The sequence below is a fragment of the Lucilia cuprina genome, chromosome 2, assembly GCF_022045245.1.
Source record: "Lucilia cuprina isolate Lc7/37 chromosome 2, ASM2204524v1, whole genome shotgun sequence".
NCBI classification, from domain to species: Eukaryota; Metazoa; Arthropoda; class Insecta; order Diptera; family Calliphoridae; genus Lucilia; species Lucilia cuprina.
The window spans coordinates 54929865-55031155 of record NC_060950.1 but is presented as its reverse complement, the minus strand read 5'-3'; the positions used below and the strand labels follow the sequence as shown (position 1 = coordinate 55031155).

Here is a 101291-nt window from a genome sequence, read left to right as displayed (position 1 = left end):
CTAGAACTGAACTAGAACTGAACTAGAACTGAACTAGAACTGAACTAGAACTGAACTAGAACTGAACTAGAACTGAACTAGAACTTAACTAGAACTGAACTATAACTGGACTAGAGCTGAACGAGAACTAATTAGAACTGATATAGAACTTAAAGTTGAGCTAGATCTAGAAACGAACTTGAACTGATCAAGCTGTATATTACTCCTTAAAAATTCAGAGTAACAAAAATGTATACATGGGTATATACCCAGCAAAAAAGTGTGGGAAAAGATGTAGTATTTCATCACAACTAGTAACCCGAAGTGCTTCAAATTCGGGTGAAAATCCGACGAATTTTGCATTAGCGTGTCATTGGACGGATGTTGTTCATTTCTGGCAACTCAGAACTACATCTAAACTTAGTTTTTGAAGCAGTAAAGATATGATAATTGGATGTCAAAAATAAAACTCTTTCCCTTAATGACACGCTTATAAAAATTTCACTGGTTTATCACCGAAATTTGATGTACTTCAAATATGTTATTTGTATGACTTCTCTTTTCGCACTTTTAAATCGGTTTTCTTTTGTTAAGAAATATTTGGTTTATAAAAGTGAATAATATGTAATCACATTTTTAAATGTAATTAAGATGTATTTTGTAAAGTATGACATTAATTATTTTTTGTTGCGTATCATCGTAATCACATTTTTAAATGTAATTAAGATGTAGTTTGTAAAGTATGACATTAATTATTTTTTGTTGGGTATCATCGTCAACTTTAACATGGGACAACCACCATAAAATCACTTGACCTTTTCAATTTCCGGATTAGCTTTTTTTAAAGTGTTAAAAACAAATATTATTCATATCATGTATGTATTTTTAAATATTGTCGACATTGACACTTTAAATCACAATCACTGTATTCATTTTAAAAACATATCAGTATTATAGTCATTCTAACATTTCTTTTATTATCGGTATGAATATTCGAATGTTAAAATCATATAAATATAAAAAAGTAGGAGACAAAAAACAACAAAACGGAATCATAACGAATGTCCTTGATACGTGGTTGGACATTTTTATTATTATTATTTGTAAACATGTCCATGCAACAACATGTGTTTGTACTCAACAGGAGAACCACAATTAATACTGCATTTCATAAGAAAATTTAAGCAAAGTTAACTTGAAAATTAAAATATTTACTTAATACAAGTCCTAAAAGGGTCTTCTGTAACTAGAATACAATAAAATTAGCCAAACAACCCACACATTCGTTTAAATGATAGAAGAAAAAATAAAACAATACATATATGAAAGTACTTCGTATATGACAACGTAATGCAATTTGTGTCAAACCGATTCTCCAACTACCACGTTCACTGTCACTGCCACACATCCCGATCGAATAGTATAGTGTGTTAATTAAATTTTAACCATTCCATGGCAAACACTACTCGTTCGTTTCAATTTTTTTTTCATTTCTCTGTTTTCCACATGAAATTTTCATTGGCAAGGATAATTTCATTACCCGCTATGTCGTTTTAATATTATTAGTCGTATGAATGAAAAACTTAATGAATGAACGAATGAATGAAATTGAAACTGTATAATTTTCACTTTAGAAAAACAATTGCACGACTGGATTTATTCGTTTCCGGTTTAAAATGTGTTCTGTTACACAGAAAATGCATAAAAAAAATTGCAATGTTTTTCTCATCGACGTCATGTCCCCAAATGCATGTCTCATGTTAACAAAGTTTTTAGAAAATTATTGTTTACACTATTTATACACATATGTAGAGACCATTACCGCAATCATTATTATTTTTTTTATCATTCGAGAGTTAGACGCTTCATTACGATTAAATTGAAACATTTACCAAGTTCATATAACTATGAATTAAAAACTGCCAGGCAAAATTGTTAAATTTCTTTGTCCCATTGGAGTTGCGAGTATTTTGTAAATACATATACTTAAGTAATAATTGAATTAACTTTTATATGATTAGAGTGCAATAAAATCTTAAGTTTAATTAAATAATACTGATCCTAGGCCCACCTCAAAGTAATCGCCTTAGAATCATTTTCTGATTTAGCTATGTCCGTACGTCTGACCATGTAAACTTCGTACACAAACTACAGGTCGCAATTTTGAAGATAATTTAATGACAAGGGCTATTTAAAACGGATAAAATCGGTCCATTTTTTCACCCAGACCTCATACAGCTGAACCCGCCAAATAGGGCTTTTAAGTTCATAATTATGTTTAATATAATCGTATTTTGACAAAAAGCTATGTTCTACAGTAGCCTTTATGATCCTAACTAACAAACTAACTAACCAACTAACTGACTAACTAACTAACTATCCATCTATCTATCTATCTATCTATCTATCTATCTATCTATCTATCTATCTATCTATCTATCTATCTATCTATCTATCGATCTATCTATCTATCTATCTATCTATCTATCTATCTATCTATCTATCTATCTATCTATCTATCTATCTATCTATCTATCTATCTATCTATCTATCTATCTATCTATCTATCTATCTATCTATCTATCTATCTATATATCGATCTATCTATCTATCTAGTTCATTAAAAATCCTAATGATTCTGAAATCTTATTATCTAAGAAAGTGAATACTTATCCCCTTAGGCTACAAGTGTAATGAATTTAAATTAGAGCTAGTTGCGCTGATGCCAGATGGAGGCTAAGCGAGGTCAAGACTCTGGCATTCGAAAGCGAATAGTGCTCCAACAATGGTGTTGTTTTTAGCTAAGAATCCCTAAAAACAACTTCCAAATAGACGTGTACAAAATCCTTTTAACCTTGTATGACAGTAAGAAATCTGTGTTTTTAATGTGCACACTCTATAGATTACCTGGGGACTGTTAAGTGATGACTGTAACCACTCTCTCTTTCTCTGTCTCTGTTACAAAGCGTACATTCATGAAGAGAGACGAAGTACAGGCAAACATATAGTTCGACATTAGCAGAAGGACTGTCATTTGCGTATGCATTGACTCATTGTCGAACTACTGGGTATCAATATGGCAGCACACAAAGGGAGCCTTTCTAATAACCCAAATTAGATCATCAACAGCTGTTTCAAATTTCCACTTATTACAAACTACAAAATAACTCCTTCTTCAAAGTATTTGTTTTAATAAGTACAATATTTAATTAAAAATTTATTAAATTTATATAATAACCTTCAATGTAAACTGAATAACACAAACACACATACTCGACAGATTCTCCAAGTAATACAAAAAAAAATTAATTGAAAAATTAAATGAAAATATAAATAATTGACAATACTTATAACAATAATGTAAGAGAAAAATTGGGAACATAAAATAATAAAGGTTCATTTACCCAAAAAGCCCGAACTGAGAAAAACCCACGACTTGAAACAAAGAAAAACTCTAATAAAATATATATGTATATAAAAAAACTAACAAAAACAACAATAATAAAACAAATATTAACAATTACAGTAAGGATATTAAATAGACAGACAAACATACTACATGCATTAACACAGCGAACATATTATCCTTGTGAGCTTCTGAAAAAGGGAATTTTTATTTCATTTTCACCTTTTTTTTTGTAGATTTACTGGTTGTGTTCCATTTTCCAACACAACCAAAATACAACTGTCAACAAGCTTCATTAAAAAAAGAAGAGGAAGAAAGAGACCTAACCCCCACTTTTTAAAACGAAACGAATCAAAACACCTGTGAGTTCGAAAACAATATCCAAATGTTAGTGTTTGGTAGTTGTGGGGATAGAATGGATTTTGTTTAACAGCTATCAATGTTCTCAGAATATTAGAGACACAATTCCTTTCTTCAGTATATGGTTTATGAACAGAGAGTAATAAAACCAAAAAACAACATGTATGGACATGCATAAGCACGCAAAGCTCAGGCATAGATACCAAATAGTTACACAAACATACAGACCAAATAAACCAAAAAAAAGTAGGAAAACCTGGTTAGAGGTCAGGTTAGATTGATTTCAAATATACCCTACAAGCGAATATGATAAATTTATGATAAATTCTACGATAGTCGTCCTATTTTTTTAATTGCATCTTAAGATTACTCCGATTTCAATGATCGGAGAGTTTTCCCGTTTTTCCTACCGAACGCGACGTTGGGTGGCGGATAGGTGGTAATTATTAATGAAAATCTGTTCTTTCCTCGCGGTCCAAAAAAACTGAAAAAACAGATATGGATAATAAAAAGGTTACGGTACAGGGCGTCAATTATCCAGTACCGGCGGTAAGTGTTGAGCTGCTCGCGATTCACATGTCGTTGTCATCCTGAAATCGTGAGCAAAAGACTAATACGGGAGGGTCGGTTTCTTGGCCTCCGAGGCCGACAATGTGTCAATTATACAGCATACCATTAGCGAAAACATAGGGGTAACAGAGAATGATGAATCAGGTCTACTGAGAAGTTGACAACTAAGAAAAAACCTAAGAAGAAAATGAGTCTCCCATCACTTAATACAAAGTCAAGCCATACTTTACTAAAAAGAAAACGGACTGTCTCACAAAATCAGATCCTCCGAGCAGTTAAAAACTCTCTTAATACAAAATCGAAGTCAAGCCATGATTCACTCAAAGAAACTTTAAGTCAGAATCCTGCGAGTAAGAGTGACAACCCCAAGCCAGATATTCTGAAGACGAACACGTCGGAGGAAACAACCTCTATGGTAAGGTCATCTCAAAAAAAATCCCAAAAAGCGATGAAGGAGAAGCTAGACGGTGGAAATATAAAAGAGCCAACATCTTATTCCAAAGTTACCAGAAGAAAATACCGTGACCAACTCTGCTATGCAGTTCACTATTCCTGTAATCCGTAAACAGTATCTGGTCAACAATAAGATAGTGGACCACGCAATCATTTTAAAAGGCAAATAACTTATAGAGAGCATGAGCTCAGCATGAGAATAAGAATAAGTACTATATTTAGTATTAACTCTTTCACGTACCGGAGTCCCATGATTTTTTTAATTTTTCTTAATTTCAAGTGTAATTTTGAGTACACAGCTACAGTAAATGGTTATTTCCAAAGAAAAATAAGTTATTTTTAGAATTTGATGCCACTACATACTAAAAAGGTAATATGTATCCTGCGATATCCTTCGAAAACACTTTTTTCATTTTTCATCATTAAAATATCGTCGATCGAAAGAGCTGCAAACTGCTTAGGTTTATCTATAGTCAATACAACCAAAGTATATCCATTTCGTGGAATATGTGTAAACCTAATGAGATGACAAAGCATTCCATGAATTCTGTGACAATGAAAACTGTGATCCAGATTTTAAATACTGTGCCATCCAAGGAAATACATACCTTTTAAGCATTTTCAAACGGTCTCATTATCTGACCAAAAGATTTTATCTCCGATCTTACATAAAGACTTTTCTTAAGGACAACTAAGAAGAAAAATAGAAAAACGTCTTAAACTACAGCGATCGTATGATAATAATGATCATAGAGATTATAATCTCTATGATGATACTGTGAACCAGATTTTAGATTATCAAGATAAACTTCTCTGTACCAGCGAAGGAACTGCGAACAATCAGTTCGCTGAAGGTTCTTTCAATCACAAAAAGATTGTAAAAAATCTACAGACTTATTACCGTTTTAAGATCTATTATTCCTTTTACCACCGAAAAACTACGAATTGCATTCCCAAATGGTTCTTTTAATCATAAAAAGGCTTGTTTAAAACCAACACCATATTCCACTTAAATTCAGACACAATGTAAAGAAAGCTTCATGCAAATTCGCATTCCTAACTGGTTCACAGGAGGTTCTTTTAATAATAAAAAGGCTCGTAAGAGCTTATCTTTTTTTGATCTATTATTCTGTTTTAGTTGACCAGAAGAGTTATTTCCACAAGATCCTTTAGTTGGTTTTACCGATTTTTTTTTTTAATTTTCACATCGTATTCCTGTATGTCAGGAATAGGTAATATGCTAATTATTATTTTAAAATATTAAATCCGTATATTTGAGATATATAACAGTCCTCAAATTTGGCCAGAGCCACTTTAGTGTCAACATAATTATTTAGTACAAAAAGTAGGCGGTCTAGCATTTGGGACGTGGCACCTCCCATATAAATTAAATACAAAAATTCATTTATCTTAGAAACTTTTTCAGTTAGACTCTTAAAGTATTGCATAAATAACTTTAGCATCCGTTTAAACATTTTGGATAATAAATAGGCGGACTACAAATTAGGGAATCGGTACCTCCCATATTAATTAAATACAAAAATTCGTTCAATTTTGCACGAAGAACTTTAATATTATAAATATAGAAAAAAAGTGCGACTTTCATCTAGGGGGTTTGGAGCCCCCATATGAATTAAATAGAAAAATTAGTATATCTGAAAAATTATTAGAGCCAGAATCTTAAAATTTTACATGAAAAACTTTGACATTCATCTGGACATTAAGAGTATTACGGAAGGACTTTAAAGTGAGGATTTACAACCTCCTACATGAATTAAATAAAAAAATTTAATTATCTGGGAAACTAATAGAACAGATTCTTTAAATTATGCATAAATAACTTTAATATTCATCTGAACATTTTGGAGAAAAAAAAGGCGGACTTTCATTTGGGGAGCTTGAAGCCCCCGCAAGAATTGAATGGAAAAATTCGTATATCTAAGAAACTATTAGAGCTAGATTCTTAAAATTTTACATTAGGAACTTTGAAATTTATGTGAGCATTTAGAGTTTAACGGGAGGACTTTCAAGGGGTGGCCTTATCACCTCCCACATAAAACTGACAAATTCTTTGAGAAATAAAAATTTCTCCATCCTTTTTAAGCATTCATTTTGAGATTATGTGTGATATCCTTTGGGAAAATCCTGATACCGGTAAAAGTTACACAAATTCGAAGCACACTAGGGAAATATTATGAACCGCTAAAGGTGACGAACTATGGCTACATATTGGTTGCGAAAAGTTGTGTTTTCTTATGTATAGTTTATAATTTTAATCTCAAGACTTTTTTGTTGAAAAAAAGTGTAACAAACCTAACCATAAACTTAAATACACCCTCTACTCAAAACACATACTAAACCCGTATACTTAGAACAGGCAGGACGAAAACAACACCAAAAACAAAAAAAAAAAGAAAATTAAAAAAAAAAAACTACTAATAACAAATAAAATAAAACTGACTGCTAGAATTCATAAAATATTCATAAACTCTAGGTCTTGTAGTTAGTACGAACAAAACGACCGGCAGAGCTAAAAACTCAAACATTAGACAATGACAAAGTTTAGTTGGATTTCGAACGTTCAGGATTTCAAAACATTTAAACGGAAAGAAACTAAAAACGCAATAAAACAAATTATTAAGAAAAATACTTAAGTAAATAAATTGAAGAAGGGAATGGAAACTATAAAACAATTAAAATACTCGCCATATTGTTGAAATAAAAAAGAAAGAATTAAAATACCACAAAAAATTAAATTTACGATTTAGCACGTAGTTTTTGAAATATTTTAATTATTTTATATAAAAAGTGTAATTTGAAATTATTTAAATATCACAAAACGCCAAAAACATGTTGCATGGCAAGAGTATTAAGAAAATTAAGAAAAAATTAAAAAAATTAACCTGGCAAATTTTATTCAAAACAAAATTCAATTAAAATTCAATTTAAATATAAAATTTTCAATTTTTTTTGAAAAATCATGGGAGAATTTATAATAAAGGAATTTAAAAGATTTTTGAAAAAATTCTTAAAAAGTTTTTAAGTTAATATTAAGTGTAACAACCAAATAAATTAATTTGATTAACAAAAATTGTTTTATAACCTTAAATTTAACAATAAAAATAAAATTTTAATAAAATAAAAACAAATATAATAAATCAGCAAGTAAAAGTCATAAAGAAACCATTAAAATTATTTTCTAACAAAATTGTGCCGTGTCCAAGAAAACAAAAAAATAAAAAAGAAAATTGTTATTGCTGAATAATAAAATATACAAAATAATTTCGAATAATAAAAAAAAGAAAATCAAGTAGGAAAGAAATAAAGAAATAAACACGAAAATAAAAGGAAAACGTTGACAAAAACAAAACGGAAATAGCTGTGATTCTGCTATATTGGCTACCGAATGGATAATGGGTATTTGTTTAGACACAGGTGAGTGGTAATTTTCCTTCCTTGTTTTCTTTTTTGTTTCTTTACTTCAATTCTCCTTTTCGTCATGTTTTTTTGTAATAATTTGTTTAAACACAAATCACTTGGAGTGGATAATATTGTACACAATTTCCTAGAGATTTTTAAGAAAGTAACTCTTATTATAGTTGTAAAGTCCTTGCCCTATCCCCTCTGTCTAAAGTCCTCAGCTAACGATTTATCTTCAAAATTGTCATCTTTTTAATATGATTTTAGAACAGTTCTGAAACGTATGTTTATTAAAAGATTTTATATAGTTCAAAGTTTTTATTCTGGCAACTAGTTCCGTGGAAGTTTAAGAAAACAAAAAACCTTTCTTCTTCGAATTTCAATAATTGGAACTTATTTTCAGAAATATTTAAAAAATGTTGACACTGTAAAATCCTGATCTCTTTAGTATATTTTTGAATACTGCTCAACTCTTGTACGGTCAAAACTAAATTCAAAAATATTTCGAACTAGCTATACTACCCTAGGTTATGTTAAGTTATCACTGGTAGTCTATTTCGGCTTTACTTGGGTCCATTATGATCCCTTTTGTAAAAACACTTGTAAGGAGAACAAAAAGAGAGATAGATAAGAGTCTAAAAAACAGAGACAGTAGCAAAGATAAAGGGAGGATAAGAGAAAGATTGTTGAGAAAGAGAAGACCAGGCCAACTGCCATCGATAAATAGTGTAACAGGTTCACACATCATTCTGACAAATTTATAAACGCCAGATGAAGTGATAATGGAATATTTCATAATTCGGACAATTCCGCCAGAGAAGGACAATCGCTGAGAAGTTGAGTAATAGACTCTTTTTCATCATCATTTTTGAAAGGTTAATTCTAAAACAAAAAAACACTATTTCGGCTTTACTTGGGTAAGGTAAACAAAAAGAGAGATAGAGAAGTGTCTAAAAAACAGACACAGTAGCAAATAACAAGAGGGGATGAGAGAAAGATTGTTGAGAAATAGAAGACTAGGCCAACTGCCATCGATAAATGGAGTGAGTAACAGGTTCACACATAATTCTGACAAATTTAAGAACGCCAGAAGACGTTCTAATTGAATATTTGACAATTTGGATAAATCGCCAAAATATGCCGAAATCGGGTCTCCACCAGAGCGGGATAATCGCTGAGAAGATGAGAGAGATAGACTCTCTTTCACCATCATTCTCGAAAGGTCAACACTTAAACAAAAAAAAACACTATTTCGGCTTTAGTTGGGTCCATTATGATCCCCCTCTAAAAATACCTTTAAGTAGAACAAAACAAAAGATAGAAAATAGTCTAAAAAACAGAGACAGTAGCAAATAAAAAGAGAGGATGAGAGAAAGATTGTTGAGAAAGAGATGACCAGACCAACTGCCATCGATAAATGGTGTAAGTAACAGGTTCACATACCATTCTGACAAATTTATGAACGTCAGAAGACGTTCTAATTAAATATTTGACAATTTGGATAGATCGCCAAATAGGCCGTTTCAAGCGTACGAAATCGCGTCTTCGGCAGGGCAGGACAATCTCAGAGAAGATGAGTAATTGTCTCTTCTTCAACCTCATTTTGACAACTCCTACAGAAATCGTTGAACGGGTAATGCAGTAATGCGTCTAGCATGGTTACCAAATCTACAGTGGCCAGTGATAATCGATATAAGCCTACTTAGTTGAGGTCTCTGGACACCAAGAAGATATTTATTTGGTGGAAGAAAAGATTCTAGCGATACCGAAGATATATAATATTGGAACTTTTTCACTAGAGACGGTACCGGAATACAATAAACAATATACTGATTTTTCGGTATAAGATCTATGATCTTAGCATGACCTATGGATCAGTGTTTCCACTTAATAGTTAGACTAAATTTGGCCGCAGTTGTCATAGCTAATTGCCTTACTAAAAGGTCGATACAGAGCCAGTTGAGCATAGAGAACAGCGCCTTTGAGGGAATCGTTCTGAGAACGCAGTAGATCTCTTGACCTTTTCAAGTTGTTGTCTATATCCATAACTGGATCAAAGAGCCTGTAAACATTTCTTGAATTTCCTACTCTAAAAAATCCGCCTAACAATTTTAAAGATTCTAACTGCAATAATTCTTCAAATTTTCCAATATGTAATATATGAATGATGCCAAACAAATTATTGCAAGTTCGACTTGCAATAATACTATCTACCTATGAAAAATATAAATATACAAACTGTTCCCAATTTATACGAAATTTTGTATTTAATACGTATATATAAGGTACCAAGTCGCCCATTAAAGTCCGTCCGTTATTCTCTAAATGTCAAAGTTCTTCGTGTAAAATTTGAAGATTCTACCTCTAATAGTTTCTAAGATATACGAATTTTTCAATTTCATTCATATGGGACCTCCACGGAAAATGAGAAATGTTATAATCACATTTTTCAACTAGCAGATTCGACGTCTATATTGGGGCATCTCGACCGATATATTAAAAAGAATGAGTTCCTCTATAATAAGAGAATGTGTTCCCAACACCCATATAGTTTTTGATCGTTTGACAGGTGTTTGTACAACAGATTATAGGAATAATTCTTAATTTAATCGTAGAGTCCGTAGAACTTTTTAATGTATGAGCCACTATTTTGGGCCTTCTTGAACGATATTTTCCTCTAAAATTAGGGAACTTATTCCCCACACCAGATCTTTTGGCCAGCAGATTATAGGACAAATTCTCAATTTAGCCGTAGATTACGTATGTGGACTAAAATTCTTGCAGAAGTATTTTATGTCTTGTTTAAGCAGAAGTACTTTAAACCAAATTTATATTCCTTCCACCAATTTAGAGAACTTGTTCCCAACACCCGTATATAATTTCTGACCGACTGGTAAGTGGATCATATGTCTTACAAATTAGAAATACTATCTTTTAAAACAATATTATTCATGTTTAATTAGATCCCACTTTAAAGATGGTCATTAGCTGGATAAGCACATTTAAATAGATCGTAACTTTTCGTCTTGAGATTAGGGTCTTTGACATTAGACTACAGTCATCTTCTTATCATCTAGATTACAAAAATTAAATATTTCTGTAGCAGTTGCCATTTGATATGTTCTTGATTATTTTGTGAACCAACTTCTAATAATGTTGATAGAGTTATTAAGTTGGTTTAGATTGAACAGAAAGTTGCTATAAGCAACATATCATGATGATATATAAGTAGTAGTAGGACGAAATCTTTAAGGTTTAATAGAGTTTAACAGGGTACAAACAGTCGAGCTTTAATGGTCTCAATGTGCGTATAAACGCTTTAGTATTCTATGCCCTCTACCAGCTAAACTCTGGCTTTAATTACAACACTTTTCTAGTAATAAGATATGTATCATATGGTATTAAGGCGATGAAACTCTGACCTTAATTACGACTCTTTTCCAGTGGTATGTTCTCGGGAACCACCGGTAGCGAAGGAGTTTTTATACTTGAAATTATGAGCATATGGTATAGAACTTTTTTTTTAAAAAAGTCGGTTATGGCTTTAATACCGTCTAAAAGTCTTGGATGTCAACTAAGGCACCGGATACGTTGAAACATAATTTATGCGAACTGACCAAAAGCGATTATAGGACATGTCATTTAAGTTTTCCTTGAAGCATTGGTAAGTTATAATCGATTATCGGATGTGCTTGATCGCATACCAGAGAACTTTGAAACACTGATAGCAGATAAATATGTCAAGTTGGAACATTAGAGCAACTACTGGGTCACAAATTGAGTCTGGAGTTTTATATTGAAGACCCAAAAACAGAAATAATATCTAATAACATTACTTGCTTACAGGCAAAAGTCAAAGCAGTAATTAGATTAGATTTTATGATAGCCAGAAGCCAATTTGTAGGATTGGATTAAAGGAAAGCTTACCTTTAAGAATAATCACTCAGAGATAAGATATACATCATATGGGCACCAGGCCAATCGGGACCAAATCAAAAGCTTTAAAAGAATGACAGGTTGAGGTACATAAAATGACGAACCCAACACCATTTGACGCAACGAGGTCTGAATGATAAAACGGTGGATAGAACCACTATGGAATGACCCAAACGAGAATAGGACAATAAGCGTATTCAGAGTAGAAACACACTGATTCAGGCGAATATATAGAGCATGTAGAGAGGAAACACTGGAGCACTTTTTTGCTATTGCCAGCCTTTTGTCGAAATAAGATTCCAATATTTTGGGAGTAATATTATTCCGGATATTAAAACTCCGAGAACACTAATTGAAAAATTTTTAAGAATCACAGACTTTTTTTTGAATGCCAGATAGATGCTTACAATGTGTGTTAGACAGTTATTTTGAGAGGAAGATGTATATACATCATATCCGAAGAAATACACCTATGCTTCTAACGGGCCTGTTGTGCGCTCCTTAAACAGTGAGGACTAAGCTTAGGAAGTTAAGCTGTTTAATAATTTCTCAAACATTTTCAGTACTGGAAACTGTATATAATAGGAAGCTAATATTCTTCCAATGATTATGCATATGGATAGTGAAAACTAGCCATCAGTTAGTTGTTCCTCCTTAATTGGAAAAAACCATTTCAAAAATTTTTTTTCTAACACTTGCCAATAATTGTCATTTATATAAACAAACATAAGTATTAAAATGAAATGAAGCAAATAATAAATTAAAGTCAAGGTCGTCGGATAATGATTACACTAATACATTTCAGCGAAAATTGCACCTGACTGTATTGCCTATTGAACACTTCCGTTCAATTATCACTTCCGCATGTCCTTAAACAAATACACATCTTAATAATGTAAATAAAACAAATGTTACATTTTAAAACCTTCTCTTGTTCTCACACTCACACTCTCCCTCACTCTCTCTATACACACGCATTTACATAATAATGACAAATTATTAAGTCGCTAGAAATGGTGTGGGATAGCCCGCTTAATAGTTGACCACCCAACCATGTTTACAATTCATTCATTCTTCTGGATATTATTAATAAAGAACGAAGGAAGGAAGAAGGAAAAGGGGTTGGTTGTTGTTACTTTTTTCCGACATCCGCTTATTTGTATACATGTGTTTTTATTATTATTTGTGTTTTTGTATGGGTGCAGGAATTTAGTTGTATTTTGTAGGTCTATGTTGTTGGTCAGTCATGTGGTCATGTAGTATTTACATGTCTGTTTTTTTTTTCCTCAAAATAACAGACCATTCCAATGTGTTCCAACTGATTTGTTGTTGTTGTTTTGAGTGATTTTTTTTGTTTCATTCCTCATATATACGACCTTGATCCTATTACATTTTATTCTATTGTTATTGTTGTGTTTTCCACTTTTTCCTTTATATTTCATTTTCTACTCCTTTTCTCCATTCGCTTTATGTGTGTGTGTGAGCTTTTTCCCTTTTTTGAGAGAGAAACACTAGTTGTGATGATTATCATACTAATTGTAAGTGGATAATTGTATCAAGTACTTGCTGCCTTGTGAATTATCGCTTTAATTCATTTGTTCATTTTGGGTTTTTTCTATTTTCGTTAAGTTTTTCACCTTGATTTGATTTTGAGATTTTTTTCGATTTGTATTTTTTTTGTTTATTAATTTTTTTATCGCGGAGAAATTTATTTAGGTCAGAACTGTTGCTTGCTTTAACAATTTCATTTGATCACTATGATTATATTTTAAATAAAGGAATTTTATATTTTTATACTATTTCCCTTCTGAAAATTGTTCCAAAATCTTTACTATTAGGACATTTAGCCTATTGCTACTCTCATGTTAAATTTTATACCGTTTAGAAACTCTAGATTCATTTTCAAAAAAATATTGATTATTTCTCTCTAAGTGTTCTAAAGCGATACTTTTCCCAAATTAATAGTTCTCTTTCGATCAAAATCAAAAGTTGTCGTTCGGGGCAAGAACTTGGCTTCAAATTTTATACCGATCGCATCAGCCATTTAGAAATAACAGATTCATTTCTAAAGATATTTTGATTCTCCCTCCCACTTAGTGTTCGAAATCGAAGCTTATCATAAAAATAATCGTTCTGTTTCAATCAAAACCAAAAGATGTTGGACCGACCAAGGTCTGGCCTATTCTTCTTGGCTTCTCGCTTGTCAAATTGAATACCGATCGCATCAGCTTAATCTCCAAAGAAGTTTTTGTTCTTCCACACATAGTGTTTTAATCAAAACCAAAAGATGTTGGAACGACCAAAGTCTGGTCTATTCTTCTTGGCTTCTAGCTTGTCAAATTGAATACCGATAGCATCAGCTGTTTAGAAATATGAGCTTAATTTCCAAAGAAATTTTGGTTCGTCCACACCATAGTGTTCTAATTCGTTCGTCCTGTTTCGATGAAAGCCAAAAGGTTTTGGATGAGGCAAGCTCGGGACTTTGTAAGTATTTGTGGGGATCATTTTCAAAATATAAATATGAATTCGCATCATTCGTTTGAAAACACTAACACTGTCCCACAATGAAGCTCATCCCAACGAAATCGTTTTGTTTTGGTCGAAACAAACATAAGTCAGACAGGTCAAGAAATAGACTCTTACTTCTTTCTTGAAAAGATTTCAATAGGAACATGAAACCTTTTTTGAATATGACGTATTCATATCTGACGACATAATCTGTGCATTTTTCGCCGAAGTCAGGAATGTCGAGTGTTTAAAGTGAGCACCTGCCTTGACGGCCTTACCCCACGGTGGTTTTTTCGACCACTGGGTAGACTTGAGAACGATCTACCATCGCCCCTTTGTTCTTCAATGAAGAACGCCGGTGGCAATTTTTGTACATTGGTTCTAACCGGTCCAAGCACAATTACTTTGCTGGAGTACTCGAGCTATCTAATCTCTTGACCATTGGACGGCCTCTGTTGATTCGGCAACAGCACCTAGAGACGTAACCGGTAGACCGAAGTACGACCATCAATAAGCCGTAGACTTTATTCTTACTCACAGATACACACTGTGGTAATTCTGATATAAACAGAGTAAACCCTGAACATATCTGGAAAAGAAAGGAAAATTCAATGGTATCAAATGTATATGACCTTTCATCCATCATCATTCAACCCAGCACACATATATACGACAAATTCATAAGAGAAAAACTTACGACACATTCATTTGGTAGACGGGTGGGGTAAGGCCCGCCGAACCTCACCTTCATCCCGTACCATATACAATTAATACCAACTCATTTCCAACGCTTAGTTCCACAGTCACTCGACTGCGGGGTATCTGTTGTTCTCGGCAACAGCACCGAACTTATTCCGAAATATTGACTATTATCATGCATCAGTCTTTTAACCGCCATTTACTCTCCCCGCGAATTTGGGTTTAAACCACAGCCACTACGTGGATCCCGAAGTAACATCAACCAACTGACCAGCCAGGACATAGTCCTGTGGGCAACTGGCCACCCGTAGTGCCAGATTATGCGGTGCTCTGGTCTGACCCCTGACATGGATTCGCTGAAGTCAACTGAATTCGGCGATGATCTGGCCAAATTTCAGCATCATATAACTGATCGGACTGCATTAATCCAACCATCTAAAGAGCATGGTCTTGGTGCCATTGATATTTGGCTTTGGTCGATTGATTTTTCTAGGCTACCCATAGGATCTTTTAAGATTCAGTTTATCATAATGCAGCCACTTTTCAACGCAAGTAAAAATTGGTTTTAAAAATACTTTTACAGCTTTCAAGCAGCATTGCAGATTTGCAAAAACTTCATCGGCTTCAATTCGTATGGTTCTCCATTTGCATATTTTGAAAGACTTTAGCTTTTTACAAGCTCTTCATGAGTTTTGACAAAAATCTTCATGGTATATTTCATGGATTTCAATCATGTACCATGTCAAGATCATACCAATTCTGCACAGAACAAAACAACTCCAGCACGTTGAATCCAATTAAAGAAGTATGTTTCTCTTTGTGTTCTTTTCCCTGTCTTTCCGACTGCAACAGTGATCGTTGAAGGGAGCTCATGCTGACTTGCATGTCTGGCTATTGTCCTAGTGTCCTGTTATTGCTAATATTAGCATCGATATATCCCACATACTTCGGAGTCTTGACTTTTCTCTCTTTCTTGCACGTTCTTTCGGCAAAGATTCCAATTGCTAGACAGGCGACCCAGCCTTGATATATCCTTTTTGCACTGTCTTACTAATAGGGGAGCCAGGGTAAGGGTAGTGTAAGAGTTAAACGAAAGAAATGTCGTTTGTCTATCGACAAAGATTCCTATGTTGCCGCGAATAAGAAAATCGATGTAGAATGGGCAATCATATAGAAGATCTTTAACCGATTATTTTTTGTCTAAATATGGGTTTTCCAAAAAAAATCGAATGTCTAAGGATCCTTTTATAAAACATTCTTTCCAATTTCATTTCGCGACTTGATGGCGTTCGAAAGATACATTAGGCAAACTTATGAACTTGACCAACACCAGAGACATTGCTAAGGATATAATCTATCTGTTGCCTCTAAATTGTTCTACGAGACGTCATAGCTGAACTGGCTCATGCTTTGAAATCGTTTCATGACTAACCTGAGGTGTAAGTTTCATAGAATCAGTAATTGTAAGAGAAGACTCTCAAAATTATGATTCATCAAGAACTCTCCAATCAAAATTACGTTAAAGTATTTGAGTTTCCTTGGAAATTTCAAAAAATCCAACTGAGGCATTCAACATTCTTAGGATTCCATATCTTTTAATAAATAGTAGCATGTCATAACGTCTCAAAATAGGAACTTTGCCTAATTACTCGAACAATGTCTTACCGTAGTAGCCTCGTTGGGGAATGACAGGTGTCATCAGTAAAGCTCAATCAAACAAAGGAGAAGGCAATCACTTCGTTGAACCGATAGAGAGGCGGAAAAACAGCCCATTGATGCTATGAAGAATGCCATGTGGATAGTATTATCCCAATCATTACATTCCTGGACGTCTTATATTCGTCCAACCACACTACTGAGATGGCTTATGTTGTAATTGGTGGTTCAAAAACCCCAGATCTATATTTAATTAGCTAGACTTATTTCAGTGGCCACAAGGACCTGCTGTAATAAGTTGAGCATGTTTGGGGTTAACTCCAACTCAACCATGTAGGAAAATCGCCGATAAATTTAAGATTATGGTATTAAAACTCCACCAACACTTGTACCATCACTCATTCCTTTTGACATCTCCAAAGATACAACTATAGATCACTCTCCTCCATCAGATACAAGTATCTGATGGTACATCTGACTCCAACACATACACAATCTTTGAATTATCTCTGTGATTTGTATCGCATTTAGAAATTAGGAGCGGTAACAGAAACTTATCCTGAAAATTTATATTACATCGTGTATCAATTTTTTAACTAAGCTCACGGTTCCCGCAAATTTTGGAAGAAACCTTAACCAACTGACCAGTCGGTACAAAGTCTTGCGTGCAACTGGCCACTAGTGGCCGTAGTACCAAATTATGAGATGCTCTGGTTCGACCCCATGTAAAGTAATTACATGCAAAGGCGGAGGATACATTTGAACATCACTAGTCAGGATATAATGGTGAATTTCTGAGGCCAGATTCTGTGTTAAAAATTGGTCGGCCTGTGTAATCTGACAATCCAACAAGTGGGTGATCAAAATAACATTCATGTCTTTGGAAGGTACATTTTGCAATTTGCAATGACAATTAGTTTAGTCCTTTGGTCTGTTTTCTAAGACAACATACTTCCACTTTTAGCCATAACTTTGGTATGTTCAGTTTTTTCGAGTATTCAAAACGACTTTTAGCCTTAAATCGATTTGACACTTTCTGTGAGCATAGTTTAGGGAAAACCTTTTTAAAAAATATGAAATAAAAGGAAACATAAGAATACTCCCATCATGTTACATACATAGCATGAGGCACGTGTTCATTTGGCAGTTCATATGTAATTAATTAATATGTATTTTGTTTTTGGGACATTGTAGTCACTTGACCATGAGAATATTAAAGAAAGAAAGAACAAAAACCTTAAAAAATAGAGAAAGTTTTTGATTTTATTCTGTTTAATAAGAACTACAAGGGTTACCAAATATTTAAGACAATGAACAACCCATTACACTGCTGTCTCTCTTTTCCGAAACATTTAGGATAAATTCATTCAGTTAGTCTCACAGTCATAACTTGGTAACCGAACTGTATTTATACGGAAATATTTCATTTACCGTACATCAGTCTTTAAACCAACATTCTTCTCCTACGATTCTGGTTTAAAAAGCAGACCCTAAGGAAAATGGACTCAGGGAATAGCAGACAACGGAACAAAACCTTTGAGCTCGTCTAGAAATGTTGGTTGCAACTATCTTTCTGCGGATTCCAGTAACATCAACATGACATAGAAAGAATGCATATTATAATCGTACTTTTCCCCGCTTAAACTATTATTTATTTAGATTTTACACAATTTCCAATTCAACACAATTTTCAGAAATTGTTTCGCTACCCCTTGGCAACTCTACTCTCATCCTTAAGATATGCTATTCTTTTAATTTTTATTTACACATACTCAAAAAAACAATTGTTTCCTAAAAATGTGAAATACATATTTGTGTTGATATGAGTGCGTGTGTGTGTGTGTGTATGAAAAAATGTGAACATAACGGTAATAGAAATAAACTAAATTTTGAATATGACGGCTATAAAAACTACAGCAACAAACTAACGTGAGAATTGTGCCATAAAAAAAAGTCAAGCAAAACAAAATAGAAAATAAGAAAGAGAGAGAACACAACAAAAAACACGAAACACCATAAATTGTTATTAAATAAAAAACAACAATAAAATTTTTGTAAATAAAAAAAAAAACGAAAACACACAAAAACTAAAATAACGTAGAATTAGTCCTTGCGTGTTCATGGATGTTCATTGACCACCAAAATGCAATCGAATAAATTGTACAATTGTTGTTCTCATATGTAGAACGAACTAAATACTATCTAACTCGTACCTACTCCATTTCCCCCCCACCTTACACCTCTAACTTACCGGGGCACTTTTAAATGACAATCCTGTGAATAGTAGACAAACACTTTTTTATACGTGGCTAAATAACAACAAATAACAGATATATACGACATTCAAAGCAAAAAAAAAACATGTCAATTAAATCGTTTGACTAAATGAATGACTGACTGACTCGGAGTAAAACAACAACAGGCACATGAAAAATGACAACAACAAATGGTAAAATAGAGGAAATCAATAATAACATGAACTGAAAATGAAAAACCTTTTCATCTGTACATGAGTACACGATTTTCCATTTGTCATGTGTGTGTGTACATGTGTAGTTGTTCGCTGTCTGTATTTTTATTAGTTTTTCTAAAACGATTTTTAAATCTAAATTTAAATCGATTTGAAAATTACAGTTCTTTGTAGTGTATAAACACTTTAAAATAAATTTATTGTAAAATACATATTTGTCTGCATTATAATTATTTTCTCGAATGTTTTTTTTTTTATTTTGTAATGGAAAGGAGAGATATTTTAAAAAATGTGATAAATAATATCAAAATCCTGCATTTTGGCGCCTAAATGAAAGCTATGTAGAGTTTGGATTTTGAATAATATCAGTTGTATTGGATAGATAGATAGATAGATAGATAGATAGATAGATAGATAGATAGATAGATAGATAGATAGATAGATAGATAGATAGATAGATAGATAGATAGATAGATAGATAGATAGATAGATAGATAGATAGATAGATAGATAGATAGATAGATAGATAGATAGATAGATAGATAGATAGATAGATAGATAGATAGATAGATAGATAGATAGATAGATAGGTAGTTAGTTAGTTAGGTAGTCAGTTAGATAGTTACTTACTTACTTAGTTTTGTTTTAAATTAGCAACAATATTTCACAAAATTTGCAAAGTTTTAAATCAAAACTCTATCTTTTTATCATTGCAGCATCAAAATTAATTAATAAAATCTTATTTACTCCCGGTCCAACTGCTCAATATGCAATGTCCCGTTAGAATCTGCAATTTAAGTTTATTTAATCTTAGTAAGTCTAAATTTCTTTCCTAAAGTTTGTCACCGTAAACTTCCTAATCATATGCAAATATTAATTGTGATGGCACTTAGGTAATAAAAGTTTTTGCATATTTTCATATAATTGCACCTTTTTTTCTGAAAAGTTCTTCACCAACTATTTCAATAGCCGTCTTTCTGGTTTATGAATTAATTTATCATATAGTCTATTCTACAGACTATTGACTACTCTTTTGCACAATCTATTAAGGAGTTTCTTGTCTAGTCTATACTAGTCTTTCATATAGTATAACATATAGTAGATATTTTAGTCTAGTATACAGACTTTTGACTTCTCTATTGACCAGTATATTATCTAGTCCATTAACTAGTCTATCGTATAATCTATCTATTTCTCTAGTATATAGACTAGAATTACTGTATAGACCAGTCTCTTGAGGAGTCTGCTGTATAGCCTGATCTATTAACTAGCCTGTCGTATGGTCTATTTCCTAGTCTAGTATACACGTATTTGACTACTTTATTGGCCAGTCTATTAAGATGTTTATTGTCTAGTTTATTGACTAGTCAATAGATTAGTATATTGCCTAGATTCAGTCTGTAGACAAGACATTGGTCTGCAGACTAAATCTATGAAATGGTACCCCTATGGACTATTGGATTTCTTCCTATGGACAAGCATACATTTTCTATCAAAACAGTAGGTGTGTCCGTTTTATAACTATTCCTACGCTTGATTCAGTTTGCCTTTAATGAAGTTATTGCTTTTTATTGAACTCAAGAATACCAATATTGACTTGGTCTATTGATTATACAGATTACCTAGTATTTGTTTTTCAGGCTTGGCAAATAACTTATGAATCTCTTTATTTCTAATAATTTTAAAACATTTAACAAACTTAGTTATCAAACTCTTAAACTTAAACGTGTATTAAGTAATAACAGAAACTTTATTTAAAAGTTAATTCTTACTTGTATTCACACTAAAAGTTTTACAAGATACTTGATACAAAGTTACTAAAAACTTTATAGTAATTTCATGCCATTTTTAGTTAAAAACAAAACTAAATAAAATGATATTACGTTTACACCGGAAACACTTACTTACTTACTTTCATGCACATACATTTACATATTTAAATAAACATATACCATGTAATAGTAAATACAAAATGACTGTTGATTTTCTGCATGTTTAAGTTTATTTTTTTACATTTTTTTTTCACTAATTTATTTTGCCTTATATTTTAGTTGTATTTGTTTTATTAATGTCTGCAGGAAGCAAAATACTTGTAAATTACAATTAAAATGTTTAACAACACGTCAACACGAATTGTAATCGTTTTTCCGCAATTTAACTGATGATTAATGCCTCCACCTTTTTATTTCCGGTTTAACGGTTATTTTTTTGTTTTTTATGATTATCCTTAAATACACAAATATGTAAAAATGGGGCTGGTTTTGCAATTATAAACTTAAGAAATCTCTTTAAATTAAATTTAATAGTTTTATTATTTTATTAACATTTTACAACTCTTAATAAGAGGTCAGGAAATTGAATACAATAGGGAGGGGTAAAGGTAATATATTGGGCGAAATTTCATTATGACATTTAAAATCATAAATTTCTTAGTTATAATCTGCTGACATTTGTCCAAAAGTGTTGAAATAAGCCGATAATTAAAATTTCTTATTCGATAATTTCTGCCACTTAGAACGACAACATACGTATTAGTAATTTGCATTATTTAAAATTACTTAGCAGTTCGACGGTACAGTCCCGAACTGACCACTTAACCTACCACTTGTGGTGGCCCCCAGCCACCTGACTACACAGGTGACCAACCATTTTTACATGGGCTTGTCCTACGAGGAAGTCAATCGTCACTCTGCACCCTACAAAGAGACAGACTGTCGAGAGTTTTAACGTGAGTATCTGCCGTGTCGGCCTTATCCCACTGTGGTCTTTTTCATCCACAGGGTAGACTTGAGAACGGTCTACTACCATCGCCCCTTTGACTTCAATGAAGACTCAGGTGGCAATTTTTGCACATTGGCTATGACGGTCCATGCGCAAGTACTTTGCTGGAGTATTCGAGCTATCTAATCTCTTGCCAAAGTAGTCACGTTGAAAGACAACCACACTACTATGGCTCTGTTGATTCGGCAACAGCCGGTGGACCGAAGCACGATCCATCAATAAGCCGTAGACATTGTTCTTACTCACAGTGACACGCTGTGGTAAGTCTGATATGAACAGAGTATACTCTGAACATATCTGGACAAGGAAGGAAAATTAATCGGTATCACTTGTATATGATACCTTTCATCCATCATCATTCAACCCAGCACACATCTCATTTATTCGACACATTCATAGAGAAAAACATACGACACACTCATTTACACATAAGGGTGGGTGAGGCCCGCATACCTCTACATTCACTCCGTATCATATACAATTGACTCCAACCCATTTCCAACGCTTAGTCCCACAGTCACTCCTCTGTGGGGTATCTGTTGTTTTCGGCAACAGCACCGAACTTATCCCGAAATATTGACTATTATCATGCATCAGTCTTTTAACCGCCACTTACTCTTCCCGCGAATTTGGGTTTAAACCACAGCCACTACGTGGATCCCGAAAGAACCTCAACCAACTGACCAGCCAGGACATAGTCCTGCGGGCAACTGGCCACCCGTAGTACCAGATTATGCGGTGCTCTGGTCTGACCTCTGGCAATCTATGCAAGGACTAAGCCAAACAGTAGACTGTAATCAATTTTTCAGTCCCGGTCAGATTGGTCACCTCTATATACCCCGGGATTGCAATAACACCAAGGCGGAGGTCTCGCCAAGGCAACATGCCCCCGGGGGGACCTACAAAGAGACAGTAAAGAGACGATTGCATCCGCTATCGCTTACAAAGGGGACAATAAAGTGTGACGAAAGACCAAAAACATACGAATTGGAATCAGCCAGGTGGTAAAATATTAATGGAACTAAAATTTAAAAATTTCAAGTGTCTACTCTCTAGATTACTATGGAACAATAATGTGACGATTGACCCGAAATATATAAATTTGCTACACCCTACAAAGAGACAGTAAAGAGACGACTGTCTCCGCTCCCGCTTACAAAGAAGACACTAAAGTGACGACTGTTTTCATTCTCGATTACAAAGGGTTCATTCATGACGAATAACCCAAAACATACGAATTACGATCATCCAGGTGTTTAACTATTAGTGGAAATTACTGTCTTTTTCGTATGCATTGACTCTTTGTCGAACTGCTGGGTATATACTTTCCAAGTACTATGAATGATGATGATTTAATAAATACTAAAATTGTCATAATCATTTGTTTGTTTTTCTTTTCACATTTCTAAGAATATTTATACCATTAAATGGTAACATTGTCTTACAATAATAAAGAGTTTAGTGAAAATATCATTACATTCTAACATGTGTAGTTATTGTAATTATCTCTGAATATTATATTACATATTTACTTACGATTTTATTATAAAAAAAAAACAGATACGGGGTGGAATAATTTCGCAAATAACCCCTTGAAACGCATGTCTTTCTTTTGATTTTATGGTTTTCCCTGCATTGCAATGTGTTAGAGGTCACACACGCAATTCATACTGAGACATTGATCCAATTAATTGATAGAGTTAAATATCCAACTGGGTAATTTATAAGTGTTTTTTTCTGGTTTCATATTTGGTAACTAGTATTAAGAATAAATTCATTATTAGTTCTTATACTATTTTTTTATTCTTAACACAAATCTGTCAAAATATATATTATATGGCCGAATGGTTTTCGAGATATGGATTCAATTATTAAGCAATTTCTTCACTTACATTTGCTGTCAATCAGTTAACACGCCTACAGAGTTAACTCGTTCTAGTTATAGAAACAATATACTTGCGAAGCCTTTTTTAGACATCTAAGGTGCCTTCAATACTACTTCTACAATTGAACAATCTCTCCCTAACTAAAATGTTGAAAAGTATCTTAGCAACTGGTTTGTAACAATATTGAAATCTAGAATAGTTGCAGCAAGTCTTGGTCCAAGCTGTTGGATCGAGGCACACCACGTGACTGCGCAATCTTTCCACTACTTTGACTCTTTGTTGTTAAAACGATTTTTAGCGAAATCAACAATTTTTGCTTGCGCGGGCAACGCAACTGAAATTCGGAATGTTTCTAGAAATGATCAATAATATTATGTTTAATTATCTAATAGTCCTACTCAATAAATGGGCCACAGACTGTGTAAAATGACAAAAATGGTAGTCTTTACGAAAAATAAAAAACTTTTCTTCCAGGAAATTCCCTTATTAAAAAATACTAAATATTTAGGAATTGCACAGGCCGATAAACTTTTAACCCAGAGACTGATGTACAGTCCATATCTGGGATTCAAGATCTCAGATTCAGGTAGTGTGAAAAACGCCTTTTTTGAGACATTATAACAGCGCCAAGACAACTTGATTTATAAAATACTGTTTGTCATCTGAAAGTTTCTTCAATTAGATTTAAAATGAAAGCCTAACATCTGATATATATCTCTCTCATCTTTTTCGAGATATATATGACAAAAACTCTTTTTTATTAAAGCTACGTTCACAATGGCGGAGTACTCTACTCTGGAGTGAATTAAAAAGAGCTAGTCAAATTTAAAATATAGTTGATAAAAAGAAAAAGAAATACAATTTACTGAAGAACTTTATCATTGTGAACGTAGCTTAAACATTACTAGTTACTTGTTTAAAAATCTGCTCTAGTTGCTGAGTTATCATCCTATGAAGTTGACGGACGGATAGACATCATTATGTCGATTTGAATATTGTAGAGTAGATGTGAATCTAGCAACTTTGATAGTTATAAATAATATTTAAAATAAATAATATTCTACGCACTATAGTATTTTAGGAATATAACGTTTATTCAAACTTTGGGACACGATATCTCAGCGTGGTTTAAGCCTTTAAAAAGGTATAACATGGACTCAAAGTTTCGCCTTTTTTCCAAATTTTGTTGGCCCATGTTATTCTAGACTCTTAACTGTCATGTTAACTAAACGATCAACATAAAGTCTAAAAAATAACAATCGCCTATTACAACTGTTGTGTCTGGTTCGGAATAAAATTGGGGCTTAATAAATGTATACACAAACAATTATAGTACATCATATTCTTACATATGGATCTCTTGTATGATGGACTTCAACTATAAAGAAATTTAGGGTTAAGCAACTATAGAATGATCAGAGGTCTGTATTTATTGGAATAACTGGTGATCTAAGAACTAGTCCTTCATAAGATTTTAACATATTATTAACAATATCTATCTGCAAGCAGCATATGGATGTTGGAAATCGAGAACGAGAATCGAGAATGCCAGTATTTTAAATCAACTGGCCCCAATTTTCGAGTCAGCACATATAGAGTTTCTTTGAGAAATGATTTTATTTGTGTAATCACCCTACTGATCGAATATTTATATAGATAGCTTAAACATGAACCTGCCGTTTTGATTTTGATGTCTTCTGTGAAAAAGTTGAGATAGGTTTCTTTTAACATTTTCAAATTAAAACATGTCAAATCTGACTGTATTACCGCCCTCAAACAAATACGAGCTGTATTACCAACATATTACTGCTTTATTTATGAACTGATTTTGCTGATTTTCAATAGGAAACTTCTCGAAAGCATGTCTGACAGAATTATTGAAGATTTGGATCTCGAAGATATCTGGAGTCTTCAGAAAATTGATTTCAACAGACAGACGGACAGACAGACAGACAGACAGACGGACAAAACTTAATCGACTCCACTATCTATAATTATCCAGAATATATATACTTTATAGGGTCGGAAAATTATATTATAGAAATTAAAAACGGAATGACAAACTTATATATACCCTTCTCACGAAGGTGAAGGGTATAACTAGGGTTTTTCAGACAAAAGTATTTGCAATAATGTCAGCCTGTAGAATATTTTATGGTTATAATATTCAGAGTAATATAGGAATATAAGTCAGACAATGTAAAAGGTATTTGTCAAGACTAGATCACCTGACTGACATTACCTTAATAGGGGTTTCTGCTTAAAGCAGATGTGCAGATCTTTCAGTAGCAACTCCGTTGGGTTCTATCAAGAGTAGTAGTTTTCAAAAAAAGTATAAAGCAGAACACGCGTAGAGGGATCAAGTAAATGCAACTTCTAACCCGGACACTGGGCGCTTGGCAGACATGCAGGTCGGCTTAGTCTTTCGCTCAATATAGACATGAAAAATAAAGAAACAGTCTTCCACATTCTCTATGAATTCTTTACTACATCTGCAGAGAGAAATAGATCCTATCCAACTTCTAGGAGCAATCTTGATATAAAGCTACATCTGACAAGTGAAGCGGCCCTAGCAAAAGGGAGTCGTTTCGACACTACTCTATAACACACTCGATATATTTAGAGTCTCTTTAAGATTCTAAGATTGTCATACTTCAGTATATTTAAAAGAGATAATAAACTCCTGGGAAATCTTTCCAGTTTTCGCGTTTCAAACTTGAGGTTAAACTTATAAAAAGGAAGAATATATAAAAGTATTCACATTTATATCAGTGCTGTTTCCTTAAACTTTAAGACTCGATATGTCGAAAATAATTAGAATAGATTGGAAGGTAGCGCAGCTAAATCCTTTATTTTTTTGTTTAATTAAAAGTAAATCTATTAACTAGAAATTAATTAATACATTTTATCAATACTTTTTCAGATGCCAGTGCAGCTCAAGACACCGGCGAACAAGGCAACGAATGGAATCGTACACAGAATCAAAACAGTGCCAGCGGCGGCGGTGGACGCATAGGTGCCGGCTCGGCGAATACAAACGTTATCGATATGCAAAATGCTGGAAAAATAAAATTCGATCCACCCAAAGTCCCAGTGATATTTGTTTTAGGCGGCCCAGGTAGTGGCAAAGTAACCCACTGCGATACATTCATGCAGGAACGCCGTGGGGTAACACACATCAATATGATGGATCTCTTACAACAATATGCCATGGGGAACGGTACAAAAGAATTCATTTCATTACTCAACTAATAACTGTTATACATGTTTACCTTTTTTTTAAATTTATTCTTTAGATATGCAAGATTTTTCCCAATTATCATCGAAAACTGTAACCGAAGTTTTAATGTTAGAAATGAAAATGGCTCCAGCTGCCAAAGCATACCTTATCTCAGGATATCCACGTTCAATGCGAGATGTTGTCGAATATTCCGAGAAGGTAAAGTTTTTAATAAAAAAGAAAATTAATTTTAAAGCGAAAAAACAACAAATATACAGAAGGGTGTTTCCCTGTAGTTTATAAGTCCGTTGGATATTCGTAACAAAAATATTTGTTTTAATACCCAAAGAAAAACACAATTGACATGAAAATGAAAATTGTTGTAATGAAAAAGAAAATATGAAAAGAAGCCTTCTCCCACCGGCTTTGTAAAATACGAACTGCGTTCGTTTGGTCGCTAGAGTTCTATTCAATTATTTACACAATAAATTGTAATAAAGTTTCAGTGGCCCAGTTGTTTCCAAAATCTCTAGTTGTGTTTTACCACCATATCTAACCCCAACCCCATTATCCTAGGACTTTGGTTTTGTTGTGTCTTTATTTTGTTGTAGTCGTCGCTTTTTTTTTGTCTAAACAAAAAGTTTCTTTTAATGTTTGTTTTGTTGTTGAAGAACATTCAAACTGGTGAATTAATTAAAATGTTTAATTATTAATGAAACATTCATCATTAATAATGACCACCTGAACTGAATTGGCTCTGAGAAGGACGGACGGTTTTTTTTTGTGAGGTGAATAAACAATCAATTCTGTTCATAATCAATTCTACTAAATACTTTTCTACATATTCGGTAAGTAGTGGTCAGCTTGTTTGTTTGTGAGTGTTTGTGTGTGGGGAACCCTCCTCCCCCTTGGCACTAGTTTAAATTTCCGTCACTTAGCATGTTTCGATTGTTTGTTTGTTTGTTACTTGTGTGTGGGCGTTTCTTTGACATTTTCATAAATTGTGGGAAAACTACCAAGAAGTTTTTCTTTCAAAAAGGATATTTTACATTTAAAATATTTATTAATTTAAAGAATTTTTAAACAGCATGTCAAAGACCAATAACAAGACTTTCTCAAGGTCATAATAAAACTACCACCCTTTATTTGATTTTTAATGTTTTTGGCTTTATATTTAATTCATGAAAAATGCTCGAGTTTCTTTATTTATAAATCTTCTATATATATAAAAGAGTAGCGTTACTGACTGACTGATTCATCATCGCACAGCCCAAACGGCTGAACCTTGAATCATGAAATTTTGACAGTAGATGTGTTTTTGGTTATGTAGATCTACTAAGGAGGTATTTTTGGAAATTTGCACATTTACGGGTAAAAAGGGGAAAAACGGGTAAAACAGGTTTTCTTAAATACCTTACATAATATTAGTGATACAAGAAAAATTTTAAATGCACCTGTATATACTCTTAAAATGAGCAGATGGATGTCTGGTACTTTTTTGAAATTCGTACATTTAAGGGGTAAAAATGTGTAACAAAGGTGATTTTGGTACCTTTTTCAGCCCTTTATAACTTTTAAACTAATTAACATAATCAAATTTTTCTAAATATTTTGGATACATCTCTCAAAATTATGAGACACCTGTTTCGTACTTTTTTAAAATTCAGTCCTTTTTGGGTGTAAAAAGCGAAAAGGGGAAACATTGTACTCTTTTTATTAGTACTTTCCACTTAGGTAAACATTATTCCACTTTTGGTACTTTTTCTTCCTTAAAATGATACTCTATGTATGTTCTTGAATATAAACTGAAAACACATGATTATTAAACATACACGGTCCTCATTGAATAAGATCCTTTAAGAGACAACTTTTTAGTACATTTTATCTCATAAATTGTAGTTTTTTAATTTTCTAAAATATTCAACCTAGGAACATTAATTTTAACATACATGGTCTTGACTGAATAATATTCTGGAAGTGGGAACTATTTGGTACTTTTCTATTATTCAAATGGATTCTTTATAATGGTTAACCGGAATACACGGTCCTTATTAAATGAGAATTTATTGAAAGAGATCTTTGTACTTTTTCGTTTTTCCGATGGTACTTTTTGATATTTTTACGATATTGAACATAGTTAGAGTAGCGAAGCACCCAGGGTATGCTAGTCCACCATAAAACGAGAAAAATGTCCCACAGACCCACAAAATTATATACCTGAACCGTCTATCTCTAAAAATACGTTAGGGTCGTCCTGGAGGCACTTGAAAACATACAGTCAGTCCACTTGATTGCCAATCATCAAACATGTCGAATCCTAGTCGAATTTTAATGTTAAATAATCGTTCGATTTTTATTCTATCATCCATCTCTCCCGCTCTAGTATTCTGCTCTACAATTCTGCTGTATATAACATTGTTATTGGCTTCTCCAGTTGTAATTTTCTGCATTAAGGTCATCGTAATAATTCTCCTCCAAGTCTTAGCTAAACAAGTTCCCCTTTATACCTTGTCGGTTCGACCTTTATGCAAGTCATGCTATACATATTGAAAAGCCATTTCCGTTATTTAATTTCTATTGGCGCTTTCTCTTTATTAATTTAACTACATAGGTTTGATGTTGATATCTCACCATATGTTGATATCTCAAGCATTTTCGGAAGTGACAAAACGTTCAATGCTATTTCTGCTAATTCTTTGAATGGGTTACTCCCAGCAAAGTCTTCATAATTACAAACCTCAGTCCAATAGTTATAAGATGCTACATATTAAGAATTTATAGCATCAATTAAATCTTTGCTTTTTGAAAACAAGGATAAAGTGGAATTTTATTATTCTTCTTAGCTTTTAAAACATTTTCAACTGCAAGTAAATTTATAGTTTTTAGCATTTTAAAGTTTTCTGTCAACCTGAAAGCAATAAACAAATTCTAAATTTGTCAATACATTCGTAATTCAGCTCTGGCTAAAGGGAGATCGTCCTGCGTCATTGCGATTATCTCTTAAGGGTAATCAGACCGTCCTTTTTGCTCTGCCTTCGAGATTTTTATGTTTCACTACCGCAAAGGTTTGGCATGTGGCGTTGGATAACGGTAACGCGTTACTGTTTTTCGAGTTCTATATATTAACCATATGAATTCGGATTTATAACCCAACTTTTACTTTGATACGTGGTTGAGAACCATCGAAAACTCATTAGATTTTGATGGAGACCACAAAACTCATTAGCTAAGTCTAAGCGATCTGACTTCCTATACAAAGGTATAGGTCGTTTCGGTATTTCTTGGACAAGGCTTCTTTGTTACCCTGGCACTATGCTTGCTATATGCGGCGCCATTTTAGATCAATAACTGATGATTAATACATAACTTTTTTTCAGTTGTAATATCAAACGGTCAACAAAGTTCAAGGCTTAATTAAGCTTGTTTCTGTTTGGCTATCGATTGCATTTTTAAATTCTTTAAAAGATGTATCAAAAGAAAATCCCATATAGTAAAAATGTCAATTTCTGTTACAGGCTCTAAAACGATCTGTTTTAGGAAGTTAATAGAAACTTCCATATCGTTTGAAAGTTTTTGTAGGATCTGCTTTTTGGCTCTGAAAGCTTTTGTTTAACATTTTGGTTAAGCTTTAAAATATTTTAAATAGATTTTCGATTTTATCTTCGTACTTATTCTACTAACCGTTATACGACTCTCGAATACAAATTACACGGTTGCATTTGTTCTTACTCATATCATTAACCTTAGAGAAAACGCCGTTAAAACCCCAGACTTCACGCTAACGGCATTTTTCCCGTAATTGCAAAAACGTATGATTTGACGAGAAAAATGTCTTTACATTGCATTTTCTAGCGCTAAAAACGGTATTGAACCGCTTTTAACACACCATGGCTCTAAATATAATCAATTTAATATAAATTATTTAATGAAATTTATTATTTATGACCCTCCTTACGGAAGGTCTATGAAAAAATTGTATTTAGACTCATTAGAGTGCTCCTCTCCACGGAAATCTTTAGTAAAAGGCGAAAGATTTATTCGACAACTGAAGAGAAGCCAGAGTGAAGAAACCAGACACAAACTAAACATAATATTCCAAATAAAACACAAACAATATGAGAATTATAAATAAAAAAAGAAAATATAAAAATACACACGAACTAAAAAACAAACAACCACCAAATAGAGATAATAAATGTGTGCAGGGTTGGAATGTTTACATTAGTGTGGGATTTAAAAGTAACTAAAGAAAAATGTGTGTTTAATTACTACAAATATATTTTTATAATTACCTTAAATATTAATATAATTATACATTCATATCAATATCTTTATATCCATCAGATAATATATGAAGACAAAAGCAACATAATTCAATGTTATAATAGATAATTTTCTTACAATCTTATTAATTAACATTAAAATTAATGAATGTTTTAATTATAATTCGAAAATTTCATGTGATTGTTGTAGATTTTGTTGTACAATAAGTTACAAAACCACTTTTATAATAGTTACACTTTTATACAATGTAGGGAATAACACATGTAAATTAAATTAATGTAAAACTCCCATCTTTGTTTCAGTAGCGTTGCCATTCTTCTAAATTTTCGCCGTAGATTTAGCGTTTTTTAGCAAAAGTCGTATTTATTCTTTGAGATATTTTAATGTTGACACATCATTTTTAAACTAAATAATCTTATTTTCTGAACATTTATCTGACAATCGTGTATAGATAGACTCAGAAGACATATTGTCTGTTGATATCTGTCTAGGTTTTTGCAATAAACTTTATAGTATTTTTTATTATGCATGTTTGTAACAATATTGGGCAAAATTTACATGGTTGTTTTGCGCTTTAAGGCCCAAACACTTTGCGTCGAACTGCTGGCAGCTCGTGTTTACTGTATGTGTTTAAATGAGAGCGGTCACAATCAATCACGGTCAAACTTGTGCATGAAGTACAAAAGATGAAAAATATTCAACTTTGGCGTACGAAACAGAAAAGAAAGAAAAAATGAAAACAAAAACAAAACTGTCAAAAATTTTCATTTAACAAATTACACGCTGATGTTTGTAATGCGTGAAAAATTCAGCAACTTGTGATCCAGGTCTAACCGTATATTTTTTTAACTTCGCGTTTTTCTCCTGCTTTTATTTAATTTTTCATCATTAAAGGTGAAAGTACACAAAACGCGTTTAGGCGGCAACGCGTTTTACGCTTTTCAAACTTTTCGCGCTTTACAAGCTGCAAGTTACACACTACACGTCATTTTGATCTTTTTTAAATGTTTTTTTAAACTACTACTGTTTTAAAAATAAAAATTTAATGTTTTGCTTATTTTTTAAATTTTTTCTTTCAATATTGATCAAATTAATTTCATTTTAGTTTACTCTTATTCTACACAAAACAAAATACAACCCTGATCAGCTGCCGATGCATCAAATGTTGAAAGTTGCTGAACTTTTCGCGGCAGACGCAATACAAACCACAGTGTGTAAGTGGCGGTCCACACTAGAAAAGAGAATTAAGAAAAAGTTTCTCAACAAAAGTTTCCTAGTACGAGAAACTCCGTACCGCGAGAGAGATGAATGATACTTCTTCTCTTTCTCTCTTATGCAAAATCAAAAGTTTCCAAAAAAAAAATTTCCTAGTATGGACCGGCAGTAACTTGTTAAATGAAAATTATTTCAACATTTATAGACATAAGCCTATGATTTTGCGTGAGGGAGAAAGAATATCATTCATATCACTCGCAGTACGGAGTTTCCCGTACTCGGAAACTGCCGGTCCACACTAGGAAACTTTTTTTGGGAAACTTTTGATTTTGCGTGAGAGAGAAAGAGAAAGAATATCATTCATCTCTCTCGCGGTACGGAGTTTCTCGTACTCGGAAACTTGTTTCGTTATTCTTCTCATTCGTACAACAACAAATCAATGCAATTAATACGTAGTTTCTGAAATAAAAGTTTCTATGTGTGGAGAATTAAGAAAAAGTTTCTCTACGAAAGTTTCCTAGTGTGGACCGGCACTAGTGTGGACCAGGTCAAACTTTCTGAAACAAAAGTTTCTTTGTATGGACATTAAGGAAACTTCAAAAGAGAATTAAAAACAAAGCAACAAACAAAAGTTTCCTAGTGTGAACTAGGTCAAACGTGTACTTTAATAGCTGCGAACAACATGTGTTGTCTACAATAAAACAAAATACGACATCGTTAGGACAAAATACTAAATTCGACTTTTTGACAATTTTCGTCGCAAATCGATTTAGAAATATCTCATCGCTGATATTAATATTTCATGGAAATGCTATTTTTAATATGTACCTTTATAGATAATTTTATAAATAATTTCTCTGGCAGCACTGAATATTTGCAATAAAAAAACATATTAAACTAAATCAGTGATGAGTAAAATTAATTAATCGTACCATTTGTGGTACTATTCCGTACATTCGTTTAGTAGTTTAAAATTTTTAAAATGACGGCACAATAATAACTTAGTTGATATTACATTCAGTTTTAAATGAAATTCTAAATGCTGTGATACACACTGTGTATTAAACAGTTGTCAAAACTTACAACGTTGACCGAAAAATGTTCATAAAATGTTTTACAATCAAGTGGACTTTAATCCAAAAAAAAAAAAGAAATATTTCTTTCTTTTGACATCATATTTAACTTCTTTATAAATATTAAATTTCATATGTTCATAAATTGTAAAAAAGTTCACTTGATTGTAAAACATTTTCTGAACATTTTTCGGTCAACGTTGTAAGATCTGACAACTGTTTAATACACCGTGTGCATCACAGCTTTTAGAGTTTCATTTAAAACTGAATGTAATATTAACTAAGTTGTTAAAAGTTTAAACCTTAAAGTATTATATGTATTAACTAAAAAGTACCATTCAAAAGTCTCATCCCAAATTCGTTCGATTCGTCATCATTGTAGAAATTGCTAAACATACAAACAAACAGCATGTATTCGTTCGTATAACTCATGACTTGCTAAAACAAAATAAAAATATTTTCACTAAACACATGTTGGTTGGCTATAAGCCGGCTGCAGCAACAACAACAAATCATACACACACTCAAACATACTAATGTTATTGTCAGTATACTACTTTAGTATAACGCTAGTGAGGGGTTGTTTTTGTAATATATTATCGCACATTTTCATACGTTTCGAATTGAATGTATAAAATAGCTTTAAATTTAACGTATAATTCTCATTTAGTTTATTGTTACTTTGGCATAAGTAATTGAGGTTGACAATTGAAAAGTTATCGCTTCTCGGCCTTATGGCTAAGATCAAAGTGTAGTATCTGTTCTTATCAGCTTAACATCTGATAGATCCTCCATCGGAGGACAACAAATGTTAAACTGATTTTTGGAAATAGACGGGATGTTTAGGGGCTTGCTCCACTCCTGTCACGGGTTGGCCCGGTATTGCAGTACCGCCGGGATTTCGGCCCAAATTAATAATAAATTTCATATTATAAAATATTTTTCTTGAAGTTTGTGTCAGGATTTATATTGTTTTAGTCATTCTTTACTGAAATTGTGTGACGGAAATCGCCAACACACACCCATTAAATCGCAAAAAAAAAAACTTATGAAGTTTTATTGATACCAGCGTAAAATAATTGCTTTTATACCCTACACCACCACTATAGTGGGGAGGGTATTATACGTTTGTGCTGTTGTTTGTAACATACAAAAATATTGGCACCTTAAAGTATACCGATCGATTCCGGATCATTTTTTTAGTCGATTAAGACATGTCCGTCCGTACGTCTGGCTGGATGTCCATGTAAACCTTGTGCGCAAGGTACAGGCCGCAATTTTCAAGATAATTTAATGAAATTTGGACCAAACATGTTTTTTGGCAAAGACGAAGCCTATTGAAAATGGTTGAAATCGGTCCATTTTTTCACCTAGCCCCCATACACCGTACCTCCCGATTTGAACTTTTTATGTCTTAATTACGTCAAATATCCTATTATCTTTCTAAAAATTGGTACAAATAAGTTTTATATAAGTATAAATGACACTACAGATTTTCGTAAGGATTGGCCCTTATTTGACCCTAGCCCCCATACAAACCCCCCTTCAAAAATGTCTTAAACGTCTAAAATTGACTTGTAACCATTTGTATCGCAATGAAACTCAACAAAACTTTTTAAAAATATATCCTTTTCCCAAATTTACCGAGGATCGGCCCATATTTGACCTATCTAAAGCCTCATTTAGAAATTTTGGTTTTTTATCAATAAATTGCTTAAATATTTTGGAATAATATTCTTCAAGATAAAAGTTTCTTTATAAAAAGTAGACATTTTAAAAATATATTCATGGTGTAGGGTATTATATGGTCGGCCATGCCCGACTATACTTTCATACTTGTTTATGGATAGGCAAAGATTCCAAATAGGCCCTCTTCTCTTAACTCACTATTTAATTATTATATCGGCATAAAATTCTACATAAATATGTTTGCAATGTATAAATCATTCCCCAAAATATTTAACGTCTTGGGTCCATAATTCGACCATGGATGTAAAGTTTGTTATATAACATGTAAATTTCTTTAGGTCAAGGCTATTTAAGATTTAAGTAACTTTTAACTGATGAAAACATTCAAAATTTTGTTTGCAGATTCAAGTTGTGAATGGGGTTATCCTGATATCGTGGCGTCAGTCGGTGTTACAGAAACAAATCGATTATGGTGCCAAATTAGGACATGTTGTACTCTCCTTAGCCAAAATGGAATTAGATAATTTCTTTAAAAATGTCATGCCAGTAGCTGATTATTTTGATCAAAGTGATATGTTAATAGCGGTAAGTAACTAGTATAAACTAATATTTCATACAACTGGATATATGTATATATAACATTCAGGTGAATGGCGAGCGAGCGCCCTCTGAAGTGTACAAAGATTTCCGTACGGCTGTGCTTGACATACTGAGTACATTGGAAAATCAGGAGGCCATTCTAAATGGAGTAACAGGTATGGGCAGAGGGATTAATGATATACCCGGCAGTATAGTTAGCGTAGATACGGCACCTAGTCAAGCACAGAATATTCCAGGGATCTCTAATCATAACCCTGCTCCAATTTCAACAGTTTTATCACAGAATCAGCAGCAACAACAACAGCCCGCAACAGTGCCACAGATGTCTGAGGATCCATCTAGAAATATAACCAATGCAGTGATTTCACATGTAGCCTCAAATGCAGCCCAGGCGGTATCATTAACAGGAGCCCCAGATGTTATAACCCAACAACCAATGCTGACAAATGCTGCCAACTACATGAGTACAGATGGGCGTGGTTTACCACCGGTTATATGGGTTATAGGAGGACCAGGCAGTAACAAGGCTACATTATGTATGAAGGCAGTGGGTTTAAATCCCGGATGGGCTCATTTTAGGTAAGTTATGGTCAAAAGAAATGTAATATAATTATAAAATTATGTTTAAATTTGTATTATTTAGTGTGGGTCGCTTGTTACGCTCGATTACCGATTCAGCACCACGTGCCAATACCGAAAGTTATGCCGTCAAAGAAGCTTTAGCTGCTGGCGAAATGGCTCCGGAAAAAGCCGTTAATATTATATTGGAAACGAATCTAAAACAATTTGCCGATAAAAATGGCATTATAATAGATGGTTTTCCCCGAAATATGCAACAGGTTAAATATTTTGAAGATAAGGTGGGTAGAAAGGAAAAGAATTTGTCAAAAATTATTAAATAATAATTTGAATTTGAACACAATTTTCAGTACAAACTACGTCCCCCTATAATATTATTGGATTGTTCTAAATTACAATTAGGGAGAGGACGTATAGATGATACGGTATCCTCATTCCGCCGACGATTGGAACTGTTTCGTGAGCAAACTTTACCCATGCTTAAGGCCATGGATAATAGCAATCGTTTACAAATTGTAGGTATTCTTGTTTAAGTAGCAAATAACGGAACTAAAGTAATTACTATTACAGATCGATGGCGATACCGATAGTCCCTCGGTTCAAAGGGAATTTGAAAAATCCATACGCAATCATATACAAAATCTCACAGGCAACCAAATGAATCATGTGCAACAGCCGATGAGTAGACAACCAGCACCTGTAGATCAAACCGATGCCATACTACAGGATCTGGAGAATAATATGCCTGGTGCAGTGCCAACTATAAGCCATCATGTTAGTCTCATGAATGGTCATATCAAAAATCGTAATACAAGTGCTAATAATCATTTAGCCAATAATAATAATAATTACAATAATAAGAATACAAATCACATGAACGGTGATATTGGACAAACCGGACAGAGAATGGATTTCCGACATATGCTAGAGGAAGCCGAACGTTATCCGGTAGATTCGTATATGTAAACTAAAAGGGAACAAAGAAGAACACACAATTAAAATCATAATCAACTAATAATTAGTTATATAATCAAACACATATTAATTACACAGGGCAACAAAAATACGGTTTTTAATGGGAGCAACAAAATTTTTTGTCAAGTCTTTAAAAAATGTTGTTTGCTTTAACCATTTAATGGTTGTTTGAACTAACAAAGTTTGCCCATATGATTTAGCAAAGAATTTTGTTGCAATCACTAAACTGTTTCGCTGTGTGTATACACCGCAAAAAAAAAGAAAATATTTTTTTAAGTAAACCACAAAAAAAAATTAATTATAATTAAGAAATTTTCTTTAATTAATTGAAAAAGTACTTAACTAATGCAAGTATTTCAATGGTTTAAAGCTTTAACAGAAAATTTATATTTAAAATTAGTTTAGTTTAAAATATATAAAAAATAGACAAAATATTTTAGTTTGAGTTTTTTGAAAATTTTTAATTTTTTAACTAAATTTTAAATTTATAATAAAATAAAACTTTAATTATATATTTAAACAAAAAAAAAACTTATATAGAATAGTTTGTTTAATAGTATTAATTATTATATAAAGTTAAGAAAAGTATAATTGAAATGTGGACCAAGTCTGGCACTTGTGTTGAATTAATTTCAATAAAATTTTTTGGTTTTGTTTTCAATTTTAATTACAACATTTAATTTATGAGTTTCTAATATATATTTTGATATAAATTATTAATTACAGGTTTTAGGTCTAATATAGTTTTTAGGTTCTAGTATTTTTAAGTTGTTTGTTGAACATATAAATAAATTAATAAAGTAAAATTAAATACAAAATATTGTTGTTTACTTTAAGCGAATTGGCCAAAAGCGGTTATAGGACAAGTCATCAATGTATACTGGACACATTGGAAAGTTATACACAATCAATATACCAGACACAGAATATGTCGAAAACTTTAAAACGCTGATCAAAGATAGAATGTCTTGATCAAGCGGAACATTAGAGCAAATACCAGTAGGAGTCCGTTGTTACACGGATGGCTCTAAATTGGGGGATAAAGTGGGACTGGGGTTCTATATTGAAGATTCAGAAGCAGAAATATACCACCGTTTACCAAATCATAACACAAGCTTCCAGACAGAACTACGAGCAATAATGGAATTCGTAAATTGGATTAGAATAAATATGGCGCCCACAGCGCTTAATATATTTACCGACAGACAGAATGCAATTAGGGCGATTTTGGGTGATATAACTTAATCTAAGACCGTATTGGATTGTAAGAAAGCTTTAACTGAATACTCTCCCAGAGGTAAGGTTCATATCATAGGGGTACCACCCCACTCGGGAACTAACAAAGTTCGGTGACGAAAGAGCGAATGTAATAGCTTTAAAGGGAAGGGAGCTCGGTGCAGTTAACCTGACAAACGCAAAACCATTCGACCAGATTTCCAGGCCGATGTAAAATGATAGGCGGCGCAATCATTTTAGATCGGCGGCGCAATCATTTTAGATCGGCGGCGGCGGCTTATTATAGAAAAATTTGACGGCGGCTAAAATGTCGGCTCAATTTAAACTTTTCTTCAGAAATTGCCCTTATAAGCGTTTATTATATTGAAAAATCTCTGTATAATAGTCCTGTCTCTATATAAGTTTTTTCTGCAGAAAAATTAACATTTATAGTAGTTTTCAAAATTTTAATATTAGCACAATATTGTGTGGCAACACTTTTCAATTTGCAATAATAATTTAAAATAGTGGCAACTCCAAATTGGTGAATTTATTTTCCGAAATACATGTGTGATTCCAATCTTTATCAGCGGCTTAGCTTTTGAGCCGAAAGAAGACGGAGCGGCTAGAAGACGGAGCGGTTAGAAAAATTTAACCGGCGGCCAGCCGCCGCCGATTTGAACCGTTTCGGCTTGTATCTCTGCATTCGGCGCAACAAAAGTTGAAAAAGATTCAATGGGGTGACCTTGATTAGAGCTAGACGAAAAATCTACTCAAAATGAGCAAGTCTGAAGCATGCAAAATTGGATGTACTGATTCAGACGTACTTTGTAGAGCATGTGGAGATGACAGTGAAACTCTGAAGCACCTTCTTTGTCACTGCCAGTGGATGTTAGATCTAAGTATCTTGGAAGTGATGTTATTCCGGAAATAACATTCCTGACTAACACTGGTTGGAAGTTTCTTAGGAATTACGTTTTGGAAGCTGAGTCTCTGAACACTGAAAGATAATTCATTTAGTTTGCTTTTTTTCATGATAAGGACCGCACAACAGGCCCGATTGCAGAAAGTAGTAGATATATATAAGACTTTTCACATTTTGCTGGGCTAGCATTACAATGATATGCCCGTAAAATGTACTTAAACAACAACTTACTTTTCCATGTCAACTACATAACATTAGCATTACTTAGAAGGGCTCTAGTAATGAAAAAAAAACATGTGTGTATATCATATTTTAACTATGACTCAATTTTACAGATTTTAAATAGCATTTCTAATAAAAATTTTCAACTTATAAAATTTGCAGACTCGTGAAACCCTTAATCTACAATATACTAAGTATTTTTGCCACACGTGTCCTATATATATATTCGCAAAATAAGTTGTAATTGAAATCATCTTTAATTATTTTTGTTATTATTTAGTTATTGACAGCTTCATAAATATTAAAATTTTGTATCAACAAAGTATTGGAAATCTGTATATACAGATATTTCAAGGAGTGCTGTCATAAATGACAAGACCAATTGTAAGTTAAGATTATTTGAGCATTTACACGAAGTGGTTGAAAAATTGTAGGATTCAAATCAAAAAAAAATCAAAATTTCAGAACTCCATATCTTTATGTTTGAAACCCATCGGGTTTCACACATACATAGTCAGATCATTTTAGATTTTAATAATGAGATGAACTTATACCGACGACAATTTTGATCATACTTTCGTATATCTCGCAGAAAATTCTTTCTAATATCTGTTAATAAATATGTAATTTACTAATAGTCTTGTTTATATAGATTTATATATTCCCAACAGAAACCTAATCAAACCGATAGGTAGGCACAATTCGAGAGTAAAGTAAACGACCTAGCATAATGAGCAAAAAATCTAAATTAATAATAAGCTTATCTTGACTTGACTAACACTTCAAAGATAAAGAACAAAATTGGAAAAAAGAGTAAAACGTGATTATCAAAAGATTAACACCTTTATTATTTATATTTTTTATAACAAATATATAAAATCTAATCACTCCGTAAACACATGTAAGTATGTATATTTTTTGTTAGACTAAAATTAGCCGTAATACATAGTTCTAACTCATAGTTTGTTGTTCATGTACTATCGCTTGCTACGTAATTGTAAATCTATTTTTTCTTTTGAACAACGAACGTGGGGGTTTTAAATTGTTAAAAATAAAGATTTATTACTATTTACCAATAGTTTTATTTTGCTAATTTACTTATTGGTAATGTTAGCACAGATGGGTTGGAGCAAATCGTTATCAGCGGTTTTAAATTTAAACATTATTTTAAAATTAACGTTTTTAATCTTTACGATGTTTTTATGATTTACTATCCTGTTAAACTTCGAGCAGTTCAATTAATGTTGTGAAAAAAGAACCGTTTAAAAGTTATTGAAAATAAGTGGATAGTACATGTAACTAACTAACTAACTAACTAACTAACTTACTAACTAACTAACTAACTAACCAACCAACTGACTAATTAAATAACTAACTAACAAGTCAACTAACTAGACTGGATTATAGATTAGGCTAGACCATAGACTAGAACATAGAATAGACTAGACAATAGAATACACAATAGACTAGACTACAGATTACACTATAGACTAGATTATACGGACAACACTATAGATTACACTATAGACAATACTATAAACTAGACTTGACCTTACTGGACTAAACTATAGACTAGACTATTTATCAGACTATGGACTTGTGTATAGACTAGACTGCATAATAGACTATATAATAGACTATAAACTAGATTATAGACTAGATTATGGACCAAACAAGATTATAGACTAGACTATAAACTAAAACTATTGACAATACTATAGATTATATACTAGACTATGGACTGGACTATAGACTACACTAAAGACTAGACAATAGATTATAAACTAGATTATAGACTAGACTATGAACTGCACTATAATCTAGACTATAGACTAAACAAGAATATAGACTATAATATAGACAGGACTAGTGACAGTACTATAGACTAGACTATGCACTACAGTATATACTAAACTATGGATTAGACTAGAGAATACACTATAGACTAGACAATAGAACACACAATAGACTACAGACTACACTATAGACTCGATTATAGACTAAATTGCAGACAACACTATATATTACACTATAGACAATGCTATAAACTAGACTATTAACTTGACTGGACTAAGCTATAGACTAGACTATATATCAGACTATAGACTAGAATATAGACTCGACCATAGATCAAACTATAGACCAGATTATAGACTAGACTAGACTATTGTAGACTAGATTATTGACTTGAATAGACGAAACTAGACTATAGATTATATTATAGGCTAGACTATAGACAACACTATAGACTGACTAGACTATAGATTAAACTTGATTATAGACTAGGCTACATACTAGTCTACAAACTGGATTTAGACTAGATTATAGACTACACAATAGTCTAGTCTATAGTCTAACCAGAATAATAGACTAGACTATAGACTATACTATAGACCACACTAGGCTATAGACTAGACGACAGACTAGACTGGTCTATAGACTGGACTATAAACTAGACTATAGACTAGACTATAGACTAGACTATAGACTAGACTATAGACTAGACTATAGACTAGACTATAGACTAGACTATAGACTAGACTATAGACTAGACTATAGACTAGACTATAGACTAGACTATAGATTAGACTATAGACTAGACTATAGACTAGACTATAGACTAGACTATAGACTAGACTATAGACTTGACTATAGACTAGACTATTAACTGGATTTAGACTAGATTATAGACCAGGATTATAGACTAGACTATAGACTACACTATAGACTATACTATAGACCAGACTAGGCTATAGACTAGACTTTAGACTAGACTGTAGACTAGACTGTGGACTAGACTGTGGACTAGACTGTAGACTAGACTGTAGACTAGACTGTAGACTAGACTGTAGACTAGACTGGACTATAGACTAGACTATAGACTAGACTATAGACTAGACTATAGATTAGACTATAGACTAGACTATAGACTAGACTATAGATTAGACTATAGACTAGACTATAGACTAGACTATAGACTAGACTATAGACTAGACTAGACTATAGACTAGACTATAGACTAGACTATAGAATAGACTATAAACTAGACTATAGACTTTACTTTTGTATAGTCTATAGTTCATCACACTCTGGTATCACACCTCATGGTTTTAAGTCCGCAAATATTATCGCCCATAATTATTATGTTTTAATATTAATAGTGTATTATTCTTTATTGGCAGACTTAATCAAATCAAGTCAGCACCCAATGGTAAATATATGCAATTTCTTGTGATTATTATTAAAGATTAAAAAGTGCTGCTGCTGCTCTTGGTCATTGTTATTGTTGTAATTGTAGACCATTATCAATATTAATAAATTTTCACTTCATATAATTATTTGTTTTTGTTTTTCTTCGCTACTTTTATTTTCCTCTCTCATACTTTTCAATCAGTCTGTCTAGTAGTGGGTAATCGTAGTATTATCAGACGAAAGTAAAATGTTTAAATAGATAGAACTACTTACTGCCTTATTGTCTACAGACCCGTAGCGCAGTGAAAACACCAGAGGTTTTGAATAACGGACGAAGTAGTTGTATTATCGTTAAATTAATCGTTAGTTTTTCTATAAATCTCGAGCAAAGTGTTTGGTGTTTGTTAGTGATAAGAAATAGGAAAATAAAAAATATAAATAAATTAAAATTATTTTAATAAAATATATTAAAAATCATAAATATATTAAAGTTTGTTATGAAATTTTAAGAGATTTTTTAAAATTATATATTGTGCAAAATGGAAGATTTAGAATTGAAAATAAAATCGATGGAAAATAAAAAATTCCTTAATCGAACTAATACCAAGAGATTGGGTTTATATCATTATTATCGTACGGATTTGTATTATTCAATGTCGGAGATAAATAGTAAGTATTTGTTAAGTGTAAATAGATTAACGAATTTTTTTTTTTAAAAATTGCGAATTTTTAAAATTAATAATTTCGGAATAATTTTCGGACCTCTTTAGGAGGACTTAACAATCAGTTAGTATATAGGTATTCCTGCCTAATATCTTCTGATATTTCATCTGTTTTATTACCATTAGTTCCTCCTCAGCCAAAGTTTCGCTAAATATTTGATTACATTAATTACAGCTAATAAATTTCAGTTCATCTATAAAGTAATTCAGTTTATCTCAATGTAAAAATAAATTTATATAAAAAACTAATTGTGATATAATCTTTACAATAGGAAAACTAGTTTTTGCCTAATTTTATTGCGAAATAAAAATGGGCCGATTTATGGTGAAATTGCAAACAACTAAAGAATTCTTAAACTTTGTAAATTTAAAATTTTCTAATCAAATCATAATAAGGTCTCCTATTTGTAAATAAAAGGCGCTATATCACGAAAAATGCTAAAAATTGAAGAAGTACCCATTAACTATTTGATTAGGTTGATAAAATGATGTACCTATATCAAACCGAAAAAAATATATCTAAAATACTAGCGGGCCTGTTGTACGCTCCTTTTCATAAAAAATTTACTACTGCAAAGAACGACGAAAACTGTTCCATGTAAAAATTTGCAAAATTTTTTAAGAATCTGATTTTATTTGGTCCTTGTCTTATAACCCCGCTTCAAGAAAAGCATATTCACCCCTATCGTCAATCAATATTTCACGTGAAATCTTTTATTGCCTTTTCTTTTTTTTTCGTTCACTAACTTTTTTGTCGTGAAAAAATTCCCTTGTAAAATTTATTGATATAATTTGCTAAACATTGAATAGCTGTTGCTGAATAAATTGTTCACAACAAGTTCACGATAGGGTTCTAAAGTTAAAACGAAGAGTCGACTTTTTGTATTTAGTTAAAAGTCGACTTTTCTACTTTTTGCATTTTATGCAAAGTCGATTTTTCGACTTTTATACTTTATTCATTTAGTTAAAAGACGACTTTTAGAATTTTATAAACAGTCGACTTTTTCCGACTTTTTGACGTTTTTCGACTTTTTCCTACTTTTTTCGATTTTTTGACTTTTTGACTATTTTCGACTTTTTTTGTATAATTTTTTTACTTTCTTCTAGTTTTTCCGATTATTTTAGAGTTTTTGACTTTTTTCCATTTTTTTTTTTAAATTTTCGACTATTTTTGAATTTTTTCTACTATTTTCGAGTTTTCGACTTTTTCCAACATTTCGAGTTTTTACGCTTTTTTTCGACTTTTTGACTATTTTTTACTTTTTTTCGAGTTTTTCCGACTATTTAAGAGTTTTTGACTTTTTACATACTTTTTTAAAATGTTCGACTATTTTTGACTTTTTTCAACTATTTTAGAATTTTTGACTTCTTTTGATTTTACGACTTTTTTCGACTTTTTGACTTTTTCCGATTTTTTTCGCCTTTTATTTACAAAGTCGACTTTTTGATTTTTTTCTAGACGATAGTCGAGTTATCGATTTTTTGGACTTTTTTCGACAAAAAGTCGATTCGTTTATTCGAAAGTCGATTTATAGAACCCTTGTTCACGATAACAATTTTCCCTTCGAGGGAAATGAAATGAAAAACTCCACTTCTATTTGCGATAGGGATGATTTTTGTAAATTCACAGCAAAAAATGGAACTTCCAAAGAAGAAGTAGAATTTTCTCCATGGGAGTACTGTAAAAGACCTGAAGATGTTATGATTTAACACAGACTTGTCATAGAGGGAATGTCCTTTTTATTAGATTCCAAACTCACTATGTACATCTAAAGACATTCTCAAAAAGTAATCAGGAAGTAATTAACCAATTTAAAAGAAGTAAAACTTGTTTCGTTTTGTTATGTCTTATTCGTACAAAAATAAATCAATGCAATTAACACGAAGTTTCTGAAACAAAAGTTTTAAGAAAACTTTAAAAGAGAAATGTATGTATTCATAAATTGCTAAAAGTCGTTATGTAGACTTTTCATAATTTTGTTAAAAGACGACTTTTCGTTTTAAACTATAGAGTGCTAAGCCAATTAAATAATTTGCCTTTGAAAACATTATTCATATGCAAAATAGCGTGAAACGCGAAGTGTGGACTTCCAGATTGTCAATGACCCTCTACACCAGTAAACTTTTAATTTTGCGTGAGAAAAAGAGATATAAATAACATTCATCTCTCTCGCAGTACGTAGTTTTTCGTACTCCGAAACTTATTTTATTATTCTTCTCATTTGTACAAAAACAAATCAATGCAATTAAGGAAACTTAAAAAAAATTAACAAAAAGTTTTTTTTTAAAGTCTTTAAGACGACTTTTCATAATTTAGCAAAAAGTAGACTAAGATTAAGGTCGAAATATCGACTTTCCGAGTTTTTGAATTTTGTTAAAAGTTGACTTTTTGCATTTTATGATTAGTCGATGTTTCGTCTTTTTTATTTAATTAAAAGTCGACTTTTAGACATTTCGACTTTTACTGCCTAATGTAAAAATGAATGAATTAAGTTAACAATGGTTATTAAAACCTGTTTTTATATGGAAAAAGTGTGTAGTAAACCATTGTCAACTTAAATAATCGTTTTTGAATAAGGAGGTTAGTATTTTATAAATAGTCGACTTTTCAACATTTTCCGACTTTTCGACTCTTTTTACTTTTTTCGACTTTTCGACTATTTCAAACTTTTCGAGTTTCTATTCTTTGAATTTTTTTGAGTTTTTCGACAATTTTAGAGTTTTGGACTTTTTTTCACCTTTTTTAAATTTTCGACTATTTTTATACTATTTTCGAGATTTCGACTTTTTCCGAATTTTTTTCACTTCTGACTTTTTGACTTTTTTCGACTTATCGACTTTTCGACTTTTATTAACAAATTCGACTTTTTTCACACACGATAGTCGAGTTATTGACTCTTTTTGGAACAAAATAGTCGACTTCGACTTTTTTCGACAAAAAGTCGATTGTTCGATTAGTCGAAAGTCGATTTATAAGACCCTACTAACTATGTATTCGTAAATTGCTAAAAGTCGTTAAGTCGACTTTTCATAATTTTGCAAAAAAGTCGACTCTTTGTTTTAAACTATAGAAAGCTACATCAATTAAAAAATTAGACTTCATTTATTTAAATTGTATTCATTATTTATTTACATATTTATTTCTTCAAGTGTTAACATTTAGGAAAGTAACGGCTTGTTGCTAGCTAAGACAACAACCTAAACAGGAAATGTTTAGCAACCGCAGCCAACTTCACAACAAAACAAAATCAAAACAAATAATTTTGTTTACAAAAATAAAATGCAAGTGCAGCAGTTAATTTGAAAAAAAGTACATGGCGTACTCGCTTAGACCAAGTACTTACAGCTTAATAAGAGAAAATACTTAGTACATGTGTTTTTGTTTTTAAAAGAGATTACAACAGCAGGGTGGTATGAGTGAGCATGTGAAAAACTACAAAGAATTAAATAAGGGAAATTTCATTGAAGATTTTTGTTGTTTTTTTTGGACTATGTCTTGAATAAATGAAATTTTGTTATTGTCAAATTAACTATTCAACATGTTTAAGGGAGAGAGAGAGAGAGTAAAATTTTCTTTGAATTTTAAACAAAAAAGAGCAATTCTTTTGTTTTCGTAGAACAATTAAAATACAGAGAGGAGGAGAAAAACTAGAAATGAAAACAATTAAAAGAGGTCTACGTTTTAATAGCGCAAACAACCGTCAGTTGAAAAACATAAATGCTTGTGAAGGGAACGTGTTTTCGAAAAGTGTTTTCTTAAGTTTTATTATAATTTTCAAATTTTTATTTTATTTCTGTTTATTTTACGTTTAACTTAAAATTTAATGTGAAAATTATTAAATAAACAGATAATATTTATAAAAAAATTCAACTATTCGTGTCAAGTGTAACATTTGTAACAAATGTTTTTTTCTAATATTTAACAACAATGTGATAAATAATTATTGAAAACAAAAAAAAAAAAAAACAAAAACATTTTATTAAAACAAAAAGAAATTTGTGGGAATTTTTGGTGAATAATGTTTAAATAAAAAAATTTTCAACTAAAATTTATAATATCTAGAGATTTTTAAATAAAATCAAGCATTAAATTAATTTTATAAATAACAAAATTAATAACAACAAAATTATACTTTTAATTTTAATTTTGTATAAAAGTTGAAACCAAAAAAACACAAGACAAATAATAAAAAGAAAACATAGAAAATTAAAACAGAAAGAAAGAAAAAAAAAACACGGAATTTCTTACCACTATTCTCTTGTTGTTGCTGTTATTGTTGGTGTTATTGGCTGTGATTTGACAGTTTATTGTTGTTATTGTTGCTGTTACATACTCAGTCGCTGTTAACATCGCTGCTGGTGATTTCTTCAATCTAGTGTTGCTATTTTTAAGACAGCTGTTAATTTGTTTTGTTTGTTTTTATTATAACAAGTTGTTGTTGCTATTACTACTCGTGTTGCTGTTGTTGTCATGCTAAATACCAGCAACAAAGTAGTGTCATTTTTAATTCTATTAAAATCGCCCTCAACTTAATTGTTACATTTATGCCCCAGTTTATGACTTCTTGTTACGACCAGCAAGCACATCAATCTGTGTCACCACTACTTCGACAAATTTATTTTCTTCTTTACTTCATTATCAATCTAATTTGTAAGTATATTATTGTATTTATTTTGTCTTTATTTTCTTTATATCATTTAGTTTTAATTTATAAACAATTACTAAGTAACAGCACACAGCTATAGACAAATAGTGTTAGTATTAGTATTTGTTGTTGCTGTTTTATATTTCTCTGTCTAAAATACTCATATAGCCGGTAATCATATGGAAAATTGTGTGTCTAATACCCTACATAACTAAAAGTGGAATGGGTAGTATTAGTTTGTTAGAATGTTTGCAACAAATATAACTTTTGTCATATGAAAGACTTGCATTAAATATAAATCGAAGAGTATGGGGAGAACAATGAAATACAAGCCTCATTGCTTCCAGAGTTCAAAGTTTAAACGCCTAACGGTAGTTTAGTCAAATATAGTTCATGAGTAATATCCCGGATCCAATCTGTATCCTTGATAGTAGGCAGATGTCTAGTATTATATCCAATCTGTAGCTTTGAGATATCGCAATAGGTCCAAAATAGATTTAGAAACATTGGCGATAAGAGGAAAATTGTATTATCCCAGCAAAAACTTTCATTACCTAGTAAGTTAGAGAGTAATCATGGAATCTCGTAGAAACTAAATACTCTTGAGGTGAATAACTAGTTATTTTTGTTCGACGAGGTTCAAATAATATGTATCTACCTTAAACAAATTAATAAATGATTACTTATTTGTTACAGCAGGGCTCGAACCACGAACCCCCTGTTTGTAAAATTAACGCCCTAGACTATTGGGCTATAACAAATTGCATTGTTCTTTTCGTCTAAATGAAATAATATGGTTGATAATGAACACCCATTACTAAGTAATGTATGAAGAAACTACTGGCCTTTACCAAAAAATTTCATATTTTTTGCTGGGATATTTATAAAACGCTTTATTTCTCTAAGCTCTGATATGAGTTTTCTCGCTATACTCATATCGCTATTAGACCCATGTATCGCTTAAAATCTAATGTCATCTGTAGTATCTGTTTACACTGTCAAATATCGAAAATAAAATTAATGATTTGTTTTTCTTAAGCAGCCGCCTTTTTCAATTAATATCATGATGAAATAGAAATATGATCCACCAGCGGCTCTTGAGACATGCAAAAAACATTTAGGTTTGTTCAGCAATATTCAGACATTATCTGAAATATTTCTTTATAACAAAACTGTATTGACCTAAACTCAGTAGAAGACCGAAGTATGTTCAGAGTAAACCTCGAAAGATCGTTCATTCAAATACAACGCTACATTCAGTCCATGTAATATCAGCTCATTTCCAACATACATATAGTCCCGATTTTATGAACTTCTCTTTCGGCAACAGCTCTGGAAACTTATGCATAAACTAATGTGTCGGACTTGGACTCGAGTATCTTAGTTCCAAAAACCGAAACGATTTCGGCCTCGATTCCCCTACAGGGCTTAATATGTCCTTGTTCGAAACGGAATGTTGATATTAGATAATTCCGCTAGCTTATACAGGCAACGAGGAACTGTTGTTCATAAAAGCTATACCGGAGCTTATTATCTTTATGATTGTATGATTGCATTCCAGCGTAAATAATGAGCTATTAGTATCTCTAGTCTGATGGGACTATAAACTGATGTTGTCAAATGTATCCTTTACCTTTCTTGGAATGATTTAACTTGAGGTCAAACCAGAGAACCTATACAATCTGATGTTAGGGAAGTCGGTAGACTGCAGGTCAGAAAGTACGGACTTTATCTTGTGCCCGCTATCGGAAAGGTTTAAACTCAAAATCGCGGGAAGAGAATGTTGGTTATAAGATTCTGAAATTTTAATATCTGTCTAAGTTTGGTCCTTTTGCCGAAAAGACTAGAGATAACCCTTAGACAAATGTTTATAGTACTAAGCGTTAGGTTAATAGCAAATGAATAAATTGAGGAATGCATTAAGGAGTATGTGGTCCTCTCTCCGCCCATATACATAGAAAGAGTGAGTCCGATATTTATACCCTACACCACTATAGTGGGGAGGGTATTATACGTTTGTGCTGATGTTTGTAACATACAAAAATATTGGTCCAATACCCACCTTAAAGTATACCGATCGATTCAGAATCATTTTTTGAGTCGATTAAGACATGTCCGTCCGTCCGTCCGTCTGTCCGGCTGGCTGGCTGTCCATTTAAACCTTGTGCCGCAATTTTCAAGATAATTTGAAAATGGTTGAAATCGGTCCATTATTTCACCTAGCCCCCATACAACCGTACCTCCCGATTTGAATTATAATTACGTCAAATTTTCTGCTATCTCTCTTAAAATTGTCACAAATAAGTTTTATATAAGTATAAATGATACTGCAGATTTTCGTAAGGATCGGCCTAAATTTGACCCTAGCCCCCATACAAACCCCCCTTCAAAAAATGACTTAAACGTCTAAAATTGACTTGTAACCATTTGTATCGCAATGAAACTCAACAAAACTAACTGTTATTTAGAAATATATCCTTTTCCCAAATTTACCGAGGATCGGCCCATATTTGACCTATATAAAGCCTCATTTAGAAATTTTAGTTTTTTATCAATAAATGGCTTAAATATTTTAGAATTATGGTAATATTCAACATAAAAGTTTCTTTACAAAAAATAAAAATTTTATAAAAGTAAAAATTGTAAAAATATACTCATGGTGTAGGGTATCATATGGTCGGCCATGTCCGACTATACTTTCCTACTTGTTTTCTGAATGAATGTGTGGAATTAATGAAAAGTGTGCTGGCTTGCGAGGTTTTTGAAACTCTGTAGTTAAGCAGCGGGTCAGAAACGTCGAACATCAAGTCCGAAGAAAAACACCAATGATACAATCGGGCCTGTTGTGCGATCCTTTTCATGAAAAGATATTTCTTTATGCGGTCCTCTCTCCGCCCATATACATAGAAAGAGTGAGTTCGATATTTTTCTCAATGAATGTGTAGGATTAGTGAGAAGAGTGCTGGGTTGCGAGGTTTTTGAAACTCGGTAACTAAGTAGCGGGTCAGAAACATTCTAAGTGATTGCCTTCTGCATGTTCTTTGCAAATTATGGTGAATTACCTCTGGCTCGCCCTGTGGTTATATAGGTCGAACGTTGGATGTTCAACTAAAGCATACGACTTCTGTAAGATGATGATAAGTAAGTTTTGCTATTAATTTGCTTAAAATGTTTCATCTTAATGTGGCGCTCGTTCTCATATTAGTAGCCCACATTCAATTCGACCTTACCCCCTGCCTCGAACAAATGTAAACATTTTTGCGGTTCCTCATGTGAATGAAACCCACAAGTGTCAATATTAAATAGCTGAATCATAATAACAACAGTGCAACAACACGTAAAAATGCCAAAAAGAATTTAAAGAAATTAAATTTAAAACAAAAACTAATAGAATATTTTTTGTTTTTTTTTAATAGAAACAAAATTTGATGGTCAAGATCGATTAGAATGTGTGCTAATCAAAATCATACAAGTGCTTGAACTTTAACGAACAACCGACAGCTAGATATTTTTTTTTTAAAGGGGAAATGACGAAAGATGATGTGTATTTGTAGTTAAATGAAATTTCACGTGAATTTTTATTTCTACTTTTTGTTTGTTTTGTTATCACACGAGAGTTGTTTGTTGGAAGAAACGAAAATGATTGTTCTTAAATAAATATAGTTGTGACGACAATGACAAACTTATATACATATTAGGAATCTGATGGGTTTTATAATAAATAAAATTATAATAATAGTATTTATTTAGAAATAAATTAGTAATTTAAATGCATTTTATTAAATATTTAGATTGTTGTTTTTAAAATATTATTAAACAAATAGCAGGTGGAAATATTTAACATGTTTTTACTTAAAGTAAACATTTAATTTTAAAGGAAATAAATATTAATAGTTTAGTTTAACTGCGTGTTCATGAAATTTGTTTATATCTAATTGATTTACATTTATACTTGATTTTTTTAATATTATTTGCATATTTTAACTGTTTATAAAATATGCTTCTAGTATTTTGTATAATATTAGATGAGTTTTAAATAATTTTTCTTTACATAATAACCGCATTTAAGGTGAAAATAATGCAAGTGAAATAGAAAATAATATTTAATTGATACTATTATTAGCTTATTACATTCCGGTAAAAGGAGGTACAATTTATACCTCTGATCTGCTGGGACTATTATGGTGATTATTATTAACAAAGACAGAGCTTCGGACTTTGTTCTGTTGAAGAGGTTCCTTCGCAGGTGTACTTGGTGACTATGATATAAAGACATATTCGCTGGAAGAAAATTTTGGTTAAATTTGGTATAAGTTCGGTGCTGTTGCCGAGACAACAGTCACACCGCAGAGGAGTGACTGTGTATACGATACAGTATGGATGTTGGGAGTATCACACATCCATATACATTTACTGAGTGCGTCGTAAGTGTTTTTAAATGAGTGAGTCGAATGAATGTAGGAGATATCATTGAACTTTCCTCTCTTTTCCGGGTATGTTGAAGGTTTACTGAAAACCTTGTGTTCTCACGTTCATATCAGATTTACCACATTATGTTCTCAGTGAGGAACAACAATTCATCGGCTTGTTTGATGAATTCGATGTTATCTGCCACACAATGGTTAATGATTAAATAGCACGAGTATTTGAGTAAAGTGGTTGTACCTGAACAACCATGTATAAAAGTTGTCACCTGTGGTGGTGAGTCATCAAAAATCTCATTCTCACAAAAAAAGACTGCCGTGATATTAGGTCTTCAGGGCAGGTCTTTACGTAAAGCACTTCGACATCTTACCTCTCGATTACATCGTGTCTTTTTTTCTATTTAGTTCTTTTAGAGTCGAAACTTTGAATATATTGCTGAGCTGATAACCTGAGGAATGTTTTAAAATTATCAATTTATCAATTATTGGAACTAAGTATTATGATCTTATTTGGTAAACTAAAAAGTAAAGTCAATCCGCTGACTGACATGTTTTATTTTGGAATTGCGATGACCAAATATTAGATTAAAGAATATTTATTTTCTAATACAAAACTTATTAAAATAAAGTTATATTTGGTCCAAAAAAGCCAGGGCTTTTGGTCGTAGAATCAGAAACAGTTAAAACAGAGCTCGCTTGTGAATCATGTAGAGAAAATCTTTAGGAAGAAATTGTGGAGGTTATATGAAACTCTAATTTACCACAAACAGAATCTAACACGGAGCGCGACTGTACTCAATATCGATCTTATATGTATTGGTGGCCTTCGTAAGATTAATGGTTAGTGTTCTAGTCTGGTAGACCGGAGGTGGTGAGTTCTATTTTAATCTGAAGCACTGGTTAAGGAACGCACAGGAATGTCGAGAGTTTTGACGTGAGCACCTGCCTTGACGGCCTTATCTCACGGTGGTCTTTTTCATCCACTGGGTAGACTTGAGAACGGTCTACCATCGCCCCTTTGTTCTTTAATGAAGAATGCCGGTGGCAATTTTTGTACATTGGTTCTGACTGGTCCATGCACAAGTACTTTGCTGGAGTACACAGGCTATCTAATCTCTTGACCATTGGATGGCCTATGTTGATTAGGCAACAGCACCTAGAGACGGTAGACCGAAGTACAATCATCAATAAGCCGTAGACATTGTTCTTACTCACAGGGACATTTTAGTACATTGGTTCTGACCGGTCCATGCACAAGTACTTTATTGGATTACTCAAGCTATCTAATCTCTTGACTATTGGATGGCCTCTGTTGATTCGGCAACAGCACCTAGAGACGGAACGGTAGACCGAAGTACGATCATCAATAAGCCGTAGACATTGTTCTTACTCACAGGGACACACTGTGGTAATTCTGATAAGAACAGAGTAAACCCTGAACATATCCGGACAAGGAAGAAAAATTCAATGGTATCAAATGTATATGATACCTCCATCATCCATCATCATTCAACCCAGCACACATCTCATTTATACGACACATTCATAAGAGAAAAACATACGACACATTCATTAAGTAGACGGGTAGTATGAGACCCGCCGTACCTCACATTCATCCCTTACCATATACAATTAATACCAACTTATTTCCAAAGCTTAGTCCCACAGTCACTCAACTGTGGGCTATCTGTTGTTTTCGGCAACAGCACCGAACTTATCCCGAAAAATTGACTATTATTTGGGTTTAAAACACAGCCACTACGTGGATCATGAAGGAACCTCAACCAACTGACCAGCCAGGACATAATCCTGCGGGCAACTGGCCACTCGTAGTACCAGATTATGCGGTGCTCTGGTCAGACTTCTGGCAATCTATGCGAGGACTAAGCCAAACAGTAGACTGTAACCAATTTTTCAGTCCCGGTCAGACTGGAGGATTGGCCACCTCTTTATACCCCGGGATTGCAATAACACCAAGGCAGAGGTTTCGCCAAGGTAACACGACCCCGGGGGGAACAGAATAGAACCGATAGATGTCGAAATAACAAAATAACTAAGACGAAATAACAGTAAAAGTTGTTAAATTGTAACAAGAATAAGAAAATGTTAGTTAGTCACTAATAGTAAATTGTGGTATAACTCGCAAAATGTGATCACCTCTACTAATCACATTGGTTTCTTGAAAATTCCTTTTCTTGATTATTTTTTGACTTATGTCGATCCTCACATTAAGTGAACACTAAATTTATTGCTTTATTTTATCTGCCTTAGTAGGTAGATAAGATTAATTAAACATGATTTTCATTAAAAAATACTTGCACGTGCTTTTTTTCCACAGCATTTCATTTGTAAACATTCTTGGCAATGATCGACCATGATTGTGAAAAATTTATTTTTAATTTTAACTGAACTTTAAAAGTCTTAAGATCAAGATCTTTTTGTTAAATAGCGAGCTCAATCTATTTAGCTGTTGATTGGTTGTCAAGTGATAATGCCAAATTATTTGCAACATTTTGAAATATTTAAGGTGATTAAGGTGATTTATTTACTGACTTGCCAAAATTAGCTTTAACTTTATGACGAGAATCATATAAAATCAGTTTTAATATGCGTGACTTTTAAGTGGAAGTATCATATATATATATTTTTGTTTTGGTATCTCTAAAATATGTTTTATTATGGTCCTAATAAATATATTTTTGTACATTTTATCATTGTTACTTAATACTCGTGAATGGTTGAGTACTATATATATGTATATATATTTAGGTTATGTCTTATCAAATAAATCGCTTGTCAATTACTTTCAAAAGTAAAATTGTACAAGTAAGTATTCACTTATCAACAGTCTGCTCTGTCGACGTTCGTCTAGAGTAATTTATTGAAAAGGCAAATGTTGTAAATAAAATGGAAAAAGCAAACAAGAAAAGTTATTTTTAAAACCTCAGAAATTAGCTGTTTGTTTTTCCAATTTGCTAAATTCATAGTCAAACATTAAGAAATCCTCTTTAGAACACCAGGTGGCGGTTATGAGGTCACTTCTGGTTTGTTTTCTTCTTTTTCCGTTTACTTGTTACCGTTTTCCATTAAGCAATTCAAAATAATGGAAAGCGGAAGTAAGTGGCTGTTAAAATACATATGTATTCTCCGTTATTCATATTTACCGCGGTTTTTCTTTCATTCTTTCTTCAATACAATTAATTTTTTTCCGTATAGAATACCCAGCAAAAGCTTTCGTTATCAGATAACAGGTTAATATAATAAAATTTATTTGCATAATACATAGCGTTTGAAGTCCTTATTTAACGTGCTGATATAATTGGAGGCAAAGAACAATCGCTTACAAGTAATTAGAATAATCATTCAAGGAAATTGAGTGAGAGTCAGAGACGGCGCTATCATTTTAGATCGGCTGCTGCGGCTTATTATAGAAAATATCGGCGGCGTCTAAATTGTCTGCTCAATTTAAACTTTTCTTCAGAAATTGACCTTATAAGCGTTTATTATATTGAAAAATCTCTGTATAATAGTCTGTTATATAAAAACCTGTCTCTATATAAGTTTTTTCTGCAGAAAAATAAACATTTATAGAAGTTTTCACAATTATAATATTAGCACAATATTTTGTGGCAACACTTTTTAATTTGCAATAATAATTTAAAATAGTGGAGCTTTTGCCAAAACGATCGTATGAAAGAGTACAACTTCTACAGTGATCAATGACTACATATCTCAACGCAACAATCTAAAATTTCCACCTATATCGATTTATTACAAACTTCCTCACCGCCCAAATTAAGCATTAGCCCCCCCTTTCTCTACAACACTCTCCACTATTCGTCATGTAAAACTATTTTATTTTTCTGTATTTCATTTCTTTTCGTTTTTTACTCTGAACTACCTATATAACTTACCATTTAGGTGACTAGCTATTTTAACATGTGCTTGTCCTACGAGGAAATCAATCGTTACCCAAATATCTTACGAATGGACTGCTAAAAGTTTATGTTTATTCTTCAAGTAACCACTCTATAGCTTACAAAGGGTACCCTCAGTGACGAATGTCTTTACTCTCGTTTATAAACAGTACATACGTGACGAAATAGAGTCAATCATGTGGTTAGACGTAAATTCTTTGTCGTTTTGCTGGGATAAAAGAAAGCAGGTTGTATTAGTGCAAGTTTTGTTTGACGAGAGAATGTTTAGTTATCAAACTACTTGTTAAGACCGGAATAAAATCTTCGCTTTGTCGTTTTAAGTTATAGAAGTTATAGTAATCAACAAATGAAACCATTACTTTTGTCTTACTTTCATTCAGTTTGAAATCGCCTTTCGCCGATACTTTCTCGATTATCCTAAAGACTGCAGTTTTGTCTCGCAATGTTATACCAATGATATCGATGTTTTCTGCATACGAATCATGTGGATTCCTGAGCTGAGTTATTTAGATCAGTACCTTTGCCAGTAGTTTTTCTTAAACCTCGTTTGGTACTTAATGGTTCCGAAAGGTCTTTTTACATTTTATTAGATGATTTTGTTTCCAGGTACTTTCATTCAGTTTGAAATCTACTTTAGCTTATACTTTTTTGATTCTCCTGAAGACTGTAGTTTCCTTTCGCTATGTTCGATCAATGATATCGATCTCTTCTGTATATGCAACAATTATGTGAATTTCTAAACTGTGCTTTTTAGATCAGTACTTTTTCTAGCAGTTTTTCTTAATCCTCGTTTGGTACTTAATGGTTAAGAAAGGTCTTTTTCATTTTAGCAGATGATTTTGTTACCAGGTACTTTCATTCAGTTCAAAATCCACTTTCGCTTATACTCTCTCGATTCTTCTAAACAATTCAGTTTCCTTTGGCAATGTTCGACGAATGATATCGATATCTTCTGCATATTTGAAATTCATGTGGATTCCAGAACTGAGCTATTTTGAGCATTATCTTTTCCAGCAGTTTTTCTTAATCCTCGCTCGTTTGGTACTTAATGATTTCGAAAGGTCTTTTCCATTTTAGCAGATGATTTTGTTGCCAGGTTTAAAGCTATATGGGCCAATTATGCGTGTCTGTGCTATTTGAAGCTTTTCCATAATATACTATCTTAATGTTGCGTATTGTATAGTTTTAATACTTTCCAGTTGTGGGTTATATTAGTATGGAACAATTATGTCACTGCAGACATGACATAATCTTGTGTAGAGAGATGTAAGAGACTTATAACTCTTTAGTTAGAGACTGATACCTTTGTAGTTTGTATTGTTGTCCTTTTTATGCACAGGCCACAGTACACTGAGGTTGCATGACTCGAATATGCCTTCATTCTGCCAAATTTCTTCAATTAGTCTATACATGTAACCAAGTAACTCATCTAGATGGAAAATTTAAGTAGAAATTTGAAATTATTAGTCGTTAGTGGTCTATCTTACTTTTAAAATTGATAGATTTGGAATCTAATAAGTATCCAGAATATGTCTACTTTTATCGATATATTAACAATATATTGTCTATGGCTTTGTAAGATTGTTATATTGGAACTATAGACATCATTTTAATGGCGATTTACAATTAAACCTAACAAAAAAAGAACTTCCAAAGAAGCGAAAAAGAAGTAGAGTTTATTTTATGGAAGTACTGAAAAAGACCTGAAGAAGTGATGATTTTAACACAGGCTTGTCATAGAAGGGATTTCTTTTTATTTGATTCCAAATTCACTACATCTAAAGTCATTTTTAGGAAGTCATTTTAATGTTCTTTTTTTTTGGAGGTTATTAGGAAGTGAAATTGTTTGACTTAAGTAACACTAACATAAATAAATAAATTAATTATGTACATAAATTTATCAATCAACTCCGAAATAAAATGGGTTTAATTAAAACAAATATGAATGTATAGTCGGGCGTAGCAGACCATATGATACCCTACACCAGTCAGTATGTATGTTAAAAATGGGTATTATTTAAAAAAATAAAGCATTTGGTTTGTTTTTTTAACTTTATTTCGGAATATTTCAGAATATTTATATTTTACAAGAGGGCTCAAAGGGGAGTAGGGCAAAATATGGACCTTTCCTTTAAAATGTTGGTATGGAGAGTTAAGGCATCTTTTATGTAGAATTTAAAAGTGTTATTAGTGTTTGTAAGTGAATTTTGACCTTTAAGTCATTTTCTGAAGGGGAGTTTGTATGGGGGATAGGGTCAAATAAAGCCCGATCATTACAAAAATCGGTAGTGGCATTTAAAGTTCTATAAAGCTAAGTTTTGTCGACTTTTGTTAACATAATAGATCATTTAAATTAATTATAAGCCAAAAGGCCCTATTTGGGGAGTACGGTTGTATGGGGGCCACTAAAGTGGTGTAGGGTATAAAAATTTCAGTATAAAAAATATACCTTCAATTTTAAACAAAATTGTATTCTTTTCGCTTCTTTGGAAGTCATTAAACATCACCTCCATCGAAGGTAAACAAATTGAGTTAGTACTACTTTTGAAGTGGTGATAAATGTTATTCTTTTGGAAGTAATTCGTTTTATTTTTGCTGGATAAAAAAAGTTTTCTATACAAATATTACCATAACTTAACCTTGTTCTTTTGAAAATTTCACAAGTTAAGTTTTTTGAATAGTTCTTAAAAACACGCAAAAAAAAAACGTTGTATTTCTGCCATCTTTGTGCTTTTCTTATGAATGAATTTTGTTTTGTAATTTTTGTAAAAATTATGTACATTCATGTTAAATATCAGATAATTGGTCAAGGTTAAAAAAATACCAACCTCGATTTTTGAATTAAGTAGTTTTAAAGAATTTAGATTGAGACAAAAGCATATTATTTTTATGAAAAAAGTCTAGTATATAAATGTTCTGCAACTTTTTTAATACATACTTACATACATACGTAAATGCTATCACTAACATCTGTTGCTAAACTCTTAGCTTTGCGTTAGGTTTTATAAAATTTATATTGAAATTATTTAATTTTTTTTTATTTTATTCATATGCAAATTTCATTATTATAATTGCTTGCCAAAACAGCTTGTAAACATAATATAAATTTTTCAGCGCGTGCTGGAAATTAAAAATAAATATTTGTTAAATTCCAAATAATGAAAACATGATCGATGACCAAAGTTGTCAATCAAATAAATAAGTTGTTTATTTTCCAAAATACATATTTTAATAAACGAAATGTTTATGATGTGTATTTAGTTTCACTCTAAAATTTTTCGAAAATATAAATTAATATTTGTTTTGTATTTTTTTATAAAACACATTTTTATTTCGTAATGGACGTCAATGTTATATAAAGAAAAATATCAGTTCTAAAACGAAAAAAGTATAAAAGTATTTTTATTCAATCAGGACATTTTGTGTTTAATAATATATTTTGTTTTCAGATCTTATCAGGATCCTCTATACATGTATCTTATATGTTTCTACGTCCAATAATTCAGGTCTAATAATTTAGGTCCATTAATCCTTGCTCTTTGGATTTGAATCCTGCGGGTAGCTTTTTTAAAATGATAACTTCCCAATTTTGTTCTGGCTTTAGGCGAGTACTTTAAATTCTCTACATTATCAGACCTAGAAATAGCAGACTTAAAAACACTGCTCTGTCTTTAGGCGAGTGATTTAACTCCTCAACATCAGCTCCCCCGGGGGCATGTTGCCTTGGTGAAGCCTCTACCTTGGTGTTTCCTTGGTGTCGGGGTATAGAGGATTTATCCAATACCTCAGTCTGTCCGGGACTATAAATTGGTACGGTCCACTGTCTGGCTAAGTCTTTGCATAGATTGAAAGAGGTCAAACCAGAGCACTGCATAGTCTGGTATTACGGGTGGCCAGTTGCCAGCAGGACTATGTCTGGTTAGTTGGTTGAGGTTTCTTCGGGATTCACGTAGTGGCTGTGGTTTAAACCCAAATTCGCGGGAAGAGTAAGTTGCGGTTAAAAGACTGATGTAAGGTAAAGTCAATATTTCGGGATAAGTTCAGTGCTGTTGCGGAACAACAGATACCCCACAGAAGAGTGACTGTGGGACTAAGCGATGGAAATTATTTGGTATTAATTGTATATGGCAACTTCCAACTTCCAATTTTAAAATATGACATATTTAGCGGTACAAAAGGCCCTGCATTTGTTCTTGACAATACAGGTCATTGAGTTTTGGTCGATACCAATTAGAAATATAGTTTCCTCGGATTATTTTTTCTGTAAAAGACGTCCAATTTTTCCACTGCCAGCTCAGCTTTTTGAATTTTAAGAATTTCCATTATACATTGATTAGCCAATTTACTGACGCATAATTTAATAGAGAAAATAGACTTAAGGAGCACCGGAAGCTCCCTTTTATTTGACAGTCCCACCTTAGCGTCGTTCCAGAGAGGAGTGATTCTTTTTACCAAATTTCTCAGTTTTCTGAACTCGCAGCATTGTTTTTTGCACTCTTTTATCTTATCGACCAAATCTTCAACTGCAAATTTTATTAGAATAGTGCTTAGCAGAGATGGTCCCGGTGTCTTCTTCTGGAAACGTTGGCTTAAGATGGTGGTTCTTTTCCTTTTCTATCGTCTTTCTTCTTCCTTGTTTTTTGGTGGTTCTTTTAAGATATCCTTACATTCAAGGTTGATTTCGCCGACGTGTTCATCTTTGGAATATCTGGATTGGCGTTGTCACCCTTATTAGCAGGCATCTGGCCTGAGGTTCCTTTGAGTGTAGTATGGATTGGCCATGACTGTATAGTAGAAGACAGTGAGCATTTTTTCTTCTTTGGCTTATTCTCAGTTGTCAACTCCTTGGGAGACTTGATCCCCTTTGTCCAAGATCTTGAGAGAGAGAAAATTTTTCCTTTGCCAAACTATGATTTCTTGAAGCATCTCTTCCACCTTCTAGCTTCCACTTTTTCGTTTTTTTTTTGTTGCTTTTAAGATACCCTTGAAGGTTTTGATACCCTTAGCTTCAAGGTTGCCAATTATACCTTCAGAATATCTGGCATGGTGTTTTCACCCTTAAGGACTGGATACTGACTTGAGATTTCTTTGAGTGTAGTATGGATTGGCTTCGACTTTATATTAGAAGATGGGGAGCCTTTTCTTCTTAGGTTTATTCTCAGTTGTCAACTCCGCGAAAGACCTGATGTTCAATGTCTCCGATATTGTGAGAGAATCCTATTTTTACTTTGCAGTGTCGTGTGATTTACTAATTATGATTTGTTTAAAACATCTTTTTTAACTTCCTACTCTGTGCTCCACAAAAGCCTTTACTTAGTAATTAAGCAGTGCTATCACTCACCTTTTTCAACATTTGTATTGTTATTATCGTTTGAGGATTCAGAGTCGGAGCTCTCAACTATATTTAAAGACTGTGATAGCTTAGAGCTCTCTGCGAGAGCATTCTTCTCTTTCATCTTTAAGTTTTTACAATGTAATGTTGTATACTTGTAGCATCGTCCGCTCGGGTAATGGGTTTTTAATTTAATCACATCACAATGTCATTATACCCTACACCACTATAGTGGGGAGGTTATTATACGTTTGTGCTGATGTTTGTAACATACAAAAATATTGGTCCAATACCCACCTTAAAGTATACCGATCGATTCAGAATCATTTTCTGAGTCGATTAAGACATGTCCGTCCGTCTGTTCGGCTGGCTGGCTGTCCATGTACACCTTGTGCGCAAAGTACAGGCCGCAATTTTCAAGATAATTTGATGAAATTTGGATCATGTTTTTTTGGCACAGGGACGAAGCCTATTGAAAATGGTTGAAATCGGTCCATTATTTCATCTAGCCCCCATACAACCGTACCTCTCGATTTGAACTTTTTATGCCATAATTACGTCAAATATTCTACTATCTTTCTAAAAATTGGCACAAATAAGTTTAAATGATACTGGAGAATTTCGTAAGGATCGGCCCTTATATGACCCTAGCCCCCATACAAACCCCCCTTCAAAAAAATGTCTAAAATTGACTTGTAACCATTTGTATCGCAATGAAACTCAACAAAACTAACTGTTATTTAGAAATATATCCTTTTCCCAAATTTACCGAGGATCGGCCCATATTTGACCTATATAAAGCCTCATTTAGAAATTTTAGTTTTTTATCAATAAATTGCTTAAATACTTTGGAATTATGGTAATATTCAACATAAAAGTTTCTTTATAAAAGAATAAAAATTTTAAAAATTAACTCATGATGTAGGGTATTATATGGTCGTCCATGCCCGACTATACTTTCCTACTTGTTTTCAAATCAATTCCGTTTACAAAATTTTCTGTTAACTTAATTTGCTGTTAATCAGCACCATCAATGCATATTTAACATTTTGCCTTATATTAGTTTCCTCCTAAAAGTATGCTACAATGTTTTGTTAAATGTATTTATTATCTAGCAAAGTGCTGTTAAAAGTAAATGTTATATTAAGTTTACATTTAGGTATTTCAATGTTATTATAAATTATATTGTTGTTGTAAATGCTTTCTGTTGTTGCAGTTCTTCTTGTTAAACATCTGTAAAACAAGTGTTGAGGGATGATTGTTTTATACATACATATGTCAAATTATCTTTAATGTAGAACACAAGTATGAATGTATCGTCAGGCATGGTCGATCATATGATACCCTACACCAGTTATTTTAAAAAAGTATTTAATTTGTTTTTTAACTTTATTCCGGAATATTTTTACTTATTGTTGGCAAAAAAAGAGATTTTCTACAAGAGTGCTCATAGGAGAGTAGGGGTAAAAATGTATGTGCCTATCGTTATAAATGTTGGTAGACTCTACCAGGTAGAGTCATAGTTATTTATGTGTTTATAAGTGAATTTTGACCTTCAAGTCATTTTCTGAAGGGAGTTTGTATGGGGGATAATGTCAAACGAGGTCCGATCATTACAAAAATTTGTAGTGTCATTCTATAAAACTGAGATTTGGTGATTTTTTGTGACATAGTAGAACATTTATGATTGTATTCATGAGCCCAAAGGCAGTCTTCGAGGAGTACGGTTGTATAGGGGCTAGGCAAAATAATGAACCGATTTAAACCATTTTCAATAGTGTTCGTCCTTGGACCAAAAGGAGAGTGTGCGCCAAATTTCATCAAATTATCTTGAAATTGCGACACACAGTCAGACAGGCAGACGGACATAGCTAATCGATTCAGCGATTCTGAGCCGATTGGTATACTTTAAACTGCGTGTAGGACCAATTTTTTGGTGTTATAAATATCAGCAGAAATGCATAATACCCACCCTTCATAGTGGTGTAGAGTGTAATAGAGTTAAAGATTGCAAGATTTATAAAGTCTTCGAATATCGTAGTATTTAGTGATCATATAGTGATTGATCCTCTGATGATTCATAATATTAAAAAATATTCAACAGTTTTTGAAGTCCATTTTGACGCAAAACTCTTAAAAATTATAGTAACGGCTTTTTTGATTTAAGCGCAAAATAGATAAATATTTTTTATCTCTAACCACTAAAAGTTCTTATCAGACAACCAAACTAACAACAATGACTCTTCAAATTAATTATTTATATCAAAACTATCATACCTTCACAGTTTTATAATAAAAACTAAATTGCATTTGATTGTAATTGTAAACAAAAACCGATTGACTCGACTGAAACAGCTGGTTGTTTTGGATTTGTTAATTTCTTATCAATTTGATATCAAATCACACACACAATAAAATTGTTGCTCCTCAGCAAAGAGTTAATGAAAAACAAAATTCGACAAAAATTAGTACCTCATTAAAATCTAATTAGTTGTGAAAATATTTTCATTATAATTTATATTGTATGAGACGGTCTTGAGACTGAAATTGTCTCCAATTGTTAAAGGTATTGATAAATATTTTTGAACGCTCGTTCGTTTGATTGATCGATTGACTGATCGTTAATTGATATACAAATTTGTTTGGTAAATATTTGCATTTTCAATCGATTGTATGGACGCATAGTACATATACATATATCATTTCATTTGTTTTTATTTAATATAACTTTTTTACATATATGAAGATCAAAAATTTATAATGCTAGAGTTTGCCAAAAGTATATAAAAATACATACTTACACACATAAATCTGTCAAAGTTACAAACAATTTTAATCTTATCTCAGTAATAAACAATTTGTAAAATAATATATATGATGTTTTCTAAGGGATGCAGGGTTTCACAAAGGGTGTTATTTTTGATTTAGTCTAGTCTATATTCCAGTATATTTCCTACTTTATAGTCTATAGTCTAGTCTATAGTCTAGTCTATAGTCTAGTCTATAGTCTAGTCTATAGTCTAGTCTATAGTCCAGTCTATAGTCTAGTCTATAGTCCAGTCTATAGTCTATAGTCTAGTCTATAGTCTAGTCTATAGTCTAGTCTATAGTCTAGTCTATAGTCTAGTCTATAGTCTAGTCTATAGTCTAGTCTATAGTCTAGTCTATAGTCTAGTCTATAGTCTAGTCTGTAGTATTGTTTGTAGTCTAGTCTATAGTATAGATTATAGTCTAGTCTATAGTCTGGTCTGTAGTTTAGTCTATAGTCTAGTCTATAGTCTAGTCTATAGTCTAGTTTATAGTTTAGTCTTTAGTCTAGTCTTTAGTCTAGTCTATGGACTAGGCTATAGTCTAGTCTATAGTCTAGTCTGTAGTCTAGTCTATAATCTAGTATATAGTCTAATCTATAGTCTGGGCTATAGTCTATGCCATAGTCTTATCTATAGTCTAGCCTAAAGTCTAATTTATAGTGTAGACTATGGTCTATTCTACAGTCTAGTCAATGTCTAGGTTAGTCTATTAACTTAATTTTCAATATTTTGAATTGCAAGTTGTTTGAGAACCCCTGTCTTTTGCAAATTATCCCATAGAATTATTTTACAACTGCTCCATATACTGCCTCCACCTACAATAGTTAAAATCGTTTACTGATATATGTTTTGTATAAAAGTGTTTACCCGTGGTGCTCTCGTAAAATAATCACAAACTATAAAGATGAGAAAAATTAAAAATAATTATAACAACAACAAATAAATAAAAACTTAAAATTAGTCGAGCAAATAGAGTTTATTTGCTTGATTTGTTGTGACTGATAATGAACGGAATTTTGATATAAAATCAGTTTTCTTACGTCTTTGTCTGTTTTTCTTTATTTTTTTTTGAGGGAGCCTATAGTAATCATTATGAAGTGGCAAACGCTCAACGAACTGAGCTCTCATTTGATAAAAGTTTGTACTAAAGTTAAGATCGTGCGGTTTAAAATTAAAAACGAATTTTATTTAAATAGTATTTTTGAAACGATTTTCTGGGAAAAAGATAAAACTACAAGATGGAAATGATAGCTAATTATAAAGTTCGAACTACTGAGTATCATTTTGAAGGTGTTTTATTTAAATTATGATAAACTTTAATGATAATGTTGCTAATAATGATGTTTTGTATGGTTTTAATCTCTTTGCAGAGGCTCAAGAGATGCATGGCGTCAAAAGGGTTTTAATCTTTTGCATTTTGATTGTGATTTTACCGGCCACTTTGATTGTTATACCTTTATATTTGAGAAGAACCGTCTTCGCGGATGTGGTTTATCCGGTGGCCGAATCGGATATTATAGAGATAAGAGATGGCATTTCTTCGATATTTTGCCAACAGCATTCTCTTAAGATGAGCAGTAATTTTAATGCCTTCCAGCTGGCGGGCAGACCCGAAATTTCCACCAATCACAAACACATCAGATTGAAGAAGTCCATGACTTTGCCCGATGATACCTTCGAATACTGGGGTTTCTATTTGCTAAAGGGTGCAAGAGTACTGCTAAAATTTTGCTCACGTTACGATGGTGCTCGCATGTTGGTGGTGAAGGGAGCTCGAGAATTGGATACTTGTGGTTTGTTGGATCATAATAAAAAGAAATTTGGTCCCAATTGGAATCAGAACCATGAACAGGTGAAAGTGTTTTTTGAGGATTTTGAAGTTATCAATGAAAATATACGCAGTGATGAATTGATGAATAGTACAGATATCTATAATGTTACCGAAAACTCCGATCATTTAATGGAAATGGAAAATAGAGGAGGAGAAGATTTAACAGAAGATGTCGAGGAAGACGATGATGAAGAGGATAGTGAGGAAGAAATTACTACCACTACCACCGAATTGCCTAAAACTACAAAAATCAGGCGAAAGAAACTAAAGAAGGGTAATCCTAATGCCGTCAAGCATCGCGAGAATAATGGCAATAGCCTTAAGGCAAGTGAAGAAGATATAAATCCTATTAAACAAGTAAATTCACAAGAAGAACTAAATGTACCCAGACGCAGGCGAAATTTACAACACAAAGCCTATTTGGAACGACATGCTCGAGATCATGAGCAGCGCAAACAAAAGGTATACGATCAACTGTATAAACATCGACCGAAACGCGATCATGTTTACGATCGTAAATATACACATGGTGGCAATGCTATGAACTTTACCCAAACCGATGAGTCGAACTCAATATCAAGTTTTGAAAATGGTCTGCTAGAGTGTTTCAAAACAAATAAACTCTCTTTTGGCGACTTTCCACCCATGGCCGATTGTACAAATCCCCATTTTCTGGAGAATGGTTCACATCGTATGTTGTCTATACACGAAATCGATGCCGATGGTTATTACTATTATATATTCTATAGTGACAATGATATGGTACGCAATGATATTCATGCCATATTCGATATCTATAAGCCCACCTTTGAGTATTCGAATTTAACTAACCAGCAGGCCTGTGTTAATGCTACCAATTGCACTTTTCCCATTGGTTTTATGTCCGATGAGGTGGTAGTCGTCGAAGTGCCGACACGTGATGGTATCGAACATGAAGATGATGATATCACGTATTTGATCTCAACCTGTCATCCACGTCCAGAAATTTACGCCATATTTCCTGTTTTAGTTTTGATATTAATTCTCAGCTGTTCATTTTTATAGAAATGGAAGGTCGGCTAATGGAGTCATTGAAAAGAAGTTTTAAGAGTTAAAGAATTATAATTCAATGGTGAATTTAAGTTCTTGTGAGTGTTAGTGTGCCATAGTTAGAGATCGAAAGGTCTCTGGCAGTATGTGAAGATTTGATGATATTTTGGAATTTGGTGAAATTGTAAATCATAAGTAATCTAAAATGATTTCTAATATCTACAATTTGTTTCCAAAGGCGTTTAATAATTAGGCAGATATTTTTTGGAATCTCAAGGATTACTAGTCGGATTAGAAAACACATTTATCAGGGTCACATCTTTCTGAACTTTCGTTCGATATTTTCAGATATGATGTAGTTATTCTATCCGGTATATAAAAACTATAAAAGGACCCATATTGAGAAAGTTTCCTGTTAGGTTTGGTTGAAATGTGGATAAATGCTATATTGGATCCAAAGAAATATATATTGACCGTTATCCAATCCATTGAGCACTCTTTTTCATGAAAAATATTGCAATAAATACCTTATTAAGTGCTCTTTGAAAATGTTGTCTCCAGAGCGTCAGAAATCAAGATTCCTGGACATAATTCTTTAAATTTTTTTCTAAAAGAAAAACTTTAATTAATCTGTACTCCTCTTTGGGTCTCAAAACAGGATATAGTGAAAATTATCAAAGAACTGTTAAAGAATTGACAAAAATTAAGAAAAGGCTTCATATAGAATTAAGTTTAGGTCCAAATGATATCCTCCATTCTACGACAGATCTGATAATATACCAGTATACCATGCATGATTATACCTGCTCTGATGTTCTAAAAATCAATGAAAGTTCGACAATATCAAAGCAAGAGTTCCAGACTTTCATTGCCTTCTTTATAGTTCACTATTGGTCCTGTTATGCGCTCTTTAATTTGGAATCTGTTGGCCTTTCTTTAATATAAAACCAATTTTTTGTAATTATTTCTTAACAATTTTCCAATACTACTGAGGGATATTGCTCTCCAAGATATTTCGATCTTATTTAAGGAAAATTTGATAATAACAAAGAATGTATTTCAAATTTTCGTGTACATGGAAAATGCTCTTGGAAAATCTTTATATAATGCTCCTTGAAGGCAGTATCATTTGATGTTCTAAAAGTCAGTTGTCTGAAAGTACTTCTCGAGAATTTTTCAATCAGATTTTTGATATTTATCGCTCCCACGATATTCACAGCTTAGACTGGCAGTTACAAAGAAAGTGCTGTAAGCCACTATCGGGCACCAGTAGTGAGTGCTCTTCTTCATATAGAAAATTCTCTTGGAAAATCCTTATTCAAAGTTGTGAAAGCCAGTTTTCTGAAAATATTTCTATAGATTTTTCCAATCAGTTTTCTTGATATATATTGCTCTTACCATATTCAGATCCAAGACTGACAGTGACATATATAGAAAATGCTCTTAGCAAATCCTTATCCTTATCCGATGTTGTGAAAGTCAGTTTTCTGAAAATACTTATTATGAATTTTTCAATCAGTTTTCTTGAGATTCATTGCTCTTACCATATTTAGATTTATGAATGACAGTTATAAAGAAAGTGTTGTTCTTTATAGGCCGCTATCAGGTCTCCTTTGCATGGAAAATGTTAGTGGAAAAACTCTTATATATTTCTCTATGAAGGTCTGTTAATGTCAACGACTTACTTCTTTAGAACCTATAGCGAAGTCGGGGAAATCTATTTTATGACAAGTCTGCGATTAAGCCATTGCTTGTAAGGCCTTTTGTAAGAAATTTCCATTAATAATTTGTAGATTTGTTGCTTCTCTTGTTCTTTCCTTGAAATTCTTAAAAAATTACAAAAATCATCCAAATTTTAAAAGCCTTTAGGAATATCAGACCAAATATCATAAAAATCTTCCCAAGAAATAAAAAAAATGTATGGCAAAGTAATATTAAAGTATATTTATTAACAAAATGGAAAAAAGTGGCCTCATTAATTTAATTAACTAGATATAAGTTCATCATACCTGCCCTACTGTTTTCATAATCAAATCACTTTATAATTTAAATATAAAACCGAACCGAAAATTGGATCGAAAGATCGTATTTGTTGTACTTGTATAAGGCGCTTAAACATATCGCAATAAAACATAACCAGGAATCAATGTGTAGACTTAATTGTTTTAACAAAAAAATATTAAGTCAAAATAATATAGATTCATAATTATATCAGAATAATTACTTTTAAATATATTGTTAAATTATCACATATCATCATCTTATAAGCAAAAAGGTTTTGCTAAAACATTTTAATATTAAGAAGAAACTCATCAATTTTTTTTGTTATTTAAGGGATAAGTTTTCCTTCTATGAAAACCTCAGCATTTAAGTCAATTAAGCTAAATATATAAACATGATCATTTGACAATTAATTACAAACAATTTAGTTTTAACTAAAATTTCAGTTACCTGAATTAGTTTAAATTTTATTTATAATTATTATAAAATAAATACTATATAACACTACATAATACATAATAATATAGTCGAATACATAAATAAGGAAAATAAATAGAAATTTTAATAATTAAAAAGATATTTTTTTTGCAAATAATTATTTTTATAAATATTTTTAATAACGAAAATAAAAAAATCGAAAATAAATAATAATTAACAGATGTTGTGTATTTAATGGATTAACGCTTTTTAGAAATTGTCGGGTAAATATAGGAATATTCTAAGAAATCAAGAAAATAATTTGAATAAAATAGAAAAAAGTTTAATATAATTATTTCATTTATTTATTGATTCTAAGTAAAATGTTCAAGAACTCTATTATTTTAATTGATCTTAAAGGATTTCGATTAGCTTTTTACTATCTATCTATCTATCTATCTATCTATCTATCTATCTATCTATCTATCTATCTATCTATCTATCTATCTATCTATCTATCTATCTATCTATCTATCTATCTATCTATCTATCTATCTATCTATCTATCTATCTATCTATCTATCTATCTATCTATCTATCTATCTATCTATCTATCTATCTATCTATCTATCTATCTATCTATCTATCTATCTATCTATCTATCTACCACACTACTAGCACCTAGAGACCGCGTAATTGGTAGTCCAAAACTCGGCTCATATTAATTGACAAGGCTTTATTTCAGTAGTCACCAAGACCCACTATGATAAGTTGAGCACTCAAACATATAGAAAAATCGCTGATAAATTAAAGAAAGGGCAGAGATGACCTTGCACCTCATCCATCCCTTCTTGTTAGAGCCTAGTCTAACACAAATCGAATATTTTTTTAATCTACATCCACGATCGACAACTCCTATACACAGTGTATTTTACACAGACTTTTTTCTAAATTTCAGTTATCCATATATGCATTTTTGTGGAGATGAGAGTACAATGACTTCTCATTTCTTGTTTATTCGCTCTTTAACTTATACAAGTGTAAAATGTAGTAGTATCTACAGTTAAGCTCTGTAATTTGTACCGCTACCAGCATCAAAGAACGATAACAGAAATGTGTCGTGAAAATTATATTTCTCCGCGCATTTGTCTTTTAACCAAGCACACTCTTCCCACGAGCCATTACGTGGATCCCAAAGGAACATCAACTTACTGACCAGCCAAGACATATTTCTGTGGGCAACAGGCCACCCGTAGTACCATATTATGTGATGCTCTTGTTAGACCGCTTTAAAATACATCCAATGTCAAGCCAAAGTTTAAATTGAAAACACCCGTTTATAGTCCCGGCAAACTAGAGGATCAAGATCCTATGGGCTGATCCTGATAAAAGCAAGTCGAGAAATCTCCTCAAAATGAGCAAGTCTAAAGTAATATAATGGTACGTATTCTAAGTGGATTGTCTTGATTGAAAAAGCTTTCACATTAAAAACATATCGTTAACGAAATTAAGCTGAAATATTCTAAATATCTGGTTCGATATTATCTGAAATCGGGTTTAATTTTACTCATTCCCGTACGTGGTAATTAGGCTCCAATTCCTAACCTTTTGTTGTAATATAATACATTATGTATAATATATTTCAAATTTATTGTAGCAATTATTCTTTTCTAAACATAAATATATGATTATAAATCCACAATTAAGTAACTAATCTCTTTCATATTTTTTAATTCATAAATCTCTATTATATAATTTATGCAAAATCGTGTTTATTTTCCTCTAAATCATTGTAAATTAGACAAAAAAATGTAAGTCCATTCATTAAAATCGTATTGTTAAATATAAATTGCATTTTTAGACTTTTTGATAAAAAAAGCAAAGAGTCATCCAAATCCATTAGAGCAGAAATAATACTTTTGTTTAAATTGAATTCAGAAATTAACAATAAACAAATAATTGTCAAATTGTTTTATGTTTACTAGTATTTAGTATATTTAGTTATATTAGGGGAGGCTCTGTTGGAGAACTTAATCAAATAATTTTAAAACTTCTGTATCAGCTTTAATGTATAGGAACAAAGAGTCTCATTTTCAATAGAACACAATAGAAATCACCCGGTATAGGTCCTAGAAATATCACCACACATCCGCCAGACTATAGTGGTGTAGTACTAAACCAAAACTATTTTAGAAAACATCATTAAATAAACTAAAACATAACCCTTTCTTTTCACGCAAAGTGAATCTGACTCCCCAACGATCTAGAGCTTACAAAAAGTTAATATAAAAATGAATACTACACTTAGGCCACTGTCGGGTCTGTTGTGCGCTCCTGATTCATGAAAAAAACAATTCCAAAAATTTTACGGTCTTCTATACATGCTCTACATTCTACATTTCTCTTCTTGTACTGCTGGTACCCATATGATGTAAACCTTACCTTCTTACAATGCAATACGGTTATAGATTTGACATTGCCCTAATTGCCTTCTGTGTATAGGTAAATATATTAAGCCCTGCTGGCGCCATATTTATTCTAAACCCATTTAAGCATTCCGTAATTGCTCGGACTTCTGTTATGATTAGGTAAACAGTGGTATATTTCTCTTTGTGGGAAATCAATTCTCCCCGGGGGCATGTTACCTTGGCGAGACCTCCGCCTTGGTGTTATTGCAATCCCGGGGTCTAAAGAGGTGGCCAATACCTCCAGTCTGACCGGGACTGAAAAATTAGTTACAGTCTACTGCTTGGGGATCGCCCCGTTCTCAAGTCTACCCAGTGGATGAAAAATATCACCGTGAGATAAGGCCGTCAAGGCAGGTGCTCACGTTAAAACGTTCGACATTCCTGTGGGTCATCAATATAGAACCCCAGGCCCACTTTATGATCCAATTTAGAGCCATCCATATAGCAACGGATTCCTGCTGGTATTTGTCTAATGTTGCGCTTGACATTCTATCTGGGATAAGCGTTTCAAAATTTTCGACATATTCTGTGTTTGGTACTCAATCAGGCACGTCCGATGATTGTATATAATCATCCAATGTGAGGAGTATACATTGATGACGTGTCCTTGGTAGAGATAGTACACATGGCACCACTTATACCCAAGCAGTATGTACGCTGAAATCCATGTAGAAATTTTATGCTACACTTTTATTCAAAGAAGGCCACCAGGTTATTCAAGTATAAGTTAGAAAAACTTTTATAAAGCCAAGTTCTCATAGTGAGACTAAGGTCTCATTTCATGCCTATAGTTTTCAAACATATTGCCGAGCAAGTATGTGCCTTGTATCCTTCATGTGGTGTGTCTTTATTATAACCCGGTTTACATACGTCTGTCACTGGTACCTTCTTGCCCAAGAAGCTGGTTTAGAAATGTTTGTCTTTCTTGTGAAAAGAAAGATTTTCGTCTATGCCGGGTTAATATTGAGGCCTATAGGTTGAGCTCTGCTAAAGGTCGTATTCAGAGCCTCCATCAAATACCTTTTTCCTCATAGTTGTGTCGTACATCTCACAGCTTTGCCACCTGTTCCTTAATATGTAGTTGATCCAGTTACGGAGTACCCGGTTAACAATAAACTGGCGTAGAGGGTGGGATAAGAGTATCAGTGTGCAGGTTTTTTAAGGCACCTTGGATGTCAATGCAGTATACAGTTTGCTTCCGAAGGATTCATCTATGTCCCTCTATATAAGCATGATGCTTATATTTAAGGTCTTTGTCTAGTACTCGGCTTTAAACCAGGAAGTACGGCCGTTAGGACTTAATCCCATACGGCCCTACACGCTGACTTTGAATGATTCAAGCAAGACACTTGAGAACTTTTCCCCTTTGATATCTATATCCTCTTAATTTTGACATTGAAAAGTGCCCAGACTTCAACGATCCGCATGTAGATCAGCTTAGAAATGTATCTATTTATAGTTTTTGAGCAAATTATGGGACTAAACATTCGACCAGATTTCTTATAGATAACTAAGTAGATTTGTTATTATCTATCATGTCCGTATGTACATATCCCTACAAGGTCCAATTCCTGAATACAATATATTTGATTTGGTTTAAAATATACGTATATAACGGAAACAAGTTCTTTTAGATTAAAAATATTTTTTTATGATTTTTTTCCATTTAATTCGAACTTCTGCTTCACTAATCGACTTGACATATTTACATTCTCTTAGGACTAAGTTAGTTCATAATTATCCAATTCTATTGCCTAGGGTTCAAGAAAATTTCTAATTAGAAAATAGTAATTTGAACCCTACTAATAATTACCTATGAATTATTAATATTTAATATAACAGATAGAAAATGTTTTATTTTGTTTATTAAATGGTTATTTTATTATTTTATATAAAAAAAACACTATAAGGTGTTGCACATTGGTCTACTTAACTCTCGGAAACAGAGTAAGTTTTGAAAGGTCAGCCAGAAAATCATTTCTAGGATACTCCAAAAAACATATTATATTCTCTCTTAAACTCTGAGGAAAAGAAAACCCAATTTCCATAGGTGTTGAAGAATTAGAAAAACAAGGAAAAAGTATTCATTTTCGTAATGACAATCCAAGATATACATTTCTCAAAAGTGACTTTTATCAATAAAAGGTTGTCTGAAAAAATGTCTCCAGTAGGAATGCAACAATATAGCGGACCACGCAATCGCTTCTAAGAGCAAACATTTAATAGAGAGTTCAGCAGGATTGTTTACATACGACGGCCATCATATTAATAAGCTTGCACCCAAAAGGACTTAGACGAAAGTACCTCTCTTTCATGAAATATCACTAAGGTGGAATAAGTTAAGAAGACGTAGGACTAAACTTGGTAAAATAGAAAGTCTTTCACGGGAAAGAGAATCCTAGCTAGGATCTAGCAAGAATTTTAAACAAGGTCCACTAAGAATATAAGTACAGCTTATTTCATCTTAAAGCTGTACTTGGGAAGCTAAACAAGGTCCGCCATGAATATAAGTACAACTTATTTCATCTTAAAGCTGTTCTTGGGAAGCTGTACACAAAGTCCAGTTAAGGACACTCTTACGATTATCATTCAAAATCGATGACAAACCAGAAGATTGTATAATAATGCTGAGACCTTAACCACATATTGGGTACATCTATAAATTGCTTTGATATTCGCTTGGAAATAATTACTACATCGTTCAAAGTTTTATTTACAACTGATAAAATCTTATCATTAGTTAAATTGATTAAAGCCGATTATGGGTCACATATAAAATATGTACCGGACTTATTAAATTGACCAAAGGCGGTTACAGGTAGAATATGTATACTGATCTTATTTGGAAAATTATTCAGAAAGAATAGACGTTTTCGATTACATTGAGAAAACATAAATTGTCGAGAAAAATGAGTCATTGGCACCTATAAATTGCTTTGTTATATGTGGGGGAAATAGTCACTTCGTCGTTTCGGTCTTTTAGAGCATTTATTCAGAAACTATAGAAGTGGACGATCAGATTGAGGAAACATAAATTGTCGACAATGGTGAACGTTAGATCAATCGGTTTTCACACAAACAACTTTAATCTGACAGACATGGAACTCCGGAAACCGAAATATATTAAATATATTAAATGGATAAGATTGAGCTGAGACTTACTTCTCTTTAATCAATCAGAAAACCTTACACCACTTTAGTGGGCCATTTCTGTCTGTCTGTCCGTCCGTCAATGTAAACTTTGTAATCAAATTTGAATTATGGTACATGATTTTCTATTGTTCCAGATCGGTCCATTTCACCTAGCACCCATGCACTGAACCCTCGAATAGGGCTTGTAAACTTTGTAATCAAACTGCAGGTCGCATTTTTGGAGGTAATTCAATGAAATTTGGCACATGATTTTCTATGGTACCTATTGAAAATGGTTAACATCAGCCCATTATTTCACCTAGTCCCCATATAACTGAACTCGCCAAATAGGGCTTTTAAGTTCATAATTATGTTTAATAAACTTGTATCACGACAAAATGCAGCAAAACCAAGTTCTATACCAGACTTGATGACCTCATGAACTTTATAATTATAAGACCTCATTTGACCCTAGGCCTTATAAAAAGCTCCATTTAAAATTTGACTTAAATGTCCACAATTTGGTTCCACAAGAAATATCTTAAGTATATCTGAGGTAAGGTACAATTTAACTTAAATGTTTTATTATGAAAACTAAATTCCACTTTTTTGTAACAGGTGTAGGGTATTATATGGACGGCCTCGCCCGACTACAATTACTTACTCGTTGATGTAAATACATTGTTCTTTCAATTAGAATTATATCGAAATGGAAACCTTATAAAAGAAAACTATTAACATTATTTTCAAGCTATTTTAATGGTTTATAGCCCAATGTGTTATTGAATGAAATGTTTATTATTTTATTTAACATTTTTTTTGTACGATTTAATTTGACAACTATTGTTGACTTTTGACAGTTTTTGTTGTTGTTGCTTTATAAAAGTTTATTTGTTTGAATTTTTTATAACAAAAATGTGTGTGATTTTTTTTTAATAATTTTAAACAAATGAAATGAAGTCTAAAAATAATAAATAATCGTATGTACTTGTATATTTAACAATAAATAAATATAAAAGTTATGACATGAAAATTTGTATGAAAAGAGTAATAATGTTTAAATAAAATTAGATTAATGGGGAAATTTGATTTATAGTTTTAAAAATATATAGTTTTCAAAACAAAAACAAATTTTAAACAAATACTTTAGTGAAATAAGTATAACCCAATTAAAACTGGCAAATGAGTAGTAGTTAAAGTCAATTTTCCGACTTTTTGCATTTAGTTAAAATTCGACTCTTCGACTTTTATAAATTTTATAAATAGTCGACTTTTTCCGACTTTTCGACCTTTTTATTTTTTTTTCACTATTTTATTACTTTTTTAAGTTTTTTTCCCGACTTTTTTAATTTTTTTTCTAATATTTTAAAATTATCGACTATTTTTGACTTTTGTCTACTATTTTTTAATTTTCGACTTTTTTTTTTCTAATTTTTACGCTTTTTTGACTTTTTTCGAATTTTCGACATTTTTTGACTTTTCCGACTTTTATTTACAGAGTCGACTTTTCGAAATCTTTCATAGACGATAGTCGACTTTTTTGGAACCAAATAGTCGACTTAAGCCTTTTTCGACAAAAAGTCGATTGTTCGAAAGTCGGTTAACTAACTTTCCAAAGACTACTTACTAGGGTTCTATAAATCGACTTTTAAATAATCGAAAAAGTCCCCTTTGACATCTATGCTCTTAATTTTGACATTGAAATGTGTCCAGTCTTCAACGATCCGCATGTAGATCAGCTTAGAAATGTATCTATTTATAGTTTTTGAGCAAATTAAAAATCTATGGGCCTAAACTTTCGACGAGATTTCTTATAGATAACTAAGTAGATTTGTTATTATCCATCATGTCCGTATGTACATACTCTTCAAGGTCCAATTCCTGAATACTATATATTTGATTTGGTTTAAAATATACGTATATAACGGAATCAAGTTTTTTTAGATTAAAAAAACTTCTTTATGATTTTTTTTCATTTAATTCGAACTTTTGCTTCACAATTCGACTTGACATATCTACATTCTCTTAGGACTAAGTTAGTTCATAATTATCCAATTCTATTGCCTAGGGTTCAAGAAAATTTCTAATTAGAAAATAGTAATTTGAAAGTCGAAGTCGACTATTTTGTCTGTGAAAAAATGGAAAAGTCGACTTTGTTAATAAAAGTCGAAAAGTCTGAAATTCGAGAAATCGAAAAAAAGTCGAATGAAGTCGAAAAGTCGTAAAAAGTCAGAAAAAGTCGAAAACTTGAAAATTGTAGAAACAAGTCAAAAATAGTCGATAAGTCGACTTTTCGTTTCAACTATAGAACCCTACTACTCACTATTGTCTAACTCACTTTCAAGAAGTCTGGTAACGTCAATGTGTAGAAAAAGTATGAAAACTATTAGTAGACACCATGGGCGTATTCACAAAACAGCACTACGCTCTTAATTCCTTATTAGCAAGCGACCGTAGTAAGTACTTATTTAACTCCCTATTTATAAGCGTGCTTAAAAAGTTTTGCCTACATTGTAATCATTTAAAATGCTATTGTGAAAGCAAGTTTGTTTGTTGGGAAACTAATTACTATTCTTGCTTTATTGTTTTCCAATTCCAAACTTTTTAATTTATCGATTAATAAATCTATTCATATCTGCGTTTCTTTAAAAGAAACCCCTAATTAATATTTCATTTATAACCACGACAATAGTAAATGATTAATAATATTAAGTTACAACCCCTAGAGTTTTATTTCCAATGATTTACACCCCGTTTTACAGTGTTGCATTTCATCTGCGTCGCCTCTTAAATGTTGTCATGGCAGCCGCACTATTTAACATTTTCATAACAAATACCAGCCCCCGATGTCTATTTAAAAAATCATTCCATAATTCAAAAATATCTCATTTTACTAAATGACAAAATGTCAATAAACAATAGTTTTACAGTTGGTCACTTAGTGTCAAACGAAATGTGTCTCATAAAACAGTTTTTGAATAACGAAATTAGAATTGAAAACCGTTATATATTTTAAAAGGGGGCTGTTTATGTTTTTATGAGTTTATTTATTTGTTTTTATTATCACGAAGAGTGAAAAAGAGAGAGATTGAAATAGAGTGTAAAAATTGGGAGAGATATATTTTTATCAGCTGTTGTAAAGTGTGGTTCCTTTTGGTGGGTTAATAAACAACATCATGCCGCAGTTAATGCTAGTGTAATAAACAATGGAGAAATTTTAGCGGTATTCAGAGATGGGATTTATTAGTTTTTATAAAATTTAAGGCTTATCGATCGTATAAGATATTAAGTTAAATTTTAGTTTAGTATAGAGAATTAAAAAAGCTAAATAGTAATATATAAAGTAAGAAAATCCGAAGAAAAGTCAATAACTGTCATATGAAGACCTAATTGTATTATTATGATTTGCTGTTTCGAAACGAATTGCAGTGCTCGATATAAATGTTTGTGTTGTCGTGTTGCCAGGGAGTGAACAATGAAAGAAAAGTCATTGATTATCCACATCTTTATAACTTCTATGGAAGTCATTTTAGAGTAATCCAAATCCTTTGGCATGTGATACCAAATACAATGTCAAGTAATAATGTTAATTATTTAGTTGTGCTGTAAGCTTCTCTGTTTTAGGAGATATGTATATTATTCGTTTCTGATTTATCATGTTAAATCCATAATACGCAGATAAAATCAATCCACATCTATTAATATTTATGGACATACATATATTGGTAACATTAAGCAGGGAATCGATTTAAACCCATATTATATATGTACATATAAAAGATCAGATATACAGATATACCTACAAGAGAGGTATCATATGTAATTGTAAAATATAATCTCCGGGTATAGCTACATATAATATACAATTTGACGAACATATTTAAACAAATCTAAAGCATTTTTCTGAGTTCGTGATATGTTAAAAAATGTCGTCGGAATTATATTCAAATATCTTCTGATTGACGTTATAAAGTTATAAATCCCTATCAACACTGATTGGAAAATTCGAAGAAACTAGGCCAAGGAAAGACGGCTGCCATGAAAGCCTTGTGCTAGCAGCTCTACCTTATGTTCTTGTAAGTTAACTTTTAGAAATAGATGTAGTCTTAAAAATACATTACACTCAATGCAGCGGTTATTATAACTATTTGACTCCCTTAAGTCTTAAAGGAAAATTGTTAATTTTTTATAAAAATTTGCTTAATAGAAAGTCTCCCTTTCAACTTAACCTAAAATTTTCTTAAACAATTTTATATTTCTTACAGTTGTGAAACCCCAACATTAGGGGAAAACATTCCCAAAATAGGATTGACAAAAAATATCTATAAAAACCCTACGTACACTAAAAAACATATCCGCCTCTGCATCATAAATATTGTGGGGCTAAAGACCAGTAATATAAAATGCAAAATAAAACTGATATGAGTATTGTATGATTTACAGATTTAAAACAAATAAAAATTACTAAAACGCGAGTATAGTATAAGAGAGCCAAAACATATGTTTACGGCTTGTATTTATTTTTATTGCAACGAAATTGTCAAATTTGATTAATAGAGAATGAGTAGCAGTGATGTCAACTATTTGAAAACAAAATGTGCTGTTATGTGTTGTTATAAAAGACGATAGAAAGAACTTAAACTTAAATAATAATTGAAATTCGCTATTTATTATAAATTCCTAGAGAGTTATACATTAACGAACGATCTTTTTCAGACATGAACTATAGGCAACTCACCACCACCCCTTTGTGAGCAAACATATGTCAATTCTGACGTTGTTTTATGTGAAAACACTTCGCAGAAGAATTATTGACGTCTAAACTCTGTTCCTACTAGTACCTTTATAGAATGTGCATCAATTTTTAGACCTTTCGCATTAGCAAACTCAATATAACTGCTGTAATGGGATCTTTTGTTTCAGAAACAATATCTAGTGAGGTATTTAGTAATAAGAGTATCAAGTAGCTCATCCCAGGTATGGTATGAGCTATAGACGATTCTCTACCATCCATTTGAGAGTAAACATGTGTCAATTTTGATGAAGTTCCACGTGCAAAACTTCGCTCAAGTATTCTTCACTTCTAAACTCTATTCATATCAATATCTTTTTTGAATATCCGGCAATTTCAGAGACGTATTTGATAACTGAAGTTCGATTTGTTTCCTATACACAAGGGACATTCTTCGTTAAATCAGTTATCAATTATACCGAAGCGGTATAAACCTGAAACATATTCTACAAAGAAAGTAACTTTATCGATACGATCGAATGTACATCCGCCATTCAACCCATTACACAATACTGGTACTAATAGCACCTCCTGAATTACAATAACACCAAACTACTTATGTCAACTTGTCAATAACATCAGAACTGTCATTATGCCTTCTATCAATTACCGAACATTGTTTATACAAGTCGGCGAATATAAGTTATAAACTACCCAGCTATCGTTTTTTGAAATTTTTCATCATATTCGAGTCATTTATGACTCTTCTGCACGATTAAAGTGATTATATATGCGCTCATTTTCTGATCATAAACGATATATTCGCCTGGACTACTAGCGACTTTTCTAAACGAGTCGTTTATGAGCCCCACTTCTGATCAGTTCTGAGTCATGGTTTAATCTTTTTTGTGTTATTAATGAGCCGAATTACTGGTCTTTTTAGAGTTATTTTCGAATCATATTATAGTCTTTTTTGAATCTTTTCTGAGAAACACCTGGAAGACGTCTTTGTGATTGCTATACATTTTATTATTGTTTAGACTTTGTTTAGTGTTTAGTCACCCAACTATCTTCCGTAGAAGATCATTGAACATATAGATAAAGTAGATCATTAAACGTAAATAATAATTAAATCATAATATATATAACTTCAACTTCCTTGACAGAAAATCGACTTTATAACACATTCCCAGCTAGTATTTGAAAGATTGTTGGATGATTAATCAGTAAACTGAGTCATTTTTGACTCCTTTTTACGACCTAAAAGTCATTAATAAGTTGAGCGATTAAAAAATGACTCGAAAATGATCCCGATATATGATTAAAAACTTAATATTTCAGAAACAATAACAAAATGTATTGCAATCATAAATTGATCAAAATGAGAATTATATCAACTCATATTAGGCCATACAAAATTATTTGCCAACTCTTCTAAAAGAGTCTTTTCTGAGCCCCTTTTCTAATCAGTTTCGACTCATATTTTAATCGTTTTCGTAAAATTTTTAAAGTGTAAGTGATGCTGTTTCATTGCAAACAAAAACAGTTACATAAGAAACCATTTCAGATCTTCCAACTGCTTTAGATATGATCATAAAGTATGTTCTTAAAACCATCATATATTAAACGCCATTTTGGAATCAATTTTTAAGCGCTCAACTTATTTATAAATTTTAGGTCATCAAAAGAAGTCAAAAATGACTTAGTTTACTGATTAATCATCCAAATGCTAGCTGGGTATTACAATAATGTAAAAAACTCGTCAATGTGGAGCGACTTAAAAAAAGCACTAATACGTCGTTTAATCCGTCAAAACACGCCATATTGACTACTCTGATGAGTAGAAACACTGTGTCATTAGTGTGTATTTAGGGGAGTACTAAAAATATTAAAAAAGAGATTTGTTTACGTATTAAATAATTCTCTTGCAGTTGTTATTGTTGCTTTCATTAGTTAAACTAGTGGTGTGTGTTAGTGGTGGTTTTTGTGATTTTTTTTTCCATAATATTTTGTTTTGCTCAAAAAATTCTCCTCGTTGCTGAAAAGAATGAAATGAAAACTGCAGCAGTTGCTGCGTGTATGTTCAAATAAACGGAGTGGTGTGGCAACAACGACGGCTGTTGTTGTTGAAGTGAAAAAAAATATATTGAAAAAAAAAGAAAGAATTAAAATTACAAAAAGGATAAGAAATAAAAGTTATCAGAAAAGAAAATTTATATTGAATGGAAAAGTTTAATAAATTATAAAAAGTTATTAAGAAATATTAAGTGTTTTGAAAGAAATTACATGAAATAAATTAAAACGAAAAAAAATTCTTCAAATTTTCTATATAAATGCTGCCCGAGTTTAAAGGGGGAAAAATGTGCAAAAAATCAATGTGACTAAATAAAAGAAGAAAAAAGAGAAAAAAATCCTTGTCTGTTTTTAACCACATGCAAAAAAGTGAGTGTTAAAAAATTAGTTTATAAAAAAATTCTATTGAATTTGTTAAGAAATTGTGAATAAAATAAAACGGAAAAAAAATTGTAAATTATAATATTATTTTTTTTAAGAAATTCACTATCAAAATTGTACATAAATTTCATTTTTATGCCAATTTTTTCTATAACAAAAAAAATTCTGCCTGCCTTACTGTCGGTTAGTTTTGTTTTTTTTTTCTTTGTTGTGTTTTTGTTCTCTTCTTTATTTTACGTTTCCTCCTGCACTAATCCAATTGGATTTGAGTGCATGTGCGATTTTATATGACTGCGAGTATGTTTGCGCGCGTGTGTGTGTGTGTGTGTATGCAATCATATATGAATTAAAATTGTGTTTTTTTTGCTCAAAAACGTTTGTTATTCTTGTTGTTATTGTTGCTGTTATTATTGTTATTGTTTGCTGCCATAGCCGCTGCTGTTATAATCATTCTCTGTACAAAAAGTCAAAACTTAATAGACGTCTTTTAATACAACTACAGTGAAATCTGGGTAAAACTAAATTTGAATATTTTGAGACATTTTACACAAAATGTGCTAACTCTGCTTTTTAAATTAGTGAGTTAGCACTAATTCAGAGTTTTTTTTTATAAGGTTTTAAAAATAAACTAATTTTAATCCTATACATTTTTCCCCTTTTAAAATCTATCACTACCCTCCACCCAGTTTTCGGCAGCTGTTGTTTTAATTCTACTTTTTTAGTTCCTGGAAACTTAAATACACGTTTTCTTCCCTTATTTATGAGAATAAATTAAAAACTATCTGTCATTTGCTATAAGACTGGCATAAATATAAATTATATGACTTTAATTCTCCTTTTTTGCTACGTACGCAAAGTGCGATCGTGTGAAGTACCCTTTAGTAAAAAATAGTCATAGGATTTGTTGGTTGGTTGTTCAGGCTGCAATAGATGCACACGAGGGCCCTTTTGGTCCCCGATAACTCTGAGGTTTCCTCCAGAAATCTATGTCCTAGATACCGAAGTCTGATGTTCTCCAGTTCCGGATAGTGGCAAAGATGTTCTATTGATTCCTCTTCTTCCTCGTGTGATCGTGTGAAGTGCCCTTTAGTAAAAAATGGTCATAGGATTTGTTGGTTGGTTGGTTGTTCAGGCTGCAAAAGATGCACACGTGGTTCCTTTTGGTCCCTGGTAACTTTGAGGTTTCCTCCAGTAATCGATGTCCTAGATACCGAAGTCTGATGTTCTCCAGTTCCGGATAGTGGCAAAGAAGATGTTCTATTGATTCCTCTTCTTCCTCGTTTTGAGAGCTTCTGCAGTAGTCATTATAAGGTAATCTAAGTCGCATTGCGTGGTTACCAAATTTACAGTGCCCAGTGATGACAACTTCAGTTTTGCTGAGTTGGGTTCGGTTGTATCATAGAAGATGGTCCGTGCGCTCTTTATCAAGCTTTGGCCATACCTTCTTTGTTTGAGTACAAGTTGGCTCATTTTCCCATCTTGCCTGAGATAGTTCATTAAACATGTTATCTATCTATCGGAGTACCGCAGAAATGGTCTATGTTCGAGTCGGGCAATTGCGTACCCGCCTTTGCGAGCTCGTCAGCAATACAATTGCCTGTAGAGTCCCCGTGTCCTCGTACCCATACGAGTACGATGTTTGAATATCTCGTCATCCTATTTAAGGATGTCCGGCATTCCAGGACTAGTCGTGATGTAGAGTATACACCTGTCAGGGATTTAATTGCAGCATGACTGGCGGTAAAGATTAGGATATCTCTGTTTTATATCTTTTTGATGCCATACCATATATCTTATGATATCAGAGCCAGTTTGCCGTTCTTTTTATGGACGATATTTCAGCCTAGATTGGATTACAATCATTACCGATTCTAAAAAGTAATCTTGATTCCAAATTCCGAAATGAAAATACCGCCTCCTACTCATTCTCCTCGTTTTGAGCCATCTGTGTACACAGATAGGATTCGTGGAGAGCGATCTTCCTCCCTTATTTTCCGAGATGATGAAACTGAAGCTTCTCTGGAGGAAGGGCGTGGGGACGCAATAATCAATATTTACCGGTAGATTTCCTAACCTATCGGTAATATTAGCATGTCCATATGGTTTGTACGACCATGCGTTTATTGCATTCATTCTGAATGCCGTCTTGAGTGCTATTTTACTGGCCAACAAGTCCGTCGGAATAGGGATTTCGTCGAAGTTGATTTGTCATTAGAAAGCAGATTTAGTCAGTCCTTGCATTGTCACAATGTTCTTGGTCACAGCAGCATAAATTCCATAAATTACATACCTATATGGTATTCAAAATATCTCAGTATTTAAACCCTTACGACCGCCCGAAAGCCACCAACGACAATTTTTTAATTTTTGAATCCTACATAGACCAAAGTTGGGACACATTTTGTTCGGGTTAATAATGCCTATTTCTTAAATCTTTAACAAATATTGCAATACATTTGTATTTTAAAAAAAGTGACACAATATGACACTTTGAAAAGTATATTATCATATTTCCATAGGTAAAGTCTAAAAGTACATTATGACATGCCACCAATAACATTAAGAAATGTGATCCTAATCAAACATTCCGATACATGCTTCTTTAAATAGTATTACAATGTCCACGGATATTGTGACATTTTTAAAAGTGTCACTGCTAAAGGACTTTTTGGCATGCCACCATATCTTTTAGTACACAGTTCAAACGAGTAGGATATGGTCGGGCATGGCCCACCATATGATACTCTTTAATTAATTGATGAATAACAAATTTTCTAAAAGAGGCCTTTAAATGGAGTTTGTGTCAGACATGGGCCGATCCTTTAAAAATTAGGATAAAGATATATTTTTATATAGAAGTTATTTATGCAGAATTATTTATGCCTTGGCTATATAAAACTTAGTTGTGACGTTTTTTTTTGAAGACGTAATTATGTCCATAGACCTTATGACACACTAAATTGAGTCATAATGTCCATGGACATAATGACAATTTCAAAAGTGTCACAATATCCAAGAGCAAGCGACAGAAAGTCAATGGATTTTAAAGAGTCCATTTATCAAAAAAATTCTTATTTTAGGGAAGCATTCATTCGAAATTCCCCAGAATATGAATTCCCTGCGTTCGGTCGAAGGCCGACTCTCCAGGGTACTTTTTAAAAAGAATCCAAAATGCAACATACTATGGAGATTATGACACACCACCTAATTATGGCATAAAAAGCACAAATCGAGATTTCGTTTTCAATAAAGGGTCTTGGTGAAATAATCATAAAATAATTCTGAGTCGATCGGTACACTTTAAGGTGGTTGTAGACGTTCTTTAGCATAAACGCATAATACCCACTGTAGTGGTGAATGGTATAAAATACCTAAATATTGAGTTTTGAACTACATGAGCAATATGTTTTCAAATGCATTTTACATGTTTTTTTAGTTAATGGTGAGTGTCAATGCGTTAAAAAAAGATCTAAAAATAAAATGACACATTTATAGCATAAATGATTTTTACCGAAAAATGGGCGAAATTAAAGATAAAAGTTTAAAGGAAAACATTTTCTATTTTTAATGTGTATGCTGTAATGATATTTAGTTTTGTTTGAAAAAATTAATAAAAATACTTTTAAAGAATATTTCTCAAAACTTTTAAAGTTGTGGAATAATGCCCAGAAACTTCTCCCTCTCTCTCTCTCTCTCTCTGAAAGCCATTTATTTTTTATTTTTGAATCAATTATTATTTCTGAGCGCCTGGAAGGTCTAACTTTTTATTCTTAACCGAAGTTTACTATATCTGAAGTTTTTTTGATAAAGTCCAGAAAGATTAACTAAATTCATGAGATCAGTACTTGAAAATGAACATAGTTTTCTCAAAAATTACTTTCTAGACAAATATACTAGATCTAAGGAACTGACCCTTCCACGTCGAGAAATTTCCATCACTGTTCACAAGTATTTTTAATACTTGAATATCTGCTCACAGATTTACACATCTATATTTGCGTTATATATCTTAACAACTCCAGTTCCATATCAATAAACTGTAATGGCTGAACAAATAGCAAATAAAGGTTAATTCTAACTCTAAAAAGAAATAGCTTACCGTCCATTCCATCACATCGAATTTTAATTAAGACAAATAGACCCTTGAGCACATTACCGAACCTACAAATACATTGTCAAAGTCTTGCCAAAGATTTGCTAAGACAGCAATAGGTAATCCTAAAACCTTTAATCCTGACATAAATCGCCAGTATTATTTCATATTCAATTCAACAATCAAACTTTTCTCTCGTGATACAGAGAAATAGTTTAGGACGAGTGTTAGAGAGGAAATCGGTGGTGAAAACCTTTTATGCCGGATCCAAAAATTGAAGGAGTCAAATGACTCATCAGAGAATTTATATTTTATCTATTGCTACGGTGTCAGTGACTAGTAATAGACAGGCCTGAACCACCCACATATCCTAAATATGTCAAATGAATATTAAAGTCCTCGTATTATCGCTGAAATTTTCTTCATTATCGGTTATGTTCATACTGGGCTTTTTATGTTAATATCTCATCGACCGCAGTATGTCCCTGTAGGTAAGTAAACAATGGTTCAGCTCTATGTGCTGTTGCTGAAACTACAGTTTGCTGTTGAGGAAGACAAGCACTCTACCCACATCTCCTAAGTGTGTCGGATGAATGTTGTAGTCCTCATATAAAGTTCCCTTAATTGTCAAGAGAAGTTCATACTGGGTTTACTCTATAAATACCGGACCCACCACAGTGTATTCCTTTAGGTAAGGGATATCTTTAGCACTTTGTGCAGTTGCTGAAACGATAGTTTACTGTCGAGGAAGGCTTCAGATCTGATCTAGTCTAAGAATCAGTCAGGACCATTCTATTGACTAAATGGTTGTCTAATTGCTAAACAATAATCCAATTCACAAACGGTGTTGTAAGGTTGTATGTCATACAATGCTACAACGATACAACATCGATTGTGAATTGGACATATAGTTTTACAGAACCTTTGAACAGACGTTTTAAGTATTTCTAGAGATTATTCTATGAATTGGTCTTTGAACTATTATAGAAACTCTATACACTAGTTCATTGTCCAGTTATAGACTAGTTTTCAATAGATGGGGTTGTCTAATGACTAAACAATTGTCCAATTCACAAACGGTGTTGTAAGGTTGTATGGCATACAATGCTACAACGATACGACATCGATTGTGAATTGCAGATATAGTTTTAAAAGTACCTTAAACTTGACGTTTAGAGTATTTCTATGAATTAGTCTTTGAACTATTTTAATAACTCTATACACTAGTTTATTGTCTAGTTATAGACTAGTTTGCAATAGAAGAGTGTGGTGTCGGTGTGCATTTTGATCATCAAAAGATTGTATGTTATACAATGCTACAACTATACGACATCGATTGTAAATTGGACTTATAGTTTTAAACTACTTTTAACTAGACGTTTAAAGTATTTCTAGAGATTGTTCTACAAATTAGTCTTTAAACTAGTATAAAAACTCTATATACTAGTTTATTGCTTAGTTACAGACTAGTCCCCAATAGAGGGAGGGCAGATTGATCACCACCTGGGATGAAAAGATTGAAAAATGGAAAATAAAATGGTAAAAGTCACGTTGCAGGGCCTTAATAACGCAGTACTGGCAGTAAGTTTTGATTTAGTCCCGTAGCATGTGTTGTCGTCAATATGTACTCATGAGCCAAAGTCTACTATCCACCTCCGGTTCTTTAGCCTCCTTGACGGACAATGCATCAGGTGTACAGCATGCCATTGACAAAAGCATAAGGTAAAAAGAGAAGGATTTTCTTAGAGAGTGCTGTAAGTTAACTCATCCTTTTCATATTGGTTGAGGAGTCCGACTCTGAATCCTCAGATCATAATAACAATTCTATTATAGGAAATAACAAAACGAATAAAGTAGAGCAAATGGTGAATGAAGTGTGTGATGTTACCTGTTCCTTAAGGAAGTCTTTCTAGAACACAGAGGGGAATGTTTCAGGAAATCATAGTTCTTCAATCCCATGAGACTCCAAAGGAAAAATCCGATCTTTCAAAATATCGGAGGCAAAGAAGAGGAGTTGAAACATTATGCGTATGTGAAAAGTTTGTAAGACTTCTTTTCCGCCGTTTCATTATGACATTTTATATATTTTTTGAAATCATCTGAAACATTTCGTTATAATTACACAACACTGTTTCGACAAGTGTCGTATACGTATTTTGCTGGTAAAGTGCATTGTATTAAACTAATGTCGGCGTCAGCAAAATATTTTAATATATTTTAATTGTTCTTTTCTTTTCGCATTAAATTGTGTGCACTAGGAATTTTAGCGGCTAAATAGCCCAGAGAAAAACATTTAATAAATTTGTTTACAAAACCATAAAAAGTGCGGGTTGTAAAATTCTAAGGCAGACCAATAAGTTTTAACATTGTTTTATCATATTGTGTGCAAATAATTTAAATATATATATTTTTCAATAATTATTATTAACACGAAACGTGTTCACTTTTGTTTGGGTTTTTGTTTTTTTTTTTTTGAATTTAAGTTTGATTAAATAATTTTTGTTGACACAACAGATGTTGGCAAATGGCACCACGTCAAAACACCTTCATAAAAATCAACCTTATAGTTTGTTTAATTTTTTTTTATTATCTCGTGAATTATTCTTTTCCTTATCTGTTATGATGTTTATGTAATTAGAATTTTTGTTGTTATTTGTTGGTAGTGTACTTTTTTAGGGAAGATACTGGCAAAAAGTAACAAAAAATAACATAGATTCCTAACCCCACATATCTTTTAATTAGTTAAGTAGATATATTATTTTTAATTAAGAAATTATTTTAGTAGACATTTTATTACTTAAAAATGGATCAAATTCGATCCTCTACAGAGTACAAATGTTCCCTGACGAATGAAATAAAATCTGCGAAAAATGTCGTAAATCTTCCCAACTTCATACTTTGAAAGATACATTTGTACACATTGTTCTTCTGATCTATGTACAAGAATTTTACTCAAGTACTCAAACTATCTAATCTCTGAATCGCTGCGAAACTTATAAGATTACAACAAAGCAATAGCAGCTAAAGTCATAAACGCTAGACCGAAATAGGAATCCATCATATAAGACGAGACATTGTTCTTATCCAAAGAGTTATCAAATTATTTTAAGAAAAAGCCGAGGAAATATTTAACACTGTTAGATTATAGTCACTGCAGCATCTTTTTCCCCAGATGGCAATTACGTCAAGACGGTTAGAATCATCTAGGTAACATACCCCGGAGTACAGATTATGACGGCGTAAACATACTTTTTCATCCTACTAAAGGACGTGAAATGCTCCACCAATCTTTTGTGAATGACTGAAGTGGAAAGAAAAAGGTAGATAGATAGATAGATAGATAGATAGATAGATAGATAGATAGATAGATAGATAGATAGATAGATAGATAGATAGATAGATAGATAGATAGATAGATAGATAGATAGATAGAAAGAAAGTTAGTTAGTTAGTTAGTTAGTTAGTTAGTTAGTAAGTTTGTTAGTTAGGATAATAACCTACCATAGGGAAAATTAGAGGAGGTGAGTTTGTAATTTTACATCTACATAGACTAGATAGTTAATGTCTGACATTTTAAAAACTACCGAAGAAAATATTCGATATTTGTTGCATGATCGTTGTCTTGATTTTAACTTCGGATCGATCTTTTATAAACAAAACTTTGGAAAGCCTAAAATGTTTTTGCAGTAGAACAAATTATATTGACTCAATTGATATGTTTACTTTCTATATGGGAACGAAAACTGTTATAAAACTGACCTATTCAAATATTTATTTAATGTAGTAAATGAAACGTAATTGTAATTAATGCTTATCACTAGAAATCTTAACCAATTATGTAATGCTTTGTACAAAAACACATACAAATATGTACAACAATAATTAACTTTTGTAACTTTATTCGCATTATCATTGAAAATAGACTTAAGACTTCATTTAACGACTGATAACAAACCGATGATAAATGTGTTGTTAGTTTTTTTTTATTGTAAATAACAGAAAAACAACTAAAACTATTTAAGTAGTTTTCATTTTAACGAGTTTAAGATAGATTCATGAATGTCAGCAGATATTATTGTAATCGATCACTTATAAATGAAAGAGTCAACAGCAAAGGAAATAGATTATTAACAATTTAAGAAAGTTATAAAATTACTTTACCAAACACTTTGCTATTTATCTATTTATCACACTTTTTGCAATGTGTTTGCTTTTTTATACATATTTGCAATTTTTAATTATTTTTCTGTTATATTTTTTTTACTTTGTTCCAAAACAACAATTTGTTTCAAGACAAATATTGATAATATTGAAGTGTTGAAATAAAACACTTGAAATTTAGTCTTGGAAATTTCCAAAATTACTTTTATGTTTTTAGTTTTGTTAACAATATCGGTTTAAAATAAGGTTTGTTATAATAGATGATTTCTAATAATGTTCGAATTTCTTGCACTTAGTACAAGTTTCTTATGACTATTTTAAGTTCAGGTGTTCATATTAGATGCATGTGAGACCCGGGGTACATCGGATTCCTACCGACTAAAGTACCTTCCTCGTCATTCATACAAAATGCTGAACTGTCTTTCACAATATTGCGTTGCAGACCAAGAAAAGTTTTCCTTCATTACTCCTTTTTGTCTTTCTTCGTTAAACCGAGGACAATAAACATTACATGTTGGTGATTCATCTATTCCAAAGCTGTAAATGTAGCTTCTATAGCCTCCATGTTATGATAGAAATTGTATTAGTTAATGATAGACCTCTTTGTGTATTCTATTAATCACAGCTTTATCTTTGGTATAAGTTTATAGGTCCATTTCCCTTTGTGACATTCTTCCTATCGGAATTGCCACATATTCAAGAATATTTCACTTTCTATCTTTTGCGCTAGGCAATGTTTTAACATTGTCTTTAGTCTAGTTCATAGTCTAGTATAAACTCTAGTCTATAGTATAGTCCTTAGTGTAGTCTTTATTGTAGTCTATAGTTTATTCTATAAATTGGTTTATAGTCTATTATATAGTATAGAGTATACTCTATACTGTAGTCTTATCTATAGCCTAGTCTATAATCTAGTCCATAGTATAGTCCATAGTCTAACCTATAGTCTAGTCTATAGTCTAGTCTATAATCTAGTCTATAGTCTAGTCTATAGTCTAGTCTATAGTTTAGTCTATAGTCTAGTCTATAGTCTATTCTATATTCTAGTCTATAGTCTAGTCTATAGTCTAGTCTATAGTCTAGTCTATAGTCTACTCCATAGTATAGTCTATAGTCTAGTCTATAGTCTAGTCTATAGTCTAGTCTATAGTCTAGTCTATAGTCTAGTCTATAGTCTAGTCTATAGTCTAGTCTATAGTCCAGTCTATAGTCTAGTCTATAGTCTAGTCTATAGTCTAGTCTATAGTCTAGTCTATAGTCTAGTCTATATCTAGTCTATAGTCTAGTCTATAGTCTAGTCTATAGTCTAGTCTATAATCTAGTCTATAGTCTAGTCTATAATCTAGTCTAGTCTATAATCTAGTGTATAGCCTAGATCCCAAAAATTCGTACTCTACTAGACTGTTTCAAGGAATAGAATATAATCAAACTTCTTAGAGATATCGACTGTTGTCGATAAACTGCGATCATCCTATATAGTATCCTAACCTGGATATAATTTTTTTCTTGTGTGACTAGTTTCTATTCCATAATATATTTCCCTAACACCATAATAACGCTTAGTATGGTGAAGAAAATTTACTAAGTGTTTGCTTAACGTGGAAATTTGTCAAGATAAAGAAAACCTTATTCATGACAACTAATATAAAGGTGGGTGTATAAAATTTTACCAACTTATAATAACACTTGTTGTTTATTTAGAGAAAAAACCTTTTAACATATTCCTCGTAATTTTGAAGCTAATGTAGAAAATGTCAACGTTTTTTTTTTGCTTTTGTACTTTTTGTGATAAAAATTGAAAATATATAGTTCTGCTGGTCCATTGACCACCACCACATTTTTATTTATTTATTTAGTTTAGAGTTTTTGTTTTTTTTTTTTTTTTGAGAATTCACTTTATAATTTAATGGATCATTGCTACTTAAGAATATACAAACCACCGGATGTGTTTAACAAAAGCGCAAGTTAAAAAATACAATTAAAATCACAATCGCAAACTATGTGCGTGTGTGTGTGTGTGTATGTACAGTGGAGCTGTGATAAACAATATGAAATTACAGTTGCGTAGACAATATACAAAAATAAAAACATGTGGAAGTGTATTCACAGAAAACACTGGCAACACCGCAAGAATTGATAACAATGCCCCCCTAAGTCAGCTGTAGCGCAGACGACAGTTAGCTAGTTTAACAAAACCCTAGAAAAGAACCATTAACTATAGTGCAGAAGTGCTTTTAGAGTCTTTTTTGTTTGAAAAGAACCACACAAGTGTTTTGTTTTTCTTCGTCTGCTAACAATTGTGTTGACATCAGCATTAATTTAAGAAAAAATTTTAAGATTAAATTATAAAAAAAAATTTAATGTTTACAACATAGTTTTTGTTAAAAGACTGCAGCACAAGTGTTTTTGTAAAGTATCTTCATCTGTTCGATTGTAAAAAAAATTAAAAAAAATATTGTCAATTAAAAGCAAAGTAGTATGGAATTAAAAGTGTTGAAATGAAGAAGTGTTTAATTTGTGGAAAAAAATTAATTAAAATTGTTTTAATATCCTAATAATTTGAAATTATTTTCATTTAAAATTCTGTATTAAAAAAACATTTCAATTTAAAATTGTAATAAATTGAAATTTAACAATGTCGAAGATTTTAAAGCTAAAATAAAATTGCAATTAAATAAATTAAAATTGTTTTTGTATAAACAAATATTAAAAAAATATTTATAATATTCAGTGTCATAAGTTTAATATACAAATGATAAAGCGAAATAAATGAATACAACTTTTCAGAGATTTGCATCAAATTTGGTTAGAGGAGGGAAAAGTGTAAGTAAAATTTGAAAAAAAGAATGAAATTATCATGACAATTTTACTTACGATCTCTTTTGGGAAGGAATCTTACATTAATTACAAAGTCTGACGGATCCGATAGGATACTTTGAATTTGATGTAATAAACCCAATATTTCCTCATAAGTATTACAGTGGAATCTATTATAGATGGACTGAAAAGAATCGCTTAAAAAGAGGTTGACACAGCTTTGCTGACACACAGTTGTCAGGTATTATAAGTTTTTCAGATGGTCCGAAAATGTCTAACAATAGTGCGGATTTATATCTTTTTGCACATTGTCAAAATGCTGTCACACATCACACAAGCATGTAAACACATTATCTTACCATTGTCAGGTTATCAGAAAGATAATTATCTGACAATTATAATTGTCAGATGTATTAATTCTTTAGATTAGTTGACTAATATGCTGCTAAAATAGAATCTGACAACCTTACAACAATCTGACAACAGTGTACAATGACAATTTTTGTTGATAAATAAATTTCTGAATCTCTTAGGATGAAATTATTTACAAAGTCTGTCACTCATAAACAAATCGTGTAAACACATGCCATTACCAGATCATTAAGATATAATTATCTGTCAAAATTACGAATTCTTTAGATTAGTTGAAGATTCCACTGGCAACAGTGTACATTAAAAGCAATATATACCGCTAAAAATGATCTGACAACTATTGCCTTACAGCAATCTGACAACAGTATAAACTGACAATATTTGCTGACAGATATATTTTCGGTCTAAAAATTGTCTAACAATGAAATTGTAAGATTTTCTTACCATCAACTGAACCGACAATTCATCGGATGCTAAAAAATGTTTCATTGTAAATACATTGCCATCACAACAATCTGACAATAATTTAAAATAACAAATTTTTTATTGGCAGATACACTTCTGGTCTGAAAATTCTGTGGCAATGAAAGCTATTAAAGGTTTTTACTGTCAACTAAACTGACAATTTATCTGTTGCAAAAAGTTTTTGATTGTCAGTTTACATTGCCACATCTGACAACATTGTAAGATCTGACAAACCATCTAACACAGCTTAGCTGACAATAAAACTATTAGGATTGGATTTAAGGGAATGTTAATATCTTCTAAGAATCTTAGAATCTAATAAGGACTTATAGTTTTGAAAGTATATGACCACTGTTTGGATTTGGTAGAAATGCAATGATGGGTATTTGAAATCGATCAAGTTAACGAACAGCCATCTCTAGAGTCCAAACATTTCGGCACTCATCATAAAACGTACTTATGATGGTAAATCTTGAGAGCGCTATAAAAGCATTCATATTTAGTTGGTCTAATGTTGAACCTTTTGAAATTCTAAGACAATCTAGATCTAGCCCGGAGCCGGTGATTTAAAAAAATTAAATGTTCTTTTCCTTTTAAAAGTGTTGTTAACACGATGTGTTCTACAAAGGGCGAGTTTTTCTGATAAAGATAATCTTCATTCTTTGGTTAAACCTGGTTTAATATATGTTTCGTGTTTTTCAGTTATCAGTAAAGTTACATATTATCTTAGTTTAACTGAGTGTAATTGGCCAATTAAACTCAAGTTATAAGTGAGAAAACACAATTAACAAAAACAATAAAACAATGATTTCGGAAGAACAAAAACTTAATATTTTATGTAAATTGCAATTTTCTGATTTGTTTTGTTTAATTTATTATTGTTTTAAATGCTTATTTAATATTTTTCTAAAATTTTCCATTATACAAAAGTATTGTTTGCAAAAAACAGCTGTTCATTGTTTAGGTTTTTGAGTGAAAAGTTGGCAATACTAACAAAGTTAACTGAGCTTAAATCTAAAACTGAAAAACACAATCATCGGTTAAAGTCCGCCTGTTTAATCTAACAGCAAGTTAAGCCTAGTTTAACTGAGGAGTAAGAAACCCGCCCTAAGACATTAAAATAAACCGTAAGACATTAAACATCATTCAAAATTGACATATTTTGAAAGATAAAACTTGTCAGAAAATATATAAATAATTTTTTTTAATTACGATAAAAAACAACAACATGTTCTAATAATTTTATCAAAAAAAAAAAAAAAAAAAACGTGACGGCATAAGAAATCTAAAAAAATTGGCAAATTTTCAAAGATAATACTTGTAAGAAAAAAATTAAATATTTAAAAAAAATACGATAACCAAGTACTGTAGAATATGTTATAATGTCGAATTGTTATTTTGTAATTGTAAAAAAATATACATATAACAATGATAAAGATACTAAATTTGCTCGTGAAGACCTGCAGTCATAAAAATGTCTGTAACTGTTTTTAAAATGTTAAAATTTGAAGGTAAATAATAATTTATAGCAGTAAAAACACGGTAAAATTTAAAATTACGTAGTTTTAAAATATTTGTTGTTGTTGTTTTAAGGGAACACATTAACATTTGTATAAAATACATAATAGCCCTTACAACAAAAACTTAAATTTTCACTTAAATGATAACAAATTGTAGTAAATATTGCTTAATTAGTTCAACAAGGTAAAAAATAAGGTTCCAAATTGTTTTTATAACTATATTATGATCTTGGTAACAGACTGTCGAGAGTGTTAACGTGAGCACCTGCCGTGTCGGCCTTATCCCACGGTGGTCTTTTTCATCCACAGGGTAGACTTGAGAACGGTCTACCATCGCCCCTTTGTCTTCAATGAAGACTCAGGTGGCAATTTTTGCACATTGGCTCGAGCTATCTAATCTCTTGCCAAAGTAGTCTCGTTGAAAGACAACCACACTACTATGGCTCTGTTGATTCGGCAACAGCACCTAGAGACGTAACCGGTGGACCGAAGCACGATCCATTAATAAGCCGTAGACATTGTTCTTACTCACAGTGACAAGCTGTGGCAAGTCTGATATGAACAGTGTAAACTCTGAACATATCTGGACAAGGAAGGAAAATTAATCGGTATCACTTGTATATGATACCTTTCATCCATCATCATTCAACCCAGCACACATCTCATTTATTGGACACATTCATAGAGAAAAACATACGACACACTCATTTAGATATACGGAACCTCAACCAACTGACCAGCCAGGACATAGTCCTGCGGGCAACTGGCCACCTGTAGTACCAGATTATGCGGTGCTCTGGTCTGACCTCTGCCAATCTATGCAAGGACTAAGCCAAACAGTAGACTGAAACACCTCTTTATACCCCGGGATTGCAATAACACCAAGGCGGAGTTCTCGCCAAGGTAACATGCCCCCGGGGGTGATCTTGGTAACAATATATTGTTGTTATAAACAAATAAATTTTATTTTAATTTAATTTAAGTAATATTTTAGTTATTGTTATTATTATAAATTTTCTATAAATTTTATCTATAAATTTTAATATGATTCTCTGAATCATAATTATTTTTCCAACAACTAAAGACTGATAAGCAAACAAAAATATTATGTTTTTCATAACCATTTCAACTAGCAAATAATCATTAAATTTTTATTTTAACATTTGAGAAATTATGAACGCAAGTAGTCGACAAATTGAAATCCTACACCAGTTATGGGAATAAAACATGATTAACGATTTACAATAAAGCATATATTTTGAATTGTTGCTAGCCTCCTCTTCTCGGGTCATGCTTCCTTGGTGTATGACCCTCATTTTGGTGTATTGCAATCTTGGGGTTAAAAGGTGCTACTAGTACCTCTAGTCTGCCGGGACTATAAACTGGTGATGTCACTTTACTCCTTGGCTAGTTATTGGTATGATTTGGCATGGGGTCTAACCTGAGGACCACATTATCTGGTACTACGGGTAACCTGTTATCCGCAGATACTGACTGGTCAGTTTGTTGAGGTTTCTTCGGTGTTCACGCAGTGGCTGTGGTTTAAACCTAAACTCATGCTTGGTTATAAGATTGATACACAGTGAAATAAAATTCGGAATAAAATTCAGTTATCGCTCCCAGTTTTTCTTTGTCGGGGTTAAATTGAACTTGTTCATGACACCTGTCATTCTCCAACGGAACTTCTATGGCAAGAGATTAGATTGCTCGAGCAAAATGCACGTATCCTGGGGGGTTACTCTGTAACTCTATTTCGAATGTTTCGAAAACTTTCTTTCGAATCGAAATACGAAGTGAATCAGAAATTTCATTTATGTAAATTACCACCGGCTTATGTGAGTCAATGGGGCGGTGATGAGTCGTTGAAAAAGCTCAACCCAGTGGTTGAAAAAGATCACCTTAAAGTGAGGTCGTCAAGACAGTTGTGCACGTAAAGCACTTCGACATTGCTTCGGGTGAATTTACGTTTTCATTAAAAGTATTTATTCTGAGTTTCTAATCTAATTGTAGAATTAAAAAGTCCTAAACGGTGAGTCCATGTGTATGGATGTTAGATAAAAAAAATCGACCGATTGTTACCAAAATCAAAAGGGTTAAAAATACCACCTGGACGCCATTGACGAACGGACAGCACCAATATTTTTGTGCATTACAACTATCAGTAGGGTTAGGTTAGGTTGATAGAAGGATGTATACTACATCAAATCCGAAAAAATACACCTAGGTCACTATCGTTCCTGTTGTGCGCTCCTTATCATAAAAGAGGGAATTGAATGAATTATTTTTCAGTGTTCATAAACTCAGTTATCTGAACGTAATTTCTAAGAATCTTTCAATAAGTGATAGTCAAGAATGTTTTTTCAAGAATAACATCACTTTAAAGATACTTGGATCTTACTTTGACGAATGCCTGACAGTGGCAAAAGAAGTGCTCTGTCCTCTTCACATGCTCTACATACGTCTGAATCCGCATGTCCAGTTTTGCATAGATGTGCTCGAAATCCTGTGTGTCCACTAGAATACTAACTTTATACTTGCTCATTTGAGTCCCACTGTTTCATTATTCCAAGAGGCCTTATGGGATTCTCTCACCAGTATTTTAGTTCAAATTTTGCTGCGTCGAATGGTTTTGTGTTTGTCAGGCTGACTGGCTCGAACTCCCTTCCCTTTAAAGCTATTACATTCTCCTTTTCGTTACCGACTACTCCCGAGTGGGTGAGAACCTTACCTCCGGGAGAGTTTTCAGTTAAAGCTTTCTTACAATCTTATACGGTCTTATATTTAGTTCAATCACCAGATATCGCCCTAATTGACTTCTGGATATCGGTACATATATTAGGCGCTGTTGGCGCCATATTTTTTCTGATTCAATTTACACATTTCGTTATTGCTCGTACTTCTGCCTGGAAGCTTGTGTTATGATTTGGTATACGAAGGTATATAGCACTTTATTTGTTAATAATAAATACTAGTTGAGGAGTGTATGATAAATATGATTAATATTTTATTGTAAATATATATTTCTATGTAAGAATTATTCAAACTAACAATTTCTGATTAATAATTTTTAAACGTGATTTTTTTAATGAAAACTAGAACTACTTAGAGAAAAGATAACAGTTTGAGAACTTGCTTGAAACTATATCGCATACATACATATGTACATATATGGGCCGATATTTAATTCTAACAGCTAATGTAACGTGTTATTCAACTAATGTGTGCAGTTTAATAATAAAATAATAATAATCTCTACATTTTACAATACAATATAATTAATTATACTATCTAGCTTTAAACGCATTTTATACATGATCTGTGTTATGTCATTCAAGTAAGTCGAATTAAGTTGCTTGCTATTCCAAAATAAAATAATTCTGTAAAAGCCAACAATTTAAGTTGTAATCTCCTAACTGATACTTCAGTAGTTTTAAAGAGTTTTCTAGGAAATAGTTCTTATTATTATTTTTATCTAAAACAAATTCGAGAATACTCTTCAGATATTTGAACGACATACTGAGTTTCTTTACCCACTCCACATGCTCTAAATTTGTTTAAATCCATTCGCCCAATGCGTATGCAGTTGTGTCCGTTAATGAGTGTGTTTACTGAGAATACCCCAGTTAGCATTTGGAAGATTGTTAGATGATTAATCAGTAAACAGAGACTTTTTTGACTCCTTTTGATGACGGAAAAGTGATTTGAACACTTAAGAATGACTTTAAAAATGTGCCGAAAGTGATTAGAAAAGGGTATCAGGAAAGACTCTTTTAGAAGAGTAGGCAAAAAATGTTGTGTGGCTTAAATGTATAAGGAAATTGAATTTATATTATGCTTTAATTTTAATAATGTTATATGTTCAATGATCTTCTAAGGAAGATAATTCGAATTAATGTATAAATCTGATTTATTTTAAAAACAATAAAATGCACAGCAATCACAAATAGCTCTTCCAGGTGTTCGAAATATGATTGTTTATACATTTATTTTGTAGTTATATTTCCCGAAGTTGGAAGATCAAAAACTGTTTTCTGAGGGGTTACTCCGTATATCGATTCGAAAGAAAAAGTTTTCGAAACACAATGTATTTAACATACAAATTCGAAATGTGTTTCATTCGAATCGAGTTTCATTCATAATCGAGCAGAAGATTCATAAATGACTTGAATGTGATCAAAAATTTCAAAAAAAAAAAAATGCTAGCTGAGACGTACTATAGACTAATAACGGAATTACATAGAGGGAAAATGTAATATAAACGTCTGGTACAAAAGTGTTTGTAATTTTTGGATAACATCCGTTGTTTGAATTTTTGAGGTGGCTTTATCAGATCCGCCCGAGCCGTTAGTTAGTTAGTTAGTTAGTTAGTTAGTTAGTTAGTTAGTTAGTTAGTTAGTTAGTAGTTAGTTAGTTAGTTAGTTAGTTAGTTAGTTAGTTAGTTAGTTAGTTAATAGAGGATTCGCATAAATGCGTTTAGTATGCACAGATATTATTAAAATAAAACAATTGATTTTTATACCCTACACCACTATAGTGGGGAGGGTATTATACGTTTGTGCTGATGTTTGTAACATACAAAAATATTGGTCCAATACCCACCTTAAAGTATACCGA

At 32.2% G+C, this 101291-nt stretch overlaps 3 protein-coding genes and 2 non-coding genes across 10 annotated transcripts in view; 4 read left to right on the top strand and 1 right to left on the bottom strand.

Annotated features, from left to right (window-relative positions):
• The first annotated feature begins 8071 nt into the window (after nt 1-8071).
• On the top strand, nt 8072-38102 carry LOC111691083 (adenylate kinase isoenzyme 5). Of its 2 annotated transcripts, XM_046956255.1 has the most exons (9): nt 8072-8203; nt 27048-27344; nt 27421-27563; nt 36008-36190; nt 36252-36360; nt 36478-36784; nt 36849-37065; nt 37135-37299; nt 37355-38102. In XM_046956255.1, the coding sequence occupies exons 1-9, from the start codon at nt 8182-8184 to the stop codon at nt 37748-37750; spliced, it is 1839 nt and encodes a 612-aa protein (XP_046812211.1). In that variant the 5' UTR covers nt 8072-8181; the 3' UTR covers nt 37751-38102. The 2 variants fall into 2 exon arrangements, with proteins under 2 accessions (XP_046812211.1, XP_046812210.1); XM_046956254.1 differs by having other exon boundaries at nt 36252-36784.
• On the bottom strand, nt 31289-31409 carry LOC111691090. The gene has a single exon (XR_002762920.2). It is a non-coding gene; the product is annotated as a U5 spliceosomal RNA (small nuclear RNA).
• Nucleotides 34635-34831, top strand: LOC111691089. Its single transcript, XR_002762919.1, has one exon. It is a non-coding gene; the product is annotated as a U2 spliceosomal RNA (small nuclear RNA).
• A 5447-nt stretch (nt 38103-43549) lies between the features above and the next one.
• Nucleotides 43550-70004, top strand: LOC111691060. Of its 3 annotated transcripts, none has more exons than XM_046953447.1 (2): nt 43550-43982; nt 66556-70004. In XM_046953447.1, exons 1-2 carry the CDS (start codon nt 43853-43855, stop codon nt 68058-68060), a joined length of 1635 nt encoding a protein of 544 aa, XP_046809403.1. In that variant the 5' UTR covers nt 43550-43852; the 3' UTR covers nt 68061-70004. The 3 variants fall into 3 exon arrangements, with proteins under 3 accessions (XP_046809403.1, XP_023309449.1, XP_046809407.1); XM_023453681.2 differs by lacking the exon at nt 43550-43982 and adding an exon at nt 48213-48686; XM_046953451.1 differs by lacking the exon at nt 43550-43982 and adding an exon at nt 66314-66475.
• Nucleotides 70005-82852: 12848 nt separating this feature from the next.
• LOC111691051 (glycoprotein-N-acetylgalactosamine 3-beta-galactosyltransferase 1) overlaps nt 82853-101291 on the top strand; it is a 37696-nt gene continuing 19257 nt past the window's right edge. For 2 of the 3 annotated variants that reach the window (XM_023453673.2, XM_023453671.2), the window contains exon 1: nt 82853-83237. The gene's annotated coding sequence lies outside the window, so the exon portion shown is untranslated. Of the gene's footprint in view, nt 83238-94307; nt 94327-101291 lie in introns of those variants that run through there. The other variant, XM_046956337.1, reaches the window with a different exon arrangement.

Coding starts and splice junctions, on each gene's coding strand:
- LOC111691083 (XM_046956254.1), top strand. CDS start 8,182: ATGGGTATTTGTTTAGACACAG. Junction 8,204..27,047: donor GGGTATTTGTTTAGACACAG/GTGAGTGGTAAT, acceptor ATACTTTTTCAG/ATGCCAGTGCAGCTCAAGAC. Junction 36,191..36,251: donor AAAGTGATATGTTAATAGCG/GTAAGTAACTAG, acceptor TATAACATTCAG/GTGAATGGCGAGCGAGCGCC.
- LOC111691060 (XM_046953447.1), top strand. CDS start 43,853: ATGGAAGATTTAGAATTGAAAATAAAATCGATGGAAAATAAAAAATTC. Junction 43,983..66,555: donor TTCAATGTCGGAGATAAATA/GTAAGTATTTGT, acceptor ATCTCTTTGCAG/AGGCTCAAGAGATGCATGGC.